Below are 141,495 nucleotides of genomic sequence, written 5' to 3'. Positions count from 1 at the left end.
TTTTATTTCGGCCAACATTTTTAAAAATCTGCAGACGCAAACCAATTTTTTTTTTTGCATCAGTGGACTGATTTTCTGATCTTGGCAAGTCTTTAGATTATGATGGAAAACAGGCAACAATAGGCTGAAGAGTTCAGTTCCATGAAAAGTAGTTCCTGACACTAAAATGTTCTGGGTACTTTCGGTGGAAACGCAGCTTGAGTCAATGTTTCTCATTTCAACAATAACTCTCTTCTCTGTTCTTGTTTGAACCCCAATCCTAAACCATATTTTTGTATCACACTGTAGTGTTCTGGTTAATTAGGCTGAGGTGAAGTTGGTCATGCTGGGCGTATACTGAGACAGGGACTCTGTAACTCACTGGGAAATTTTACGTAGTACATTTGCTGCTATTGGTTTAAGAAATAGGTCTTTTGTCTTTAATTCTTTACTCTACCTGACTTGGACCGCCCTTGATATGGGTGTGCACATCTGCTTGTGTGTGTGTGTGAGAGAGAGAGAGAGAGAGTGTGTGTGTATTATATTGCTGACAGAGGCCAAGAAGTACAGTTTTCAGCAACCAAACGCACTGTTAAAACTGATACATGGGTAAAAAATGCTTCTCTCCACGACTGAAAGCTCCCCTAACCTCCACTGCCCCTTTGTAGGAATTTTACAGGTGGTTCAAGAGACTTTTTTCTTTATGTAGCAATGGTATTAAGAAAAAAAACATTTCTCATCTCATTCTATAAATGAATTTTGAACAAAATGATTTGCCTTTATAATGTTTTATTGTGTTATTTAAAGAATTTACCATATGAAACTAAAGCAGCACCAGTGGTTCAGCCCATGTGTATGAATTCAACATTTCAGGGCACTTCTGTTCTGTTAAACTTGTGTGTCCCCCCCCCTAATAAAAGAACACTAGCATTTTCCTTAATCCTATTAAAAGTTATATGAAACTGCCCCTAGAACAATACATGGATGTAACACCTCCGTCATCTGCCGTGCTGGTTCTGCAGCCCGTGTTCCCCTGTGCAGCTTCCCTGCGAGTGGCCAGTGTACAATCAACACAACATTTTACCAATGTGTCCAAATGAGTCATGCTGGGAATGACAAGATCCTGTATATACTTAAATATTATAAATAAGGAGTATAAATATTTTTAGGCAAGTGAACCTGAATCTGTGCATTGTGTGCCTTATTCACAAAATGAACTACTACAGTATGTAATATTGGCAAAGTCAATTGGTCCTCTGTATGTTATTGTCATATACTATATAAACAATTTTTGTAGAAGCAATTTGGAAAGACAGCAGGATGCGTTGGAAAATCACTACCTAATCCAGACTGTGGTGATGTGGAAATCAAAGACCCTTTTGCTGTTGATTATGAAGGTTTAATTTGGGCGGAGCTTAGATGGAGGCAAAACTATTCCCCTAAACATGTTGGCTAACACTAGCTACCAAGTTTTGGTGGCTTTGTATTTTGTTTTTGTCTCTCCATGTTTTACAGAGGTAACAAGGCCAATTAAAGCTCGTCTTTGGTCGGTAAAAGAGACAGACCAGAACGTGACCGGTCGTAGTTTTCTGCTTAATTAGGAAAACCGCTGTGAGAGTATTTCCTTTCACATCTCAAAGTTTTCATCTTATTGTGTTAACTTGTACTTTTTTAGGCCATTACTACTCTAATTCTGGCACCCAACACAGAAAGATGATTTTCACTTGGTTATGTGGCCTATTACTCTGAGGCGCTTTGTTTTCATGTCCAGTTTTTCCTTTGTTTTGCCTCCAGCTAACACCACAAAGGAATCACGACGTCTGCGCAAGAAGGGTCTATATTAGTCTGACAAACATTCCACGTGTGAATGCTACTTGTACAAAAGGATAGTCCAAAAAACATCAATGTGGGGTATAAATCAAATTTTCTCCTTTACTGCCGGTGTTGAAAAGAACGGTGTTAATCCACCACAAAGAGGTGCCATGCAGTGAATGTATTTTCTTGACAGTGGGATGTAGGGTGGTTAGACCTTGTACTGTGGAGCGGTCGGCTCAACGCAGCACATCCTGCCCACAGCCAATGTATTAACACAGTGTTCAGCCGTCTGTCGGCACGGGCGGCGGCCTCGCAGAATCTGTAATTCTACCAGGATTGCAGTGGCAGGAATTGTTTCTATTGGCCAGTAGGTAGGGACGACTGAGGGATCATTTTCTCTTAGCATCATTTGGGTGACATCTGCAATCCTATCCGAGTGTCAGTTGCCTGTTTAGCCCAAAGCCGCATTTTGTTTACAAGTGATGATTGTATGTAAAGACTTTCTGCCTGTCATCTAACCAGTGTTTGGGCTCTCTTTTTCTACTCGACACATGCACACTGACGTCACAGACATACACTCAGCATACATACACTGCTCAACTGCCTTGTACATTGCAATATGAACTGGGTCTTTCTGTTGCAATCTAAATTGAAGCCTTTATATTTCAGTCTGAGCTCGGTGTATGTGTGTGCAGATGATGAACCGGATTTTGTCATGTAGTTTTGATTTAAATACTGTGCAACATGGCGATGCAAGGCCAGCTGTGTATATATGATCTCCAGAGTATTTGAGCGTGTAGATATGTTGTAAAGTTGTACTGTGAATGTGTAAATAATAATGATGGTCTTTGTTTCATGATATTTTTTGTTGATTGTTGATTTTTTTAACACGGCATGTATAGTTGAAATAAAACATTACTGCACAGAAAGAGTAGTCTTTGATGTTTTTCATGTTATGGCATTTAGTGGACTTGGGGTTCATTAGTGGTAAGGCTGAGCAATACGTCTGTTTTATATCAGTACTATGGAGTTTTAGGCTTGATGCTGATATTAGGGATTTTAAAAAAAATTTGATAGTGATATATCGATTGATTATCTTTATATAGAGTATAGAATATATACATAAACAATAACGATAAACGGTAATGATATCATGTCACTGAAACAGTAACTTTTACCTGTATTTTTAATAATAATAATACACAACTATACATAAAACAACATAAATAGCACAAAATATAGTTCTATATTATACATTATATCATACATGCATATGACAATACATACATACATACATACATACATACATACATACATACATATGACCACACATACATACATGCATATGACCATGTATATATACATCCATATGAACATACATACAGACATACATATGACCATACATGCATATGACAATACATACATACATACATACATACATACATACATATGACCATACATATGACCATATAAACATACACATGACCATACATACAGACCATATATGACTATACATGCATATGACAATACATACATACATACATACATACATACATATGGCCATACATACATACATACATACATACATACATACATATGTACATATGACCATACATACATACATATGACCATGCATACAGGACCATACATATGACCATACACACATATGAACATACATATGACCATGCATAAATACATATATACACACACACATACATACATGCATACATATGACCATTCATACATATGACCATACATACATACATACATATGACCATTCATACATATGACCATACATACCTACATATGACCATACACCATACACACATATGACCATACATACATAGTTGCATGACCATACATATGACCAACCATACATATGACCATACATACATACATACATACATACATATAACCATACATATGACCATGCATACATACATACATACACACATACATACATACATACATACATACATACATACATACATACATATGAACATACATATGACCATGCATACATACATACATATAAACATTCATACATATGACCATACATACATACATACATACATACGACCATTCACACACATGACCATACATACAGACCATATATACCATATATGACTATACATGCATATGACAATACATACATACATATGGCCATACATACATATGACCATGCATACATACATATATACATATGACCATACATACATACATATGACCATGCATACAGGACCATACATATGACCATACACACATATGACCATACGTATGACCATGCATACATACATACATATGTATGAACATACATATGACCATGCATAAATACATACATACATACATACATACATACATACATGCATACATACATACATATGACCATACATACATACATAAATATGGCCATACATACATACATATGACCATACATATGACCATATAAACGTACACATGACCATACATACAGACCATATATACCATATATGACTATACATGCATATGACAATACATACATACATACATACATACATACATACATACATACATACATATGGCCATACATACATATGACCATACATACATACATATATACATATGACCATGCATACATACATATGACCATGCATACAGGACCATACATATGACCATACACACATATGACCATACATATGACCATGCATACATACATACATATGTATGAACATACATATGACCATGCATAAATACATACATACATACATGCATACATATATACATACATACATACATACATATGACCATTCATACATATGACCATACATACCTACATATGACCATACATACATAGTTGCATGACCATACATATGACCAAGCATACATATGACCATACATACATACATACACGTGACCATTCATACATATGACCATACATACCTACATATGACCATACACCATACACACATATGACCATACATACATAGTTGCATGACCATACATATGACCAAGTATACATATGACCATACATACATATAACCATACATACATACATATGACCATACACACATATGACGATACATATGACCATGCATACATACATACATACATACATACATACATACGAACATACATATGACCATGCATACATACATACATATGAACATTCATACATATGACCATACATACATACATACATACATACATACATACATACATACGACCATACACACATATGACCATACATATGTTTTGGAGATACCGGCCTTACAGATGTCTTCTCTCCAGTATAATGGGACTAAGTAGCACTAGTCCAGCGGTGCTCAAAGCGCCAAAACTTCAACGTCTCATTCCAGAAATCATGACCTGGTTACTAAAGATAATCCACAGACATTGTTGTGAGCAGTTTCATGCGGGAACTACTTTGTCTCTACAGTAAAATCTACTGGAACTACTTCCTTTCTTCTAGAAAGAAAGAAGTTCCTACATGAAACTGCTCACAACAAGGTCTGTGGACTATCTTGAGTAACAGGGTCAAGTTTTTTTTTTTAATGTATTGCTTTGGCACTTAGAGATGTCAAGCAGTTGGCTTGTGTTGCTCAATGGCCAATATCTCCAAAGCTCTGCAACTCACACCAAAACTATCTAGATGGTTAAAGAGCACTGCAGGTAAGACGAAAAATATGTATTTTTGATACGAGGGTGAGCTGTCCCTTAAATCAGGTATGGTGCTTGATAAAGTCCTGTATTCTACAAGATCATAACATTTTTATGGTGGGACAGTCTAAAAATATCAAGATATTATGTATAAGCCATATCACCCGGGCCTGCTAGTCGGCTCATGCTATGTCATGTGTTTCTGGTGCTAGAGAGCGTGACGTGGGGCTGCGAACAGTTAAATCAGATACTTAGTGTCTTGTAAATCCTGCCTATGAGATGTATTTAGTACTTATAGCATGTAGACTTGGGTGGGGGTAATTTATGTGTCCAAGCTGAGCTCTGTGAGCCGACGTTGCAGAGACGTTGAGAGTCTGCAGAATGATTAAGAGCCCGGGACTATTTTTAGAGCCTGGTTGTTTTGAAGATTGGGGCCAGCGCAGAGTCAACCACACCAGATAGCATGTGGGAAAGTTTCCAAAGTAGTATGTTCCCGTAGACACCAAACATCTGGACTAACTACTGCTCACGGCACAAGATCTGAGCCACCAATGAGCTGTACAAGAATGCACCCACACACACACACAACAAGCACATGCGTACGTTTTAGATGCATGCAGCATAAACTTCCAGTGTATGATGTTCTGCACAGATACGCCTGTGATAAGATTAGCTGCCAACAACAAAGAATAAAGGAGTGATGGTTGGATGAAGACTGCTTTTATGTGTTTCCGATTCGGAGAATGGAAAATAATTAAATTATCCGTCCCTTTATTTCTCAATCACATGTCCTTCAAGAGTTGCAACACTAAACCTGTGAAAGGCATTAATGTTTAAGAAGTTAAAGGACCACTGTCTGGGAATTTAACGGCATCTCTCTGCTTTATAGAGGAGTGTGCTGCCAAACACAAAAACACACAAAGAAATACATAAATGACTCAATAAATACTTTAATATGCCATTAAATTCACCAAAAATAGTACAAAAAATAAATGTTAGGTTATGTTATGACCATACATACATACATAAATATGGCCATACATACATACATATGACCATACATATGACCATACATACATACATAAATATGTCCATACATACATACATATGACCATACATATGACCATACATACATACATACATACATGTGACCATTCATACAGACATACATATGACCATACATGCATATGACAATATATAGACACAAATGCATACATACATACATACATACGACCATAGATACATACATTTATACATATGACCATACATACATACATACATACATATGACCATACATACATACATACATACATACATACATACATATGACCATACATACATACATACATACATACATACATATGACCATACATGCATACATACATGCATATGACCATACATGCATACATACATACATATGACCATACATGCATACATACATACATACATACATACATACATATGACCATACATACAACCATACATACATACATACATACATACATACATACTTGCATGATCATACATATGACCATGCATAGATACAATAATATGACCATACATGCATAAAAATGACCATACATACATATATACATATGACCATACACACATGCATACATACATACATACAATGACCATGCATACATCACCATACATATGACCATACATATATACATATGACCATACATACATATATACATATGACCATACATACATACATACATACATACATATGACCATACATACATACATACATACATACATATGACCATACATGCATACATACATACATATGACCATACATATATATGACCATACATACATACATATATACATATGACCATACATACATACATACATACATATGACCATGCATACATGACCATACATATGACCATACACACATATGACCATACATATGACCATGCATACATACATACATATGACCATACATACATACATTTATACATATGACCATACATACATACATACATACATATGACCATACATACATACATACATACATACATACATATGACCATACATACATACATACATATGACCATACATGCATACATACATGCATATGACCATACATGCATACATACATACATATGACCATACATGCATACATACATACATACATACATACATAGGACAATACATGCATACATACATATATACATATGACCATGCATACAGGACCATACATATGACCATACACACATATGACCATACATATGGCCATTCATACATATATACATATGACCATACATACATACATACATACATACATACATATATACAAATGACCATACATACATACATACATACATACATACATACATTCATATGACCATACATATATACATATGACCATACATACATACATACATACATATGACAATACATGCATACATACATATATACATATGACCATGCATACAGGACCATACATATGACCATACACACATATGACCATACATATGGCCATGCATACATACATACATAGGAACATACATATTACCATACATACATACATACATACATATGACCATACATACATACAAATGACCATACATACATAGATACATATGACCATACATACATAGATACATATGACCATACACACATACATACATACATACATACATAGATATGACCATACATACATACATAGAAACATACATAGATATGACGATACATGCATACATATATACATATGACGATACATGCATACATATAAACATATGATCATACATACATACATACATACATACATACATGCATACATACATATGACCATGCATACATGACCATACATATGACCATACACACATATGACCATGCATACATACATACATATGACCATACATATGACCATGCATACACACATACATACATATGACCATACATACATACATATAACCATACATATGACCATACATATGACCATACATATGACCATACACACATATGACCATAAATATATATGTATATATATATATATATATATATATATATATATATATATATATATATATATACACACACATACATACATACATACATACATACATACATACATACATATGACCATACATACATACATATGACCATACATATGGCCATTCATACATACATACATACATACATACATATGACCATGCATACATGACCATACATATGACGATACATATATACATATGACCATACATACATACACATATACAAAAGACCATACATACATACATACATATGACCATACATACATACATACATACATACATACATTTATACATACATTTATACATATGACCATGCATACATGACCATACATATGACCATACATATATACATATGACCATACATACATACACATATACAAAAGACCATACATACATACATACATATGACCATACATACATACATACATACATTTATACATATGACCATACATGCATACATATATACATATGATCATACATGCATACATATATACATATGACCATACATGCATACATATATACATATGACCATACATGCATACATATATACATATGACCATACATGCATACATATATACATATGACCATACATACATACATATATACATATGACCATACATACATACATACATATGTACATACATACATACATACATAAATACATACATGCATACATACATATATACATATGAACATACATACATATGACCATGCATACATGACCATACATATGACCATACACACAAATGACCATACATACATACATATGACCATACATATATACATATGACCATACATACATATTCATATGACCATAAATACATACATACATACATACATACATATGACCATGCATACATGACCATACATATGACAATGCACACATATGACCATGCATACATACATACATACATACATATGACCATGCATACACACATACATACATACATACGACAATGCATACATGACCATACATATGACCATGCATACATACATACATATGACCATACATATATATGACCATACATACATACATATATACATATGACCATACATACATACATACATAAATACATATGACCATGCATACATGACCATACATATGACCATACACACATATGACCATACATATGACCATGCATACATACATACACATGACCATACATACATACATTTATACATATGACCATACATACATACATACATACATACATACATACATACGACCATACATACATACATACATACATATGACCATACATGCATACATACATACATATGACCATACCTACATATGACCATACATACATACATATATACATATGACCATACATACACACATACATACATACATATGACCATGCATACATGACCATACATATGACCATACACACATATGACCATACATATGACCATGCATACATACATACATACATATGACCATACATACATACATTTATACATATGACCATACATACATACATACATACATACATACATACATACATACATACATACATACATATGACCATACATACATACATACATACATACATATGACCATACATGCATACATACATGCATATGACCATACATGCATACATACATACATATGACCATACATGCATACATACATACATACATACATAGGACAATACATGCATACATACATATATACATATGACCATGCATGCAGGACCATACATATGACCATACACACATATGACCATACATATGGCCATACATACATATATACATATGACCATACATACATACATACATACATACATACATACATACATACATACATACATACAAATGACCATACATACATACATACATACATTCATATGACCAAACATATATACATATGACCATGCATACATACATACATACATATGACAATACATGCATACATACATATATACATATGACCATGCATACAGGACCATACATATGACCATAGACACATATGACCATACATATGGCCATGCATACATACATACATAGGAACATACATATTACCATACATACATACATACATACATACATACATACAACATATGACCATACATACATACAAATGACCATACATACATATATACTTGCATGATCATACATATGACCATGCATACATACATACATATGACCATACATACATACAAATGACCATACATACATAGATACATATGACCATACATACATAGATACATATGACCATACACACATACATACATACATACATACATAGATATGACCATACATACATACATAGAAACATACATAGATATGACGATACATGCATACATATATACATATGACCATACATGCATACATATAAACATATGATCATACATACATACATACATGTATACATACATATGACCATGCATACATGACCATACATATGACCATACACACATATGACCATGCATACATACATACATATGACCATACATATAACCATGCATACACACATACATATGACCATACATATGTATGACCATACATACATACATATACATATGACCATACATATATATGACCATACATACATACATATATACATATGACCATACATACATACATACATACATACATACATATGACCATACATACATACATATGACCATACATACATACATACATACATACATACATACATACATACATATGACAATACATGCATACATACATATATACATATGACCATGCATACAGGACCATACATATGACCATACACACATCTGACCATACATATGGCCATGCATACATACATACATATGACATACATATGACCATACATACATACATATGACCATACATACATACAAATGACAATACATACATATATACATACGACCATACATACATACATACATACATAGATACATACATATGACCATACATACATACTCGCATGATCATACATATGACCATACATACATACATACATATGACCATACATACATTCAAATGACCATACATACATATTTACATATGACCATACATATATACATACTGACATACATATGACCATACATACTTATAAATGACCATACATACTTATAAATGACCATACATACATATATACATACAACCATACATACATACATACTGACATAGATATGACCATACATACATACATACATACATACATACATACATACATACATAAATACATACATATGACCATGCAAACATACATACATACATATATACATATGACCATACATACATACATATATACATATGACCATACATACATACATATATACATATGACCATACATACATACATACATACATACATACATATATACAAATGACCATACATACATACATACATACATACATACAAACTAGGGGTGGGGGAAATTTCCGATTCTTAGATGCATCGCGATTCGGACGTGGACGAATCTGAATCGATTCACAAACGTCCAAATTTCGATTATTTAAATCTGTTAATTAAAGTGATACAGAAGCTTCTAAATAATGTGGAACTAAGAAGCGCGGTACGCGTCATCGCCGGGACACTTTGGGACGCGCACCTGGAGCGACACACACACAGCGGAAAACAAACATGGCCGACCGGCAGCCACCTTGCCATGAGGTCCGAACAGCTCCTTCTAATTTAAAAGCAGCCGCGTGGAAACACTTCGGCTTCTACAATGTCGACGGCGGAAGCGAACTGGACAAGAGCCACGTTATATGTAAGCTGTGTCGAGCTAAAATAAAATACTTTGGCAACACAACAAACATGAGAAGCCGTAACTCGATTCCACCCGACGGAGGAGTCGGGGAGACGGCAGGCTGCTGTTGCTGCGGCTACTAGTGGCTACTGTTGGTACTTTCCAGTTTGCACATATTTCCAATAGTTTAATAAAATATAATCGAAATGAATTCTTATAACAAATGCGCTGTTTTTAAAAATTGCAAGTGACGAATGCTTATTCAGTGAGACAAAAGGAAATGTGTTTGTGAAAAAGTGCATCAATATACATAAAGATGCATCAATAATCGTTTTATAATCGAATCGTAGCCCCTGAATCGTAATCGTAATCGAATCGGCAGGTGTCCAAAGATTCCCACCCCTAATACATACATACATACATATGACCATACATACATTCATATGACCATACATACATACAAATGACCATACATACATATATACATATGACCATACATATATACATACAACCATACATACATACATACTGACATACATATGACCATACACACATACATACATACATACGACCATGCATACATGACCATACATATATATGACCATACATACATATATACATATGACCATACACACATACATACATACATACATACATAGATATGACCATACATACATACATACATACAAAGATATGACCATACATGCATACATATATACATATGACCATACATACATACATACATACATACATACATATGACCATACATGCATACATACATACATACATATGACCATACATGCATACATACATACATATGACCATACATGCATACATACATACATATGACCATACATGCATACATACATACATACATACATACATACATACATACATACATACATGCATACATGCATACATACATATGACATAAATGCATACATACATACATATATATGACATAAATGCATACATACATATATACATATGACCATGCATACAGGACCATACATATGACCATACACACATATGACCATATATATGGCCATGCATACATACATACATATGACATACATATGACCATACATACATACATATGACCATACATACATACATATGACCATACATACATATGACCATACATACATACTTGCATGATCATACATATGACCATACATACATACATACATACATATGACCATACATACATTTAAATGACCATACATGCATATTTACATATGACCATACATATATACATACTGACATACATATGACCATACATACATATAAATGACCATACATACATATATACATACAACCATACATACATTTAAATGACCATACATGCATATTTACATATGACCATACATACATACATACTGACATACATATGACCATACACACATACATACATACATATGACCATGCATACATGACCATACATATGACCATACATATATATGACCATACATACATACATATATACATACATATATACATATGACCATACATACATACATGCATACATACATATATAAATATGACCATACATACATACATACATATATACATATGACCATACATACATACATATATACATTTGACCATACATACATACATACATATATACAAATGACCATACATACATACATACATACATACATACATACATATGACCATGCATACATACATACATACATATGACCAAACATACATACATATTCATATGACCATACATACATACATACATACATACATACATACATACATACATATGACCATACATATATACATACATACATACATACATATTCATATGACCATACATACAAATATGCATATGACCATGAATACATACATACATACATGCATGCATATATACATATGACCATAAATACATACATACATACATACATACATACATATAACCATACATACATTCATATGACCATATATACATACATACATACATACATATGACCATGCATACATGACCATACATATGACCATACACACATATGACCATGCATACATACATACATATGACCATACATATGACCATGCATACACACATACATACATACGACCATGCATACATGACCATACATTTGACCATACACACATGACCATACATATGACCATGCATACCTACATACATATGACCATACATATATATGACCATACATACATACATATATACATATGACCATACATACATACATACATACATACATATGACCATACATGCATACATACATACATATGACCATACATGCATACATACATATGACCATACATGCATACATACATACATACATACATATGATAATACATGTATACATACATATATACATATGACCATACATATGGCCATGCATACATACATACATATGACAATACATACATACATACATACATACATATGACCATACATACATACAAATGACAATACATACATATATACATACGACCATACATACATACATACATAGATACATACATATGACCATACATACATACATACATACATACATGCATATGACCATACATACATACATACATACATGCATATGACCATACATACATTCAAATGACCATACATACATATTTACATATGACCATATATATATACATACTGACATACATATGACCATACATACATATAAATGACCATACATACATACATACATACATACATACATACATACATACTGACATACATATGACCATACACACATACATACATACATACATACATACATACATACATATGACCATGCATATGTATGACCATACATACATACATATATACATATGACCATACATACATACATACATATATACAAATGACCATACATACATACATACATACATACATACATACATTTATACATACAACCATACATATGATCATACACACATACATACATACATACGACCATGCATACATGACCATACATATATATGACCATACATACATATATACATATGACCATACACACATACATACATACATACATACATAGATATGACCATACATACATACATACATACATAGATATGACCATACATGCATACATATATACATATGACCATACATACATACATACATACATACATACAAACATATGACCATACATACATACATACATACATACATATGACCATACATGCATACATACATACATACATATGACCATACATGCATACACACATACATATGACCATACATGCATACATACATACATATGACCATACATGCATACATACATACATACATGCATACATACATATGACATAAATGCATACATACATACATATATATGACATAAATGCATACATACATATATACATATGACCATGCATACAGGACCATACATATGACCATACACACATATGACCATATATATGGCCATGCATACATACATACATATGACATACATATGACCATACATACATACATATGACCATACATACATACATACATATGACCATACATACATATGACCATACATACATACTTGCATGATCATACATATGACCATACATACATACATACATACATATGACCATACATACATTTAAATGACCATACATGCATATTTACATATGACCATACATATATACATACTGACATACATATGACCATACATACATATAAATGACCATACATACATATATACATACAACCATACATACATTTAAATGACCATACATGCATATTTACATATGACCATACATACATACATACTGACATACATATGACCATACACACATACATACATACATACATATGACCATGCATACATGACCATACATATGACCATACATATATACGACCATACATACATACATATATACATACATATATACATATGACCATACATACATACATGCATACATACATATATAAATATGACCATACATACATACATACATATATACATATGACCATACATACATACATATATACATTTGACCATACATACATACATACATATATACAAATGACCATACATACATACATACATACATACATACATACGACCATACATATGACCATGCATACATACATACATACATATGACCAAACATACATACATATTCATATGACCATACATACATACATACATACTTACATACATACATACATACATATGACCATACATATATACATACATACATACATACATACATATTCATATGACCATACATACAAATATGCATATGACCATGAATACATACATACATACATGCATGCATATATACATATGACCATACATACATACATACATACATACATACATACATATAACCATACATACATTCATATGACCATATATACATACATACATACATACATATGACCATGCATACATGACCATACATATGACCATACACACATATGACCATGCATACATACATACACATGACCATACATATGACCATGCATACACACATACATACATACGACCATGCATACATGACCATACATTTGACCATACACACATGACCATACATATGACCATGCATACATACATACATATGACCATACATATATATGACCATACATACATACATACATATATACATATGACCATACATACATACATACATACATACATATGACCATACATGCATACATACATACATACATATGACCATACATGCATACATACATACATATGACCATACATGCATACATACATACATACATACATATGACAATACATGTATACATACATATATACATATGACCATACATATGGCCATGCATACATACATACATATGACAATACATACATACATACATACATACATACATACATACATACATATGACCATACATACATACAAATGACAATACATACATATATACATACGACCATACATACATACATACATAGATACATACATATGACCATACATACATACATACATACATGCATATGACCATACATACATACATACATACATGCATATGACCATACATACATTCAAATGACCATACATACATATTTACATATTACCATATATATATACATACTGACATACATATGACCATACATACATATAAATGACCATACATACATACATACATACATACATACATACATACATACATACTGACATACATATGACCATACACACACACATACATACATACATACATACATACATACATACATATGACCATGCATATGTATGACCATACATACATACATATATACATATGACCATACATACATACATACATACATATATACAAATGACCATACATACATACATACATACATACATACATAAATACATACAACCATACATATGACCATGCATACATACATACATACATACATATGACCAAACATACATACATATTCATATGACCATACATACAAATATGCATATGACCATGAATACATACATACATACATACACATACATATATAGATATGACCATACATACATACAAATGACCATACATACATACATACGTACATATGACCATACATACATACAAATGACCATACATACATATATACATATAACCATACATGCATACATACATATGACCATACACACATACATACATACATATGACCATACACACACACATACATACATACATATGACCATACATACATACATATGACCATACACACATACATACATAGATAGATATGACCATACATACATACATACATACATAGATATGACCATACATACATACATACATACATACATACGTATATACATACATACATACATACGACTATACATGCACACATATATACATATGCCCATACATGCATACATATATACATATGACCATACATACATACATACATGTATACATATTACCATACATACATACGTACATACATACATATGACCATGCATACATGACCATACATATGACCCTACACACATATGACCATGCATACATACATACATATGACCATACATATGACCATGCATACATACATACATATGACCATACATACATATGACTATTCATACATATGACCAAACATACATACATATTCGTATGACCATACATACATACATACATACATACATATGACCATACATATATATACATATGACCATACATACACACATACATACATACATACATACATACATATTCATATGACCATACATACATACATATGACCGTACATACAAATATACATATGACCATACACACATACATACATACATACATACATACATATGACCATACACACATACATACACACATACATACATACATACATACATACATATTCATATGACCATACATACATACATATGACCGTACATACAAATATACATATGACTATACACACATACATACATACAAATGACCATACATGCATACATACATATGACCATACACACAAACATACATACATACATACATACATATGACCATACACACATACATACACACATACATACATACAAATGACCATACATGCATACATACATATGACCATACACACATACATTCATACATAGATATGAACATACATACATACATATGAACATACATACATACATACATATGACCATGCATAATGACCATACATACATACATATGACCATACACACATACATTCATACATACATATGACCATACATACATACGACCATGCATACATACATACGACCATACATACATACGACCATACATATGACCATACATACATACATACATATATACATACATACATACACATACATACATACATACATACATACATACATGCCAATTTCTGTCACAGTTTCTAACTTAATTAATGCTTGGATTTCTAAATACTTAAGATTTTTTTGGTGCATTTAATAATTTATTGAGTCTTTTATTTCTTTTTCATTTTGGCAGTTTAAGCCCTCCATAGTACTCTTCCAACAGTGACTGTAAAACTTGCAAAACATACATAAAGCTCTCTCAAGAGCCAGTGTCTGGTGTAGAGAAATGGCAGTACAACGTGGCTACCTCCACGGAAAAAGACCTGTGCCTTCTGTAAAAGTTTGACGGCTCATTTTAAGTTAATGAAAAACCATTTTTCATGCGATTATACACTAATGAAAACATACTGCAAAAATAGTGTCACACTCTGCAACCAGATCCCCATAAATCTTACAAAATGGACCTTTAAAACAAATATATAGAAACACAGTGTGATAACAGGATTTAGTGTTTGAACATGACAACAGGAACGTAGATGTCCAAATTGTTCTAAATCACAGGATGTCACAGTGGCTTAGCGGTCTAAAAACACACACCACATTACAGCAACATTGCCAGTTTGAATCCGGCCAGAGACTTTTGTTGCATGCCATCCTTCCTTTCTCTCTCTCTCCCCCACATTTCCTGTATGCATCTTCACTGTTTACCATCAAATAAAGCAAAAATGTCCAAAACATCATCTCAGAAAACATCACAAACAACCTTTGACCATCAATTTTAATCAACATGTTGATTCCTGACTTCCCGCAGAAGTTTAAGCCGACGACTGCAGAAACACTTCAAGTCAAATATCGACACTGAGACGAAAAAAAGTGGGTTTGGTTTTTTTTTTCATCTCACTGATCTGCACATGAAGAAGAAGTGCGGGTCGGTTCTGAGAGCGCGACTCTGGCTTTTTCGCAGGGAGGTTCTGCAGCCCTTTGGCTGTTTGGCCGCGAGGCTTTGTGGCTCATCGTTGCCGTCAGAATGTTGACACAAGTGCTCCTTCATTTGCTTTCAGCAGGACCTCCTGAAAACTCACACCTCCTAGCAACCCAGCTCTGTCTGTCTCTCTCTCTCATGCACACACACACACACACACACGCACACACACACACACACACACACAAGGGAAACATTCTCCCCTCTGGGTGTTCTGACGGGGGTTGGGGTGTGATTTGCTTGGGAATGGGGAACAACAAAGAGGCGCCTCTTGCTATTCTGATGTACATCCCATCCTCTCAATTTATCAGATGGTCTCTTTGAATTAGTGGAGGCAAATCAAACACAGCCAGTGATTCTGTAGCTGTTTCATTCACTTGTCCCTCCGCCTGGCCACACTTAGTCTCATTACCAGCACCGACTGTTCCCGGACAAAAAGCATGCGTTTGTTGTCATGCAGACGTCTGTGTGTGTGTGTCTGTGCACATGCGTGTGTGTGTGTTTACTCCACTTCACAAGGGACAGAGAAAACAGATGATAAAAAAGCCCCACATCTTTTAGTTAAGTATAAGTGGAACACCGCAAGGTCACTCATCTAGCTGCAGGAAGATGAAAGTAAATTGCTTAAGTTGAAAGTCCAGATTAAAGTGTGCTTTGAAATGGCGAGCAGAAAATACAGAAACACACAAAACCACACACACAGACGCACGCACAACGGAAGCATACTGCTGCCAGAAACAGAAAATCAAATCAGTTTCACTTTACACTGTATCAAGTTTAGAACAAGATGTTTTTCTTGTTGAAACAAACATAAAAACTTCTCACATTATGACAAGAATGTTTATCTTGTTGTTTCATGTTATGAATGCAACGATTAATCAATTATTTATTGATTATTAAATTAATTGCTAACTATTTTGATAGTCGATTAATTGAGTTGAATAATTTTCTAAGCAAAAAAGTTAGAATTCTCTGATTTCAGCATCTTAAACTTGAATATATTTTGGTTTCTTTACTCCTCTGTGACAGTAAACTGAATTTCTTTGAGTTGTGAGTAAAATAAGACATTTTATGACATCATCTTAATTCTTAGGAAATACTAATCAACATTTTTCACAATTTTCTGACATTTTAAAACAAACAACTATTAATCGATTAACTGAGAAAATAATCAACCGATTAATTTCCTGTGCAAATAATAGTTGATTGCACCCCTAATAAATAGTACAGAAAAAATAATTTCTTGTTACAACAGTATAAGTCATGTAAGGGATAATATTGGATGATTCAGGATGTTGGATGATTATCCTCATCCTGTACAGGTTTATTTCACAATAATTACCTGCTCACTGTACATTATTCTACTTATTACATGGTTACTTACCAAAAAAGCATTTGGCAGACATTTGCCGATGTGATGTACAGGACTGTGACTCTGGGATCAGTGAAGACATGTCGGGTTCAGGCGGGGACAGGAGGTGTGAACCAGTTGAGGAGCGAGTTTGTAACATAGAAAGTTAACTTGTAAGTATACATCATCCACCGTCTTGACAAGTATTTGTTTTTGTGAAGTTGGAAGTTATTTATTCCTGTGTTTTGAACAGTAAGGTTAAACTCTGTGGAAATTAATAAAATGTTCAGTCTCCTTCCTGGTTGTTCCGACACGTTCAGGGTCATTACCCTTTTTGCCGTTAGCATTTAACAGACAGCTCACCTCATGCCTCAAAAATCTAAATTTAAATCATTAAATTAGTGTCATAAGCATGCGACAACTAGTCGACTAAGGGTCTGAAGTAAGCACTATTAGTTGACTGGGAAAATCCTTAGTCAACAAAATATTACATACCAAAACTTATCACATTAACAATATTGCAATATTATCACTATGTAACTGTGTAATAAGAGGGATAATGTAACATGTATTTTTTATTTTCACATTATAACAAGACATTTTCATATTTTAACAGTATTTTCATGTTATTACAACGTGAAAACTGATCTCATGAACAATAAACTATTTATCTTGTTATAATGTGAAGCATTTCATGTTATATGGTAATAACTTATTGTGAGAACGTAAACATTTTACGTTATAATGAGATAACTTACTGTTATACAATGCTCTATGTTATAACTTCCTAACTTGTACTGTTATAACAATAATAACTATACTATTTATATTACTATTGTTACACTGTGATCATTTTTATAATATAAGTTATGATGTATAACATGAAACAATACAGTGTCTGTGTGTCGTTATAACGTGAAAATATCTTGTTACAACATAAAAACATCCTGCTATAACGTGAAAATGTTGTGTTGTATCAATAAACTTTTTTACATAACGTGATACAGACCTGTTTTTCCTTTTCTGACGCGGCAGCAACACGTTGCCAAACCCACACACATACCACAGAGTACATACAAACACAGGGAGAGTGATTTGGTCCATTTCTCTGCTTTTCTGGCTTTCTCTGCAGCATCTCTTTAGAAATTTAAGGATGGTGATTAGACTGAAAATCATCCATCTGTACTCCTTCCTGTCCTCTTTTCTTAAAAGCCCGGAGGTGAAACCCGCAATTACATTTACAAGCCTCAGTCATGGAAAGGTGCTTAGAGGGCTTCTTTGTGGGCTTTAGCAAGTACATGTGCGCTCTCTCTGATGCATTAAAATCTGTCAGAGTGTCCGGGTAATGCTTCATTCGAAAGTGGAATTAAATGACAGGGTAGAAGCCGAAAATTTCTCCAAGTTGGATTGAAAAGAAGTTTTGACTTTTTTTTTTTTTTTTTTTTTTGCATTGCAGCCTCTACAGTCAGGAAAAGCCATCAAAGTCTAATCCATGTGCCAAGTACCCTTACATTGACAGTTGGTTAATGGCACATATTGCTTTGAAAAGTGACTTAAAAGGCAGCCGGCAAGCAAAAGCAAGGAAGAGAAAAGGATTGTTGAAATACGAGAAAAGGAAGTGCATAAGGCAAAGGACTTGTCTTTCCTGTGCCTCTAATAGTGGATACCGACATTTTGATTAGGAATAAATTATAAACAAAACATCTTAATGAGAGAGTTAAGCACATACAAGGACTTCAAGCAGTTCTCCCTTACTGAGTTACAGCCACCGTGACCACAGATAGAGACAGAGACAGAGACGGCAGGAGGGGACAGAACTCGGCCACAGAGATTTTAATTCACTGGTTATGTTATGTAAAGGCTGCTAAGATTCCCCTGCAGTGAATGGCTGCTGTGTTCCAAGATAACCTCCGGAAATGACATGACAGCCTCTTTTTATGCCTGCATCTGCACGGCCACCTGTGTTTTATCATGGGACATTATCATTAAGCAGGGATACATATGAAAATAATTATGCTGAGTCCACAAAGGCAATGCATTACGTTACACAATGAAGTCCAGAAATTGCTCCCAACAAAAGAAAATAGAACATCAACCTTATTACTCATCATTTTTCTCTCCTTAATTTCCTCGCAGTCCAAACACAGTAGCTCTGTTGCTTCAGGTTAACAAATTACGCACTATTAGAACAATTTATTTTCTGTCTTGTTGTTCTCACAGTTTTTCCTCCAGCATTTGAACACACCGCCGTGCCTGCCAGGGCATGTTTTTTTTTCCCCCCTTTCAAGTAAATCACACCTGGATAATATAATCAAGCTCACTGTGATGGATCTCCTAGCAGGTTTCTTGTCTTTCAAGTTTAAAGTTTTTAAAGTTTAATCAAACACAAGACCGAGGAGGCAGGAAAAGCTCTCTGAAACATGATAATCTGGTATGGTCTGTAAAATGGGTCAGCAGCAAAACATGAAATTATAATAAACTATGTGAGAAGTGTAACTTCATTAATGTAAATTGCCACTCTGCTCCAAACAAACTAGATATAAAAAAATCAGAATCAGGTTTATTGCCAAGTAGGTTTACATGTATGAGGAATTTGTGATTTTGGTGCCTAAGTAAGTAACTAGAAATATAAAGAAAAATAAAAAGCAAGCATTGCAAGTTAAGAAGCACAAATAAAAAACTGGCAATAAGATATTTAAAAAATATTATAAATATTTACAACATATTTACAGCATGTTATTGACATGAAAGGGCTGTAAATTAATTGCCAAGGTCAACACGTTGTAAACATTAGCGTACTGCTATTAAACCAGCTATCTGCTGTTTTAAAGAAAGGAAACAAAACTACATCCAAACTGGAACACAGACAAAAGCACAGAGCAAACTGCAGAGCCATCCGGCCCCTAAAAAGACAGTCCACTGTGACGAATTACCTGGCCACAGTGACTGACGGTAAACAAAGAACTACGTTGACAAAGCACAGACTCAGTGAGCACAGCCCGGCCATCGGGACACGCAGGTACAAAAAAATCACGGCTCCCCAAAGAGGAGCGTTTCTGCCAGCTGTGCAAAGAAGAGAAAGTGGAGACAGAGCAGACTGCACAAAAAAATCCAGCCCGTCCGAATCAAAATATTTCCCCATACAGACACATGGTTTATTGTTAGTTATTACTGATATTGTTTTATTGTTGCTGATATCCATCAGTTCAGTTTCCTGTTCCCATACTGCACTTTAGTGTTACCGTTTTATTGCTTGTTGTGTTTTATTTGTGTTTTGAATGTGCTTTGGCAATATGGTCATGCAAATAAAGCCTCTTAGAATTTGAAAACTGGATTTGATTTTATTATGGTTTATTTGATGGAATAGATACAATAGACAAAGAAAACAACTATCTAATCACCATGTTTATAGCAGCGTTAGATACCAAACTCTGTACTTTTAATGGTACCAACCAAATTACATTGGCACTACTGAGTAGCAGTTCACGGCAAATCGATCGGTGCCAAATTTCGATACCAGGGAGCACATCTGGGTCAGAAAATATCTCAGAGTACAGAGAACAAGAGAAGGAGAACTGTTAACTTTTCCAATCCCGACACAGACAACACTCGCTGCAATGTTTGTAGTCTGAAATGCAAAGCTGGGGAGGGCAGCATACAACCAAACACAGAATACCGTGCATCTCAAAGCTAAAGAGTGCACAGTTGTTATAGCATGAAAGCTAAATCCCCCCCCAGCAGCTGCAGCTAACGTTAGGACTGCAGACAGCATCTAAGCAGCGTAACACTTGACCCACCATGGACCACAAAACTTGGAGATAACTGTTAGCTTTGCATTTTTGCTAGCGTTAGCAACACTGAAACTTATCAACAAGATATTTAGCACGCTACAACAGTGTGTGAGATTTATTAGTACGTCTTAAACCTCGGTATGAAACTAATATTTGTGAGCTGCAGACTATCAACAGAGAAATATCACAGTATGAGAGCACAGTGTTGCCAATGACGACAACAACACAGCAGGAACGATATCACGTGTTTCCTCGGCAACAACAGCACTGCCCTGGTGACAAACTGACAGAGATGGGTTTGAGAGGGAAAAGGGATGGATTTTATTTCATGTGGTGTGTTAAAATCCTCTAAATAAATAAGAACATATTTTAAATAAATAACAGTGCTGAAATAGAGAAGTTTGGATTTATTCTTTACAATAGAAATGGCATTTTTGATATTAGAGGGAGAGTAAAGCACAGATAAAAGGTACTGTTGGGTACTGGTACCAAACTCCAGGTACCGGTATCGGGTCAAATGTGAGTGGTACCCAATCTTAGATCGTAGTCAATGCTAATTTGCAATGTCGGTCCCTAGCAGGGAACAGTGAGGTACAAAGAAGATAAACTGAGTAAAATAAGACATCATGACACTAATTAAAAGCTGAGTACAGCAAGACAAAATAAAGCAGAAAGGTGAAGATCTTACATTTAAAAATTAAATGAGTACAGGTTTGTCGCTGAACCAGGATTTAGTAATGGTAAATGGACTTGCATATCTATTTATTTAGCACTTTTCTGGTCCATTGACTACTCAAAGCGCTTTTACATCTACTAGTCACATTCACCCATTCGTTCACATAATCACACACACCGATGGAAAAGCAATTTGGGGAATCTTGCCCAGGGACACTTCAACATGTGGACCGGAGGAGCCAGGGATTGAAATGCCAATCTGCCGATTAGTGGACAACCTGCTCCACCTCCAGAGCCACAGCTGCCCCTCTTAAAAAAAGTGGTGAAGCATTTCAAGTGGTCAAGTAGCGAGTCCCAGGACTTAGCTCCTTTTACAGTAAAAGCTGTCCGGGCAAAAGATGTTTTATAGAATGGAACAATCGCCACTCAAGGCTGCTCCCGTGGCTCTACTGCAAAACCATGCTTTTAACTCATACCAATTAATGACCTCAGTCACATAGCACTGCCTATGCCAACCTTACGGGGTAAAAATCTTAAGTTTATTTCACCAATTTTTCATGACTTTCATTAGATGTACAGTACGCCTGCTGCCCTATTCTGGCAGGTTGGGACAGTGGACATAATGCACAGCAGAAGCAAACGGCTCAAGATTAAGTTTTGCATTGGCAAACATTTTAACTCTGCTAGAAGCCTGCATACATTGGTGTCATGCCATTGTTCCAGCAGTCCACTATTATTAAACCACAACAGTCCAAATTATGTCCCATTGGACCAAAAACCCAACTGTATGGCAGCCAATATCCCTAAAACAAAAACCCATTGCCCTGGGGGTCACAGAAATACAGAGCGATATAAAGTTAAATGAATAAGATGAACTAAACAATCAAGATTTTGCTGATGATGTCATGCTGACCTTTATTTCAGTAAATTTAAATTTTAATCTTTTTTTTTTTTTTTAATCAGTTGCTCCTCCAACTATTGTTAATGATTGCTAATACTTGGTGGATGTTGGGGATGTGAACCTTTTTCAGCTTCTGAAGGGGGTCATGCCAGAAAAAGTTTGGGAACCACTACTTTAACTCTAATATCTACAATCAAACGCTTGATTTTGTCGGAAAAAAAGCACTGACTGAGTTTTTAACCAACCTGCACCTACTGACTTGGGTGACGACCGCGCACACAAACTGAGCTTAAACTCCCATGATTTTATTCCGATATTGCGACAGTAAAATCGCTAAAAATATTGTTTGTTGTAAAGCCAAGAACATAGACTATTAAGAGCAAAAACCCAGCTGATTCAGCCCCATGGACAGAGCCAACAGCCACTGAATTATCTGCAGGTAGAGTGCTTATTTTCGGAGCAACAGGCCACTGGGGAAATAGGGTTTCGGGATAACAGTTTGTCTGACAAGTGAGTTTTCAGTCAATTGGAAAAGTAATTGCACATGCACTTCCTCATTTAAGCCAGATGAATCACTTCTGCCTCTCGTAATGTTAGAGTACAACAACTAGCTATGGCATTTTTCACTTTATGTCTTACCCAGACTTATAATCAATGATTTTGTATTATTCAAGCACTGTGGTGAAGAAGTTTGAAGAAGGTCTTCAAACTATACGTCTCAAGCTACATCCACACTTTTGAAAGTAAGATCAGGATGTGTAATGTTAGGCCTTAGCATGCTTGTGTGCTAGCCAATGCTAGGATTCAGCAAAAGAAGTGATAAGCAGTAGGGTTGAGTGATTTAGCTGGTGGAGATTTAGCTGTGTACATATAGTCTTCTAGGGTTTCAGAATAACGGGCCGTTGGAACAAAGGGAAGTCCCTCACACATCTGTGATACCTTCAAAGACACCACTCACAGCTGAAAAACACACCTTCTGAATAAAAACTACACTTTTGAGCTTTTCCCCTAAACTTGGCACAGGCAGCACTATGTGGTCAAATCACAGTGTAGTGAATGGAGTGCTGAGGTCACAAAGGGGCTGGAACTACCTTTCGCTTGTTACTAAGTCTGAGAATCAGAGTGACAAGATATTGAATCTGGTTTTATGTCATTCAGAAACACCATGCAGAGCGCTAACCCAGCGACACAAGCCAGTCTGAGAGAAAGAGCCAGGAGACACAGATAGAGAACAGTGTTAAGAGCCCGGGGAGAGAGTGAGACGAATATCTATCCAACGTGGTTCTTTAAGATGCACAGACCCTGCTCCGGCACCTGCAAGTAAAGGTACTTATCTGTCAGATTTCATCTGCTCACCAGGCCGTGTGTGTGTGTGTGTGTGTCTGTGTGTGTATGTGAGTGAAAAGTGTGTTTTGGAGAAGGTGGGCAAGTTGCAGCAAGCCCTTCAAGTGAGTATTCACTGACTGAGACTGTAAACACCTGATAGAGTTTAAATCTAGCAAGGGTATCATATGTCCAGGTTAGGGATTAAAACCACAAAGTGTCCATCTGATAGCTACATAACCCTCATCCTGCTTTGTCTCGGTGGAAATAAACAACTTTTATTTATTTATTTATTTTTTTTACTTTTTAGTTTCTTTCCACTCTCTTTATCCGCCCCCCTCTGAGTCTGACTCAGGCCCTTCACAGTGTGGGTGTTCTTGGAGCTTTGTTGGTAAACCGATGGATTATCTCAATTGCTTTATGACTAAAGCCTAGCCTGCTATTACGCTGCTTTGTCATTGGGAAATCACATCTTCCCAGACACTCACCCTGAGACACACCCTGTCACACACACACCCCATCCCCAGGGGGTTGGCGAGAACATACACATCACATCTGACGGGATCTTCATCACCTGCAGAACCCTGAGCCTGGGAAAACCCCCGATGCACATATGCATACAAACTGAGGTTGTCAAAAGCATTGATACCTTTCCAATACCAGGGGTTTAAAACGATACAGTTCCAACATTCAATAGTATCAAAAGCAAAAAAGCTATAAAAAACAAACAAACGGTCTTCATTGTCCTGCACGAACTGGTATTCAGCATAGCAAAACCAGACCAGTGTTCGTTGACTGGTATTGGTAGCATTAGCCTTTCAACAAACATTAAAATATTCCCTGTCATTTCTACATTCTTGGTATTATTCAACAACAATTCAGTTTAGCATCCGCTTTTCAACAAACCTTAAAATATTTACCATCTTTTATACATAGCAAGCGTTGTCATAGGCAACTGGACTTGAGAGAGTTCTTGAAGACGTGATATTATTGATATTATTCAACAACAATTCTGTTTAGCGTTCGCTATTTTTTCACAGCTCTTTTTTTTTAGCCTCAGCTTTTCAACAAAATCATAAATATTCAACATCTTTCATACATTGCTGGTATTATTCAACAGCAATTCTGTTTAGCTTCAGCTTTTCAATAAACATTAAAATATTCCACATCATTCCTACATTACTGCTGGTATTGTTCAACTTTAGCTCAAAGCCATTAGTGAAGCAATGCTTTTAAACTCTCATCTTATACTATATTCTGCATCCCTCATCCCTTCTCTACTTGCTGCTTCCTCACACACATTAATGCCAACAATTCAGTTTGGCATCAGCTTTTCAACAAACCTTAAAATAATTCAACATCTGTCATACAAGGCTGGGCACTGAACTTCGATACTTTTATGGCACCAACCAATTTGCTTTGATACGGTTATGTTTCAAAAAATGCCTTGTCATTTGATACCAAATTCTGATACCTTAAGAGTTAAGTTAGCTAAAGTTGTGTTTTATGTTTTAAGTTGTAAAACTGATTTGAGTGAAAAAATGCCAAGGTGCTGAAGTTGCCTCTTTCAACTTTTTAATGATATGTCGTTAAAAAGTTGAAATAGGCGACTTAAGTTTAACCACATTGTAGCGAGTAGATTTAGACTATATTTTTATGTTATGAAACTGCTTTGAGTTTGTGAAAAGATGCTGAAAATTTAAACTAAAGATTTGTACCATAATGTGTAATGCACTTTTCATTTTGTTTAAATGGCTTTAAGAGAATTGGTCTTGAAAAAAAGTTCAGGAACTGGAATCAAAATCAAGATACCGCTACTAGTACTGGCACTGAAAATTTCACCCAGCCTTATTCATGCAGTCTTGGTATTATTCAACTTTTGCAAGCAATGCAGTTTTGCCTCAGCTTTTCAACAGCCAGCATTCACACCCGCAACTTCCTCTCTTTTTGCCATAGTATCGAAAGAGGTATTAAGTATTGTTTTTTTATAGTGCTATTGTATCAGAGTTTAAAATTCTGGTATCGTGACAACACCAATACAAACACACATCAACAGCCTGTAGTGTAGACCAACCCTCAGGCAAATAATTCTGTAGCTGAATGAGCAGGATGCTGTAATAATTATAAAAATCTTACACCATGTGCAGCAATATTCCTTCACATAACCAGGAGCCATTTTAATTGGTGTTCAGACGAGAATGATAAAATCAAATCAATCATCATATTACAGATCGGAGCGCACACCTGCATGGAGGCGGGCCATATTAATCACAAAAACACTAAAGCATAACTATATCCCATGAATCAGATTATGTCGGGCAGTTGCAAGTTCATCACTGTGCCTTTGTTACCGGGTTTAATTGAACATAGCTCGGATCTGACGCTGGCTAACAACATGAAGTTAGTTCCCTCCTGCATTAGTGCCAGAGCAAATTAATTCTCCCTACAGATCAATGGGCTTATAGTCTATACACATCAGCACAGAGAGGTTTCACAAGCTGGCTGCTCTGTATCAGCTGCCCAATTTTCTGCCTTTACTCCACAGCCATCCCCCAACCAACCTTGTTTATTATTGAGAAATCAGATCAACACACCGATGCCAGTACAGAGCCACACAACTTTCTCCTGTTGTTTCCCTCCCTTTCATCTATATTGATACAAACATAAATGTGCCCTCGCTGCCCTGCACAGAGTCCAGATCGATACGTAATGGACGTCACGCTGAGCAGACGAGCCCTCTCCGACTCTTCCCATCCTGATTGAACACTGTCTCTTTGTGTTGTTAAGGCGCATCTCCAGTCTCAGCGAGAGCGAAGGACTGAAGGAGGGTAGCTGGAAGGAAAAAGAGGAGTGAGGACAGAGAGTGACGGAGGGGAGAAGATGGCACGGAAAGGAGGGAAGAGCCGAGTGCCAAGATGTTGCACAACAACCCCTAGTCTTTCCAACAGGCAGAATTATCATTCAGGGCAAAAACACATCAACAACGATCCAATACCCTGGACTCACAGGATACAGCTTAGCACCACCCCCATCCCCCACAGCACATACCCACACACAACCTAAAAGAAGCTTTCAGCCATTTCATTTCTCTAAATATAGCTCAGAAAAATTATATTCCATATCATACCCTATAGAAGTTAGTGTAACCTTTAAATGATAAGAAGTTATTCTGTGGTGAAGATGAAAAGTCCATAAACTTCCTTCCAGTCTGCAGCACTAGGCTCTGACACCAGTTGTTCCTACCACTGATGAAAAACTATGTAAGATGTAAAAGTGTAGTAATGTCACAAGGTTCAGTAATCTTATTATTTTTTTTTTTTTTTAAAAAGATGGGTGTTGGCATTTTTCAGCAAACATTACTCAAACTCACAGTTAAATGGTGCATTCGTTAGGTATTATTTTCATTACGGATTAATACACATTCTGTGTGCTAGTGAGTATTCACAGTGTAACTGACCCTTCCAAAGTCCCACCTCTTTTTGTTCTGTATCCAATAACATTTGAGCAAACCGATACCTCAAACGACTTTCTGCTTTTCCTGTAAAAGCAACTTAGAAATCAAGGTTGCCAGGTCTGTGTTTCTCCTGCAGACTTGTTGCCACAGGATGAATCTTTGTCTGCTGGTTGGGTAGATCTATTTTGCATGCAGATTACATTAATAATATCAATAAATACACATCCATATTTAAAATGAAGTAATTTATTTCTACCTAAATCCTACCAAACTGACTCAAGACACACAAATAAGATGTGCCTATATGCTCACCGCCTGCCAGCGCCGGTTTTTATTGACAGCTCGTCTGGTTTTGTCACACAGACCTGGCAACCCTGATATATATTAACATCTTAAGTTGGCTAATTGTGGCAAAACCTAGTTAAACACTAGCTACCTAGCTAGCTAATACTAAAGTAGATTAACTAGTTAGCTAGTGTGTGCTAACATTAGCTAACTTGAGATGTGACTATTTGCAGCTTTTACAACATCTTTTATTGATCTCCAAAATTTGGTTTCTTTTCAACATGGACAAGCCGACCGTTAGCAAGTATAGGAAGCAATATTTTTGTCCCCAGGAGAGCGAAGTCATGATCTGCCCTACTCTGACTCAGACTGGCTAAGACTTGTTGCCTTCGTAGATTTGGGTCATTTTGGTTAGATAGATTTAGATATGAAGAGTGCGACTGGGCAGAGTTTAAGAATATCAGAGTAAACCAATCAGAGGTAGAGCATGACAGGTCATGCTTTCACCATCCTGGGAAAAAAAAAATGTGGACAGGACACAGGAAAGGAAAAGGCTGATCAAGGTATCAAAGCTCAACTGGACCACAGAGCGCAAAACAGGTGCGACTTATTAATATTCAACTGAACCAAAAATGTATTCATTTGATTTATTCTATTGGTTTATTTTAACAGGGACAGTGCACATTAATAAATATTACTGTAAATGTGCCAGAGTTAGCCAAGAGGCTATTTTTCATCTGTGTAGTCCCTAGACAGAAAGTCACCCTAAAAAAAATAGAATACAAGATTAAAATGACCAAGTTATTCACAATTTATGATTTATAAGTGTGCAGAACAATAATAAAAAAGAAGAGAGAATATTAATGTTAATAAAAACATCATTCAGGACACCCGTAAACTGAATTGTCAAGCATTATTTAAAACATGCAACACCGAGGCTCATAAGCAAATAAATGATAGAAACATGAACTACAGAAAACATTATGCTGCACTGTTGGACACTAGATCATGCAAAGCAGAAGAACAAACATAAAATACAGTATAAATACATAAGTGCCTGTGTTCACAGTGATGACGAAACATTGTGGTTTATTGTTTTTAATACCTTTTGAACAATATCAAAATAAACTAATCAAACTTTGGCTACATGAGCAATACTTAGTAGCAGAATTGAATTCATTGCTGATTTTGTTCTTTTTATTGACAGTAAAAAAACAAAGCATTGCCACATTTTCTTCCAAATAACAAATCCAGAACTTTTCTCTATGATTTGCCTGTTAACAGCTGTGAACTTGATTTTTGAAAAACGTTTTTGGGGTAAAAGCAAAGCTACAACAACATACTAAGCTGCCCAAACTACACCAGGAGAAATCTGAATTGATGACATCAGATGGGGGTAATTGTTCTTCATTGTAAAATCAAGCTTCAATTTTACTTTCAGTAATACTTTCAGTAATTTAAGACCTGAACCTTATTTTAGCACTAGGAAACAGCATATAGGTGGAAGTACCTGCTTTTAATATACTTTTTTTGTGCTAAATCTTGGTGCATTAAGTGCTTTTAAACTCTACATCATGTGGAGAAAATGGCCAAAACCTTTAGTCCTCTGCAGTCGGCCCTTGAGTGCTGCTCTCACAATAGTGGCTAGTCAGAGTAGTAGCCTTAGCTTAGCGGTTGCGCCTCTGCATGATGTGGAAAGTAAAAAGGCTGTCGTCTGGCCTAAGGAGCACTTCAAAAAGCCCAAAGCAGTGTGAGCTGCAGCACAAGTGACACACACACACAGGGGGCCAATGGCTTGTGTGTGTGTGTGTGTGTGTTGTGTAGGTGCACGTGTGTTTGCGTGCGCTTATGCATGTGTGTTTATATGTGTGCGCTGGGTGAGGGGAGGCCTATTAAAAAGCTGCCTGAGGAGAGGGCTTTCAGTTGGGAATCTATGGGGGGCAGAGAGGATGGCAGGGCCATTGTGTGTCAGAGTTCCATCCTGAGAGCTGGAATTAGAGCCTTTCTCCTCTGCTCGGCTGGAAGACTCTGTACCACCACCGACCCCGTGTTTAATTAGAGCAGCTCGAGAGAGACGGCGCAGACAGGGAGGAACACGAGTGATGAAGATAAGAAAGAAAAATACATAATCATTTGGGGGAGAAAAGAAAAGAAAAATTGGATTCACACCGTTTGGCAATGCTGTGCCAGTTTGATTGCAAGTGTAATGAGGTGAATGATACCAACATGATGTGAAGTATGATAAAGGTTAGCCCCGGCGGTGTCACGAGAGCCTCCGTAGCACGCCACTGATTGGAAATCGCAACTAATGTGACAAAACTTTCACAGGGCGCATTTGACTTTCAATTCAATTAGCTTCCATCCTTTTAGGATTCCTCGCACAAACAACATCGAGGAGTGCATCATATGCCTTTGTGGAGGTTACAGTCCAATCAAATTAGGTAAACAAACATTAATGGATGATAATGAATGTGAGCATTATCCCCAAATAGAGTGCCCATTAATATTGATGATTGTTTTTATTCTGACGCATTACAAACCAAAGCAACATCAATATTTGTCAGAGCAAATGAGTGCGAGGATGTACATTTATCAGTGATTGGATAACTAAATGGATAGATGGAGGAGATAAACACAGGCTGTTGTCTCCTCTGCTGATGATCTATCCATTTAGGCTTGTAAGGTTCATTTATGTTAAATGGGTTGATTGTTTTAGGAGGTAAACAATGTGTCACGCTTTATCCCAGAACGACTCATTCTGCTTAACAGTTAATGCCATTAGGGCCTGCTGGTAAAAGGGTTTGTCTTCAAAAGAGCAGATGAGCGAACTATAATGTGAGATTAGTGGTTTAGCGAGATGCGTTGAGTCTAAAGCCAGAAGTTTCAATGTCGAAAAAGTGGCGCTGTTTTAACCTGGGTGGATCACCACGGTAATCTTGTCTTGTCCGGAGCTGTTTAACTTCAGAGTTTTGAATTAAATCTGCTGTAAAAAGTTTTATCCTTCCAGTATTTCTTTTCCTGACAATATTCTTTATGAGTGTAGGACACACACATCATTAATAGCAATAAGAAAATAGTTCAATAAAATACTTGATAGTTTCGCTTAAATGCATTAAATGCAAACTGTCATGAAAGCACATAATGAATACGCCCTGGGCCATAAACAGCCTGTCGTATCCCTTGATACCAGAGCGTGCGACGAGTAATATGCAAGTGACAAAATGAGCAGACGGAGAAGATATTGTGAATAAAAATGGCCGGCTTACCAGTATGGAAGCTGTTTTTTTTTTTGTTTTTTTTTTTCAAAGTCAGACAACTATCAGAGGGTGAGGGGGTTTGACCTACATGATCAATAATTATCTGTACCAACCAATATGAATCTTCAGTACGAAGAGTCAAATGATGTACCAAATGCCCCTTTTTATAGGAACGCGGGAGTCTGAAGAACAACATCTGGTTTAACAAAAAAAAGTCGATAACCACTATTATAATACCTGTTATCTCTGACTGGGGTTTTAGGTTTTGTTGAGCCGGCTCATGCAAAGAAAGCCTGGTTATTGATGAGTTTGCTTCATCGTGCAGCCCACTGCTTGTGTTTTGTTTTTTTTTTAAATGTTACTGCATGTCAGTCTGAAGGCTATTGAAGGTGTGTGTGTGCCTTTAAACTCCTACCTGCCAGGACTCCTCACAAAGACAAAAAAAAGGTTTTCGGATGTTGTTGATGGATTTTCTTAGACTCTCATGTCATAACACAGTAAAGCAATTAAATGAAAAAAAAGGGCTTATCATGGGACATCACAAGACTGACTCTACAGTACACACACACACACACACACACACACACACACACACACACACACACACACACACACACACACACACACACACACTCCCCTAGCGTGAGACGTGGGTTGACCCTGGCTATATTTGGGCTTTCTCTCTCCAGTGTGTCTTAATCCTGCTGTCTGCTGTGTTCCACCTGATTAGTCTGATCATTCACTTCTGACAGGCCCATTTCTTAACCCTCCACACACACACGCACACACATGCACACGCCCACAAACACACACACACACACACACACACACGACACTCATGATACATCACACACACAGACAATCTGACTCGAAGGGCAAGAAAATAAAAGCCTGAAGAGAATGACGTGTTGGTCCGGTCACTCACAGGGAAAATATCCCATCATCACCTGCGGTCACACTCTTACAAATAAAGGGTTCTTCCCAAAGGGTTGACCATTTCCTTTTTAAGAACCCTACTTTCAAGAAAGAGTTTGCCAAGGGTTCTTTGTACTAGGGCTGCACAATTAATCAAAATTTGATCAAAATTGCAATTTGACTTTCTGCAATTTTTAAATCACAAGAGGTGCAATATTTGTAAAAGGCAAAATGTGTGTCAGAATACTTGAAAAATGAATGAATGTCCAGAGTTGTCCTGTCCTAAACATCAGATTCTACAGACTTCAAAAAACATCTTCATTTGGATTCCTGCAAAAAAAAAAACAAAAAAAAAAACAGATGTTTTTCAATCAAAATAAGAATAATTAGCTCTAATATCACAAATCATATCGCAATTGTAATATCAGCCAAAATAATCGCAATTAGATATTATTTCTAAATCATTCAGCCCTACTTTGTACAATAATATAAAAGGGTGGGTTCTATAGAAAAAAACCTTTGAGACAGAAAAATGTTCTTTGTAGAACCTCAAGCGTGTTCTCGATAAATCCCTTAGGATATAAAAAGGTTCTTGGTAGTGTAATTTAAATTTTAAATAAAACTTTTAGAATATGGAAAGGTTCACTGTAGAACCCACCAAGTTTGTTCTTGATAAAATTCTTGGGATATAAAAAGGTTCTCCATTGAATCCCCTTGGTGGGTTTTAGATAAAAGCCTTGGAACATAACAAGGTTCTCTGCAGAAGTGCCTTATTGTGTTCTAAATAAAACCCTTGGAATATAAAAATGTTTTTCTGCAGAACCCCATCAGTGGATTGTAGATAAAATCCTTGGGAGTTTAAAAAGGTTCTCTGTAGAACTCTGATTGGGCTCTAGATAAAATCTTTGAAATATAAATAGGGTTCTCTGTGTAAGCCCCACGTGTTCACCCTTGGAACATAACAAGGTTCTCCATAGAACTCTTAGTGTGTTCTAGATTAAACTCTGTAGAGTGCCTTTGGTGGGCTCTAGGTAAAACCCTTGAAATATAAAAACGTTATTAGTAGAAGTCCCTCAGTGGGTTCTTGCTGGCACCCTTAGAAGTTGAAAAGATTCTGGATCAAATCTCCAGAGAGGGTTCTGGGTGGAACCATTACATCATCTAAAGGTTCTTTGTATAACCTTTCACACAGGGCACTGGGTGGAACCATTCACAGACGGTTCTACATATAACAGAGTATGTTGGCTTCGAGGTACAACCCTCTGAAAGGTTCATATGTGGAACCTTCATAAAAGGTTCAAACACGAACCAAAATAAATTCCCCTATTGGGACAATCCAAAGAACCCTTCACGGTTCTAGTTAGAACCCTTATTTTTTAGAGTGCACCAGTGTCACACGTCACTTCACACGGCTGGTTACAAACATTGGCTCATTTAGTGTGAGGTGCGCACACACACACACACACACACACACACACACACACACACAGATAATTAAAGCCAATCAACGTATATAAATCCCTCAGGAAAAGGTTTCCTCACCAAAATATTCATAATAAACCCTGGTATCTTCTCCACAGGGACTTCAGTGCTGAGAGATAGAGAGGTATGAACTCAGGAGGCAAGAAACAAATGCAAATGTGGGGTACGACTGCGGGGTAGAGGCTCGGTTTCCCATACAATGCCTGAACAATATTGTCCTTCACCTGCTGAGATCTGAAGCAGTAATCAAGAGGCGTGGAGAGCTGTGGCGACTATTTCTGAGCGGGGGACCTCTCTGACTCGTACTGACTCCCTCAGGCTGTAGATAAGAGTCAGCAAAGTGTGTGTGTGTGTGTGTGTGTGTGTGTGTGTGTGTGTGTGTGTGTGTGTGTGTGTGTGTATTCATGCATGTAGGTGAAGGAAGTGAATCCCTCCCCCCTCCTGTTCAGCCATCTCTCTTTCTCCCTCCTGTGTGTCGCTCCCCCTCTCATTGATCCTGTATTCTGAGCAGTTCCTCGATGACCAGCCCGCTGTTAGAGCTGTTGTTGTAGTCGGAGTTGATTTAGTTGAGCTCGCCGTGACTGAACTCGGAGGGACCGTTCGGCTCAGTGGCTGTAAATTACATTTATTTACAAGGAGGATCACAAGAGGGGGGGCGTTTTATCTCTGCTCGTCTTGTGAGTGTCCAAACCAGCTCTGTACCACTTTCTAACAAGGCACCCTTCATAACCATAACAGAGATAGAAGCTGAAACTAATGGAATTGTTAATGGCTAATAATGCTTAACTAATGCTTTATAGATCACTTATAAGACAGTTATGGAACAATTTTGGGGTTGCCAGGTTGTGAAAACCTTTGCCTTGTCTGTAGATGAGAAGATTGATAATATGCATTATGTGTTTTTATTTGTTTGTTTGTTTGTTCTCTGATACTGTTTTGCGTAGTCTGTCTGATTGGCTACTGGTACTGTGCTGTGATTGGCTACTTCTCATTGCCTCAACAACAGAAAGTGCCAGAAAGCCTATCTACAATTATGCATATTATTTTTTGCCTTTGCTTTTTTCCTTTATTTGATAGGGTTGGCTGAAGATATGACAGAAGAGGGCAGAGAGGGTAGAGAGATACGGGATGACATGCAGCAAACGGGGCGCTGATGGGAGTCGAACCCGCGGCCGCTGCAGAGGACTGACAGTCTCAATATATGGGGTGCACGCTCTACCAACTGAGCCACAGAGGTGTCCCCAGAAACCCTTTCTAACTTTGTGAAAGAATCTATTTTAACCCAAACAAATGACCTTTTAGGTCTAAAAGTCTAAAAGAAAGTTGACAGTGACATTTAGCGTCACACAGGACATAAACTCCAGACTCCTGAGTGTGTTTGATCCATTCATCCATCACAACCTCCCTCCTAAACTTCTCCAAACTGCCAATATCTACACTTGTTCTTACAGCCAATCACAGCGCAGTAAGGCGGGACTAGGCAGAACAGTCTTAGGGAAAAAAATTACGAATAGCAGGAGCCAGTTGTCAGTTAGCATAACAGTTAGCCAGGCTCTATACTACTATACTACAAACAACTGTACCGTACTTAACATGTTACACTATTTCTCAGCTAGTTGCCTTTTAAATGCTCAGATTTTGTAACCACTGGACAAAGCCAGGCTAGCTGTATCCCAGTTTCCAGTCTTTGTGCTAAGCTAAGCTAACATGCTCCAGACATAGCCTTATATTTAAAGGTTCAGTGTGATTTAAGAGGGATTTATTGGCAGACTGTGGCAGAAATGGAACATATTACCTTAGAAAAGAACCACTTATCTACCCATTGAGGAGGCCACGTTCCACCACAGTACTACAACCACTGTTTCTACAGTAGTCCAAAATAGACAAACCAAACACTGCCTCTATCTAGTTTTTGCATGTTCTTACACAATGCTCTTTTAAGGAATAGAGAAGGTTGATACAGCTCTCATCTATAATATATATATATGTAGCTGGAGCCAGGTTAGCTTAGCTTAGCATGAAGACCAGAAACTGGGACAAACAGCCTGACCCTGTTAATGTAACGAAATCCACCTACCAGCACCTCTAAAGCACCGTGACACATTATATTTGGTTTGTTTAATTTGCACGTAGGATTACATTTTAAAGGACAAATGTGAGGGTGGTATTGATCTTCTGCAAACTCACTCCATGCCGACAAAAAGTTTAACAATGACAACATTTCGATCCCGCTTGGCTCTTCATCAGGTCAGAAAATGCTCCGACAGTCAAGATCCAACTGGGATCAAAACATTCTCATTATTAAACAGTTGTTGGCATGGAGTACGTGTGCAGGTGTTACCTCGTCTTTGAGTTTTACAACAGCCAGTCGTAAAGTAAGTTTGTTGTAAAAGTCATGGAGCTGTTGTGTGCAGCACACAATAAAGATAGCATGTGAACTGAAGTCAAAGTCTGCAAGCAATTAAACAGTCTTCTCATCTAATTCTCCACCAAAAAGAAAATCAGCATTTTTCCTAACTAGTCTTTTAATTCTTCGGATCAACTGTTGGACTATTTACCTTCTGGAAAAGGGCTGCAGAGCATCTGGAACAAAATCCATTTACTAAGAACCCGCTGACATTTACAGCCAAAGACACGATGAACTGTTTTCTGGTTCCTCATTTTCTAAACAGCCATCATGTCTGTAGTTATATATGTTAATAAGCCATTAATAAAGGGATTTGGCTACAATTCATCAAGTCTACAGCTGTTTATGTTAATTTGTTGTTATAAATGGATTGTGTTCCAGATGCTCTGCAGCATGTTCCAGAAAATAATAAGCAGCCAGCCTTGCTGATAAATTATCAGACCATTAATCATCAACCACTAATGGAAGCAATACAACCTATAAACCATTTACAAAGAGTTCCTTATTAAAAAATGGTGCCACTACTTCTGACACTAAACAAAAATATCACGATATTCCCCAGGTGGCATCCTAACCTCACCTAAACCACAAATCCCAGCTCAGTCTAGACCACACAGGAAACTCTCACAAAGCGCCGTGGCTGCGGTTTGGAGAAGGCGAACACGAATAAACTTTGTCGAGTGACTCCCTCTCTCACTCCCAACAATCATCTTCCAGCCCGAGGCCAAGGCTTTGTTTACGCAGCGTCACGTGGTGTTCTAGATGACCCTACCTGAAGCCAGGGACTCGTATCTGGTTCCCAACTCTATAGCTCCACATCCCTCCCTCCCCCACTCAGGCCTCAGCTCAGCCACAGAGCTGCTATCCCATTGCCTGGACAAAGGAAGCTTCACTGGGATGTAACTCATGCCTGCACATATAGAAAGTCAGGACAAAGCCTCCTATTCTCCTCCAGCAACAACAACACCTTTTGTCTTCGCCTTTACAAAAGAAATACACTGTGAGCATTTGCCAGTAAGAACTAAAAGAGTTACAAACAGCCTGAACGTTTAGTTGTATTTCTAACAAAGACAATACAGAGTAAATATAAGACATGGAGAAACAACCCGTTAGTTGCTTGTATGTTTAATTTGTGAAGGTTTATATATATATGCAGCGCTACAACAGCCAATTCCCCCTCCCACTGCTCCTGGTACAGTGATATTAGTATATAAAAAGTACAAGTGACCTTTTAGAACATATCCTGAAAACTCAAACTGTATTATGTAGGTGTGCAGGTACTTATTTTTATTTTATTTTATCTTTATTAGTATAGGGACAAGTATGTAGCATAAACCAATGTACCCGACAGCATTTATAGCATAAGCTAATTTGCAATGCCCATCCCTTGGGCCTTTAAAAGACATAAAACTCAACAACAAATGCAAATGCATAAGAGACCGTACAAAAACACACACTCAACGATAAAGACCTTCATTAAAAACTCAGAACTCAATCAGAAAATATAGACAGAACAATAAAAAGCACAAACCATAACACACAAAAGCATAAAACAAAGAGCACCAGATTATTCATGACAACACGTCTGATCCTCTTCAAAAACAGTTTCAGTTTAAACTGTCCACATGAGGAGTGACTCAGTCATTGTAGTGTTTAAATGCACATACATTATATTTACTTTCATTTGCAAAACTCATAAACTACAATTTGTAATTCTAAAAAAACTTTTTTAAAAACAATTTGCCATTTCATTTGTCGGTTGATTCACTGTTTAAAGCGTCTTACCACACACGTTTTACCTTAGAAAAGGAAAAGTCACTCCTAGAATTATGCAATCAAGATCTTATCACAGACTCAAGTTTCCTGCCTGCTGCTTATCTGATTTCTATGTAACTGCACTACATAGATATCAAGGTCACAAAACAATATGGTGAAAAGATTGTTTCCACAAACAAGACATGCAGGTGAGGAGAAAAAGAAAGATATTATAAAGAGGTAGGTCTGCAACTAACAATTACTTTCATTAGTGATTAATCTGCTGGTTATTTTCACAATTGACTGTTAATTGTTGCATCAATAAAAACTTGAGAAAAAAATCTCATCACAATTTCCCAGAGCCCCAAAAGATGTCTTCAATTTGCTTCTTGTGTCCAATCAACAGTCCAAAACCCAAAGACTTTTCATTTACCGTTATAAATGACAAAGAAAAGCAGCAAATCCTTAAATTTAAGAAGCTAAAAGCAACAAATGTTTGACATTTCTGCTTGAAAAATGACTAAATTGATTGATCATGGAGATAGATGTCAGTTACTTTTCAATAAATCAACTAGACGTTGCAGTCGTTTAGAAATGATCAAATGCACTGATTCAATTAAATGAACAGTTTCCAGCAAGGATGTGTGTACGGCTGTTTAATTAAAATAAAACAGGGATTTTTGTTATGTTTTGCTGTTTTCTTCTGAGGAGGTAGCTGGTCAAAAGTCTTACTGTTCATTTAGATTTTAATGCACATCCTCTTGTTTATAACAAACATACAGGAAGTGAAACAAAAATAATGCCATAATCAATAGAATGAAAAACACCATGTGGTAACAATTAGTAAAATAAAAAAATGCAGGTTTAATTTCAACAACTCTAACCGCACATTAGTCATGTGATACATCAATTTAAGAAGCACAAACAATTTAAACAAACAGAATAATAAAACAATAAGGATCTTGCTTGAAGCAGCTGCTGTTGTCTGCCTGTCCTTATCCGAATAAAAAAAAATGTTGCCGCAAAACACTGTCAAATAGGTCCTCAATTACTGCCATTTCTAGACTAACAAGGCAGACCAAACCAAACTGTGAGAAAATATGTGAGCTCAGGAAAAACGGCACACAAAACATACACAGTTGGTTAATAAATTAGTTTGTGAGTGAGGTTATTTATAGTACGATCCCGTGCACGTGGTCGACCCGAACATCCTCGACAATGGTGACCGTCCTTTCCAGAAAATATGTGGTTTGTGTTTGGTGCATCCGTCCTTCTGTGTCTGTCTGCCCTCTAGATTGAACCAGTGCTGCAGTCTCCTTTCATTCCTCCCCAATTACCGTATCAACCTCCCCCTTCTCTTTCCCTTTCCCATATTATTTCACAATGTGAAAGCGCGCTGCTGTAGATACCAACTTAAGCCAGCAGACATACCCCACCCTGGCCTGGTGACTTGCCGTGAATATAAATGCAGAGAAACCTGGTGGAACCACATGGCAGACACAGGGTACACAGATAGGAGGTGAACGGGTGAACTACAAAACAGACTGGGGAGGCGTCTCACACCAGTGCCTTGTTTAGTTGTTCAGTGGACTGCTTATAGAGTCAGACACGATGCAGGATGTCACAGTGACACACACTGTAGTATATCATTCATCAGACAAGCTGCAGGTACAGTGAGGGCTAAAGATGGCAAAGAAAATAAGAATAGCCAGAGTTTATAGCTCACGATTTTGCACTGAAATCCTGCCAAGGAGTTCTTTACAGACAGATTAAAAGGTGGGATAAGAGATTCTCGAGAAAGATAGCTGACTGTTGGTTCTCATTCCCAGCAGAAGCTGAACAAAACGAGTCTCAAAAATCAAATGACTCCAAAGCGTTGGTATTTGACAACCTGGAAATGAGACTCAGCAATCAACTATCTTCATCCAGGATTTCCTGCCTCATCTTTAATAATTTAAATAATGAAAACTCTGACTAATTCCTTGAGCTTCAGACTCTGACGGGGGGGAGTTCAAGAATCTGCTCATCACTGCCCTTATATCTCTACGTAACTTAACCTGCAGGACGTGATGAAATCGGAGCCTAGACTCCAAACTCAAATTATGTTCTGCTGCTGAATAATCAATCTAAAATATGAGTTGTCTGACAGAAATGCAGGTTAAGACTCAGCCATGCAAAGAGAAAGACATAAATCAACAAGATCCAGAAACGCTGCAGACGTCTCTGGGGCCCGAGTTCATCTGAGATGGACTAATGAAAAGCAAAAACACTTCAGATTGTTTTCAGAAATCATGGATGTCGTGACCTATAGGCTGGAGAAGAAAAAGACTATTCAGATTGTTACCAGCGCTAACTTCAACAGCCAGCATCTGGCACAGGTAACTGCCCCATTAATGCTGAAAGGTACATACAGGTTTTGGAGCGACATATGCCGCCATCCAGGTGACGTCCCTGCTTATTTCAGCAAGACAATGCCCAAACACATTCTGTAGGTGTGACAACAGCTTGGCTTCGTAGTAAAAGAGTTCAGGTACTGGACTGACCTGCCTGCAGTCCAGACCCGTCTCCGATTGAAAATGAGTGGTGCATTAAGAAGCACAAAATACGGCAACAGAGAGCCCAGACCACCTGAAGTTGAATCTCAAGCAAGACTGAGAAAGAATTTCACCTGCAAAAGTTCAATAATTATTGTCTTCAGTTCCCAAACACCGACTGAGTGCTGTTCAAAGAAAAGGTGATGTAACACAGAGGTAAATATGCTCCTGTCCAGACTTTTTTTGAGCGTGTTGCAGGCATCAAATTCAGAATGAGTGTATCTTTACAAAGACAATTAAAGTTTATTAGTTTAAACATGAAATATCTTTTGCTTGTACTGTTATCAATTGAATATAGGTTGTGACATTTTTGCAAATCACTGCATTCTGTTTTTAATTTACAATTTACACAGCGTCACAGGTTTTTTTGGAATAGGGGTTGTATATAACATAGGTCTAGTCGAATTTATACATTTTAATGTGGAAATGTTACATATCCAGCCATCCACTCATCCATTGTCCATAACCACTTATCCTTGACGGGTTGCAGCGGGGGGCTGGAGCCTATCCCAGCTGACACTGGATGAGAAGCGGGGTACACCCTGGACAAGTCTCCAGTTCATCTCAGGGTCAGCCCTGTTACACATCACACGTCTAATAAATACTCTGTTTCTTCTTTCTATAACAATATAACAATATCAATACATTAAATACAAAGAGGGAAAAATACTGACAGATCTGCAACACTTCATCTGCACCAGATCTACTCTAATATCAGTGACTATATTTCTTTAAAAATGCAGCCGGAGTTGAGCCATGTCCTAGCACTGACCCTCGGTGTGTAAAAATTAGGACAAACCTTCCAGTGACTTTTATTGGTAAACCAAATGGCAGCCACAGCTTGTGGACAAACTGTGTAGGGAAGCCCAGGCAGGCCTGCGACAGATGGTCAGAGTGAACGGGTGACTGTTGACAATGTGTGCTGCGTTCAGGAACGCACATTCAGCACAATGACACAGAACGAGACGGGGACGAACCTGAAGCTTCTGTTGTGTCACTTTAGATGCACATAAACCCACACTCACAATGGGGGGAGACACACACACACACACACACACACACACGCACACACAAACACACACACACACACACACACAAACACACAGACACAGACACACACACACAAACACACCCACATGCACACACAAACACACAGACACAGACACACACACACACACACACACACACACACACACACACACACACACACACACACACAAACACACCCACATGCACACACAAACACACAGACACAGACACACACACACACACACACACACACACACACACACACACACACACACACACACACCAAGACAGAAAAATACCACGCCGGCAGGAAAAGACAAGCAGAAACATGGCAGCAATGAACACCCTGCACAATAAATCTTTCAACCTACACTTTTAGAAATAAGGTGAGAGCTAGAACCATGCAGAGTTCTTCAGCTTATCCCCTTTTAGGTTCCAGGCAGAACCCTTTATAAAGGTTTCCACCTTGGATCCTTTCGGGGGGTTCTACCTAGAAGCCAACATAAAAGGTTATGGCTTCATCTAGAGCCCATGTAGGCTATATTTTAAAGGTTTTATCTATAACTCACCGAGGGGATTCTATCAAGAACACCTTTATGTTCCAATAGTTTCATTGAGAACAAACCTAAGGGGTTCGACTGATAACCTTTTTATATTCCATGGGTTTCATCTAGAACCCATGCAAGTTATGTCTCAAGAGTTTTATCTATAACCCAACAAGGGTGTTCAACCAAGAACCTGGTTATATTCCAAAGGTTTTATCTATAACTCATCAAGGAAGTTCAAGAGAGAACCCTTTTAGATTCCAAGGGTTCTGTCACAAACCCACCCAGGAATGCTCTACCAAGAACCCTTTCATATTCGAATGGTTTCATCTCGAACCCACCCAGGAGGTTCTACTGATAACCCTTTTATATTCCAGTGTTTTCATCTATAACCCACCGAGGGGTTTCTACCGAGAAGCCTTTATATGCCAGAGGTTTTATCTAGAATGGTTCTGGGCAGAACCTCAGCCTGTCAGTTTAGAACCCTGATTTCTCAGAGTGCGGTTTCCCCGACTGTATCTCACCCGCACATCAGAATCATAACACAAACATCAACCCCTCGGCTCCCCAGGTGACGCCTCCCTTGCTTTTCCTCCTTTGTCCTGCTAGCTCTCTGCAATTAAGCAAATGGGTCATTAATTAATCGCCGCAGGCAACAGGACACACAAGGAGTTAATCAGACTGGATGGATGGACTGCTGGGAAGGAGTGTGACACACAAACACACACACACACACAGGCCCAGTTTCACAAAGTATTGACATTTCTGAAAAGTGAGCCTCCAGTAAGACGTCGTGCATGAATAGAATTAGAGAAAATGGCAGGAGTTGATGAAAAGCAGCTTGATCATTGATTCGTGTTGTCAAACTGTGCTGAGTGGCGGTTTCTTCTCGGAGGAAACTTTGGTTGAAACCTTGCCTCGGGCCATCAACATTCAGAGCGAAACAAGAGGATATTTTTTCGGGCGTGTGTGATGGTACACAGCTCAATCACCGAGGCTGAGGAGTGCTGACGAATCATTTTCATGAAGTATATACAAATAGGGCTATTGATGGGAAAACCACACAGGATTCATATAGGCTGGATTTATACCGAGCAAATTGGTTTGATAAGTACAGGGCCGGTCCCAGACAGGTGCAGGCTCACTGCTGAGACATCACTTTGGCTGTTGAGACAGAGGCTGATTGTGAATGCAGACATGTTTCTCAGACCTTTTCTGCTTTAAAGGTGGGTTTCTCTTGAGGCACACAGAGTTTCTTTTTATCTTTCTCTTTCTCTGGCTCTCTGCCTCTCCCTCTGATGTGTGCGAGTGTGTGCATTTGTGCAATAGATGATGGATAGATTGGGGTAGGACCGCGGTAATTACATGCACAAATGTTGGGAATGTTTGGAATCTGCACCAGACGAAGAGAATACCAAATGTGGCCCGCACCACACAGCGGGACGGGCAAAAACAGAGGCAACAACTGTTATTACTTTGACTTCAACTTTGATGAAATAGAAGAAGGGGAGCCACAAACTATAATTTTCATTACTGACTATTCTGCTGATTATTTTTTAGATTAACTCTTTGGGAAACTGTGACATTTTTCACTGTAACCAAAGTCGAACACATAAAGCACATTAGGCCTGAACGATTTTGGAAAAAATATAGAATTGTGATTTTGCTAGTTTTGACCTACATTTTAAATCATGCATCCTTAAAAAATGTATAATAATAATGATAACAATAAATCAGCCCTATTTTCAAACCTAACACCAACCCCACCCAAATGTTAACATGAAAATCCTGAGATAAAATCATGCAGACTGACTAGAATGCAGAACTTTCCAACACAGGATGCAAAAACTCAAACCACACACACTATAATTGCTGCAGTTGCTGATGTATGCAGATCTGAAAGTGGCAGAGCAGCGTCTGCTACCACATGATACGAAACGTGTCAATCACACTGTCAGAATCCAGATTCATCAGGATTTCTTTCTCCATCACCAATAAATCTGTTACTTTGGCACATTTTTTCACCTGCTCAATTTAAAGTTTCCGCCCTCACTTGACCTTCCCACTCTCTACGTGGAGGGGATTCTGGGAGAAGGTACAATTAGGCCGATCTCAAATGTTTTGGGCTGCATGCATGAAATAACTTTTTGGATCAAAATCACCAAACACAAACGGATTACTTTTTTGTAATAAGTGGCTTATAGTCAGGCGGCCACTGTGGCATTTGTCCAGTTTCCAGATGTCAAGTCCGTCACTGCGTATAACCTGTAGTTTATGCACAGCTGAGGGTAAGAAAGACTGAGATGTAGTGAAAAAAAATGGATGATTTAATATTCCACAGCTCTGACTGAACCAAATCTAACAGACATCACTATTACAACAAAAAAAACAAACTGTTCTGACTCTTCAAATGTTCTTATATGCCTAATTAAATACTTTGATGTAATCAATTAAGAAATATATTATTAGAGCCAATATTTTATTATCAGAATAATAAATAACATAAGTTTCTAGGTTCGATTCGACTTCTAATTTTAAGGGCACGATATGATTCATTTTTCGATTTCAACTGTCACTTATTTTTTTAAATTTAAAAAGACAGACAAAGCTTCACTGTGCCATCTTTCAAGAGCTGTTTTTTTTTTTTTTCCCCCAGATACACACCAGACACCGCAAGTAGGTGGTAGAGAGAGAAAAAGAAATCTGGGGGAGTCGCCAAATCTGCCTTTTCGATTCAATTATTCAAAATGAAAGCTCATTTTCATCAATTTTCTATTTAATATTTAAATTATACAACCCCTATAATATTTTAGCTATTATCAGCCAATGATTTATCCTCCCTTATGTTTATTATGCATCCCTTTATTGTGCATTAATGAATTAGCAAAATAAACAACAAAGTGATTAACCGACAAATAGTTTCTGCTCAAAATGAAGGACAAATTATAAGTCACTAAAGGCTCCACCTCCTCCTGCATAAAGACACACAAACTGAGAAATCAGCCATCAAAGTTCTCCAGAAAATCATGAATGAAGAGGTTTTCCTTGTTTTCTCAGGTGGTCAACATCATGCTGTATTAACATTTCTCCAGTAGATGGCAGACTTTAAAGCAGTGGTGCCCATTTAGCAGCTACACCAGGTCAGACTCAACTGTAAGGAGTGATACAAAGGAAAAGATGAAGGGCCTAATTTTTTTCAGCTACAGTCTCTTGAAGCATTGTGTGGGACACAGATAGCCTTGTGACATCACTTCCTTCCCCTGACACTGAGTCAGAGAGAGGGGGGAAAAAGGTGTTTCTTCTTCGGACATCCTCTCTCGTCCTTTAACCTCGCACACCGGGGCGCCTGCTCTTTTGCCGTCTGTCAGCAGGAAAAAAAAAAAAAAAGAGACCAAAGGAGGGCGAGCGGGGCCGGCGTGTCAAAGGACAGGACGGGCCGGGGCGGTGACGACAATGACAACAGGATGAGAGTTGTTTTGTCCAGCGTGCTCAGCACTATCTGATCTGCCAGAGGGACAACAAGAGGAAGGAAGGAGTCGACAACAGAGGACTCTCACCTGGACAGACCTGAGACACTGCTGCTGCTGCTGTGGTGATATTAAAGTTAATATATGCAGCTTTTTCCCGATTAGATAACGCCGCCTGCAAACTTTCCAGAGTTTAAAACGACTGCACCAGATACAAACCATCGGTAAAACATCAACTAATATTTTCAGAGAGGAGCCTCTTCAATAATGTGAACATAAACCGATTGGCCAAAAGACATAAACCCTGCTGGGAGGAGAAGGAGTTGTGACTGGTATACTCAATATTTGCACTTCATCACTGAGTCAGTGAAACGCTGAGGATGTGGAGTGGAAGGCTTATATATTTTATCTCGCAGAGTGTTTGATCTATTCGTCTATGTAAGCACTAAGAGAAGAAAGAAATGTTTTATGTTGTACTTACTGACTAAATGGATTCATTTGTTTCTTGCTGCACTTTTGTAATCAAATTTCCCTCCTTCATTAAGATAATTACTCAGACAGTCTGGGACAACAGAGCCTGAGACGAGACCAACCGCTGTAATTTAATTAAGGAGACTTCCCTGCACTCCGCTGAGGCTGCACAGCACAGACAGACCGCACCGAGAGACAGACAGGGAGACACAGAGACACAGAGAGACAGAGCTTCAGCTGGGCCATTAAAGTATACAGCCAGCAAAGTACTAAATTTCATTATGGTGGGATTTATTACTCTGTACTTTCCACTCAGGCAAGAAATTGGCCCAGTACCTGAAGAGCAGAGGTGGCAAAGGTACACACAGTTTTACTCAAGTAGAAGTACAGATACTTGTGTTTCAAAACAAAACAAAAAAAAGACTCTAATAAGCATAGACGTACGATTAGGACCCGACCAATATTGGAATCAATATTGGATACTAATATAAGAGAGTAAAAAAAAATCAAATGTCAATATATCAGCCAAAATTCTTTATACAGAATTAACTGATAATTGAATTTATCACCAGCTATCTAAATAATCAATTAACTGGTTTGAATAATTCGTGAAAAAAATGTAAAAGTTATTTTTTAAATGTAAATATTTTATGGTTTCTTTACTCCTCTAGGACAGTAAACTGACTAAGACAAGAAATTTCTTCCCTCAGGCCTGCGACACTGCTCAATTCATATTTGGCACTACACCTTTTTAATTAATTAGTTATTTATTTTTATTTATCTTCTACCAATCAATCAAACAATCAATCAATCAGCTAAATCTCATTTTAAAACCATGCTGTCGAATGATAAATACATAACCTTCACTCCTTGAATCTCTTTTCCTGTATACTGCACTAATTGTGTTTTCATTTATAGTTATTTATAATTAAAATACGTTAAGCTAGGCTAAGATAAGGTAAGGCAAGATAAGTTAAGCTAAGCTCAGGTAAGCTAAGTTATATTACATCAGATAATGTACGTAAAATTATTTTAAAAATTCCAGTGAGAGCTGACCTTGATTTAATTTTGTACTAAGTTATAAGCAGTGGTTCAAATGTGTTTCCTAACCATACCTGGTGTCACTTTTTTGCTTCCTAAAATTATAATTTAAATCAGCACCACTATAAAAAAAAAACAACATAAAATGGTAGTTAGTTTGTTAGTTCGAAAATATTCAAAACTGCCAAATTGGCACTAATCAACATTTATGTGGGTAATGATGAGCATAAACTTAAACTTAGCTTTGAAGTAAAACTTGTTTTCATTTCAAAGGTATTGCAAGAAAAACGAACCCACTTATGCATCTCAGGGCTAAGAATTTCTGTTTGGACTGTACTGGACTGAACTGCATCCAACTCCACGTCTCAAGTAAAATACAGTTTGTGGTTGATTGTGGACACGACTGCAGCCTCTGTGTGGACATCAGACAGGAAGACGTGCTGCATCAATCACTTTTTAACAGCAATGGGAAACCGTTGCATCGCAAGTTTCAGTGTGTTGCAATACTTTCCCCAACTTGGATTTCTTAAGACCTTTGATATGATATAAATTACATTTTTATGAAACTTAAAACAGCTGAAATAGTTTCTGCTGCAGTTTCTGTTGGGTCATGTCATAAAGTGTCTTATTTGAAAATGTAAGGAGTATAAAGAACAGATATTTGTGTTAAAATATAGGGAGTTAAAGTAAACAGTTGTCAGAAAAACAAACACTTAAGTAAAGTACAGGTACATGAAAACTATACTTAAGTAAAGTACAGGTACATGAAAACTATACTTAAGTAAAGTAACACAAAGTATGCATTTTGACCAGTTTTATTTTGATGGGACTGAATTTAAATTAACTGCAGATGGAGGTTTTGTCCACCAGGTGGTGCTGCAGGGCTGTCATAAACATTCACAGGAACAATCTGAGGCAGTTTGGGCCTAAAGCCCGGACATAAAACGCCGTCCTCTTCTTGTATATTTACACATAACCCTGGTTCTTTTCCTTATCGTTCAGTCCCTAACCTCCAGGTTTATTTGTCACCATAGAAAACATGAGATATTTCCTGTGATTATACCGTGCAGGAGCAGATAAGCTCTGAGGCCACTACAGTAGTTAATTCCACTGTTTGATTCCTATCTGGAGCTGAAGGTCAAGTGCAGTATTAGAGTACAGCCACAGACTAGTATGCCATTAAATGAAAACCTTCTGACTCAATTTTCTCTTTAACAACTGCAATAAATCAGAGGAGCACCACCGCTGAGCCGAGCGTGCCTCTAACCCCACAGCCTGCCAGTTGTTCCCAGCCCGGCCAGTTAGTTCAGTATTGATTCTCTGTCTCGCTGTGATACCACTATAACCATCTGACCTATGAAGCTCACAGCGCCGGCCTGGAATCCAGCGCACACCGCTGCCCTCAGAGCCGAGAGGCAACGCCGTGAGAAGGAAAAGACTCGGCTCAGCCTCTTTCGCTAAAAACTTGTGCCCTCAGCTCCCGTCCTGTTAGTCTATCAGCTTCTACACCTCTCACCCAGTCTCTCCCCTCACCGTGACACTTCACCCACCTCCACCGCACTCGCACATTAAAACCTGCTCTCACGGCGCTGTAATAAATCATTCAGTCCTTGGGCAGTTTTTGAGACTTGCGGTCATTAAATTACAATATCAGGATGTTAAAATGAATTTCTTTATTAACAAAAACCCAGTGCCCCGGAGCCTCTGACCGTAGGGGCCTCAGAGCTGGATAAAATTGAAGGCAAGGCCTCTAGGCAAATAAGTTAATATTAAAAATTTAAAATATAGCAATAGATTCTGAGTAAATAAATCATAGCACATGTGAAATAAGTTCTAGAGCAGTGGTTTTTTACCCTGAGGTTTGGAACGTCTCAAGGGGTGCCATGAAAATTAACTTCTGTATTTTTCAGACTGGACCCTGTTTCCTCATGTTTTGCGTCCAAGTGACTAATGACGGCATTTTTTTTAATAAAAATAAAAAATAGGTCCAGTACTGAGGGAGAGCTTTGTAGCTGTCAGAAGCTAAACTAAGCTACAACATAATCCCTCCAAGCAACTGTAGACTGTCAAAGTACTTCCACCAAGTTTTTATTTTTGCCAATCACAAGCTCTAAGTATCTGACAACATTTTGTAAAGGATCCCTACAAACAGAGGCCGTTTATTTAGAGAGTAATTGTTTTGTTTCACCTGAAACATTTATTGCTCTTGCTAAACTAACCAGACTTCCTTTGCAAAATGGTAATTTTAACATCGTCATTGTTGTTCCACTGCACCAACAATCACCAACTCTGGTTTGGTCAAATTAAAGTCTTTATTCACTGAGACAGATGTGAAAATATTCTGGTTGTACGCGCCGTTTCTCCCCGCTCTGATGCCCAACCTCCCTCTCACTCCTCTTCCGATATTTTCACATCTAATGCGGTGAATAAAAAGGTTATTTCGACTGGGGCAGAGTTTGTGATTGTTGGAGCAATGGAATTTCAAGCCAAGATGTTTTTAGCGAGACTTATTTTGTTTTCGTCGACTTTGAATGAAGACGACGGCGACGACGTTAAAATGACAATTCTGCAAAGAACCTTTGGTTCGTTTGACGAGAGCATTAAACAGCTGTTCTCTATCTGTCTATATCTGCAATGATCCTTTCCATAATGTTGTCAGACACTTAAAATAACAAACTGAGCCTGTCTGTGGCAAAAATAAGCACTTTTAGACTAACTTTTACGATGTACAGTGACCCAGAGGGATTATATTGAAGCTTAATTTCCCTTCTGCCAGCTGCAGCACTCTCCCCCAAAGTTGGACCAGTTTCAAAAGTTGTTGTCCCCATTAGTTACTTAAAGTCAAAAAGATGGGAAAATAGGGTCCAGGTTAAAAAATTACAAGAGTTACCCTCTACTCAAATACTTCTATTACACATACTCGTCCTCTGCTAGACGAAAGGCTATTGGTTCAATCTATAATTGTGTCTGTGCTTGATTATGGTGACACTGTTTATATGCATGCTTCTCCCTCCACCTTTAAGTCTCTTGACTTTGTGTATCACGGCGAGTTACTGTTCATCACAGGTGACACGTCTCATACACAGCACTGTGTCTTTATAAGAAAAGGTGGGCCGATCCTTCTTAACAAGCAGAAGGAAGCAGCGCTGCTTGTTGTTTATTTATGAAGCTCTACTGAAAAACTGCCAAGTTACCTCGGCTCTCTGATTAAATTTAAACACGGTTTTTACAATGTCAGTTCAGAGGATATTTTAACTTTAGCTGGAACTCTTGTTCGCACTGACTTTGGAAAAAGTGGGTTCAGATACTGCTGCACAGAAACAGGATGAGCTCCAGAAAAATATGAAGTTGCATTCTCTTATTTCATTTAAACATTTTAAAAGGTTGTACTTATGTACTTGGACTCACACTGTCTACTTTACCTGGTTAAATAAAGGGTTAAAACAATGAATGTACATCCTTTTCTGATTTTACTAATTTCTTATTTTTTCTTTGCTTCTTCTTTTATTAAGGCCCAAATCTACAGCTGTCCTATCAACAAGGGCCAAAAAATAATCTTAAATTAAAAAATTAAACAATCCAAGAGTGAAAATCACTCTTTAGTTGAGCTGCTCACTCAACTCATGTCCTCAATAAAACCATAATCTGTGCTGAAGTCACACATGGGCATTTCCTTACAAGGTCACAAGCCAAAAAAGTTGGAAACCACTCCTCTAAAGAACAATCTCTTTCCTTCTTCTTTTTTTTTTTAGCTCTTTACAGTCACACAAACCCAAAGTCCTCACTGACTCAGAAAATATTTTTAATAGCCTCACAAAAACTCAAGAGAAGTCATCACAGACTTCACTCTGGATGCACTTTTATGACACAATAGAAGGATAATAAAAAATAATATTTCCATTTCGCCGCCACGCAGCTGCATATCTCTGCTTGCTCGGTCAGGCCCTTCTACTTATGCGATATGATGATTATCCAGCTCAGGCTAAAGGTGTGTGCAGATCGGCTCCCGCCTGTTCAGAGGCAGTTACAGTTTCACTCCTCTCCAAAAGTCATCAGGAACAAGACTGTAATTCTGAAAGTGAGACACTAGTTTAACCACAAACATCATTCTCACAAGAAAACACTGTCTGCTCATAAAGTTGGCCTCATTTTGGGGGATTTATTGCATTCTAATGAGCATCAATGTTGTTTAATACAGCAAGTGATATTTATTTTACAGACTCCTGGAACCTGTACAATAGTCCTGAAAATGATTTAATATAGAAAAATATATTTAAGAACCAGAATCAGCATATCTCCACCAGCAAACGAAGACATAAAACAGTTCTTTAGAAGAACACACTTAATCTCTGAATCATGAGAATCTTAAAGAAATGTTCGAGAATAACAGTTTGTGTTTGTACGTGGTACGTTGTCATTTTCTAATAACAATAAAAACTAATAAAATCAAGATGATGTGACATTTGTACCAAAAAAACATGTTTTCTTAAATCTGGAGGACAAGATTTGTAGGTCAAAGCATCTTCTCTTTTTTTAGGAAACATGGCAATTTTGATAATATTTCAATTAACTGTGCAACCCTGGCCAGAAAATAATGAAAAATGTCCATCAAAGTCCAGATGACATCTTGATTTGTCTAAACAGAAGTCCAAAACCACAAAATATCTAGTTTGCCATCACATAACACAAAACCCTGGAGCAAATCCTCACAATTTAGAAGCTGGAAATAGAGAATGTTTGGCATTTTTGCTCAAAAAGTCATTTAATCATTTAATTTTCTGTCAGTTTAGCTCTACATCACAGTCACTGAGTTAAAAGTTTGGCTTTAACTGGATGCCTGCAGTTTTACCATGTATCAAAAATACATTTCTCTAAACGAACGCAGCAGTTTTGATAATCAATTAATTTTTTCTGTTATTTCTCAAGCAAAGATACCCAGCATTCACTAGTTACAGCTTCTCTCATGTGACAATTTATGGCTCTTTTTTGTCATATCTGATAGCAACCTGAAGATTTAAAAATATAAATACAATTATAAAAATTGCAGCTACTACAATTTGGATATTGAACTTGGCAAGATCAGTTTCACAGCTCTGATGAAAATCAACTGTTTGAAGAAGCAAAATGGCTTTACATATTACCTTTATATTAAATATGATAACATACATACGATAGATCTACCTCAATATAATTAAAAAAAAACAGTGCACATAAAGATGATATTCCCCTATCCAGCTGACAGTCAACATATCAATAACAGTTCCTCTGACGTTCATTGCAGGGTCATGTGACTCTGGGATTTTCCATTCATTAAGACCACCTATCGGCCGCCCAGCAAATTCTATAAAAGGGACTGAAAGTTTCTACTTCCTGAGTGATAAACATGTTTCTACAGATAATTTTCGAATGCGAGTCCAGGCCCCTCAGGTGATATTATTCACTCGTCGTAGTGTTGTGTGTATCATGCTGCATTTCCAGCCTCATTCTGAAAAGTGAGACACTAATTTAACCACACAGAGACGTGCATATTCACACACACACTCATACACACACACAGAAACATCATTCTCACAAGCACACACTGTCTGCTCATAAAATTGGCCTCATTTTGAGGGATTTATTGCATTCTAATAAGCATCAATGTGATTTAATACAGAAGGTAATATTCATTTTTACAGAACAATTTAAGACTCCTGGAATCTGTAAAATAGTCATGAAAATGATTTAATATAGAAAAATATATTTAAGTACCATAATCAGCATATCCCCACGAGCAAACGAAGACATAAAACAGTTCTTTAGCGGGACACACTTAATCTCTGAATCGCAAGAATCTTAAACATGTTCAAAAGTTTACCCACGTGAGAGTTCAGAGGTAGACCACAAGAAATCCAAATAATCGAGAAGGAAAAAACCTGGAAGACATTTTTGAGAATAACAATTTGTGTTTGTACATGGAAATTACAGCTGCACGATGTGGTAAAAAAAAAAATCATATTGAGATTATTTTGACAGATATTTCTATTGAGCTATGATTGATGATGAGTGCAAATTATCATTTTTGCATCACAATTTTCATTTTCAATGCAAAAACCCCACTGAAATAATGATGATGTGACATTTGTACCAAACAAACATGTTTTCTTAAATCTGGAGAACAAGGTTTGTATCTCTGCAGCACTACAGTACTTCATCATAATGCCGTTTTGTCATTCATTTATCCTATATCACCATCCTATATTATCCTATATCAAAAACTGCAACTTTTGCAAATGTAATTTTGAAAATATTTAGATTAACTGTGCTAACCTAGCCAGGAAATAGTGAAAGATGTCCATCAAAGTTCAGGTGAGTTTACTAGTTTACTATCACATAACACAAAGAACCAGAGCAAATCTTCACAATTTAGAAGCTGGAGCTAGAAAACAAAATGTCATCTTTACTCAAAAATCATTTGAATACTTTGAATTTTCTGTTAGTTGACGCACTGAGTCAATTCACCGTTATAATCAAAAGTCTGGTTTTAACTGGACGCCTACAAAGTTTTATCATGCATCAAAAATACATTTCTTTGTTCTCTTTTGTTTAATCAATTAGTTAATCCACAAGAAAATAAATCCGTTTCTGTTTAATCACCTGCTTCAGCCACTTTTCAAGCAAAAATTCCCAACATTTGCTAGTTACGGCTTCTCTCGTGATGATTTACTGCTCTTTTTGGTCATATATGATAGCAACCCAAATATAAAAAAAAAAAAAAAACATAATTACAAACACAATTGCAGCTTCTGCAATTTTATATTGCACTTTTCCATATTATAATTTTGATAATATTTCGATTAACTGCAGCTCTAATGAAAATCAGCTGTTTACAGAAGGAAACTGACTTTACATATATCATGTATTACCTTTATATTAACAGATAGAACTGATAAATCTGCCTCTGTATATATAATTTAAAAAACTGTGCACATAAAGATGATATTCCCCTATCCAACTGACAGTTAACATATTTCATTTACGATTCCTCTGATGTTTATTGCACGGCCATGTCACTCTGGGACTTCCCATTTATCCAAAGTAGCTATCGGCCGGCCAACAAATTATATAAAAGGGGCTGAAAATTCCTATTTCATGAGTGGTAAACATGTTTCTACAGATGGTTTTTCAAACACGACTCTAAGGCCCCTCAGGTGATATTATTCACTCATTGTGGTCCAATGTGTGTCATGCTGCATTACCAGTCACGGGTGTGTTCATAAGGGTGTGTTTGTGAATGCTGCCCGACGACCTGACGTTCACAAAGGAAAAACTTGCTCACTGTTTAAAAAGGAACCGAAAGAAAGTCAAACTGTTTGAATTATTTGAATTAAAGAGGAACAAATTCAGCTGAGAATTTTATAAGACTGGGGGGGTCAGTCATGTGGGACTGTGAGCAATGAGAGGTGACGAATTTTCTGTGGAAGGAAATTTGGCCCTGATTTCACCCGGATAGTCTGACGCTCTGCTGCACTTCCTCTCCAGCCAAAGTCGAGCGGGTATGTTGTGTTGACCATGCAAAACAGCAATCTGACACTGTGGCAACGCTCCATGCCAACACTGTAAAACATCATGCAGCAATTTAATGAAACCAACTCATCTTTTCTCATCAACTTCACATAAATATAATGTAGGACTCACTGCTTGTCAAATTAAATTATAATGTTGCACTTGTCTTGCGCTCCTGCAGTATTCCTGCAGCCTGTCTAAGCTTCCTCAAGTCTGGAGAGAAAGGGATTAAATAGGATTTTAATCCATTTAATATACGGCCTATATGTCCACCTCAGTATTTGGACTGCTGTGCTCATTTCAGCATGTGCAATTGTTACATATCGCCCCTTTAAGTTGAGCCTGCTTCTAATTATTTACAGTGTACAGAATCTATTAAAGGTAACTTTATGAACACACCCAGTAATTACACACTTGCACCAAGACAAACAAAAGGAAAATGCATCCAAGGCATCCGAGCTAATTACACAAGGTCCTTTAAGATGTTAAATCCTTGGTTATTATTATGAAAATCATTTTTTTTTTGCATGCCCTGCATTATAAGATCAAGATTGTTTTTGTCCTGTTGGAAAATTACATTTTGATTCCATCGTGCTGGTTCAAACATGTCCCAGAAAAATATCATATTTCAAACTGGGAATCTGACTGCGTCCTGGTTTGTTGCTGTGTTGCTTCCGTTGCTGTTGTTCATCCCCTCGCTGCCTCCGAGTCGGCCTCGAAGGCCCTGTTGTCATAGCGATGCTGATGTCTCTCCGGGTCAGGGCTCGCTGGGTCAGTCAGTGGGACCTCGTACATTGGCTCCCCTCCCGTCACTGTGATCACAGTGGCATCTGGTGGTGACTCGGCAGAAAGGTCCTCCTTGGTCTCCTCCTCAACCCCCAGAGCCTTCAGGATGTCGCACTTGCACATGGGGCAGGTCCTCCTCTCCAGCAGCCACGGCTCGATGCAGTTTTTGTGGAAGATGTGGTCACATGTCAGCACCGTCACCACCTCGCCAGCCTTGTAGGATTCAATACAGACGGCGCACATATGGAAGTCAGAGGTTGTTTCCTCATCTCCTCTCTTGAGTGTGCGCACCTGTAGGCGTCCGATCGCCTTTTTGGCCTCAGATTTCAGCCTCTTCTCCGTGCGCCTGTGCATGCTTAGATTGTAGAGACGGTTTGCAGAGATAAACACAAAGTAAGTAATGGAGGCTGCTGTCACAATAAAGAAGGCGATGGACAGGAAGTAGAGCCAGTAGGTGTCCATCCAGGGTCCGTGAGGGCTGCCGACATCGATAAACATTTTTACATCTGTCCCGTTTTTCACCAGCTTGACCACCTCCATGCCCTGAGCGTTGCCAATCATGATCGCCACAATATCATCGGCCTCTGGGTGCGACATGTGAGTGGTGGTGTTGCCACTGCCGTCATAGTTATACACCACCACGGCAGATGCCCCTTGACGTTTGGCAGCGCTGATCTTCTCGCTGAAGGTGCAGTTGCCCCTCTTAATCAGGGCTATCCATGGAGGGGAGCTGAAGTTACGGCTGTAGACAGGATCCGGGCCGCAGCCCCTGGGGTCTCCCTTGGGAAGCGTAACAATGCCGCCCGCTTCCTCCAAGGGAGAGTTACGACCAAACACCCCACACTCACAAAATTTGTCCACAGTGACATTGTTGCTGTTCACGTAGGCTATTTTCACCACGGCTGTCCAAAACACCACGGCAGCAGAGCAGTGAACAAGCCCGGACAAACACAGCAGAAGCAGCAGACGGTGTTGTGTCTTCTTACCCATGGTAACGCTCCTCTTTAAAACAACAACAGAACAGGAAGCCCTCTGTTAGCTCCTTTAGCTTCTTTAAAAATTCCTTTTTAAGTCCCAGTTCCTGGTTTTGTTCGAGGCACAACAGCTATCTGAATACAGCTGCAGTTTCACCCAACCTGCTGTCTAACGTAATCTGATATGAGCCTTTGGTAACACAACACGAGGTATGCGTCAGCCACTCACCTCTCGTTATCTTCCTGAACCTTGAACACTCCTTGCAGTGGGCAGGGTGCTGGTATTCAACAAGTTGAAGTACACACAAAACACAGACCTGTGCCGTTTCCAGAGCCAAGGAACAGCTTACGGCGAGGCAAAGACACGATAAGCAAATGATAAGGATAATTTTGTGGACATAGGTCAGGAACACGGAACAATCTTGTGAAACTAATAAAAGCTGCTGACTTTTTCCCTGTGTAACAATGAGTAGAGCAACCTGTTTTTCTAGCTTGGCTCGTTTCCTTCTCCTTCCTCTGTGACTGACATCACTGCAATGAAAAGCAGACCAGCAAGTATTACTGCTTTAACTTGTGGTTATTCAGCTCTTAAAGACAAATACAGTCTGCTGATACCACACTCTTTAACAAACATTAAACAGACACATTATCAATGTGCCTCCAAAACCGATTCCAAAGTTAAATTCAAGCACTTTTCAAACATTTTCAAGCTCTTCCAGAAACTTACGCTGCGGTAAATGATATCCATAAATGTTCTCAAAATGATTATTTCACTTCCTCATTACATTAGATCAGATGTTATTGTGCTATAAACAACCAAAACTGTGTTTTGTGGCAGAATTCTACAGAAGAGTGAAAGATTAAAGGAAAACACAACAAGGTTTCAAGTTTCAAAATGTGGCACTACAATATAATATATAATACTGGATCGTTGGGGACAAATACAGATGCCATTATTTTATTATATACAAAATATAAACACATTTTTTTGCAGTGATCCTTCAAATGTGGTTATTAAACACCTGCAGCAAAGATGTGTAATGTTTTACAGTATAACAATTAACTTTTTTGTCCAAATTGATATCATGGCACTGAAATTGTAAACTTTCACAGGTATTTTTTATGTCGATACAATACAGGCCAATATGGCTGTGATAATCTACTTGCCTGGAGTCAATTTTTACTTGCCCCTGTACAAAGTGGCTTGTTAATTAGCCGTTATTAAATGACAAAATATACTAAAGTTGACTGCCATGTTTAATCTGTCTAACCCAGTTTTTCAAAGTCTGAGGTCATTCCTTTAAATGTCCCACTTTGTCAGCGTATTAATCAATTTCAAAAAGTTTAATTGTTTAATTCTTTTTTTTACCACTCACCCGGTCGGGTAAGTGAGTTGTCAGGTTTACTAGCCTGGCATGGTATTTTACTTGCAATCCTTCCTGTTGAGCCCTGAACTATAAATTTAAAAAAAAGAAAGAAAAATAGAGCAAAATATATTGATAGAAAAAACACACAAAAAAAACTGGTCAAGGTTAAAAATGACAAAGAACGCTGATCAGAGAATGGAAAGAGGGCGTCACCCAGACTGAAGTGTTATGATTCCTCAGACAATTAGTGATCAGGTGACTACATCACTCCAGCTAATCACATGTTGTGATGAGTAAAAGAGTAACCCTATACACTACTTAAAAAAAAAAAAGTAGTAGGCAACACCTGAAACTGTTTTACATTCTGCTGGTCAGTGAGTGAATGTGCTGACTTTTCATGTAATACATGTAATGACAGATTATGACGGGACGACAAAAGGGTGAGATGAGGCAGAGTCTGCAGTTTATGTTTCAAAACCATGTGTAAAGTGTAGCCGACTCAGTTAGCTGCTAGCTGGCTAGCTATGTGTTGGTCTGACCAGGTGGTTCTCAGCCTCGGGGCTGGGACCCCCCAAGGGGGATGCAAAATAATTTCTGGGGGTCGCCAGATGGTAAAACAAAACACTGTGGCAAACCGCATGAAATGAGAGCAGCTCTTTACAGTGTCAGTCTCTTAAGCCCCTCATGTTAGACTCAGAAAGAAGAAGAAGACACTTATCATCTAATACACGTGTCAAACTCAAGGCCCGTGGGCCAAATGTGGCCCGCAAATTCATTTTATGTGGCCCGCGAGAGCTTTAAAGGTCCGATTGTCTTATAATAAATAAAGGGTGCATTGACCATAAACTACATTTCCCATGCTGATTATGTTACCCGCGAAGTGACGGCATCCCGCTGATAGACTGCAGTGTTTCCACATCAATGCCATTTTCTGAACAAGTGGAATTGAAAAATACAAACAATGATCCCAAAATGTCCAGGAAGAGAAAAATTGATGCAGATGGAAAGCTGTTTCAAGAAAGATGGGAAGGTGAATAACATGTCATAACTTGTTATTTTTCCTTATTCACTTGGATAGTTTGATCGTTGATTGATGAAGTAATGTGAGTTTCAAAACCTGACAAATTAAAAGGATTTATGTTATAACAGAGCAACAAGCAAACATATTTTTTTTTTACATCTATGCAAATATATATACATATACACACATATATATATATATATATATATATATATATATATATATATATATATATATATATATATATATATATGTAATATTTGTAAGTTGAATAAGTAAAAATTCAGTTATTTAACATTAAGGAGTAGTTGCATTTATTTTACATTACATTGACTTACATTTAGCTACATTTATACTGTCTTACAGTTACATCTGGCCCTTTGAGGGCAACTGTTATGCTGATGTGGCCGTCAGTGAAAATGAGTTTGACACCCCTGATCTAATGGTTAAACCAGCAACCTTAACTCTCAGGGGAGCCAAAACTTATTCTATCAAAATGTAGGTAATGTAAATTGTGACTAATATTAACAGTAACATTAGTTACAACAAAAATAGTTAGACATATGTAAATTATAGAAAAATATAAAATCTAAATATATAAATTTAAAATTAATTAATTAAATGCAACATTACCATATATCATTAGCAATAAATATGATATAAAATTATTAATGGAATATAAAACTTCTTAGTAAGTTCCATTATTTAAGTTTGGTGCAATGACTCATGGGTAATCTTGCTTCTGATCCATTGTTAACTTCTTCCCCACACAGTTCACAGTTCCCTTTAATCTGTGAATGTTTTGCTTTTTATGGTTTGAAATCTTCCTTCAAACAGCAGCTGAACCCTGTTCAGTCCACTTCACAGGGAACTGGACTGCAGCTTCTGTCTCATGTGAAACAGTTTTCTGGTTGATTGTGGAAATCACTGAACCCTTTGACAAGAAGACATGCACAGATCAACTTTTTAACACGGGCAGGACTAGAACAGTTGAAAGAGTTTCTCTTGCAATTTGTGCAGCGTCATATGGTATAATGCCGCACTGTAATGTCATTACATAACTACATGATGACTCACAAGTGTTTTTCATAACACTCAAAAGAACAATCTGAATACACCACACAGGGGCGCTACTTACCCACTGTTGTCTATAATGTCACAGTAAAAACTTTAAAAAAGTTTAAAGTTAGCCTAAAAGGTAGCCTTTTACTTGGTTTGTACGCACAGAGTCTCAGATGGTGCAAAGCTGCACGTCCTTTCTGCAGACTTTACAGAAGGCTGCTCGAGGATTTGGTCCGGTTTCGACCGCGATTTGTATTTTTCATTTTCAGGCCAATGCTCACTGAAACGGCAGCCTCTCAGCAGTTGTTGTACATTATCCCTGAAACATAAAATAAGTTCTCATTAAATATCAAAAACTTAAATTTCATAATATTTGTGGGAAGGATGAGGAGGTATGAAGAGGATTATGTTTAAGTGCCTTTGATTAGTTTTGATTAGTATTATTGTTTTTATTTGTCTGTAGTTTCCTGACCTCTCCTGACACATTTAGTGTTTTTTTTCTTTAATTATTGTATTTTATTGTGGCTTTATATGTGTGTAAATAAAAAAAATAAAAAGCTTACTGTATTTATGGGGTGGGCAATATATCAACATTATATCATATCACAATTTGACACTAGATATCGTGATGGATTTTGGACATCGTTATATCGTGATATAGCAGTAAAGTGTTGTCGAGAGGTAAAACTTTGATGCGATATCATGATATGGCATTAAAGTGATATGGCCATCAGGGGATACGCACTTACAACATACAGTGAGAGGAGCTGCAGCTCTGACCAGTGGCTTAGAGGCAACAGTTAACTGGCATGGTACATGAATAAAATATTGCTATATAGTTTAACCGAAAAGTATTTCTGGTGCCGACCAGCAAGGATGGCGATGTTTAAAGCAGAGTGGTAAAAGCAACTAGGCTCTCTAACTTAATTTATTTCCAAGTTCCAAGCACTTTGTCCAAAATCCAAGCATTTTTAGAACCTTAAAAACACCACATTAAAATTCAAGCGTTTTCAAAGTGACGCAGGATGTGCACACAATCATATAATAAAGTTTTCCCCCCGTGTCTCCAGGCCCTTGAAAGAGCTCAATTCCTCACAGGTAGCAGCATACCAGTGACAACTGAGATGGAACAGGGCATTGTCAAGTTTCCATTGTATCTTCTTACACACAAGTGAAAGCACACACACACACACACACACACACACACACACACACACACGGAGAGAGACGGAGAGGCTTCCAGTGACAAATGAGATGGAGGGCTTTCTTGCCAAGCTGCTATTTTACCTTAGCTCTCCAAACAGCAGCACACAGGCCTCTGTAAATGTACTATTAAATGATTTATCTCAGCGGCACAAAAATCTGTAAATAAAAGAGGGCCTGGTGTTTATTCTCAACACAGCTGCAGCTCTCGGTCCTTGATAACAGGAACAATGGAGCTGCTATGACCCTTAAATTCCTGAAACTCAAATAATTACACAGCAGAAAGTAAAAACCACAATGTGAAACCCATGAATTAACTATATATTAACTACAGAGAAAAGGAGGTTTTGTTTTTATTCATAACAAAACTCCTCTTCTACCATATTGGTGTGAATTTGTTTTCAAGATATCCTCAAAGACTTGTCGCTCCAATACTGACATCTGCTGGCTGGTCAGAGACAACAACTGACTGCTGCACAAAGTTAGACACTCACACATTCACTGTCAACAATAACAGCTGACATAAGTGTGTGTCATGAATACAGATGATTATTTTATAGTGTGTTTCAGTCTGATGATGAAATAACACCATTAAATAAAAATAGCATGAATAAAACTGAAGCTGCACTCTATGCAGACCCAAACAGTTCAATATCAAACCTACTACTAGTTCATGCAACAAAAGAAATCCATTAGAATAATACAATCTGATTATTATGAGCAACAAATCAATTATTCATTAAAGGGATAGTTCACCCAAAACATGCAATATTCAAATTGTAGAACCAGAACCAAATCGCAATTTTTTGCTAAAGGAAAAACACAGCAAATGTCACATCATCACAATTTTAACTTTTTTTTCCCCCATAAATACAAACTTTTAGTACAAAAATACTCATTCCCACTAATCTTAACACATATCACATTTGCTGTTAAAATATATATAATAATAATCACAATATGACTTAGTTTACCAAATTGTGCAGCCCTAATAGGTATGTTTACGAAAACAAAGGCAGGATAAACAAAAAAAAAAAAACAGATGTATATCTGTGAAAGGGGTGAGCCTATAGAATAGCTTTAGACCATAAATTGAGAATGTGTAGCTGCCCTTGAAAATTAAAAAAATGAGGTGTAAACACCATCATTTAGGAGAAGACTGAAGTTTGTTTTTATGTTTCTGTTTTGTTGTTTGTGTTGTTTTCGTTTTGTTTTGTAAACAGCACCTAACAGAAATTTGTAGGTATAATAGGTAATAGGTAAAGAGGACAGGTGCAATAAGCAATAGTTTCAGAACTACACCTTTTCAGTTGATATTTTCATTTTACCCCTAATTTAAAGCCCTATTGTTTATTTAATCTTGGAAAACTGCAAATAAGGACCAAAAAAATAATTCATTCATTCATCCATACTACAAGGAGTTTGCAACTGGTTATGAAACATTCTCAATTTATCACTAATGCCCACATGAGCAAATAAGGCCATCAGTGAGAAGATTGGCTATTTTAATATAATTAGTTTTAATGCCTGACACCCACTCAGATTCTCTTTGAAATCAGATCAAACAAGTCTGTGTTTAGCAGGAGAGACTTTTACTTAGATAATTTCATTTTTGATGCGATATTTTGTAGTTATGGTTGAGCCACAAAACTGCAAAATAATTTGGTACATTTCTAAAACTCTGCTCAAAAGTTTTGTCCCCCACTTAATAATAGAGCTCAGCTGATACTGGAGTTTTGATACGGATAATATTAAATAGTAAAGAAATTCCTATATTGATATTCCGCCCAGTCTTGCAGTGATCCCTCGACACTTGTGCAAAAAATATATAATGGAGTCAGGAGTCAGGGCAATGAGACTGTAAATGTTCACTGCTATTCATAATAATTATAAATAACACATTTGAATTAAGGATAGGGATCTAATAAACAAAAATTCTGTATAGAAAACTAAGAAAAAAAAAAAAAAAATCAACTTTTTGTAGGCAAACAATCACCAATATTATCAGCTGACTGATACATCTGTCCAGCTCTACTTAATGAAAAGAGGCAAAGGGCGCTTTGAATAAAAACAGACTTTTTGTTACTGTGAAAAGAAGCAGGATAAAATAGTATTTCACAAGTTTGAGCTAAAGTTTTTAAATATAGGGAATAATTTCACATTTTACAGTGAATATTTTTGTCTGAATTGTCTTTAATCTCATTTAGACATAGTCACCCCAAACATCTAAAATTCAAATTTCCTCTGGCCTGTAGTGCTGTTTAACATCATGGCTGTTTTTATACGGTAGAAAGTCAGTAGTTCTTACATGAAGCTGCTCACAACAAGGTCTGTGAATTATCTTGAGTAACTGGGAGAGACATGACCGCTGAGTTTTCCAAATGTATTTTTTTTTTTTTTTTTTTTTTTTTTGCACGTTGACCACCACAAGCCAAGTGCCAACTACTTCCATATTTGAAAAAATGCTGATATCTCCAAAACTCAGAAACTCGCACCAAAACAAAGTGCGTGAACTGTCCCTTTAATATCCATTCAGAATGGTCCCACACAGCTACACGTTTCCTTGATGTCAAAGATAGTCAAATCACAAGATGACTCACACGTGTTTTAAAAAAAACACACACACACGAAACATTAATCTAATTACACCACACAGGGGCGCCATTCACTCACTGTTGTCTCATATTTCAGAATAAAAGCCCAGTTTTGACACCATGTCATCCATCACAACAACAGAAGCTGCGCGGCCTCATTTAACTGATGTGTTGGACCCTCTCATGCAATCAAAACGCCAAGCAGACTTTTTAAAAATTAATCAGCAATCTTGAAATCGTGCTCAGTGTTTTTGCATTCATTCAACCAGGCCCAGTCTGTATGTAGAAAGAAACAGCTCTGCACACAACGTGGTTCAGCAGCACCTGCAAACTTCCACAGCTCGATGATAAAATAAGCAAAAGAAACTTACCTCTTGTTTTGGTGGTTTGTCTCTGCAGCGAGGACTGAGGACCGTCCATCAGTTTGATGTCTCCTGCGGGCGTGTAGCTGCTGTCGTTTCCTGGTTTGTGGTTTGGGGGGGAACTTTGAGGCATGTCCAAGCAAGTCCCACTCACGCACCGGGTCACTCAGCGCGCGCACATTCGCCGTTTTTATGGAGTCAATTTGTCTAATAAGAGTTATAAAATGCGTGGATTGTATAAACCGTTTTTAAAATACTTTCATGCTTGTCTCTCAAGGTCCACCTGCTTCTCTCTCAGTTCCCCTACAAATTTAAATTTGGTTTACCTTTAAGGATAAGAATGCATAATTTCAAATTGATTTATTTGAAATTTTAACATACGTTTTCTGGTAGAATTTGATTTTTATGTAATAAAAGTGGAGCCTTGATTTTTTTTTTTAAATAATATTATAAAAATATTTATAATACCATTGTTTAACGTTGCAAACATAAAAGCTAAAGAATCTTATTACAGCCATTAAGAAAAGTTTATAGAAATGATACAATGAAAAAATAAAAGTGGGACAGCTTATGCAGCTAACTTAATTTAATATTTTTTATTTGAACAACAGGTATACTTAAAATAATATATATATATTTAAAAAGATAAACCTTTGATAATGTTTTCAAAATACTTTCATGAATGCCTCTAAAAGTCCACCTGCTTCTTTCTAAATTTTCCCTGAAAAGTTAAATTGGGATTCATCTTGAAGAATAGGAATGCATTATTTCGAGTTGATTTATTTGAAATTTTACCATACTTTTTCTTGAGAATCTGCTTTTTATGGACTTTTGTTTGCTTGATTTTTATACGATTATAAAATTATAAAAAATATTGATAATACCATTGTTCCACCAACATGGGAAAGTCAGCACAAAGGTACTGGTGTATGAAAAATGAAAGCCTTTCAACAAAGGTGGCAGCCAGTATTACAAAGATGGCTCATGTTTGAGTTAGAAAGGAAGGAAGAAAACTGTGATATTACTGCGATTGTCTCTGTAGAAGATCTAAAATGATTTGACCAGAGATGATCCTGCTGCTTCAGTCACTTCAGTCACTTGGGGGCAGCGATGGTCAACAGGTGTTTGAACGCCACACCGTGCTGAGAAGGCAAACTGCTGTAAATGTCAAACTGCTGCAGGGAACCTGTAGTGTATCAATTAAATGACTTTTACAACATCGGGTGTTTTCATTACAACATTTGCAGATCTCACATTTACTCATTTAAGGTGTGAACTGTGTTTTACATGAGAACCGCGTGTGCAGAACCAAGGCCTAACTCTGGTGTCGACTCTGCTGAGGAGGAAGGAAAGGAGCAGTCCCAATAAAGAACCATATTAATCCTGTATATGTATGTCTAAATATAAAATAAACTTAAGAATAGATTAAAAAAAAAACTATACAATGGCTATTCAGCCTCTTTTGCCTCATCATACCCCAACATCATCCTAGTAATACTCCCAAATACTCTGTGTCCCAGTCAGCTGCAGTGTCACACGTCCCACAGCCTACTGGACGTCTATCGAACCCAAGCTTTTCTTTACCTGTGGCTGACAGGGGACATTTCTACTGACAATATTTTTGTCAGGTTTTCTTGTTTTTGTCTCATTATGTCTTGTTTTGTTGTTTTTGTCATCTTTTTGTTTTTTCATCATTTAATACTTATGCTGTTTTGGTTGTCTTTGTCTCATGAAGTCTTTTTTGTCTGCCATCTTTTACTTTTTTGTCTTGTTTTGACTTTTGAGTTGTTTTCGTCTTGTTACAGCATTTTCATCTTGTTAACTTTTTTTACACTGTTTTTGTCTTGTTGCATAATTTTACATTCTTGTTTTGTGTTTCACATAATTTTTATCTTTTTATGTCGTTTTCATCTTGTTAAGTCTTAATACATTGTTTTTGTTTTGCTACATCTTTACTTAATTTTGGTCTAGTTACATCTTTTACTCTGTTTTCATCTTGTTACATCTTTTAAGTTGTTTTCATCTTGCTACATCTGTCGTGCGCGATTATGCATCTTCTTTATGTGTTATTGTCCCATCCATTTAAGTTGAAATCAGTAAAAAGTTTTAAAAAAAATACTCAAATAAAGCACAGATACCTTAAAACTCTACATCAGTACAGTAATGGAGTATTTGTATTTCTTTACTCTCCACCTTTAAAGTTTAATATTCCAAACAGTCGCAGAGTAACCGAGAGAAATGCAAAAAGCGTTGCAACCGTCCCCAGTCTCCCCTATAAATATTTACAGGCACGTAAATTTCTGTTACCAGAAAAGAAACTACTGACTTTCCACATTTAAAGATGTGATATAAGAGTGTTAAAGTGGCTTTATGTTGAATTACACCCCTGATGCCCCTCAGGCTGCTGGAGTGTGTTCAAGTCGACTGGAATGACTCACAACTCGTGATCCCCCACTCTTGGTAGCGCCAGACCTTAAAAGATGATTTCTCCCCCCAATAATCTCTCTCTTTGCAGCTTGTAGTGTAGTGTAGTGTTAGATGCAGCGCTTACAGGCAGCTTCAGCTCACATTCAATTCATATTTGCAAGCTTGTTAGACTAAAAAAAAAAAAAAAAAAGACATATATGACTCCTTGGAATAATTGCTAATTTGACTTTTCTGACTCAGATGAACATGACTAAGGTTGCAGCTCTGCAGAAAAAGAAGAGAAAAGATTTTATACCGTATTTTATAGGATTTGTAATATTTTTGTATTGCACGATCCATCTTGTGTCATTTACAGCAAAAACAGCTCAGGAAAGCCACCCGGCCAGGGTGCGACGGGCTCTTGGTAAGAAAATCATGTGTTAAAATCATGTTTTACTAACTTTATATGTTTTTTAAATCTCCCACAAGATTCCTAGACAGGTTTGTTGTGTTAGTTTAATCTGATTAACGTGTCATTATCAATGTCACGGATCATTTTGGTGTTTTGTACAGTGTGGGGGAATCAATTGTGGCTCAGCAGCTGTGACAGTTGTTTGCTCTGTTAATCCTCATGTCTGATTGGCGTTAAAAAACACCGTGAAACTGCCGTGAAGAGTTCAGATCTGCAGCAACAGGCTCCTTGTTGTTGGTGCTGATATTTTGTCAGTGATGTTTGTGTTTGTGTTTGTGTGTGTGTGTGTGTGTGTGTGTGTGTGTGTGTGTGTGTGTGTTTCAGAGAATGAGACAGAGTGCATCTCACCACAGTCCTCCGAGTTCCCTGAAGGCTTCTTCACGGTGCAGGAGAGGAAGGATGGAGGACTCGTCATTTATTTTATGCTTATTTTCTACATGCTTCTGGCTGTCGCGATAGTCTGCGATGATTACTTCCTGCCTTCATTAGAGGTGATCAGTGAACGTAAGTGACATCAAATACCTTGTATGTGTACAGTTGTTCAATCTGCAGTGCTGCTCAGATCTTTGACATATCATTAACATTATTACATGTTATTGATCATATTAGCATTAAAATACAAAAAGTAAAAATACTGGTTATGCAGAATGGCCCATTGATGAAGTAGCATAAGAGGGAAATGTTCAATTAATGCATAAGTACCTCAAAATTGTCCTTAAGTGCAGTACTTAGTTACTTTTCACCACTGCCTGCTTGTATGTTTTAATGGAGGTGGTGGGGGTCATTGCAACTTTATATTAACTGTAATACTGCAGGCTATGTATAATTAGTGATGTTAGATTAAGGGTAAAAGTTAAGCTGCTGTTTTGAAGCTGCAGTGATTTTATTATAACATCCAGCAGCCACAGATATTTTATATGTGGATAAATTTCAAAGGATTAGGCAGTAGTGATGTTGTAGGACTCTTTATGAATGTCTAAATAAGTGGACAGTTTGTGTAAATGTTTTAAGTCCATATGATATGATATATAGTTTTTTTTACTTGGATTTTAATGACTGGAAGTAACTTTTACCAGGGTGTGGCTGTGGTGGTTCCACTCTGCTGTGTTTCTACTTTTTCTTCTGTGGATGAGGTTGTGTGTGCCTTTATCTTCAGTTATATCAGTGGTTCTCACTGGTGGGGCGTAGAGTCACAGTCGGGGTGGGTGTGGATTACCAGGGGAAAAATATGGAGTGACACAGAGTTGAATGAATATGATTTATATAAGGGAAATCAACTTACAAGAGTTTGCTCATGTGCTTGTGCAGAATTTTATTTCACTAAGATTCAACTTTGATCCTTTTTTATTAGCGTCTCCCCCTATCATTGTTAATGATTGATAGATAAAAACGGTGAAGCATTAATCTGTTTGGTTTCTGAAGAGGGTTGTGTCAGAAAAATGTGGAGAACCACTGAATTACATTTACATTAAACTTAAGCAATGATTATTTTCATCATCGATCTGTTTATTATTATTTCAAAAACTCAGTTATTCGTTTAGTCCATGGAAGTCTACAAAATGTTGAAAAATGCTGAAGTTCCTAAGAGCCCAAGCTGAAGTCTTGTTTTGACTGACCTACAGTCCAAAACCCAAATACATTCAATTTTGAATTATATAAAATCATATTTTAGAAGCTGGAACCAGCCGACATTCAGCACTTTTGCTTGATTAAATTAATTAGCAAAGTAAGCTCACCACAAGATGCCACTAAATCCTTCTCACAGGTCCTTTAATAATAATAATAATAATATAATGCAATTCCATGAATTAGACATGACCCGTGTTCTTGGTCTCTCTCAGGTCTGGGACTGTCTCAGGATGTTGCAGGAGCCACGTTTATGGCAGCTGGGAGTTCTGCACCCGAACTGGTCACAGCCTTTCTGGGTAAATCACGCCTCATTAGTATAAGAATAATTACAACCGGCAGTGTTGACGATGATGATGATGACACCAGCATCATCATCACTGTCTCTGTGTCCCCTCCCAACCTGATGAACTGTGACTTCGCTGCCAGATGGGAACAGAAAGGACGTGTGACCTTTGTTTAGGACATTTGGTCGCACTTCTTTTTACAGTTCACTAATAAGATGTAAGAAGCCGTTGTTTGTGTCAAATTAGATGGAAAATAAAGAATATGTTCTTTATTAGGCAATATTAAATCATTTATTAGACCTTTATTAGACATTACTAGAGGGTAATTAAGGACACAGCACAACAGAACTGCACTGTGAACTAAAGTGTATTATTTTCCCAGTATTAGATCCTTATAAGACATTCTTAGAGGGTAATTAGGGACACATTATGACAGAACTGTACAGTAAACTAAAGTGCATTAATCCCCACTGTTAGATCCTTCTAAGACATTACTGGGGGTAAATTAAAGGCACATTACAACAGAACTGCACCGTAAACTAAAGTGTATTATTTCACACACAGATTGGTGATTTCACTTTAGTTTACTGTACAGTTCTGTTCTGTTATACTGTGTCTTTAATTACCCTCTTGAACAGGTTAATAAGGGTCTAATACTGCCTGGTAAAGAAATCTTATTTCAGTTTTTCATCTAATTTCATAAAAGGTACAGTTTGTTATGTCATATAAGCGTGCTGTAATATACTTGTTTTATTTTTTCCTGTCGTTGCTTTATTGTTTTACTTGATTATTTTTTGTTTGTTTCCTTGTCTTTAGAGCTAACATGTGCTCTGTTTGTGTGTTAGGTGTGTTTGTGACAAAGGGAGACATTGGGGTCAGCACCATCGTGGGATCAGCAGTGTACAACCTGTTAGGAATCTGTGCTGCATGTGGACTCTTGGCCTCTATGGTACATTCTGACACAATATTCACAGGAACATTACCCAACCTCTGACTACTTGTACATAAGAGCGGCTCCTTTGCTGGGTCAAAGCGGAAGAATACTGGTATATGTTGTGCTGTACAAGCTGTAAAGCATTTATTTTTGTTTCCTTTATCAGGCGGGGCGGCTCACCTGTTGGCCACTGTTCAGGGACTGCCTGGCATACGGCATCAGCGTCGCTGCTGTTATTGCCATAATTTCTGATAACAAAGTGTTCTGGTGAGTGTACAATATTTGTGTGCGCTAACTCAAGACCTTGCACCACCTTAATTTAAAGTGGCTGTAAAAGACAGTGTTAGATACAGGTGTTTATTGCGTCTCGTGAGGCTGAGAACAACGAATGAAAATAGATCACAAAACAACTGTTCAGTACAGTACAGTGATTCATGTTTATTACACGGACAGTAAAGAGCAATAAATGTACATGCTGTTAAAATCAACAGTATCGCATCATAAAAACAGCAATTGCAGTAGCATTCAGTTTTTCTAAAAGTTTTCCATGAGTAATGGAATTAATGTTGACTTTAAGACACAATATCAGCTGACAAAGAGCACAGCTTCATGATGATCCAGATATGAAGTTTCATAAAAGGTGTTGTCCTTTTTTTCTTGTAAAAACAAAATTAAAACCAAACTGTAATAAAAAAAAATTTAAAAAAAAGTAACCGAAACATGACTTAAAAACAACATGCTGGTGTGAAAAAGAGACTTAATGGTGCTGTTTGCATCATCCACTGCCACAATAAATGAAAAAAGATCTGTGTAGTACAGGTCAGTCACTGCTACATTTATTATAGGGACAGTAAAGATAAAAGTCAGTGTTGTTAAATCCTACAACACTGCATCGTAAACACTGAACAGCAGAACTACGTTTTTTGTTGTAAAAAGAAAGAAACCAAAACAAAACTGTCTCACTTAAATTGTCTTCAGTGTTAATGGCTGCAACATGCTGAATGTTTTCTTACATCTCATTCATCTAAAATGCATGTTTTAAGCTTTGTCTAACAAAAGGTTGGAGACCTGACTTATCACTTATATCTGACCCCATGGTCAAACTGTATGTTTTGTCTCCAGGTATGATGCTATGAGTCTGCTGCTGGTCTACGCCGTCTACATCGTGGTTCTGTGCTTCGACCTTCGCATCAGCGAGTTTGTCCTGAGGAAGCTGAGCCCCTGCTGCACCTGTCTGGGTAAAGGGTCCGGCGAGAAGACGGAGACGCAGCCCCTGATGGGCTGGAACGACGACACCAGTCTGCGAGTCCACAGTCGCTCCAGAACAGACAGCGGGATCTTCCAGGACGACTCGGGATACTCTCACCTGTCCCTCAGCCTGCACGGCCTCAACGAGATCCCTGAAGGTAAAAAGACACAGCGCACCCACAGTTTAAAGAAGCAGAGAGAAGTACCGGCGTGGAAGCTAAGCAATGTACTGCTGTGGACAGAGTCAGTAACAAAAAGTATTATATTTCCCAAACTTTATCTTGCCGTCAGCCAGCCTTTTCCGATGGGAAAATATAAGCCAAATGTCACTCTCTCTAAGCCAACCAAAGTCCATGAGCAAAATCAATAATTTTACTTTACAGAGCTGCTGGTCTTCCACTGCTTTGATCTGTTAGTTTCTTTGTGTTATTGTTTGACCTTGGTTTTTTAAAAGGATAGTTTGGATTCACCAAAGTTAAAACAATAACACAAACAAACTATCAAACTGAGGCAACAGTAGACCAGCGACTGCCGTGTTCTGTGAGGTAGAATTGCTGATTTCGAGTATGGAGTTTGGTTGGTTTGAAGAGAGCGATATTTGTTTTGTGTAACAGCGGTTTCCCATCGGACAAGGCTGTCTGACAGCAAAGTAAAGCAGCGAATAAAGTGCTTAAAATACCTGCTGTTGTTGACGCCGTACACAGCAGTTCATTGCTTAACTTCCATGCTGGCACTCCTCTCTGCTTCTCCAAACTGGGGTCCACCAGCCGGTATCTACTGCAGGTAATACAGTGACTATATTATTATACTAAGTACCTGATACAACCGCACATGAAATAATCCAAACCATCCCTTTAACATTAATAACAGTCGTGTCCTTGGGTACAGAACAACATTATTGATGTAAAAGCTGAGCAGTAGAGGAGTAGAGGGAGGGTGGGCAATCGCACTCAGGCACAGTATAATGCAATCATACCTAATATGAAAACGCCCCTAGTGACACAAGTGTACAGGTTTCCAGTATTTTCGACATGACGTATCCACCTACATGACCCCAGATGATGTGATGCAAAGTAAAAGGAAAAGAAAAATGTGACTGTAGTGCAGCAGGTATTTCCCAGCGAAGAAAACATGTTTGTTTGGTACAGACCCCGACAAATGTCACACTGTGTACAATAATGCAAATCTACTCTTAAACTTGTTTGTCTGCTTGCGTCCCAGCAGAGCATAAAAGCGTGTTTGCCGTGCCGGAGAGCGACCTGAGGCGGATCCTCTGGGTTCTGTCTCTGCCCATCATCACTCTGCTCTTCCTGACCATCCCCGACTGCAGGAGAAGGTTCTGGAAGAAGTGGTTCATGATCACCTTCCTCATGTCAGCGGTGTGGATCTCGGGGTTCACGTACATCCTGGTGTGGATGGTCACCGTTGTGGGTAAGATCTTTGCTTTGAACTTTTTAGAGCTTGTGTACAACATCGGCTGCGGGTGGGAATCAGCCGTCACTCACAGGGTTAGAGAGCCTTTGTGGATCGCAAAAGCGTTTGAAACTTGTGAGAAAAAAATGTCTCATTTGCAGAGTAGAATCACATGTTTGGTCTGCTGGCTAATTCCTGGGATGCCATTGTCCTGGAAAGTGAAGAGGGGGGTTATTGTAGCTCCAGTGAGCCATGTGCCTCCCCAGGATTACAGCCGGCTTCACCCTGAAGGAAACACAGTCATGTGAGGCCTGCGTGTACATACAGAACGACCCACAGGCACGGGTCCAAGAACGGCTTTACCACCATCTACTACGGAGATGGAAAGTAGAAAACCGAAGTAGGATCAGGCTAAAAGGACAGCTCCATCATGTGACGGTGGTAGGTCTACTGAAGCATAATGAGATTATTATCCTGTAGTCGTCAGATAGACTCACATGCAGGGAGGGTTTTAGTCTTATGAAAGAGCAGCCATGGGACCCGAGCAGGTACAAACATACAGTATGTTCCTCTGCTCTGTTAGCGGCACAGTGCACGAGTCAGAGAGCTCATTAAAGGTTGCACAGCTCAGGCAGGATGGTAATAATGCATCGGACGTGTTGGTTCAAAATGTGTGCTTAATATTTGGGTATCAGTGGAGCTTAAGATTAACTGAAAATATTTTTTCTCACAATGGCCTCCAGTCAGATTAATAGCTCCGCTGAGGACGCTAGGTCATGCACTGGTGGAGGAAGCATTCAGATCTTTTACTTAGACTTACTACAAGGAGTTTTTAACTGGTAATGAATCTCACTTCAATACTGACGCCTCTATATGACCTGCATGAGCAAATGAGACCATCAGCGAGAAGATCGGCTAGTTCTAGATAGTTATTCTTAATTCCTGCCATGAAGCAAAGTTACAGTCAGTAGTACGTTTATTTTTGATGTTAGATGTTACTGGTTATAACAGTGTCCTCCATCAACACAATATGAAAGTCTTTTGTAGTAGTTTTAAATAAATTGGACCTTCATGAATGTAGTTAAAGCAGGGGTCTGCAAGAGCCAAATTTGGCCAAAAAAAAAGAAAAAAAAAAATCTGTCTGGAGCTACAGCTGTTAAATTCTCTCTTTTCCCTGATGACTTCTATTTAGCTTTGATTTGGCATCCATCGCTAGCTTATGGAGGCACCGTGCCATAGACAAAATATTTTTTGCCTACATATTTTTATAGTTAAAAGGATGTAAGAATCAATTCGCACTCTAAATAAATAGTTGAGACAACTCACCATTTCATTTTGAGTTTTGAGCCGAACTTAAACTCTTGAGCTCTGAAATAAATTTTCAGAACTATAACTTTAGTTGAGATTATTTAATCTCTAGTGAGCAGTGAACCTAATTTGTGATTATTTTGGTGCCTGAAAATTGAAAGTTTTAATCGAAAATATTAAAATGACTAGAAAAAATGGTTTTGCTGGCAGCCAATCACCGCATGCGTTCTTCATAAATAAGAGCCTTCATAAAAGGCATCGAATGAAGGACTCCACTGGTATCAGTATCACTTTAAAGGGTATTAGTATTGGTACTGTTATTGGTACATTTTTAAACGATACCCAGCCCTACTAACTACACACAGCTTTTTGTAAAACGTCAGAAGCTGAGAAAGATGAAAACTACTGGTTTAATCTTTAACGATGTGCTGTGTTTTAAAAGCTTGTTGTATTTTCTGTTGTGTAAAATCTTCATTATAAAAGCAGATAGTAACTAAAGCTGTCAAATGAATTTAGCGGAGTACAAAGTAGAATATTTTCTTTTGACATGTAGTTGAGTGGTACCATTAAAAGTACTCATATAAGTATAAGTACTCATATAAGTATTAGAAGTACCTCTAAACTGTACTTGAATAAATCTTCTTTCTACCACTGCTTATATAATATTTCTGGGAATCTGGAGGTGTATAGTGACCTTTACACACATTATACTTGCTGGGTTTTGTAAGGCTCATGCTAATATTTTTAAACTGAATGAAATACTTGTTCTGCAACAGGTGAGACCCTCGGCATCCCAGATACAGTTATGGGACTGACTCTGCTTGCTGCTGGGACCAGTATACCTGACACTGTGGCCAGCGTGATGGTGGCCAGAGAAGGTAAACATCAGTGTCATGTTTTGTCAGCTGTAATTCAATCACACACTTTACTAACTTATTTTCCCTTCAGCCATTTAACTATTTAATTCAACTAACAAGCTATTTTAACTTAACTACTGTAATTCTGTGTGAATAGAGACATTGAAGCAATATAAAAACATGTTTTCTGTCCATCAGGGAAAGCCGACATGGCCATGTCAAACATCGTGGGCTCTAATGTTTTTGACATGCTGTGTCTCGGCCTGCCTTGGTTCATTAAGACCGCCTTTGTGGACACCAACAACCCCGTAGAGGTCAACAGCACTGGACTGGTCTTCATCTCCTCCACACTCCTCCTTTCCATCGTCTTCCTGTTCGTAGCCGTTCACATTAACGGATGGAAGTTGGACTGGAAGTTGGGACTCGTGTCTCTCGTCTGCTACATCCTCTTTGCCACTCTGTCCATCCTGTATGAGCTGGGGATTATTGGGAATAATCCTATAAGACTGTGCAGTGACTGAGACCTGACCTCCCCAGGACTGAAGCTATATCCTCTAAGACCCAAACAAAGGTCCAAAAATACAACAAAAACACAACAAAAGCCAACAAATTGTCAAATGTCAAGACAAAGAAATATGGACCCACTAATACTTTTAAAGATGCTGAACCATGGAGGACATGTGCAGGTCACATCTCACGAAGAGGAGGATCTGTTTTACAGTTCACTGAAGGTGGAAATGTGCCAAAGATCATTCTCAGGCCAGACTTCTACAAAGAAGACCCTCTTATCAAGTTTCTGAGATGTCTTCTGTGTTACTCAACAAGACCCATAAACGGAAAATGTGCCATCACAAGAGTGACCACAGAGTTCAAATAAAACTAGAACTGACAAGTCAGAGTTAAGTAATAAAAAGGTGTCAACCATAATGATGTGGCCTTGTCCTTCTTTTTTAGGTCGGTGGGTTATTTCAGACCAAGAAGAGGCACCAGCGACGTAAAACTGATAAGCTTTTATGAGCAAGTCTTTACTGCCCACAAAAGGAAAAGGTGGGAAGAATGACAACCTGCAAAAAAAAAAAAAAACAAACAAAAAAACTTTCCACTTGTCTTCCATTACCTAGATAGTAAAACTAAAATAACTTTTTAATGGTTAATGGATACAACATGACCCCAATCTGCAACAGAAACTCTTTCAACTCTTCTAGCCTCATAAATACGTCACTTATATCACATCAAAAGTCTTGGATTCAAGTCGAGGAAAGTATTTAAAATTTACCGATGCCACAATTTCCCATTGCTCCCTCTGTTAAAAAACTGTTACATGCATGTTTTCTTGTTGGGTGTCCACACAAAGGGTTCAATGCTGTCCACAGTCAATCAGAAAAAGTCTTTTACGTGAGACATGGAGTAGGATGCTGTGCCTGTGCAAAAGGAAATTCTTAACCCTTAGATGCATAATTGGGTCAACATGACTTAGTGGATTAGTTTTCTTGCAATATTTTTGCAGCGAATACATGTTTCATAAGGTTATGTTCATGTTTGCCAGCATTTATGTTGATTAGTTCCAATATGGGAGGCACAAAAAAATGTTAAAGTCATACAAAAGTTCTGTTTTAAAGTCTCTGTGCAACCACACAGGTGTTTTCAGTTGTTCTGGCTGATTAGACCTGTGCTCAGGTTGAAGGTGGGTTGGAGATTTGATGGGAATTTATTTGGTCTACCAATTAGAAGGGCAAAGGTGTAATTTATCCCGTCCTCACAGGTTTAACAAAGCTAACAGGAGGCTCAGGAGGATGTCAATCAGATGCAGTCTAAACTCCCACAGTCCTGAGCACAGGTCTAATCAGCCAGAACAACTGAGGCTTTGAAGCATATTTAAATCACTTTGTTTTAAATTTTTTGTTAATCAGTGCCAACATTTATATGGATTAGTCATAACTTATGTGTCCTTGTATACAAGTATACTAATACAGCGATGTAGATTTAAATTATTATTTTAGGAAGCAGAAAAATGGAACCAGGTTGAGAAACACCTTTGAACCACCACTCAGAATTTAAAACTTTATATAATATATTTAACTTATGTTATAGAGCAGACTTATGACTTAAAAATATTTGTCTGAATTTCTGTTGTAATTTGTTTCAAAACCTTCAGGGTTTAGTATTAGTAATAAAGATATAATGGATCAGTATGGATTTTAGGCCTTAAAAACTAATATTAATCAAGTACTTGTAATTAGTAAAACATTTTATTTCAATACTCTTTTATATTGCCTGGAATAGTCTTAACCCACTCATATTTTGGATTATGCTGCCACTTAATTGCACTTTTCTGCTCTTTTTCATGACTAGATATTTTCTTTTTAAAATTATATTATTTTAAGTGTTTCTAAACCAGCAACAGCAGCAAAGCAACTATATAAGCTCAATATCTCACTGGCAATAAATCTACAGCTATTTATGTAATGGCATTTATATAATTCTACAAAAGAAATAACTTTAACAAAATTCACTTTAAAGGCATTATTTTTAGATATTTAATTTAAGACCATGCAGGTACCCTGAATATTGTATCACAGTTTGAAAGATATTAGACAACTCTAATATCAATATAATCAAAACTGACCGTCCTCTCAGACTAAAACAAAAACTATCACCAGTCACGTAGATCTGGGACTGTAAATGTTCTCCTGTGGTTACTGTTGAACACCACATCTGATTAAAAACTGTACCAGAGTTCTCCAAGTTAAATTTAAGCCAGAGTGAAGACCATTTTGAATGAAATGTAATGGCAACTTCACAGCCAAACCTACAAAAGCATTAAATATATAACTGGAAATCAGTAAGAATTTTAAACCCTATAAAAGTAGTTGAATTAAGCAAAACATTTTATAATACTAATAATAATAATAATAATAACTCATTATACTTATATAGTGCTTTTCAGGATACTCAGTAACAACATACAACAATAAATACTCACGTTGCCTGGAACAAACTTAATTCACTCATATTTTGGATTCTGCTACCACTAAACAGCACTTAATGGTTCTTTATTACTAAATGATTAAAAAATAACTTACAAAATCAGAAATGGATTATAATGAAATATTATATATATAACTAAATAATTCTAAACCACACAGCAGGACAATATAAAGTCAATAATAGCTAACTGGAAACAAATATAAAATGTCTGAATGAAGTTGTGTTTTTTTTCTCTCAGGTTATTGCAGCCAAGTTTAAAGTTTTGGTATTCTGACTCCACGCCTGATGAAATCCATGTCCCTTCTGTTCTCTCTGCCTTGGTGATGAATGTGGAACTTCCTTACTATAAAGAGGCCACTGCATGGCAGTGTTGAGTAATGAAGCTTAAACACTTCAGGCTCAGTTTACACAACGTGAAGAACAACTTCCAGACTTTGATCCCAGAAGATTTTACAACCACCAGGTTTAAAAATTAAAAAGTTTATTTGTTCAAATAAACTGCCCGACAAATTAAAAAGGGTTTACAAAACAAAGATAAAAGAGCTATGTAGTATATATAAACAAAAAAAAAAACTGAAACAGTGGACACATGGAGATATGAAGTATATTGTGTTTTTAAAACAAAACAAAAAAGATCATTGGCAAGAGGGCTGAATGTGGAAGTGTGTTAGCGCGACTTCTACAAAAGCTCTAGGCGTTGCGATCGATACGGACGTCCACCTCTCGGCCATTTATCTTGGTTCCATTCATCATCCTGCAGGCCTTCTCGGCGCTCTCTGGAGAGTCGAATCTTACTGTGCCGCAGCCCTTTGACTTCCCGTTCTCCATCTTGATCTCTGCGAACATCACCTGGCCTGCAGGAGACAAGAGGGAGCAATGAATTCAAATCCGAAACCACAATGTTTCACGAGGGGCTGATGAATGTTAAACCTGTCCATTCAGAATTCATTTTCAATGACAATGATGATGAAAGGTCCGTAAATCAAGCAATGAAGATATAACTCGTACTAAGAAAAAAAAGAAACATACCGCAGTGACTGAACTTCTCCTTCAGCTTTTGCCATGTCAGATCATAAGACAGCTGCAACACAGAAATGTAACCTTCAATCTACACATATACATTTGTCAACATAAACATATTTATAGCTGGAAGAAACCAGTACAAAAGATGCCTGCATCAATAAAGTAATATCAGGGTTTCTGCAGGTTTCAACAAGTTAAATTTTTTACTTTTCAAGACTATTATGGACGCAATTTAAGACCTACTTCACATCCATACTGGCAAAAAAAAGTACATGCACAGTTTGCATTAGTGATTACAGGGCTCAATAGTAAGGACCGCCTGCTTGCCCAGGGCAGGTAAAATGCCATGTTGGGCAAGTAAATCTGACAGCTCGATCGTCTGACTGGGTAGTGGCAAAAAGGATTAAACCATTTCTATAATCAATTTATTGTTATAGCAGTTTTTCATGCAAGATGGCAGAAAATGCCATTTTCAGTGTCTCAAACATGGAGTTATTGTCATATGAAACTGACTATCTTTGGGTTCTGGTCTGAAAAATACAAGACATCAGCCTGGACAATTTATAGATAACACAGCCCCAGTTTAAAAATTACAATGGACATGAGTAGCTGTTATTTGATAACCACTAATAAATAAAACAATATGTACAGGTGCAAGAAAAAATGACTTTGTGCAGTTTCTGACTCGCTTGCTTGACTTGGCAAGTGGAAAAAAACCTTGACACTGAATCCTGGGTTACTGGTTCAATGTTAGTTTCTGTTTTGTAGCTGTGACAGGATGACCAATGCAAATTATTCCCAAAAACACGTTTCAACGCAAGACTGTGTTTACCACAACTTTATAAAAGTAACATTGACTTCATAATTAAATACAATTTTGATACCTGTCACTCATATTTAAGACATTTTAAGGCCTAAAATTCAAATTATGTGATCCTACACTTTGTACAGAACTGAAAACTGGCATATAGTACAAATTAGTGTTCTCACCATACCAGAATTTTTATTTAGAAAAATACTAGTATATAAAAAAAAATAAAACAATACTTGATACCTCATTTGATTAAAAAAAGTCCTAGGCACATAAAGTATGTATTTTTTTTTCCTTCTTTCCTTTTTTTTAAATTAACAACATGCTGTGATGATACAGAAAAAGCCACTGAACACTGTCTGGTTTTGCTGCAAGCCAAATTTCAGGCAGGACAATAAAGACTAATTAAGATCTCATATCAGGATTTAGTTCATTTTTATAATTGCTTTGGTACTTTGATCATATAAAGAGTCAGACTCACAGGGAAAACACTCCAACACTCAAAACCCTACTGTGAAGTACAGTACCAGTTAATTCATCTAAACAAGCCAGTCATGAATTACTCATTTACAGCACCATTACCATCTATATTAATGCACAACAAGCACGGGCTGCGTCCCATTAAAACCTCAATCAATACGAGGGCATCAACGCACAGAGGAAATGTATTTATCAATGAAACCGTCATTAAATCAGTGGGGAGGTCTTAGAAATTGATCTGCAACTCCAATCTTATTTGATGGATTTATAATTCTCTATAGTAGCAACGTTCTCAGATGTCGGTCCCACACTCACATTTCGCACGAAGATCTGACAGCCTCCTTTGGACCCAGAGCCTCTGTCTGACATGCCTCCACCCATGTGCCCGCCGCCTCCATAGCCACCGAAGCCACGGTTCATGTCCATTCCTGACATGCCCATCCGGTCAAAACCGGAGCCCATCCGGTCCATCGACATGTTGCCCATTCCACCACCTGCAAACACACACAGAAAATGACAGGGCAACTTTAACTAATGTACTATATAAATTAACAGAACAGTCTATAGAGGTTATTCTAGCAGTGTTTTAGCCCTGCAAAGTGATTTATATTAATGAGATTTTAAGACAATATCTGCATAATGAAACTGCCATACACTAAACACTACAATACCTTTCACCATCTTGCAAATAGCTTTTCATCAGTTTGGCCAATGGCATGTCACTGAATTGCGTATAAACATTGTAAAACTATATTGCTATTCAATCACTTCAAAACACTGGCTGCCAGAGTCCAATGTCACAGCGACATTGTTTATACAGGAAGACTTCCAGCTCGACAAGGAAGAGAATCAGTTCCTTTAACACTTTTTCCTTTTTGTATTTTGTGTGCCGCTCCATGGACCCTCTCTACATTGTGCAACGTCAGGTGCTAAGCAGTAGGTACTGAGCGCACCTGCTATTAAAGACCACGTATGTGCAGCTGTGCACAAGTGCTGGCTGAAGATGAACAGAAATCAGAGGGTGTTACTGAAGAGAAGTCTCAGGCAGTGACATCACTGCCGTGAAACACTGAGGTATGACAATAATTAACTCGATAAATGTCAGGACGCTTCTTCTGGAAATCCTATTGTTGTCTGTATGGTGCAGAGCGGCATGACGTTAACACGAAGCACCACAAATCTGCAGCCGAAGGCAGATGGTAATTTTTTAAATCTGTACAATGATGGCAGAAATAAATAAACAAAATTTAAAAAATAAAGATGACGCTGTTTATACGCTTGCATTGATCTAGCACCGTTTCATGTTTTAATTATGCTGTACCTAATGTCATGAATCGACATATCATAACATGGCATTTGCACCGTTACGCATTTCAAGCACAAATCATGATGTCACTTTTGCTAAATAAACGAAGTTGCAAAGGAGGTAATGACACAGAGGACTGATGGAGCTGCTATAACATTTCGTTATAAAGGGCGTCTTCATCTATCAGCAAGTTAAACATAAGACTTCAATGTTGCAGTTAAATTAAATTAAGGCCAACTTTACAAAACAAACATCAATGTGAAAAGTAAATGCATCTAACTATATTTTAGCAATGGCCAGAAATCCTATGTACATTGCATTGGTTGCATTTTTTTACTTAAATGTAAAAATGTCTACATGTCCCTGTCAAAAAAATTAATAGATAGTCTCAGTTCAAAATTTAGAAGCAAGGCTGAATGTCAATAACTGGTTGAGCTAAAGAACATTTGTACAAATACATTTATGAGTGTGATTTTAAAAATATAGATTTATCCTAAATGACATTAATCAATACAATCGTCCTATAGTCAGAGTCTGAATGACGGCATATCAAGGTAGAATTACCAATTTCTATGCTGAAAGTCATTTAAACCCGACATTATTATTGTGGTTCTCTGTTTCACAGTTTACACGAGGCTTTTCAGTAAGTAAGTAAATGATATCCTGTCAAATAGAACACAAAACACCTAAAAGACTGTAAGAGCATAACAGAGGCATTTAAATTCAACTCTTGCTGTAAATACACAGGCATTTTACTCTCTCTTAGAGTGAATTTTAGACATACTTAAAACATTTTAGCCACCTTGTTATAACCAGCCAGTGTTTTGTGTGTGTGTGTGTGTGTGTGTGTGTGTGTAGCATTGTATGAGGTTATTCTGTAGCAGCCTGATGTCATTTGCATGTAATTTACAGTAAATCAAGGTAATCACGTTGGATGACTGTGCATAATGAAAATCAAATCGGAGGCTGCAGATCTGTCAACACAGCTGTCGTGCTGCCTTCAGATGGTTTTCATACAGTATAAAGCAGCTGTGGACAGCAGACTCTGTGAGATTCATGTTAATTTATAGATCAATGCAGACCGCGTTACCAGCGCTCCTGCTTCAAACACATTAAAAGTACATTTTTCATCTTCATAGCTCTACAGTAGTTTATTTCATAATAAACACTGCATGTCAAATAGTCTTTCAGTTGCAACTATGGCAACATCATCATACACACTCAGTATGTCCCAGTGTTGTAAATGTAAATAACTATCGATCCTACGTCAGTGTGCATCATACACCAGTGCGACACACGAGCAGAGTTGATGTTTGTACTGAGGCTGTCTGATCGAAGGACAGCTTCACAAACTGCTGGGCCTTGTTACCGACTGCCTACTCAGCAAGGTATGACACCTCTGCATCACTGATTCTCTGTTTATGTTCCCCCACAAGCTCTTAGATCCTTTACTGCCAGCCTCCGAGATATCAAAAAAAACAAAACAAAAAAAAAACCCACAAACAAAGAGAAAACTGGAGACGCAGCTTTTTTTCCAGTTATGCTCCCAAATAATGGACCAGCCTACCCAAACATATCAGGGAGGGAAGCTGTGTTGAGATTTTTAAACAGCACTTAAAAACATTTTTTAACCCATCTCTATTCACTATGTTTTCTACATTTTTTAAAAATTTGACCGTTAATACCCTGTGATCAAGCTCGCACGTTTTTAAATCTGATGCCTTGATATCAAATCGCCTGATTTTTAATTACTGTATTTCCTTCATTCCTCTTTTTATATGATTGGCTGAATTAACTGTCAAATGACTATAAAATGGTGAGGTCTAATAACTAATAAAATTAATGGGGCTAAACTAATAACTTTAAATGTCAACAGTAATAAAGAAGCTTATGGCACTGCTAGAGAGCCAACTGTACCCCAACAGGTTTTCTACTGGGGAAAAACTGATAAACGTAATATTTCATACCTAATCCAGTCCCCATATGTCCCATGCCTCCGCTGCCCATGCCTCCTCCAAAACCTCCACCTAAAGGACAGAATTCACAGTTAGATCAGACCAAAACATAAAAAATTAATAACGGCAAACACAGAAATAAACATGACACAAAAAGCAATCCTTAAACCACGTCACAACTCAAAGCCAAACTAGGAGGGACTTGAATAACCTCCAATATGTCAGGTGTTAAAGTATGACAGATTATCACGTACCCATTCCACCAAAGGAATCCCCAAATCCTCGGTTCATTGGCATGTCACTGTGGCCAAAGTCCCGATCCATTCCACCCATTCCTGACCGGTACATATCTGAACACAAGGAGAAAAATATAAACAATAATGTGCACCTCAGTGTTTACAGTATAACATTTTAAAACTGAACCTTATCTCTTCCCAGTAGGAGTTAACATGCTCACTTACCTCCCATCCTGCCAACTGGTGCCATGTCTCTCCCTCCAAAGCCGCCCATGTTGCTATCCATGCCCCCAAAGCCGCCGCCACCGCCGCCGCTGCCTCCGCCTCCACTCATGCCTGACAAAAGCAGCCAGAGTTTGAACACAGCTCTCTCCTTCCCTCCACAAACAGTTGACAAAACTCATAGGTAGCAAAATCCTCACCTCCTCCAAGTCTGTTCATTCCTCCACCTGGAACATCCATACCTGTGGCAGAAGACGATGTCAGTCAGAACATGCAAAGCACACGCTCCATCTACTTCTATATCCGATGGGGATACATCCACGGAAAGTTACTGTATGTAGTCTGATATAAAAAAAAAACTGTACAAAAGTGTTTTTAAGCACAAGGCAAGTCACATCCTGACACCGAGTGCAGCCATGTGAACTGGTCAGGGATGAAAAAGGTGAGAGGGACATGTGCACAGAGAAAAAAAAAACAGATTTTTCTTTCTTAAATATGCAACGAAATGCACATTTTCTTGTGACTTTTTGGCACACTCTGGTCCTGGTCACAAGGTAACAGAATTACAATAGTGAACAAAATAAAGTTCAAAATATTTTTAAATGATAAATGTTTACATCCTGCAGTGCACGCAAGAGCTGGCTTTTTCCCAGAAGGAGAAGAAAATGGGACAAAACAGGATGATAAAAATACATAGATCAGATACTTAATACTTTATTAGATAAAAATTAATATTTTTCTGGTTGTGATTGTTTGAAAATGTATAAAGTGTTCCATCTTACCCTGCTCTCCCAGTTCATAAGAATGTATCAGAGCAAATTCTAGGCAAATCCACTCAAAATACTTTATGCGGTCTATTGTTAGCCATCGTATCCAACACGCTGAATGGAGTGAGTGTAATGAATAGCAGCAAGAAATCCTTAAACTCAGCTTTGTCCTGTTTTCTTCTGCTTTTGATGAGAACTTGCTCATTAATGCATTAAATGTGGTACAAGTATATTACCTGTCTGCTGCAGGAAGAGAGTAATTGCAACTTGCCACGTTAGATCCAGGTTATCACCTGTTCTCACTTAATGAGCCAGGAGTAAAAAATGTTAGCTAGCTTGCCAACGATTCTCGTTTCCTCAAATTTGATATCTTTCCTCGGGCTACCTGTGGCAATTTCATTAAGAATTTTTCCACACAGCGGGTCACAGGCTGACAGTCTGAGATCATGTTAATGCTGTGACTAGTGAACTGATAGACTCTAAGTGCTTCTGGCTTTTGGTGACAGTCAATTAAATTACAGAGCAGGACACCAGAATTTTAAACTATGATACAATACTAGTATTTAAAAAATTATACTAAATACCTCAACAAAAAGTATAAAGTCCTTGGCACACAAAACTCACCTTTTCTGTTTTTTTTAAATTAACCACCAGCACATAATGCTGTTACAATACAATAAAGACTGAAGTGAAGTGAGGTCTTGAATGAGCACTTGGATCTTTTCTCTTTTGAAGCTTTGGTACTTTCAATACTATCAAATGTTAGCATTGTATTGTTTTTAAACACATGGTATTGGAAAAGTATTGAAGTACTTTTGACAAACTTCTTACAGAAAATAGTCACATGGTTGATCTATTTTAGTTTCAAAACGGTGAATTACGTCAAAAGGTCACAAGTTTGCATGCCTGTTGCATTTCAGCTGGTTGGAGCTCTGCTCGTCTTATCTCTTTAACCCACATTGGGAGGTCAAAAGATGAGCTGTGAAAATGTCAGCCAAGACTTGACGGTTGAATGGTTTACCCATTAACTGTGTATGCAGGGTTTACCGGCATATTAACCATTACAGAATGATCTTCAAAGCTGTTGTCTGATGCTTCCTTGTGCTGCTAATTTGCTGACCAAGTAGTGGAGAAGCATATGATCCTCTTGCTGTTAGAAACAAACTGGTTTGCTGCATACAGTTCAAGAGTGAGAATGTTCTGCCCAAACAGTGCTAAAAATATAGATAAAAATATTTCAGAAGTGACTGACCTCCAGGCCCCATGGAGCCCATGCCGCCTCCACCACCTCCTCCTCCTCCTCCACTCAGACGATTGGCATTTATAGGCTGCCCTCCTGGCCCCAGTCCCATGCCAACACCACCTAAACCCCCTACACAGAAAACACAAAAAGAAGAAAACAATGCTGACAACATATCATACAAGAATTTACACAAAGCTAAATCAATACTGCTACTGACGTTTATCATAACAGTCATTCACTGAAGACTTTGTGAAGTTAATACTGTGTCATTAAGTAAGAAGGACATGTGCAGAGACATTCCTTTACATGATCCTTTACTACATCTGCAATGCACCAACTCAAGAATAGAAGATGTACAGCTCAGAGCATGCTTAACATCAAAGGTACACAGACACTGCTGCTGGGTAGAACAGATGTTATTTCTTCACCCATGAGTCTTAATTTCAGTGCAGACATCAGACCTCTGTCCAGTCCATTAATAAACAAGCACGCCACAGCATGAGCATCCGCTACAACTCAAACTGACTGACGGATCTGTCTCCATAAAAAAAAACTGTTTTAAACAACCATTTCAATAGATTAAAAACTGGTCCTTTAATCAAATGCTGAAGGACTGCTTCTCATGTACGTTTTTAAATATTTAACTGCAGTGGCGACCGGGGCTGTGATGATGACCACATTACCGTGGCCATGTGATGCCTACTGTGGGTTTGAGCTCATTACAGACATAACGTAAGATCATGTTGAGATCAGTGCATCATGGAGCTATTAATACATCTATTGACGAGTGCTACAGCTGGCAAGGTGGCAATGTCCACAGTGAAACACCATACAAGGAATTTTTCCGTCAGTAAATCAGGTGCAAGGAGCTATAGCCTGCTATAGCTTTTATTGCACTTTTGGTGACAAAATTTTACTCTGCAACTGGAAAACCCACCCACATCTGGCTCTTGTCACGTCTTAATTTTGGACCCTGCCCCTCCTCACCCTGTGTGGCTTTTAAATCACAATCAGTGTTTCTCACACATAGACTTTACTTAAATTAACAGTTGTCCAAGCTGGCAACTCACTTACAGTTTTTATTTTTTCATCCATTGAGAGAACGACACCATTCGCAATCAATTAACTATGCCTGCTAGACGATCTCCACTCGCTCTACCCCTCCCTCACCCGTTTGCTCTGCTGCTGCGGTCTGTGTGACAGTCACACTCTGCTCTGCACAGAAACACAGTGTCTCCTGTTATGTATGCCATCTTAAGCAGCTGTATGCTTACTACAGTTCTGTAAAAACTTGTAGTGAGTAAACCAGGTTGGTGCCGATGTTGTTCAGTACCATGGTGATTTGGCTCATTTTAAAATGGCGACGTCATTAAAAACAAGCCGCCTCCTCGCAGCTCAGCTGCTGCTGTGAAAATGGAATCGCGAGTGGAAAAAAAAAAGTCCAAAATGCCAGTTGTGTTTTTGGCCGACTTTATAAAACAAACTGCTGATGAAGAAAGTCAACGGATCAGACACAGACAGGGAGGGAAACAGAGAGAGGCAGGCGGCGTGTGTGTGAAGCAGGAGACAGAGGGGAAAAGCAAGGTGAGCAGATTAAATTAGTGAATAAACACTGAAGTACGGTGATGTAAAATAAAAATGGTGAAATTATACCCATATAGAAACAGGGTAATTATAAAATAATGATGATTATAATTAATGCATCGATTAAAATTAATATTAATATAATAATTACATTGAATCAATTTATTATATTATTCATAAAATCCCAACAGAGCACAGACCGATTGTCCAGTGACTCAACACTAATCAGCCCTGTCACACACAAGTCAGAAACACAGCATCTGATTGGTTGACAGCCTCCCCCCAAGGCATCTTGGGATTACCAGTGGGTGGCTACCGACAACAACAATTTTTTTTTAAAATGATAAAATGGACAAATAACTACAGAAGAAATTGAGTGAGGGATTAATCTTTATACAATTATTCTCTGCTGCAGTTCAAGGCTGAACTACAAAACTCCTGAAAGGGAACCATCACACCAGACTAAAGGTACACCATGAGCTTAATGTTAACCTTTTGTGCTCATCTTACTTCAGGCCTACGTCCGTCAGTTTTCCAGCAGTTGAGAAACAGACAAGACTTTATTTGGTCTTGAGAAGAAGCAGTATTTATTAACTGCAACATGAACTGTACATTTACTGCCAGACTTACTGCTCTGCTGTGCTAGTAGCACCGTCATTTTCAGGCTGCTGCTTTCTTTCTCCTTCACTTGCACGCCTCACACTCTCACACACGGCCCTATTCCTTGAAGGGGCTACGCCTGCGACACAGCTTCAATAAAGTCCAATAAATTACAATTATTGAAGCAGTGGCATTGCCCAGGAATATGCAGCTTTGTCACCAACCCAGAACGTCAAACTTTGTGGCAACTACAACTTCTTTTATTGTGCCTTTACATAAAAAGTGGCATTCAGATAATACAACATCAACAGGCCAAAAGCTATCCAACATTTAGAAAAAAAAACCCTCACCACCCACATACAATTTCATTTGATTAGCATATTGCTTCAGCAATATATCTGGGCCTTTCTCACATTACTGTAAAATATCTATGCAGTTTTATTAGTGCCATTTGTTCCCAGTGGGTATCACACCTCAAACACTGACAATGTTAGTGCTACACACAACTCACTGAGCTTATTACTATGGACATGACTTTAATATTAACAACTGTCGGGGGGCTAACGGCGTACTCACGTGGTAACTGAGGCGTTTTTTCTGCTTGACGGAATTCATCAGGGGGAAGAGATTTCTCATCCTATAAACCACACAACAAATGTAAAATATTCATTTTCACATCCTCTGTACAGGTGACGTTATATATTTCTAAACTAAAAAAAAAATTAAAAATAACATACCATTTTAACGTGCATCTGTCTGTCAAAGAGCATCTGTCCATTGAACATGGCTGAGTCCAGAGTGAAGGAGAAGCTCACTGTAAAACTGTAAAATCTTACTTTATGTACTTTTTCTAGGGCTGCACAATATAGTAAATAAAACCCTGTAGATTGCTTCATTTGTCCACCAAAACTCCTAAAGCCCAAACACTCTTCATTTACTGTCATAACTGACAAATAAAAGCAGAAATTCCTCACATTTTGGAAGCTAGAACCAGAAAATGTCTGACATTTTTGCTAAATAATCAATTATCAAAATAGTTGGTAACTACTTTTCTTTTCATGGAATAATTTCTTGCAGCTCTACTTCATTTTATGACATGACTTGACTGACTGATCATAGACTCTGGAGGAGCAATAAAATAATTTTTAAAATCAATAATATCATTTTTGACATGATATGGTATATCAAATTATTGATTTTTTTGTTAAGTAACCATGTAATATGTGGGATACTGTGCAGTGACAGTCTTGAATCATCCTGAACACTGTACTTAATCCCTATAATGCTGTTGCCATCACACATTTTTCCTTTTTCAAAAATTACAACACCTGCGATTTGGATATTACACTTGGCCATGTTGTGATTTCGATAATATTTAGATTAATTGTGCAGCCCTAGCATTTTCTCTAACTTTTCTATCTTACTGTTCAGTTCTGAAGGATACATATGGCCTGCACAGCCTCCAGCGGCTGCTCAAACGTCACTGTTCCCATCCCGCGGCTCTTTCCGTCTTTATCCTCTTTAACATCTGCTCGTTTCACCACACCTGCCATGCCAAACACCTCCTTTAACTTCTTCCAGCCCACCTTGTATTCCAGCTGTCAAACAAATAAAGACACACCACAATTGAACCAACAGGAAGAATCATCAGTAGCTAGATTAAGAAATTATTAATTACTACATCCTCACATTGGCCACAAACACCGTGGTGCCCAGTCGTCCGGCCTGCAGTGCGTGGATGACGTCAGGTGGGATGTTGGGGTTGTTGGCAATGGAGGGTGGGATGTTCATCACACCGGGCCCCATGTCCTGCCCACGAACTCCGTGTTGACCTGCTCCCATGCGCTGCAGCACACGCCGAGCATGTTCCCCATCAGGGTCCTTAAATGAGAAACGCATTACAATTTACCTCTGAAATGACAAATCAAGACGACCAAGATGATCGTGATTTATCAATCAAGTAATGGTTGTAAAATTAACAACTGCATAAAACAACTCTGCACCTGATTGTCCTATATAGTGATATTTCAGTGTCCATTTGTTCCACTAAAAATTATACTTGGATATAATTAATGCTATAATTATTTGTGACCACTTACAAATCTGTCAAAACTTTAAAGGGATAAAATCTACAAAACCATCACAAGCCAGCATTTGAGGACGTCACCCGGGGCTTTGAGAGACACTATACAACATTTTTTTTTTACCACTTTGACATTTTATTGACCAAACAACTAATTAACTTATTGATAAATTGCTAAACAGATTAATCTATAATAAAAATGATCCGCAGTTGCAGCTATAATTAGCTCAATGTGAAAAAGAAGACCTAAATGTACAATAATCTGTCATTGATAAGTATTTCAGTTTACAGTGAAAGTTTTGCTGTAATCCTTTAATCATAACATTTGGTCGGATGGTGCTCTCTTGGTGGACCCAGGCTGCAACACTGGTATACATTAAAGTACAAAGCCATTTTAGGGAAATTATCCATGTAAATATGCTCCAAGTTTGTACTTGTACAATACAAATACCTGCAGGCAAGACTCACATCTACCCTCCTTCATCTCTTTCTCCAGTTTCAAACAAAAACTAACTGCAATTTTTATTACAAAATGCTCCTGCTATAACAGGTCATTAATTTCTCTGTGTCTGATTTCTTCTGTGATGCGCTGACTTTAGTCTCAACTGGTTTTACCTGGTTAAATAAAAATAATTTGTTCTCACCTCCTTGATGTTGAGTGGCCTTCCACTCAGGTCATGCTTATTCATAGTTTCTATCGCCTTCTTCACAAACTCCTCATCTTTGAACTCCACCACACTGTTGAATCAGGGACACGGAGGCATCAGATGAATCCATGCAAGGGCAAGGTTTTAAAAAAAAAAAGTTCTATTTTTGAGAAAATAAAGTAGTTTCTTACCCACAACCCTAACAGGGATATCGTAGGAGTCCAGGAGCACACATATCCAAAGTCGAAGGAGTGAACAAAATACAGTTAGAATCAAGACACAGCACAAGAACATTAAAAATCTCAATCTCAATCATCAACATGCTTCTAGTACTTTCTATAGTGCATGTTAGCTATATTTTGCCCACTGGCTTAAGCCAGCAGGTTGCTGATTGTGTTAAAGTCTATTGCAAACAAGACATAAACGCTATTAGGAGCATATTCTTTATCATTATCTGTAGCTGTATGTTGACAATACTTAAAATAATAAAGGATACTAATGCATATTTTGTGAAGGCATTGGTAAAAACATTTAACACTAATGGATACCTATGCATTGTAATTTAACTGAAACATTGTATTGTTTTGAACTGGACAGAAATACCAAGGTGGAAAATAAAAAAAAAAGTGCATTAACAAATTTAGTACATTAAAAATGATTACATTGCAAGTTTAAGTTTACCACTGCAATAAGGAAAAATCGTTTGCATTTTTGCAAATTTAGTATAAAACATAACAATAAAAACCATTACAGGGTGTTTCAAGACTGTGTTGTCCTTTGAAGAGAGAGCTGTGTCATATAACAGAATTGTAAAATGAGATTTTGAGACATGAGGGTCAATCAATGAGACAAATCACACAACCCACAGTTCCCTTTGGAAAATGGCCAAACAAACAAACTTTTACACCAATTGAAATGACAACAACAAAAGCAAAAGTGTACTCTTAGATGAGTTCATTAGGCTACTTTTCCAAAAAAATCAACAGGACATCTCCCTTTCAAATGAATATCAATCGTTAGCCATCTATCAGGCTCTAAACACAACCTACAGTATCTCCAGTTCAGTAACTTAGTAAGACCCAAAGGATCAGAGCCTAAAAGAGCACTTGATTAATGAGAGCCTGCTGAGGGCATTTAAAACCTCGTGCAGCAAGTTGGCCACATCACTTACCCTTGACTTTCCTTCTGCATCCTTAAAGAGCTCCACGTATGTAACCTCACCAACTACATGAGACATACAAAGGAAAAAATACCAAAAGAACAAAAGGATTTTAAGTCACCAAGTCTTCAAGTCGCCGTTGGCCTTGGCAATGCCGCTACAAATGGAAATGTCCCATTAATGATCAACAGTCAGCCCAGACCAACATCCCACCAGACAACACCATGCCTTTCTGGGCAGTGACTGAGACACCCAAAGGCCAAGGCCAGAGAGAAACACAGCTACGTTAAAACCTGGGAAATTCAAAAGACTTCAACATGATCAGTTTGTCAACAGGTTCCATTCATAGCAGTTGAAAGTTTTAAGCTGTCCTTTGACCTTTCAAAATGCTTCTTAATAAGACCCCCATAATTCAGTAAGTAAAACATTACAACATTTCATTCCTTGCAACAGATGCAACAAAATCATTCAACAATCAATTCTACTGATGGTTTGAGGTTACATTTTGGAGCTGACAATGCCATAAAAACAAGTAACTAAGTTCATCTTCCTTTTCTCACAGACATATCAGCCCAAACTAAATTGGTGTCCATCCAAAAAGAATTTATTAAAACTCCAATAACCTAATATCACACTATGTTGGTTCCCTACTATTTGCACTAAGTACATCCAGAGAAAAGCTACAAACTAGTTGACTACTGCTAGAAACAGGATGCTCCATCTGGTAACAAAGGAAGAAGGGTCAAGCTACAGAGAAGGGGAGACACCATCCCCATCAATGGGGACATTACCTTTCTCACGCATTAGATCTTTAATTGCCTGCCACTTCATATCATAGGGGATATTGCTGATGAACACCCGGTTCCTATGAGCACCCTTCTTTTCTCCACCGTGTTTGTCTTTGTAGGGATGGTAACGGTTTCCTCTTCTGCCTCCGGAGGACTTCTCTTTAGTGTCATGCTTTTCTTTGGGGGGCTTAGTTTCCTCAGCTTCCCTACAAAATGCACAAAGCTGCAAGTCAGAGAAGAACAGCCCATCCTAAAACCACAGTGTAAAGACCTGACGATAAATTAATGAGCAATAGCAGGTTCCAGTGGTGCATTTCAGGGGTAATATGCTTTTCTTAACCTTTGTTGTTCATTTGTGTGCGCACACTGTCACACCACACAAACCCAGTTCAGATGGTGTGCACACACACGAGAATGTGGCTTCAAACTAAAACTAAGGATCTAAAAACATGGTGTAAATGACATTTTTCCAAATCAACTTGACATGTCACAGGTTTAAGAGACTTGGATTACACCAGATGAGCAGTATGGAGATATTTTATGATTTTTATCAATTGTTTTTTTTTTTCTACTTGTAGACTAGTCACCATTCACTTACATTGTTTGGAAACTCCAGCAGTGTTTTGGACTAACAAACTAAACCTGACTATCAATCGACATGAGGATGATTAGATAATGACTGAAATTTCAGTTCCAGTTTAACAACATTAAACATGGTGAAAATAGGCTTTTAAAGTCTGTACTTTACATAGATTATAATGATTTTTACATGATTTTCAAATATTACCATGTTAAGACAATTTATCAAAGGAACTGCCCTGCTGTAAAAACTGCCACATGGAGAAGCGTGAGGTGCAAAGAAAATATTACGTTAGCTGGCGTAATTTCTGAATTGATACTAGTTTGTAGTGCAGCATCACGGAGCACTCTGCAGCTAGCTCCTCGTAGCTATCTGTTAGCTTGGCACAATGCAACATGAACAGGGATGCTAACATGCTAACGCTAGCTGGCAATGCGACCTGATGTCAATTAAGTATAACCTGGTTGGATCATCCAACTAGCTAGATAAGGAGTTAAGATAGGTTTAAGCTGATGGTTTAACAAGAGTTTACCGTTTGCGCAACCAAGATTAGCACCGAGGTGGCACATATTATACAATGATTAGCTTGGCTAGCTAACGCGATGGTAGCAGGAGCGCACAATTTTGAGACTCAAGTTAGATATTAGAGCTTTATGGCAAACTTTTGCACCATGTTAGCTAAAAAAAACTTGACGTCTATCACGCAAGTACTTAATGGTTACAATATTTGGCAACAGATGTTAGAGGATTCTTGCTAACAATAGCTAGCATCACGGGGACTCCATTTTAGCTAAGCTAGCTAACGCGGCTGCACACACGGGACGGACAGAACAATACATCACTTTAACTCACGTTTTCACGCCATTGGGTGTTTCTTCAGGTGTCTCCTCGGTTTCAGACTTAACGGATGCAGTAGACTCCTCTTGCTTTGGCTCTTCATCCAGGACTATAACATCTGCCATGTTGAGGTTTTAGTGCCCCACACAATGCAAGAGATGACCCTGCTGCTGTCGCTACGCAGTTCAAAATGCGTGCAGAGGAGATTTGAGCCTCTAACGCGAGATTTCAGAGGTGTTGCTAGGCAGCCTGGGTGAATAGAGTGGAGTAGAATCTAATAGAGTAGGTATTAGAGTCGGGGGAGTTGGAGAATAAGCAGAGATAAGATGGGAATAACTGAAAAAGATTGTGCACATAATGCGTTGAGGTCAGTATACACTTTCAGGGGTCAGCAAGCGAGTGAATAGGTGTGAGCAGAAAGTGGCACCTGTAATGGATGCACGCATGTGTTTCAGACCCCAGAAGCCCACATCAAGACCTGTGCAGCCCACTAAAGCAGCCTGATCGATGCACAAAACAAAGCCCGAACATTTGTATCCACTACAAGAACCAGTAAGTCCCTGAACACTCTGCAAATGTTGTTATGCTAATGAAACAGTGCAGGATGAGCCAAGCCAATTCATCATTCCTGAAACTATTGATTGATGCACTTTTACTCTACTGGAAGAATAATTTCATCTTGTTTATACAATGTGCCCTAACATTTGTACAGAATCTACTCAGCTATCCAGTCCAGATTCAAAACAAAATGACTTTTTAATATCACATAATGTTGATTGTATTCCCATAAAAAAAGAACTTTGCACAGCTCCCAACTGTGAAAAGTTTTTTGAGATATGAGATCACCACTTTTTTAATCTTAAAGGCATACTGTGCAGGATTCTCCTAAAAAAATGTTAGACTCCATGTACAGGTCCAGGTGTCAGGCTTTGGGCAGGGGTGTGCAGGCCTCAGTAGGGCTGGGTGAAAAAACGAGATCAATACCAGTACCAATACAGTACTTTGGCTCCGATACCAGTTCCTGAACACTACTTTTTTCTACAGCAAATCCATTTTAACAAAAAGAAAATTACATTACACATTACAGAAGCTGTTTAAAGGCCTCCTGACACAGTGTTCCTCTACAACTTGTAATGTTTGACATAGGGTTTGGCAATATCTGCCAAACTGGCATCTGTCCAAAGTAAAACATTGTGATGGACGATGATATCATTGTTATATTTCTCTTTGGTGCTTCAGCAATAAAGCCAAATATAATTGAAATGAAAAAAAAAAGTTTCAAAATTAAATCATGCTTTCACTGGGCAGTAAATGGTGTGATTAAACAATTTGTTTTTCCTTTAGTAAATCAGGTGCAAGGAGTTATTTTCTAAAGAAGAACAATCAAAATTCTCTGATTTCAGCTTCTTAAATGTGAACATTTTCTGGTTTCTTTACTCCTCTCTGACAGTAAACTGAATATCTTTGGACTTTGGGGAAAGCAAGACATTTGAAGACATCACGTTGGGCTTTGGGAAACACTGGTCAACATTTTTCACCATTTTCTGACATTTTATTGGCAAACAGCTATTAGTCAGGAAAAGAAATCAGCCGATTATCCAACTATAAAAATAATCGTTTGTTGCAGCCCAACAGAAAATAACATCTTATTGCTTTGATACACTGCTTTGTTCTTGCTAACACTGATCCCTCACTTCATTCACTCTCTACCTCTCTCGTTCGTTGAGAGGGTGAAGTTTCCAGCTTTGAATGATGCATTTACAAACACACCTCCATGAAATAATCCTAAAATAACATTTTATTTTTCAGATTCCCTGCTTTGTTCTTGCTAACACAGTTCCCTCACTTCATTTACTCTCTGCCTCTCTTGTTCATTGAACCAGAAAGGAGGGACCAACTTTGAATGGAGCCTTTACAAACAATCCTGCCTATTCTTTCTTTGATAATGATGCTCAGACCTTAGTTTTATGCTGCACAAAAAGTATCATGTATACACCTACACATTTACACCTGAGCCGTAATTCAAAGTAAGTCTTGTTAGGAGACAAGCAAATGGGCAGTTGATTTAAGTGTCAGACTTAAGGGTACATCGATGGTAATAGAGGGTAAAAAATGACTTTGACTTTGACTGTCTTTGACTCCACCTCTAGAATCAAACAGTCGGTTTCAAATTTGAATCTTTTCATCTAAATCATTGACAGCCAAACCATTATAAAGACAAGTCTGGGGATACTGTTCCATTTAAAGCAACACATGTATAGTCAAAATAGTGACTCCAACCCAGATGTTTGCTATGTTATAACAATATAAAATAATACATAAGTGTCTGATTCACTCACTGATATTGCCTGATATTTCAGCTTATACATTTTCACTTAATTCAGGAACAGATACCACTGATAGTCAGGTGAGATGAAGGACAAATGGTAACAACTTTCAATTACAACCTTGGATAAAGGTTATAACATAGCAGGGTTAACTTTTAACTATATATACAGTACAGTTATTACTCTGTAAATGAAAAATCTGGTTGATAAGCTGATAATACATTTCCTTGATTGCCACAGATGAATCCTGCACAGTTAATATCAAGACAGCTTAAACTCAGTTCAGTTTTATTTGTATAGTGCCGAAACATAACAGAAGTTACCCCGAGGCACTTTTCATTTAGAGCAGGTTTAGACTGAACTCTTTATAATATTATTATAACCAACGGTTCCCACCAAGAGCAAACACTAAGGCGACAATTGCATGAAAGGATTTGCTTTTAACAGACAAAAAACCTGTATAACTGAAGCGTAACTTCATAATTTGGATTCACTAACAAAGAACAAACAGCCAACCCGTTAGTATAAATCATATAGTAAAAGTTGAAGCTTCCCAAATAAATTTAAACTGGACTCTGACTTTGTGAGTATCACTGACAAAAGTTTAAGATATCACTCCTTTTTTAGATTTTCTTTTTAGAAACCAGATTAGGCCACTGGATTTAATTTCTTCCTTTGTATTGGCTTCCATGGAAACACTCCAGGCTAAAATATTATTTGATTAAAAGAACATCAAACTATCTTTACAACAAACCAACAAAAATACAATCATATCTATCTATGTGTGTGTGTGGGTGGGTGGGTGGGTGTATGTGTGTGTGCAACCATCTCTGTTGATTAAACTCTATATAGTTTCCATTTACATCAATAAACTCTGAATTATTAAACAGAGAATACTGTTTAATTGTGCGACAGATAAATTTTAAATCTTACTCGTGTTAGACCTAGTTTTGATAAAAGTCTGATTAGAACAAATTTTAGATTAAATTAAGCTTTTTTGGTGCAGTCTATTCCAAGAGTTGCAAATATGTTAGTTACAGCCGCATTTCTCCTTTCTTGTGTATTATGGTAATATGTCTTAAATAACATTATTGTAATTATTTATTATTTATTTTATTATTTATTCTAAAAAGTCAGACCATCCTTATTAAATATCTAACTCACAATGGATCATGTAAATTTAATTAAGTCGTGGGCCCCAGGAGAATTAGTAATTGCTGCAGTCAGGCTAATGGGGGGGCTAATAAAGTATTTAAAATCTTTGTAATGTCACTGCATCTGTCTTTGTACTTTAATGCACAGACTGTATAATCACAAAAAGGTGTGGAGTGGAGTTCATTAACATTAAAGGGAATACCGTGAGAGCAGTTCATAGATTCATCATTTTATAGTTCTCAATATCAGTTTTGGTCCTGACCTGTAGTCTGGCAGAGATAAAAGTCTGACAGTCTTTATCGACATGTGCAATATTCTAATATGCTTTATGCAACAGGTTTAGATTGTCTCAGCGAGTTCCTCTTCCAGAGCCAAAAACAGTCCAAAGCACATCAGCACACCTTGGCACACAAGTGAAAGCACATTTCCTTGTTGACAGATAATGATAAAGGCAATTCAGAAGTAAATGTCCTTATGTTAGTCATTGAACTCTTATTTTCAGATGAATGCTCTCATGAAATCATCTCTCAGAACAAATTCACTATAATGGATGAATAATAATGACAATTCAAACTGTCTGTAAGTTGACCTCATCAGTGGTGACCGCACACTGTGTACTACGAAACTACATGAAGGCAATGAGGCAGCGTCTAATGACTGCATCGTCTGTACACCGAGACATCTCCTCATCTACTCTGAAAGAACTGTCCTTGAAATAAAAACGTGCCGATGTGTAGCTGTCGGCAAACCGCAGTCGTGCCGCTCTACTTACCCTCTTAGAAATAAGGGTTATTCCTGAAGGGCTGAGGTTCTACCAAGAACCTTTTTTTGACAAAACTGCTTGTCAAGGGTTCTTTGTAGGTCCAACCTGACTGCATGCAAATTTTAAAAATTCTACTTTATTTTAGTTTTGGTAAGTAAGCACGTCTTTATTGATTTAAGTCAGTTTAATTTTGGTTTACATAATTAAATATTGATAATATCTTGATGGTACCTAAAACGATTTTTGCAGAACGCCTGGATGTGTTTTAGATAAAACACCTGGAATAAAAAAGGGTTTTCAGTAGAACCCCCTGGGTGGTTTCTTAATAAAACCCGTGGAATATGAAAGGGTTCTAATTAGAACCTCCTTGGTAGGTTCTAGGTTAAACTCGTGGAATATAGAAAGGTTCTTGGTAGAACCCCCTGTGTGGGTTCTTGTTAGTGCCCTTGAAAGATGGAAATATTCTGGAGAGAATCTCCAAACAAGGTCTTGGTTGGAACCATTGCGCCATATGAAAGTTCTCTATAGAACCATTCACAGGCCGTCCTTGGTGAAACCTTTCCCAGATAGTTCTATGTGTAACCCTTTATTTTGGGTTCCACGTAGAACTCTCCAATAGGCCTTTTCCACCAACATGAAACCGGTCCGTTTTCAATTCAAGCACCTGATTTTGAACCGTTCTGAGCTTTTCCCAACAAAAACTGGTTCAGAAACTGAAAAGTTGGTTCCCAACTGGAACACACAGGCGTGTCATATTCTACAGGTCGCTGTGCGTTGTGCAGCGCCCTCTGTTCATGACAGTGGTTCCACTCACAAATCGTGGAAATGTGGATCCAGGATCTTGAATGTAACCTGAGATTTTCCGGTTGAAAAGGGCCCTCAAAGGATTCCAAGTGAAACCCTGATGAAAGGCTCCACCAGGAAACGAAAAGGGTTCTCCCATGTAGACGAGGCAAATAACGCTTTATGGTTCTATGATTTATTTCTACAAGTGGATGTCTACCCAAAAGTCTTAACAGCACAGCAGGACTAGAAATGGCTACCAACCCAAGAAAAAAGGACAGTTCAGAAGACACTGCAGAGGCATAAAACTCTTCAGTAAAAGTAGATGTGAGGGAGGTAATTCTCCTCTGTGTTAGATTCTCTCAGGGAATTTCTCTGCTGTTTACAGCCGAAGAAGAAAAACAGAGCTCTCTTTACCACTTTTAAGTCGTGAATTATTGTGATGACCATCTCCCTCGTGGCATGCCTTATCCTCAGACGCGAGTCACTGCACCACTGTGACAGAAACTACATTGCTGATATGAATTTGCGCTGCATAACAACGAAACAGATGGCCGGAAGCTTCACTGCTGCATTCTGTTACAGTGGGCAATCTGATGGCCTGCTGTTTGTTTTTCCTTTACAATAACACTGCTATTCATTCACATTACAGAAAAATCTATTTATCTCTCCTCCTTCGCAGCGTCCGGGGAGAATTGCATTCGTTGTGAGCCTTTAAGCAGAGAGGACTAATTCAATTTGACCACAGCAAACTGCACCAATTAAAAACACATCATCAAACCGGGCTTGGAGGGATAATGCTGTGCTGTACCAAAAATACCTTTGCAGCAGCATTTACTGGCCAGGAGCGGTGAGAGGCAGCATTTCTCCTCCTGGCTAAGCCCTGGTATTCCTGTCACATTTTTTGGTGGAGTCATTTTTAGAAAAGCCAAATAAGCCAGGGAGGGGAGAGGGAAGAAAAAGAAGAGGCGGATTGCTTGTTTATGCTGCTGCATCCGTCCTGGTGTTGCTGAGGAGGAGGTGGAGGGGGGGTGAATGTTGTGAATGACTGAGGCAGCAGAGCAGCTGAGTGAGACTAACAAGTGGTTGCCATGCAGCAGGAGCAAGCGTGCGTGCTTCTAGAGGGAGAGATAGAGAAACAGAATGATAATGAGTAGGAGGCAGCAAGTAAAGGGAGCATGAGGAGAGGAGCCGTATCTCTGAGAGGAGACACATATCATAGCTTGATTCCAGCCTCCTCCCCTTTCGCTCCTCTCTGTCTGTTTCTCTCTTTATCTCTTGCTTTTTTTTTTTTGTTTAGATGAGAGGTTAGCGTAGCGCATCTGCTATGCCTGCGACGGATGGATTAACGGATATGTGTCCGAGGGCTCCGAGGAAGAGGAGTTGTTGGCGAGAAACAGCAGCAGCAACAGGTCTGTAAGGATGGAACGATAATGACGGTGAGACGCCTGCTTTTTTTTTTTTTCTTCCTCTAGACATCCTCACTAGAGAATCTGTCAATGCAGTCTCCCTCTTTCACCCTACCTCACCCCCCTCCTCCCTCTGTCTCTCACACCGTGCATACTTGTGCAGCCTCACCATTCCACTTCCTTCTCCCCTCGTCTGTCTTTCCCAATCCTCTCCGTTTCATTCCTGTCTGCCTGTATGTACCCTCCCTCTCTCATCTAACCCCCTCCTTCCTTTTCTGTGACTCGAGCCACCTGCTGCTGCTTGTGTTCATGTGAGAGATTTGGGGAGGAAAAAGAATGACAGACTTGCACTTGTGCGGCCACCCCAGTTCTGTGATCATGTCTGGTCAATCACCGTCGCTTTCTTGTCTAATGGAATTACACTGTCTGGCAGGCATCTGCTCGCACGCAACAGGTAGAGAGCCCTTTCTTCTACGCCAAACATACATAACGTCACATCTTAATGGGACCTTAATACCGCTTTGCCTATGTTTAACAGCTGGCTATGCACTGCGACACACTGGAATTCCAACCTAAAGGAATGTAGCCATGGCATTGGCTCGTATCCCTGCAGTCTGCCTCACTCTTCTGTTCGTGTTTGTAATTTTCTGCAAAATTCCCACAGGGGCAGAGTAGAGGAGAGAAAGATCGAAGTCGCCCGGACATCTGTTTGATAGCACATTCAAAAGAGGCTATTTATAGATACCTGTTACCCCTCATGTTTCATGGTCAGCTCATTTCAAAACATCTATATTGTTTCTCTCCCACATCTGCACCCTCATTCCTCTCACAGCCTACGCAGTGTGTGCATTAACTGTGATGATATTTGAGCACTAACCTGACGCCACCATGTAATCCCTGTCCAGGTAACATGCAGGCTTCTAAACGCCTGACCCTATCAGAGGAGAGATGAGGCACCTAGACGTTGGTTTACCATGTGTAGCGTCCACTACAACCACTCCCTTGCTGCCATGAGCGGAAACGACATGATGGCGCACTCTCTGACTCTGGAGCAGAAGACGGCGTTCGCCTTCGTGGGGATGCTACTGGTGTTCCTGGGGCTGCTCATAGTAAGGTGTTTCAGGATCCTGCTGGACCCCTACAGCAGCATGCCCTCCTCCAACTGGGCTGACGGTATCGAGGGACTGGAGAAGGGGACGTTTGAGTACGCCCTCACTTAACACAGGGACACACACATCCTTAGATGTCCTCCTCACAAACAGAACTGCCTATACAGATACACACATGCAAACACACACAAGCCCTGCACAACCATCGCACCTGACACCATTAAGACATCTCTCTGTGACGGACTGAACCAAGAGACTGAAGCTGTGTATGTTGTTAAATGTGTGTGTGCTGTTAGTTTCAGAGCTGGTGTAGAGCCTCTCTACTGTACATGTCTGTTGCTGTGTGCGTCTGAGCGCGTGCGAGGCAGATGCTGTGTCATATTCTTTGCCCTTCTGCCAGGAGGTGTGCATCTCAGCTCATCGATTTACACGGAAAAACGGCTGAAGCTCCCTTTAACCCACACCTACGTTGAATGTGTGAGAGGTGGTAAGAGGTGGATGCTCATGGGACAGGGTGGGGGATTAGGGTGCAGTGGGATTTTACAGATGCAGTTTGAAGACTCAGGGACATGATTGCTTATGTGAAGACGGAGTGGTTGCACCTCTGCACAGCAGAGCTGTTCTGCACAAGAGTGTATGTGGTTGGAAACAGGGTATTATGTCAAACCAGTGCTTTGTGGACTAATCAAATCCAGTCTGTTGGTGATCCAAAGGAATGCTGCTGCTGCTGCTGCTGCTGCTGTTATTGTGTGTACGGATTGGTCCTTTCCATGGTGTGAAAGGCAACTGAACAAACTGTGATTCACATGATGGTGTTACTGTTTCTAAATGATGCAAAAACAACTCTCGGAGTTTGTGCTGCTGCTGTCTGTGAGTGATGGTATACTGTATGTTGCCCAGTCCCTCCAGGAAGTTACGCAAATTCAAACAGTCCCTGTGAGTTCTGCATGACCTTGTAATTTTGTCCCATCACAGCAACTTTTCTGCAAATCTGAACAACCATCGTAGCTTCCTGTGAGTTCCACCAATCATAGCAGTCCCCTGCGCAAATGTCATGCATGTTTGTCTCAATGAACCGACTCACCGGGCCTCATGCAAGAAACCACTTCTGATCAAATTTTATCTTATTTTCATTCGTATCCAGTTTGTTCTTATTTTATCTTATTTTGTTTTTACTTACTGATTTTTGACATTCTCCAATGTTTTGCTTCTCTCTTAGGTAAGAAAAACTTTTATGAGTGACCAAGAGCACTCTTACCAAGATAAGAAGGCAAACCTTGTTTTCTCACAAAATGTCCTTGCGTTGTTTGTCCAACACAAGGAAACAGAAGTTTAAAGAATATTTGTATACTTAGAAATATTATTTACAAAAATAATTAATATCTATATATAATTATTTGTTATAATTACAATTATAAAATATATAGTTATATACAAATCTTTTCTTTTTGGGGGATGCCTTTAACTGTTAACAATTAATAACCATATTTTACAAGTCCTCCCTCGTTCATAAATTTTCTGCTTTTATTGATTTTAAATGAGAAGATGTCTATGGAGCCCATAGCTCTAGTCAAAAGAATGTAATAAAAAAATATCAAATGTCAAAAATATAACAAAATTTATAATTTAGTAAATAATACTGTTTGTTAAATATTTTAAATAAAAGTGTAAAAAGACAGAAAGCTTTTCTTAGAAGCTCTGATCAGTTTGTAAAAATAATACAAAACCTTTAATTTCTTTTCCATTATCACCAGCCGTTGGTGATCAAAAATAAATAACAATAACCAAATTTATTTGATTCTACATCTTAATTTTACCTCCATCAAACTCTCATTTCAATTACTTTGCACCTCTCTGCTGACAAAACATCTCAATATGTTGATTTCAGTACTGCTGAAGTTAAACTGAGAAAATTAAGAGAAAACATGAGAAACAGTTTAAGAGAATGTTGCTGCATGAGGCCCAATGTTTTATTTACTTCTTGTTACATTCTGGATACTGAAGAAAGGGTTTGTCATTGTTCCAGACATTCATCAACGCTCTATGCATCTTTTATATTTTATAATTTGGTGCTCGCTGTTTTTACTGAGTTTGAATTCCAAACGATGTTGCTTTATTTATTGCACCTCTTCATGTACATATAAAGCATATTTTGTTACAATTGTTGTATTCCTGAACTTTTGGCCAGATTACTTGGAACACTTAGAACAGAGTTTGACTTTATTCTACCTGGAACAAAAAAAGGTAGAATAAAGTCTAAAGGCAACTTGCCTTTGATTTTTTTTTTTTTTTGCAATTTTCACTTGCTCTCACAATTTTATTGCTAAAAACACTGCAACATGCATCACACTTTTTTTTTTTAGAAGCTGCTGTGAAATCAGGCATTTTGGGCCGCAACAATCCTAAAAACGGCTCACGAAATCCTGGAGGGACTGACTTACACGTCTGAGTGAAAGAGAAAAACACACAACTGTTTACTTTTGACTGTATGTCTGCAGAGACATATGATGACGTCGATTTATGGACTGCCAATTGTTCCGTCTGTCCAGCGTTCTGTCTAAAAAAGGTTGGCTGATGCAATCGAGCCAAAGAACTTTTAAGGGAAATGAGGATTACAAAACTGGGAAGGACTCTTTCTCTCTCAGCGCTGCTAGTTTTCTAATGACAAGGATAAACTCTCACTACCTGCCTGCAGAGGAAAAGGTCACATGGAAAACAGGGGTGGGATGTCTGTCAGCACTGCACCTGAACATCTTTTTTCCTCCTGTTCTCAGCCATCCTCACCCTTTCTCACCTGCTCTCTTCCTCCCAGACGGAGGGAGACAGGACAGTCCTAAACAGAGATTCTCTAATACGGCAGACTGGTCCAAGTATTGAGTGTTCCTTTGCTAATTTTTACGGTCTACGGTTTCTCCTTAGTGCTGTGAATCTGCCTTACTGTGACCTTCAATGGGTTTATGTGCCTTCATCTAGAAACATTAGAGCACCTGTTTGTGTGTGCGTGTGTGCGCGAGCGTGTGTGTGTGTGTGTGTGTGTGTGTGTGTGGCATATCATGATGACAGATAGTGCATCTCCTGACCTGTTGCTTGCTCAGCTGGTGGTAGAGATTTCTCATTGATATAGATTTGATTCGATGATGTGAAATAAATAGAATTTCCTCACTTTAAAATATTGTCGGTCAGGTCTTTGTTTTTATTGGGTGTCGTATTGCAATCTGTGGAGCATGTAGAGGACAAATCAATGTTTGTGAGATCAGTTTTACAAATTGGCATGATACCTTGGTTATAGGACATGGGAGAGGCTTTTTTTTCCCCGTCTCTGCTTCTAAACTCTGGCGCTTGTTGTCCAACATCACTGCAGCAACAGAGGGGGGAGCGAGAGGGTGCGTTAGAGCAATACTGGAAGAAAAAGAGAGGATAAAAAAATGTTAACAATAACACTGGTAGGAGTAGATTCTCATGCTCGGCCGTATGGTGTGCATATATAAGAGGATGGTTCAGAGCAGCGATACTCAACTTGTGGACTGCAGGCCAAGTCCGGTGCCGGGTGGCCATTTTGACCATTTTCTAATTCAAAATGAAAATGAATTAACACTGTTTTTCCCAGGAAGGAGGATGAATTACGATGAATGAGGGTGTGAGAGGGCTGATCTTTGTGTGTTGGCCTTTCAGGCTGTGCAAAGTGCAGTAGGATCAGAGGCTGAGCTCTGCAGTGGAAGACAACTTTTAATAGAAGAGGACCAAAAATTACAAAGAAATTAGGATAATTCTGATCATATAAATGTATATTTCATTCTAAAAGAGCTTAAATATGTTATTCTTTGGTTGGAGCAGTTCATGCGTATGATTTATGTGTATGAATCATTCCGACATTTATGTTTAATGTTGTCTGAAATGTTACCAAAGCATTAACAACTAAAAGGTAATTGCAGTTATTAATTCCAGTAAAATATCTAATTTATCTGTCAGTCCTTGCACTAAGTTAATTTTTATAACTATAACATGTAACATTTTCACTTTAAAGTGTCTAAAAGGGCCACACATATTACAGACATATATAAATAATTTATTTAAGGTAATGTTGCTTTTCTTCTATGTCAGATACGTCAGAGAGTGAGGAAGGAAGTCGGCACACGTGACTAAATGTACAATGAATAATACTTTATTCCATGGCTTTGTTATATACCAGATTCTGATTGGTCAATTACAGCTTTCTAAGATCTGTTATTTCTTTATAGCGGCCGTTGCTACGAAGAACTGGTTGTTGCTATGGACACAGATCTGATCATAGACGAAGAAGGAGCAATACAATCATTTTTAAATCAACAAAATCCCTTTTAATCAATCAATATTTGTTTTTGTATTTGTTTTGGTAAGTAACCATGTAGTAAGTGGGATAATGTACAGTGAGCAGGTCATTATTGTGAAATAAACAGGGTGATTCAAAACCTGCATCACCCCATTTATTTCACAATAATGGCTTGCTCATTGTATATTTTCCCTTACATATCAGAACGTTACTATGAAGAACAGACTGTTGCTATGTACAGCAAACCGTTACTATGGACATAGTTCTGCAAAATAAACCCTGCCGTGGTTTATTTTGCACTAATGACCTGCTCACCATACATTATCCCTTACATATCAGACTGTTGCTATGAAGAACAGACCGTTACTATGAAGAACAGACTGTTACTATGAAGAACAGACTGTTACTATGGACAGTAATGACCTGGTCACTGCACATTATCCTTTACATATTTCCTCGTCCTTAAACTTGATTTCTGTCTGAGCCATTTCAGATAGATTTTCATTTTTTGTTGTTGTTGTTTTTTTTTGTGAGGACAGCAACTCCCATGATCCCATGCCGCTTAACGACGTCCTCAAACTATGTCTTTTGTTATTGCTTTAATGTGAGAGACCGTTTAAGTTAATGAGTCAGTTAATTTGAAAATAATGAATTTCAAGGAACAATGAGTTGTGTAGCTTTTAATGTTTATTGATTTTATCTGATAAATAACATTAACATTTGTTTATTAACTGGCCGCAGGCCTCCTTTAATTTTGCAAGAGTCCCCCCCGGGTAAAGCAAGATGTGTATCCTCCGTCTAGAGAGAGAAAGGAGCTACTGTAGCAGTAGAAAGTAATACATGCAGGCTTCCATTGACAGTCTCATGGTGATAAGGCAGGTTGCAGTCAGAGTCTACTGGCCTTTTCCTCCTGTGGCCAGTTCACACTCGGAGGCCCGGCCACCGTGCACGCCCCCCTCGACACACATCATTCGTCAGGAATGCAATCATTATTGCACCATTATCTCTGTCACCTATGTGACATCCTTATCTGAAATCTATTTTTAGTGGAAAAAAACAGCCTACATACCCACTAACCTTGGGAGAAAAACTAACCCAAACTAGTCAAAAGGACTACAAATCTATCAAATTTTAACCGGTGTGTCTACTCTCCATTGTATTTTCATATCTCAGTGTGCACTGAGGTCAAATGTTGTCTGAAGTTTAGTTAAAATACCATAAATCACTTTCTCTTCTTTGATCAGAACAAAAGCAGAGACAGCAAACCTCATCTTCGCATGCACGGGGAAGAATTATGAGGAAACATTTCAGACAGGGCCTGCAGTAACAGTTAAACTGTGCATATTTTAAATGATCCACATACTTTCTTCTGCATGCAACAGCAACTAGATAACAAGGAATAATTTTAATGATTTGAAATATAATCGTTTGTGAATTTCCTTCCTTTAGGGACACAGGCACTAATGTAATTACACTTCCACTTCCACTGGCTTTCTGGATTTACAGAAAATGGGACATGAGTGCTAACAGAACCCTTGTTACATATAGGACCAATGAGTCAGCTGAATAGTGAACCTTAGCTTTTGCTGATTATCAATCATCAGTTTTATTGCTATTGGTCTTCGGACCTCAGAAGCTACGTCCTTGATTTATTGTGATAAGATCAGAAGATACAATAGCCTTTCTATTACCGAGGCTATCCAGACAGCTTTAGAAGAGCCGTAATATACGTTTAATCCAACTTTTAGTACAGTCATTTCCAAAATTAGCTTGAGGCAATCAAGTCAGTGAAGTGGTGCATATTGTAGCCAATATGTACTTTTCCTTTGTCGGAAAAAAACGCTTCATTATATACTTTAGCCTTTATGTAACTTTTTCTCACCGCATATGGTGAAGAATTCTGCTGCTGCTGCAGGTGACAGGAACTTATTTCTGCACTGGTGAGCCGGTGTTCTGGAAATTTGGAAATCTTAAGTCAGAGCCCTCATGTCAGAGCTAAAGCCTGTGCGAAGGCTGTATTGGCTTTTAAATTTAAACATGCCGCACATCGAGAAGCCTGAATGGATGTATAGGTCAATGATTACCTTTCGTAACATATATTAATGTTTTATAACAGTTATTAATGATTATAAAGTGATTAGGATTAATGATTTACTTTTAATTGATCCAAAACTCCACAGTACTGTGATATAATGTGCTCAGTTCTCAGATATCTGTCTGCTATTTGCGGGTTAAGTTTTTTTTTAAATAAAAATGCAACAAGAAATCATATTTTTCTATTAGATAATTGATCTTAAAGGTGCAGTGTCTGAGATTTAAAGGGATTTAAGATACAAAGGATTTATTCATCATTATAAAACAATGTTGTGTAGAGAGATTTTGATGTAGAGCCCTCTTTACTGCTCATTAAAAAAACAACTGGTGGCAGCAATGGAGTATAATATTCATAACTATGTTTTCATTAGTGTATAATCGCCTATAAATAAGAACCGTAGTGTTTTCTTTACATTACAATGAGCCGTTCATATTGACAGAGGTTGTGGATCCTCTTCCATGTCGCACCGCCATGTTTCTACAGTAGCACAGAACGCACAAGTCAACCCGTGGCTCTGGAGACGGCCTTTTGCATTTTGTATGAGCTTTGCGGTCGCCGTTGGCTCTCCTACAGCAGGGGTTCTCAAAGTTTGAGACTGTAGACTTCCCCTCAGACAAAGCTTAGTTAAAATTTGTTCAGTTTCTGGATGTCTACTGGGTCATGATTATCCTGTTTGATCCCATAGACGCTTAATTGAGTCAAGATAGCCTCATGTTGCAGAACTTCAAATCACACCAAATATATAAAAAAAAGGCAAAGGCATTTATTACAAACTTTCACAAACACTGTATCTCTGAACTGCTCTTTAACCAAATCACACACATTTAAGCTCCTCTTTATAACTAATCTAATAACAAATGTAATATTTTTTCACTTCCATTCACTGAGTCTTCCCTGAAACAGTTTGGAGCCCCCCTGGAAAGACATCCCACTAGTTTTGAAAACCTCTATCATACACACTTTGAAGGGGAGTGAGACGAAGTGTTTGCGATCTGCAAGCTCACTGCTAGATGCCATTAAATTCAGAACAAACTGGTATCAACTTTATCCAAATAGTTGTTTCATTATTAATAAAATAATTCACTCAATTATACTTCAGTTAAACATTATAGGAAAATAAACTGATATTACAGGAGCTGTTTAAAACCCTGGAATTGACTCCGACAAAGCAGGCCACAGTCCAGCAGCTCTGACAGTATCACTATGTTACTGAGTGCAGACTGTGGGACAGTTAAAGCCTGAGGCTCTATGTAATATATCTATACCTTTTACTGTATGCGGTAGTTAATTAACTTATTCTCTTTCTATTTGTGGGTATCTGCAGGATTATTGCACAGATCCCTCTTGTCAGATCTCTCTTTTTCAGCCATAATTTGAAACCTAGTAGTGGATAGATTTAAATCCATATCTGACGTGTTCGGTAAGTTTAAAAAGCAGACATAATAGATCAAGTTTAATTGGAGATATTTCATTTTATTCCTGATTGGCAGATATAATGAGCAGGCCCGTGTTGACTGTATTGCTGAGATGAACTGCAGGGTTTACCAAGCCCTTTATTTATTGCAGCCCATTAAGTTGTGGTATCAGGAATCCTGTCTGCTGGTATCTGCACTTAATCACTTTTTTTTCACATGGCCGTGAGCGGGGGCCAGGCTTGATAAATGCTGCAGATGGAGTTTTTTTTTTCAGCCACTTTTGAGCCCTTTGGACAGTAACTACAGTGCAGATTCACTTGTTCTGCACAAACTGGAGCATATGCACCTGCTGCCACGGACTCGCCATGCAGGCCCAACAGTTTTCGGAGGAGCACTGCATTCTCCGAATTTACTCGAGCAGAGCAGACAAAAGTCTAGCAGCCCTGATAATAAAGAGGAATCACCTTAATCTCGAATCCAGACTGTGAGAGAGACAGCAGGGCCTGAGGAGCTCTAACTGCGCTAAGACAACTGCAGTGTAGCATGAGACGAGACCTCGCTCTGTTCAAAATAAACTCTAAAACAGGGGCCTTTGACGTTTTTTTTCAGGTCAGGGACGCTTTAGCTGAGAGATGAAGGAGGGACCCTCTGCATATATTGCATTGAATATTTTCTGGTCTTCTCTTGTTTGTGCTTCCCCTGTAGCTGCTGAGTCAGCGGCGTGGCTAATGTTAGGTGTTAACCTCAGCCTCTGCACTTTGGCTGGTGGTATCGCTTTCTTGTGAAGTTACAAAAAGATCCATGGTGGCTCACAGGGCGTCTGTACACCTGGGATAATAATACATCTAATTGGCCTATATGTTAGCTATCTAGTTTGCCGTTATGGATGGTGCCGCACAGTCATTTAGTAGTTTAGCTAGCTCACATGATTGCACACAAGGCCTTTGTTAATGCTGTGTAAATCAAAAATGTTTGGTTTTGTTTGTTTGTTTTATGAATAAGCTGATTTCACATTGCTAATATTATGTTGGATTCATGTTAATGTATATTTTCAGACCTATTTTAACTTCTAAAAGAAAAGAACAAAATACACCCAACCCCTGTTGAAGATCCATGCAAAGATTCATTAAATCTAAGATTAGTTCTTGTCAGAGTTTAGCAAAACTTGGTTTAAAATGAGTGAATCCAGATCTAAAATTCAATTCAGCTCTGTAATCTGTCTAACTCAAAACGAAACTCTGGTAAATAAAGGCAAGTTTATTGATTTAAGCCAAAATTAAATAAAGTTGAATCAATATGGAGATTGCTACCAAATTTAATTAAGTAAATAAATAAAAAATACACTTGACTTCTGTCTAATTAAGGGTGGGGAAACCATTTACATTCCACAGTTCTGTATTCCTTAAATCTATAGTTTTTATCAAGCTAAAAACTTAACAAAACTTAACATTATTTACTAACTGGCTAGAAAGTCAGGTAGCCTAGTTATGGTGGGTCAGCAGAGGAGCTCTAATTGTTCCTCCTTAGAGAAAAACTTATTTGACGAAATTATGGAGCACTTTGGCCAAATAATAGAAGATTTATAATTGGACAACAGGACAGTAATGAAAAGACAGACTGAAGACGGAGAGACTGAAAGAAGAGATGCATCATAAAACTCAAATGGATTGAGTCTGTGCCTTCGAGGAGTTTGATTATTTTGCTCAATCCATCTCAAAAAGGCAGCCATTTAAAAATTAAACCTCCTCAAGTGTAAGTTAAAAGTTAATATTAGATCACATCTTAAGTTCGAGTTTAAGTTTTGGAACAACAGAATTAAATTTAATCTAAGTTAAAAACTAAACTGAGTTTTAAAGAGGGGCTTAAGTTTAATCTTTCTTAATTTTAAAGTCATTGAAAAGTTGGGTGCAACATCATTTAAAGTTTGCAACTTGCACCACAAAGGTTAGGATTAATGTCATTACCAGTTAAAATGACCCGTGCAGTCTGAGAGAAGTGAAACAGAGGCAGAAGGATGGAGGAAATTTTTTTTTATTGCAGGTGTTGTTTACATTCCATGTGGAAAATTTTCGTTCTCCAGCATGACTCAGTGAGTATGATTCTTATAGAAAATTATACCAACTTGTGACCCTCTGTGTTCCCAGCCTGATAACCATTGTGCAATTGATTGCTTCCTTTTCAATCTGCAGATAAAAACACGTGCTGGAGTATTTTCCTCAGCCTGCAGCACAGCCAAGGTCAGATTTGGAGTTATTAGCCTGCCTTTCACTGCGCGCATAAATCACTTCGGTGTATCAGTAATAAGGAAGTTTACCTGTTAAGAGGTCTTTTAAAGGCACGTTAGAAGTCATGTGGCTATTGAGAAGTGCCTCGGGCATGTTCCTGTAATTCATGGTCTCATATTAACTCTCATTTTGCCCATGAATTCTTATGTGCTGCCACCAAGTTTGTGTCAAAGAGTCATTAGAGATAACATTTATTAAATCACTCATGGAAGATTGATTTCTGTCTTGTTATCACAGATGTTCTATTGATTATATGCTATCGCTTATATATCTGTTATGAAATTAATATTATCTTTAATTTTCCTGCCTTAGTCATACATATCATAAAGGGTTTGTAACCTTGAAACTTTTCCTACTTCGGTATATTTGCTCTCATGTGGATGTTTCCCGGTGATTCATCCAAAGGGCCCACAGGTCTGAGGAAATACTATCCATAGTCCCATAAACCGCAGCCACAGAACAACATGTGCTGTTGCTCTGCACTTCAGACAATAATATTAGTAATCAATTCTCCTAAACTCAGGCAATGAGCGCCTTTATCTCTCGTTTGTCGGTTTATGACTTGGTTAATCGTTAAGCAATGCCTTTGTGTCCCCTTAGGATGGAGCAAGGACATATTTGACGCCCCTTGGTCAGTTTTCTGAGGGTTGATCCAGAGAGTTAGCCAATAGCTGGCCCTCAGATGCCGGGTATAAAGGTAGGCCATCTGAAACGAGATGAGCTTACATGCAAGGAGCTCAGAGCAACAGAGAGAGAGATCTCTATAAATCTAATCCTAGCCTAGTCTATACATCAATAAACAAGGATAACTCCACTGGTCTATGCTCTGATCTTTTTAAAACACTGTTGGATAACTGAAGACTTAAGACCGACACTTCTTTGCTGTTTTATCCTAAAAATCTGAGAATCTCCTCCAGCATTCCTGATGGAGAGGTTCAAGTCGAACGGAGGGGGCGAGCATGTTAACAACGCTTATGATGCCACCCTGGACGAGCCCCCGCACTATGAGGAGACCAACCTCTCCAACGGGGACCACCGGACCGTCAGGCCTTCGGTGGTCAGCGCCTTTGGCCACGACACCTTGGACAGAGTGCCCAACATTGACTTCTATCGCAACGCAGGCAGCGTGAGTGGTCACCGGGCTGTTCGACCGTCCCTGCAGGAGCTCCACGATGTGTTTCAGAAGGTCAGTGCATGATTCAGCTCCTCCACACTTATGTTCTCCTCCTGTCTGTCTGTTTTTTTTTTTTTCCGTAGTCTGCACACCTTTTCGTTTGCCCTTCACCTCACCTTCTGGAGAAAGTATTTTACGCCTGTTTATCTCCGTGTCCCAAATTCAAGTCTGTAACTGCAGTCTTTGTTCTGCTCCGCAGCAACACACTCCATTCACTCTCGGGTCAAAGACTCCGGAGTGAGAGTGAAATTAGATATTTTACAGTTGTTTAATCATTTCAACATCATGATCTTCAGTGTCCACAGTTCAGTCATTAAAACCTCAACTGCCTCAAGACCAAAAAGGACACTGAAAGTTATTTCAGGAACACAACAGCAATCAACAAACTTGACACAGTTAAGGGTTTTTTAGTGCTTTTTATTGGGCCGTTATACTGCCTTGTCTTGCAAAAGAGATGGGGTTATAGGTCATCTGGGTTTTTATAGGCTGAACTAGTTTAGCATTTCTGACCTGACAAAAACAGGTCAGATCTTGAAGAAGTCTTCCCCTGGCAGAAAATGAAAGAAAATAAGTGTTCATTCCGGTTTAAGACAGATTGCAAGACGTGATGTGAATGTGTAAGGTCATCTATCACCCAGTCACCAGTGTCTGGACAGAAAGATCTTAAAATGTTTGTCATGTAAGAATCTCCAAATTCATCAGGGAAGACTTAAGCTGACTGTCTATGGTACACTGAATGTTGCTGCTGTCTACGCTTTGAATTAACAAATGACTTGAATGCAAAGTTATATGCTTCAAATTGTCCAGCAGCACTCAGTAGGATTGCTTTCTGTAATTACAAACTGACAACTTGTGGCAAAAATCTCTTTGTTTCTGTAAACAGAAATGAAACACACCTGAGAGGTCTCCCTAAATCACATGTCAGGGCAGGAGAGTCATTTAACTGTCTATATTCATCATCATGGCAAATGGTTAAAATTAGGTTTTGTCTCGTTCTCTCCATTTCTCTCTTCAGTTTACAGGGACAGACACGCCGCAGTGTAATGTCTCTGCAGCGCAAACGTTTCATCCAGATCAAACCACCATGGTTTCCTCTCCTTCTTGCAGGAGAAAGCCAAACACACATGAATAAATTTAAATGAGTAACTACATAAATAAATGTATAAACTAATAGTGCTTTCAGTTATTATCTCTTAAAAAGCAACGTTTCAACTGGCTATCCATAAAATGTCAGAAAATGGTGAGAAATGTTGATCATTCAAAAGCCCAAGTTGACGTCCTTAAGTGTCTTGTTTTGTCCACATCCCGAAGATATTCAGTTTACTGTCAAAGAGGAGAAGAGAAACCAGGAAATGTTCACTTTTCAGGAGCTGAAATCAGACTGTGGACAATTTTTGTCAAAAAATGACTCAAAATTTTTGTCCATTAATTTAATAGTCGCTTAAAAAACGATAAATCGCTGCAGATTTACTTCTTATCTTATTTCCTATTTATTTTAGTGACTTCTTATCTTCCTATATGCTTTTATATATGTAGTATCTTCTTATCTCAGGTTTTCTAATCTATATGAGCTTTGTCATGTTTGATCTTTGCCTTTTCTGTGATCAAATATTTATTGAAGTTCACGTTTTGCATTGTCAAATAGTAACATACATTACACCATTTAATAAAAAAGACTAAACAAAAAAATTACACTACAATAGTAAACTTTAATTCACTTTACATGATAAGGCTGGTTGTATCTTCACAGAGAGCAGAACACACTTTGCAGTAGATGCCATAACTTCTTAATAACGATGCTCTCTTGCACAAAAAATGCTAAAAAGCACATATTTATCATGAATATATCCCAGTCCATGCACATGTTTCCTTTCCTTGATATTCGCTTCTGTGTTTTCCCACCAGAATGGCGCGATCTCTGTGCCAGACACTGTGGAGGACGATGGCGAGGGGAGTGACGGGACCCCCTCTGATGATGTGGAGTCTGCCACTCCCATTGAGAAGTCGGGAGCAGTAAAATTTGGCTGGATAAGAGGCGTCCTGGTGAGTTATGTTGGGCCATGACGGTTCCCTCTGTTTTGTAGAAGGAGGGTCGTGCTACATAACTGTGACCTGGCAAGAGGAGGTCGATAACACAGAGTGGGGCTTTTAAGCCTGGGAGTGATTTATATTTGCTCAACTGCTGCTGGCATTAAAAAAATGACCCAAAATGTTGTTTAGTTTTATTTAGTACCTTTTTAATTGAGTTGCATATGTTTCAGTTTGTCATTGAGATGGTAACTATGGTTGTAACATCCATATGTTCAAATATGTACCATGTTTTTATCCCCTAATTGGCATAATAATAAATCATGATCCACACTGAAGACTGATAAATTAAATTGTTCTTCTCCTCCACAGGTGAGATGCATGCTGAACATCTGGGGTGTCATGTTGTTCATCCGTCTGTCCTGGATCTTTGGTCAGGCAGGCTGGGGTGAGTGAGACAAGGACACATCTTGGTCACGTGGGACACAAAGTCCCGAAGCGCACAGTTTTCTTTTGCACGTTCCTTTCTGTTCTTTTCATGTAATTGCTATTTCTTACCAACTACTACCTCGACTTCACTGTATTTCAGAGTGAAATATACTTTTCACTTCACTGTGATTATTTGATAACTTAACTTGATACAAATTAAGATTCTTGATACACACAGAACATATGATGAGTCTATAAAATATGAAGTTTTGCTATGAATTAAACTACCCAACAGTACAAGTACAACTGAGAAAAATTATTTGCAACTATTCTTATTTGTCATTTATTTATCATGTAAATATCTCTTGGTGTCAGGTTTGCAAATGTGAAGATTTGCTTCTTTTCCTTTGAATTATTTTAATGATTTTGATGCATTTGTAATAAAATGAGTTTTGCTGTGCAGCAGTGCCTGCATGTTCCAGAATGCATTGCAGGTGAGCTTGTGACTCCTAAGCCCATGTGGTGTTATCACCACCTTAGCCATGGTTCTTACTTTGTTGGTCAAAACATAGTGTTAGGTGACAAAATACTCATCTAGCACGCTGCTTAGCTACTCAGAGTCTATAAATCCAAGCTGGAATAGCCTGTACTTCTTCCTGCATCCGGTGACATCACTGTGACATCATTGGATGCAGGACGAACAACAGATTTTGCGGCAGGAGGAATTTATTGCTTCTACTGACATCTGAACACGGAAATCCACTTGAAAAGAGCAAAATTTACCCTTTAAGTAACATTTTCAATGCAGAAAAAAGTATTTTTGCAGTTTGGTATGAGTATTTTTACTTAAGTTATGAATCTGAATACTTCCTCCACTCACCCTTCTATTTATATATATGAACTCTAGTTTTTTGGGGGAGTTTTTCATTTTCTTCTCACAAAGCTCAGAGTAGGTTTGGCTGTTGCCCTCTATATTTTATATTTGATATAAATCACCTATACAGATATAAACTTGTCAGTCCAGCCCTTCTCCGTCAGTGAACCCAGACCTTGTTCTCCCAGTTGAACTGGGGTTATTTTCAGGCACCAGCAGACACATCCTACATCCTGTGTTTTGAGAAATGAGGGTGCTGTTTCCAACGATTCTAGGACAATTAAAGGATTATATAGTCCTCCTCTCATTAGCAGAGAGTGATTGAATTGGGGCAGATTCAACCTAACTAGCCTTTCTGAGGTCCCATAATGATCTGAAGTTGCTGAGGGTCTATTCTGAGAGCCAAATCTCTATGAGTAATGTGAATATGTGCGTGCGTGTGCGTGTGTGTGTGTGTGTGTGTGTGTGTGTGTGTGTGTGTGTGTGTGTGTGTGTGTGTGTGTCAGAGAGAAAAGGGAAACTGTGTGAATGGCTTCATGAGTGTGTTCATTGCTTAAGAACCTATCGATCGGCAGCAGCTTTTGTTCAGGCAGCGTAACTAAATGGTTTTGAGAAGCAGAAAAAGCTGCAGGGAGAGCAGGTAAAGCAGACGGCTGTAACTTACAGCCTCCAGGCTCCTCCGGGACTCCGACTCTCTCTGTGTGTTTAAAGGCGACTGTGAGGAGGAGGAGGGTTTCATTTCATAATCAGAATGCTTTATGACTGACCACTTTAATATCATGCTTGGGTAATTTGTCATTAAGAAACAATTAATATGAGCTGTTATACGTGTGTGTTGCAGGTCTGGGAATCGTGGTCATTGCTCTCAGCTGTGTGGTCACCACCATCACTGGCCTGTCCATGTCTGCCATCTGTACTAACGGTGTCGTCAGAGGAGGTGAGACGAGACATTTCATAAGCAGAAACATTTTTAATTTAACCAGACATTTCACAGACGACAGAAAATCATACAATGGGGCCACTGCAGACCAGGGTTATTATAGTTAACTAAAACTAAAAACTAACACCAGGTAAGAAAAAACATTTTAGGTAACTGAAATAAAAATATAAACTACAGTTTAGAAGAAAGTGAAAAGTAACCGAAACGACAGTGTGTATGCAGACATGTATTTGTAGGCCAACCTGGAAGTTAGCATCACTCTGGTTCCCTCCGCAACGGCATTTTTCCATCTGATTTTTAATTAATGCTGAAAATAACAAAAGTTTATGATACTTATTCAGAAAGATGATCACCTTCACAAGTTAACAACATTTTTATGTTTTTGAAGCTTAAATGCAATCAGCAGAAGTTAAAAGCTAACGTTACACTATAAACAAACTAAGAGACTAACTAAGTCCCGCCCCTTTTTCCTCTTTGCTCCAATACAAGTTGAGCAAACCTGGTGCCTCACTCAATTTTCTCCTTTACCTATAAAAGTGACATATGTCACATCTTAAGTTAGCTAATGTTAGCAAAACTATAGCAAACTAGCTAGATAATCTACATCAATTATTAGCCAGCTAGTTAGCTATCTTAGGTAACTTAAAGCTACTACAGGGAACTTTCTTATTATGTTGATTTTGGCCCCTGTGGACAAAAGCAGGATGGTTTCCACCATAATAACCACAAAATATGACCTCAAAACAAAATGACCTAAATGCAAATCTCCTCCTTCTTCCTTTCAACTGGCGAACGCACGACTCGCTGTAACTTTAGCTGGGAAAATATGAAGACAAGCTCGTTTCATCTGATTTAAAAGAGACATTAAGAATAACTATATAGCCAATCTTCTCTAGAGGCATCAGACTGTTTCATACTAGTTAAAAAATTGTTGTAGTAAGTTTAGTAAGTTAAAAAGTAACAGTAAGTCATATTTATAAAATAAAATATCGATTTATCATATTTGTTCATTGAATGCATTTAATTCTGTTAAAACATTAATAATGAACATATCACCAAATAACCAACTGAAAATAGGCTACAGCTTTGTGATAATATATAAAATACCTAACTAAAGTTATGTAGCTAATTATTAGTTCAATTAATTACATGAATCCTAGCCAAATAACCATTTGGTCAATTTACAAAAATACCGATCAAACATTATGGATGTTAAGTAAAGTTACATGTAGAGCATATTTCATATTTCTGTACCTGTATTCTGCCCCTTTGACCCCAAATAATTTAGTGTGTTCAGGTTTTGGATTAAAAACTCTGCATTGGTTTAGAATTCACACGTGCTGTTTTTCCCAGCAGACAGAGCTTGTCGAGAGCTTTCATTTGATATAAATATAACTCATTTTCACCCAGAAATGTCATTTACACCTGTCTGTTTCTCACCCCTCGATTTCATAAACCGAAACGTTTTGAATGTAACCTTCCATGCATTTCACTCATAAACAAATACTCGCACAAGCCGGCACCAACAGTTTAAACATTATTTATAAACGTATACAGCCTGAGATAAAACACAAGCACACTGATATAAAATATTTTATGAGGTGATAGTAGGATGACCGCAAGGACACTTTGTGTAGATACAGACGTGAGGCTGAATGTCACCTCTTGAAGCCTTTTCTCTGTTTTACAGCCTTCTTAACTTCTCCTGACATTAAATCAATGAATCAGTGATGCGGCGATTAATCATCCACCACTGTATTAACGTGTGCGCTTCATGTTGTCATTTCAGGAGGAGCGTACTACTTGATATCTCGCAGTTTGGGGCCCGAGTTTGGCGGGTCGATCGGCCTCATCTTCGCCTTTGCCAACGCGGTGGCTGTAGCCATGTACGTGGTGGGGTTCGCCGAGACCGTGGTGGAGCTGCTCAAGGTTTGTGATGTCACGATGGTCGGGTGACTGCAGGAGGAATTATCGCTTTGGCTGTGCGCTCATGATGCACTCTTCTGTCGCACTCAGGATAACGCTGCCCTCATGGTGGATGAAATAAACGACATCAGGATCGTCGGGTGTATCACGGTGGTGCTGCTGTTGGCCATATCAGTGGCTGGGATGGAGTGGGAGGCCAAGGTGAGAAATGGACATGATGCTCTCCAGTCTGTTGGCTTGTTGCAGTAAAACGTCCAGCCAGAACTTTAATCAGTTTAATCCTTCTGTCCCCACAGGCTCAGATTATTCTGCTCATCATCCTGCTGGTGGCCATAGTGAACGTTTTTGTGGGAACGTTCATTCCTGTAACCACCGATAAGAAAGCCAAAGGCATCTTCAATTATGACTGTAAGACACCCTCTCCGAACTAATGCACGTCTTCATTACACAAACATTTGACTGGAAGATTTGACTCATTCGCCTGATTTTCTTTCTTCCTCTCTGTTTCTCTTCTCTTTTGTTCCACAGCGAAAATCTTCTTAGAGAATTTCCCGCCAGATTTTCGAGAAAACGAGTCATTTTTCTCAGTGTTCGCCATCTTCTTCCCTGCTGCGACTGGAATCCTGGCTGGAGCCAACATCTCTGGAGACTTGAAGGTAACTTTTTCATACAGAGGTCATTGTGTGCACAGGAGTAATTTTCTGCAGAACAAATACTTCCACTTTTAATACTTTAAGTACAATTTGCTGAGTCTTACTTGAGCAGGAATTTGAATGCAAAGTTTTAGAGGATTTTTACATTGTTGTATTGGTACTTTTTTCACCTTTTTATTCCCAAAGAGTGCACGATAACCAGCACCCGTGGATAAACACGCAAACATAACACACAGCATACCGAGACATCCCTTTCCTCCACCCGCATACATCCTAGTAAACAAAACAGACAAACAAGCAAAAAAGTATGCTTAAATATATTTTCTAAGACTGCACTAAAAACAAAACAAAAACAGTGACAGAACTGTAAGTGACAGTAGCTTTATATGTCTACAATTTATGGTGTTGCTATATCCGTGAAGGCTCAAGGGCAGAAAATGTCCAAGTCCATCATTGATCACCTCTTGAAATGTTTTCCAAGTCAGAAAATAACCATGGTCCTTGAGAAATATATCTTTTTTCCTTGGTTAATGATGTTTGGTAAAGAGACAGCTTCAAAGTCGGAGATATATAGAAATAATAACCTGCATTCATTTTGATCCAACTGAAAATCTGATTTAGTGACTCAATGAACCGAGCTCCAGACACTTTTCAACAGATCACTTCGCTAAAACAGATGCATAAATATTCATTCTTTAGTTTTACATCTAAGACAGTTTGGTGAATTATCTTTGGAAATTTTATGCATCTAGATAAAATTTATGGATAAATTTAAAACGTCCTTCCCAATAATGTTTAGTCAGGTGTTTTCATCTAAAACCATCCCTAGATCTATTTCCAAAATCTTTAATAGAGTTGGAAAAAAGGAATGACCCCCTTTAAAAGAATATAATATAATCTGCTTGTTTCAGCTTTAATTGTAATCAAGGATATTAAAGTCCACCTCCAGACATTGAATCTAAAATGCTGCTAAAGAAGTAATAAATAGTGTGATATGTTTTTTTTGCTAAATAAATTCAAATACCTTGTTAAAATGGCTTGCATATAGCTCTGCACTTTGCCTTCATTTAATATTCAAGGTTTTGTTAATATGCAAATAGTTCCTGCCCTCTTCACACACACACCAGCCCCCACCGCCACCCCTCATTAGCTGCACCTGGCTTCCTCTCTATTTTGCTAGCTAATCACAGTAACTAGCTACGTCCGGTTTCTCCTCTGGGCTGGGCATCGTCGCTAATGATTTGTATGACTCCACCCCCTCGATTATTGTGATTGGTTCCTGAGCTTTATGACATCATATACCCAGTCTGACCGAATCCGTTTTATTGAGGCTGCCCTTACTCACTGCGGTTTCAAAACAAGACATGATGTTTACTGCTTATTTTGCTCTTGATGTATCTTGTAACACATGAAAAACACCACCTGGACATGTTAACAAGGTTAACTTTTTCACTGGAATTATGAAACATTTTTACTTTAATAATTAACATTTTTAAAATTATTATTTTTTATTAAATAAACAGTTTTCATCAGTAATATGACATGTTTAAGAGCACAGATGTTGTTTTACAGGATCCCCAGGGAGCCATACCTAAAGGTACCTTGCTGGCCATCCTGATAACTGGTATCACCTACCTGGGTGTGGCCCTCTGTGTCTGTAAGTACACTCATCCAAGAAATGCAGTGAGAAACTTTAATAATTTTACAGTTGCCTCTTTCATATAAAACATATGATATGATATGATATGATACGATACGATACGATACGATACGATACGATACGATACGATACGATACAATACGATGCTCAGTCCTTTATTGTTGTGGATATATTTGTCTTGGACTCAGATGCTGCACATATATATCTGCCTTTTTATTGATAGCATGAAAAAACAAACAACGTAAAAAGACATACTGTAGCAAATTATTTGCATCTTTATTATTTCTGTGGTGTTGGTCGTTGTACTGAAAAGAACCTAATCAGTGCATCTGTTTTTCTCTCTAATCGATCAGCTGCCACTGTTGTCCGTGATGCCACCGGAAACTTAACTGACTTCATTAACAGCACCACTGCAGTCGACTGTACTGGCAGCTTTGCACCAGCCGCTTGTGAGCTCGGCTATAATTTCTCCTCCTGTGCAAGTCAAAAATGCGATTTTGGCTTGTTGAACAACAATCAGGTACGCAATCTTTTAAACTCAAATCTGCACAGAAGAAGAGCTTTTTCTTCATCTCTAACGCTCTCCTGCCCTCGCCTCTGGTTCAGGTGATGACCATGGTGTCTGGCTTTGGTCCCCTCATCATCGCTGGAACGTTCTCAGCCACCCTGTCGTCAGCTCTGGCTTCCCTCGTCAGTGCACCCAAAGTCTTCCAGGTCAGTGACTCACCATGTTTTTCTACAGCCACATTATTTCTCCTAACGCCTGAAAACAAAAATCTTTTCTAACCGAAGCTCTGTGTGTCCTCAGGCCCTGTGTAAAGACAACATCTATAAGGTCTTGCATTTCTTCGCCAAGGGACACGGCAAGAACAACGAGCCAATCCGCGGCTACGTCCTCACATTCCTTATTTCTGTGGGCTTCATTCTTATTGGTCAGTCCAATTGTCCATCACGGCCTGCTAATGTGAAGCCAAGGTCTGTTTAACATTGTCCAGTTTGCAGAAAATAACTTCAACTTTAAAGGGGTTTCTTTTTGTCTTCGTAGGTAATCTCAACACCATCGCTCCCATCATCTCAAACTTCTTCCTGGCATCTTATGCTCTCATCAATTTCTCCTGCTTCCATGCATCCTACGCCAAGTCGCCAGGTGGGTCCCTGCAGACAAAGTAGCTTATAAATAGATGCACAATATGGATTTTTCTTTTCAGCTGACATGATAACAGATAATTACCTGGTTCTCACGACCAATACCGATAAGATAACCTATAATTTCATATTTTATATTTAAGAAAGGCTAAGACGTAGTGAGCAAAGCTGGACTGATGATTTAATATCCAACAGCTCTGACCAATCAAATGAAAATGACATCACTATGACGATAAAAACAGAGAATAGTTCTGACTCTTCAAATGTGCATTTGTTTTTCTCTAGTACATCAAAAAAATTCACAAATATGTTTTGGCTTTGGCTGAGCATGTTGCTTTAGAATTAAAATTAAATGCTTTTGCAGCGCACTGAAACAGTTATTTTATATTTCTTGCTGATTTTACAATATTGGTGTGTCCAGTTAAACATTTTTTAGATAAATCTTTCAGCAAATTCCTCTTTTTATTTTTTAAAAAGGTTTTTTAAATGCTGCATGAAGGCTGAGGCAAAGTGTGCTCGTTGAGCTGTTGGGATTTTGTTATTTAAAGTTGCAAAAATGAAGATGGACATGTTTTTTTATGGTTCATTTTGTGGGTGCAACTCTTCGACATAATCTGGCATTTCAGATATTACTATAGCTGATATTTATCGGCTATGATTTCACTATTAGAATAATAAACAACAATATAAAACAACAATATAAATTCCCAATTTTTGTTGGTAATTTATCAGCCCTGATATTTAGTGTGCATCCCTAATTCTAAAAGAAAAATAAGTATTTGTACAGTAAGTGACTGCGACTATATTAAAATGAGGCTTCACCACATAAACCACCTAATTAAAGACATTTCCTGAGACAAATTGGGTTGCATTTGATAATTAGATTTTAAATTTAAAGTGAGTTTTACAGTTTCAATACAACATGTCACTGTTAATGGGTACTTTTGTATAGAGTGTGTTTCCCATCACTTGTCCAGCAGTCTGCAGTTACTAAACGTGATCTTTCTTCTGTCATGATCTTCCCAGGTTGGAGACCTGCGTATAAATACTACAACATGTGGCTGTCCCTGCTGGGCGCTTTGCTTTGCTGTGTCGTCATGTTTGTGATCAACTGGTGGGCGGCTCTGCTCACGTACGGCATTGAAATCCTCCTCTACATTTATGTCACGGTCAAGAAGCCAGGTGAGCTGTGTGTGGTATGCAGTAATGTTTGGAAGTACAGTCACGATGCCTGTGTGGTAGAGCTAAACCGGTCGGACTCTTCTTTTCTCTCCAGATGTGAACTGGGGTTCGTCCACGCAGGCGGTGACATTTGTGAGTGCGGTCGGTAACGCTCTGTCTCTTTCTGGAGTCGAGGATCACGTCAAGAACTTCAGGTAAAATGCATCACCGAGGACGGAGAGGAGGAGATATATAATTCAAGACAATACGCCTTGTTCATAACAGCATGACACATAAACAAAACTGAAGCATTAAAGGGACAGTTCACCCCATTTTTTCTCTGGCCTGTTATGCTTTTTATCCGTCTAGAGTTTTTTGGTGCGAGTTGCAGCGTTTTGGAGGTATCAGCAGTAGGGATGTCTGCCTTCTCTCAAACATAATGGAACTAGTTGGCACTTGGCTTGTGGTGCTCAAAGCTCAACAGCAACGTCTTTGTAGCAATGATGACCGAGTCACTCAAGATAATGCAGTCAGCACCAAATGGGTTTTCAGCACTGCTTTCTGGTTGGAAACTGGTTGATATAGACAGTGTGCTGCCAACAAGAAGCTTCCAGGGCAGCGTGATGAGAGAAGTTCTTAATATAAAATAAGAAATTGCACTCACTGCTACTTAGGCGTCTTGGTTACAGCTTCGACATATTATAAAGAGCAACAAAGACATTGAAATGATGAGGAAGATGAGGTGGATGAGTGGGTTTAAACACAGCTCCTTAATGCAGGTTACAAGGGTTCAAATCCTGTGTGTGGCAATATTTTTTCTGGCATTCTACTGAGACATTTGGATATAGTTTCCTAGTCAGGGTCCAAAATGATGATAGGCTATTATCTGCACTTTGTAGAGGATGAAAACTTTCACTGCTGCACATCCTAGTGAAATATGGTCTAAATGTGAACGTTCAGTCAACGTCTTCAGATAGTCAGAGGGAAAAAAATTAACTTTTGAACCAATTCTGAATGTTTTAAACATCATTTACACAGAAAAGTGCTCACTGGGAATGATGAGGAACTACTTTCTTTCTGTTGTAGACAGAAAGTAGTTGCTGTAGAAAGACAATAGTTCCCACATGGATTCTTCATCTTGGAGCTTGAGTAGCCGGGCAACTCACACAAAAACAATGCAGACGGATAAATAGCAACAGACAAAAGGAAAAATAAATATTTTTGATTTTGCATTGAAGTGTCCCCTTATAATCAACAGGCATTTTCAGAATCCTAAAGCGCAGAGTGACATTGAAACACGTTCTTGTTTCTTTCTCAGGCCTCAGATCTTATCGCTGACAGGTTCATCGCGGAGCAGACCGGCTCTCCTTGACCTGGCTCATGGCTTCACTAAGAACTACGGACTCTGTATCACCTGTGAAGTCTTTGTGGTAAGGTTATACCGTGTAATGTCATTATTAGCAAATGCAAAACAGTGGATATAACCAAAGCAGCACACACCCCAAATTCCCCCAGATCTTCATTTAAATACCAACCTTCTATTCAAATCACGATTTGCATATCAGGCAAATTTAAATTGTGCAGAGTGCAGACTTCACATGCAGGGGATGTTCAGGAGAATATCAAGCAGGGATGAGGGAAATGCCAAATGTCTGGATACCTGAGACTGAAGTTTAGGGTCAGTTGTGTCCTCTGAATATGAAACACACTCTTGCAAACACTTGCATGCAGCTTTATGTTTATGTGATTTCTTTCAGGGGCCGAGGTCAGAGGCCCGGGAAGAAATGAACGCTGGCATGGAGAAGAACCAAATGTGGCTCAGGAAGACCAAACGCAAGGCATTTTACGCCGCCGTGGCCTGTGATGACTTCAGGCAAGGAGCCGAAAGCCTGCTGCAGGTCAGTGTGGTCGTGGTTTACGAAACATGTCTTCAGCTGAAAAGAAAAAAAAAACACATTGACCCAGAAAAACACACTCGATTAATGATTTAGCTGATTTAAACGGTGCAGAAACAGCTTTTATTGTCCGGTTTCTTCCTCACAACCGCGAGTATCTATTGCCGTGTTATGACTCTTGCCTGAACTTGTCTTGAGGATCTGACCAAGACATTAGTGCAGGAGGAGGAAGAGGAGAGAGTCAATGAGGAGCAGAAAAACAGTCTTATGGCTCTGGCTATCGCACTTTGGAGATAAGGCCCCGGTTCATTGTCAGGATTGCTTACTTCAAACGGCACGGCAGATTAAAAGCTATAATTGATTAACACTGCATTGGATGAGTCCCCGCAGACAAAGAGAGATCTGCTGAGTGATCTGGTCATAATTTCTGGTAGTAAAACAGCTTCACAGCCGTCTCGTCTAGGACGTTTTGAAACTTTTTTTGGAGATTTTCTTTCCTTTTTCAGTTAATGAGGACACCAGGTTTTACAACTGCAGGGTAACACAGTGCCTGTGTTGCTTTAATTAACTGATTTGCGGTTTTTATCTTTGCGCTATGAGTGTTGTGCTTCTGCTTACAGGCGTCTGGTCTCGGCCGTATGAAGCCGAATACACTAATGATGGGATTCAAGAGGAACTGGAGGACTGCAGGCAGAGAGGCAGTGCAGAGTTATGTGGGAATCCTGCAGTAAGTCACACAAGCACACATGACAATAATGTACCCAAATATTAAACATAGGTAGGAGATATTTATGTTGAAATGGCGTTCTCATTCCCTTTCTCTTTCTGACAGCGATGCGTTTGACTTTGAGTACGGGACAGTGGTGATGAGGATGAACGAGGGGCTCGATGTGTCGCACATTGTCGAGGCAGAAGGTCAGTATGAACAATTCTTCAGGATGTGAGCTTTAATCTACAGGAACTCCTGCATCAGTATGCAGGGCTTCTGCAAGTTTCGACAAATTAAATACAATACCCTTTGAGGCTCATTATATTACGAAGGATTTAGGGACGTCAGGACATGCAACCTGGTTTGAAACAGCTCACCTGTGACCTCAGTGCAGAGGAGCTGCGGGAGTTAACGTTGTTAATGTGGAGTGGGTCTGTGTTGGGTTTTTTTGTAGTTGTTACAATAATTGGATTTTAGTCTTGCTAAGTACCTGTAGAAACCCAGAGTATGACAACAACTGTATTTTATTTATTGTACTTTTAAAACAAGGTGCTAAGGAAAGTTAGATAGAAGGAAGAAAGGAGGAAAAAAGTAAAAAAGAAATTCCATTTACTGATGAGTTTTTAGCTACAGGGAAAACCTCTTACAGTGATTACGCCTGTACAAGCTCAAATTGATTAACCAAATATAATCAAATTGTTTTGTTGTTCTTTATTTCTCATGCAGATGACCATATAATTGACATTTGTACATTTATCACATAATATAAAGTAATGAAACGGACAGCATCGCTATTTACTTACATTAGCTTTTTCCTTTTCAGGCATAAAGTAAAAAAAAAAAGAGCAAACATCTATGAAAAGGGAATACTGTGGTTTTAAATGTTTATATATATATATATATATATATATAAAGACTGTAAGCACTACTTGATGCCTATAAGCTAATTATTAAAACAGCATTTGTAGGAATGATTCTGTCCTAAACTTTTGATCGATCGCCGTGATCACGATAAGCAGTTTCCTCTGTAATAAAATACAGAAAGAGGTTTGAATCTTTTATTTTTTGTAGAGATTTGTTTATTGAAAGATGTTCACTTACAGTGCAACTGCCAATACATAAAGTGCATAAACATTGCTAATCGTGTATGAAAATTTTGATTTAAAAGAAAGGAAAAGGGAAACAAATATACTTGTAATAAAAAATAATTATAAACATAGTTATGATACATAAACTTAAATACACAAGTAAAATATTAACAACATAATGACACGTACGTATGACATATTACTAAAGGTTTAACAAAAGTTATACTCAACAGTTACTCTGCTGCTGCAGAGATTGAACTTTTACTCTCACAACAACTCACAGTAACTGATAATAAAATACAATATCTAATATATAATAAAAAACACAGATAAGCCAAGGCACTTTGTTCTGTAGATTACAAAGTATTTATAAAGGTCAGATAGTTAACAGATAATACTGCATTCACGTGCTCCTCGGATTTTCTTCCGACTTCGATGTGTTCGTATGCGGAAACAACCTTACCCTCCTACAGAGGTTTAGGGTTGTTGTTGTTGTTGTTGTTGTTGTTGTTGTCGGATTGTCTGGGTGAAGGGTTGGTTGAGACGAGCATCCAATTTTGCTAACACCATATTACACATTACAAATTTCTCTGCCATGTTTCTGTGTATATGATGTCATCAGACGCACCTGAATCCAAACATGTTATTCAAGAAAAAGCAAATATTAGAATGGAAACGGATATTTCTTCTACCTGAAGTTGCTTGTTATTATTCTGGAGAAAATGTAATGCAGTAAGGTTTAGAGTTCTTTTTTTCTTTTATCTAAGCACCTATTTACACAAGTACTTAATTTTAATATTAAAAGATCATTATGGCATATTATAATATTAATATATGGATAATATTTTACTATTATTAACTGTAGCTTGAGCATCCCCCCCTATTTAAAGTTTTAAAGGAAAGGGGCACGCAATTTATTAAATCTGCCACATCAGTTCTCTTTTAGGGGCAGGGCAAAAACTAAATGAATGAAAGAAAACTGAGGAATATTAGTTTATGTCAGAGATTTATGCAAGTTCATGCTAGAGGCATGAATCATTCTGTATTCTTTCCTGAGAATTTAAAGTATAATTAAAAGTATTCAGCATAAAATGCTATAGCAGTGTACTTATTTTTTTGTTATTTTCATTCTTTAAAAGTCACCAGAGTGCAGGAAATATTTTTTTGGCACTGAAAACCTCCTTTATTAAGGTCTCAAGGTTGGCAGGTTTGAGTGGTGGTTGCATCCAACTCATAAAACTTGGTTTAGTTAAAAGATAAAAATACAAAAGAGAGCAAGAGAGATGAAAAGTTTAGTATGAGGATGCGGAAATATGTTTCATAATTAATTATATACTAATATTAAATCACCCTGATGCTTTGAAAGCACAACAGTTGCCTCACCAATGAATATGAGGTTAGAAAATACAACATTTGCCTAATTTACTTTAACTTCCAGTATAAACCACACACACACTTCTGGTCTTCTGTCCAAATACAGAGACAGGTGATGTTGGTTGAACAGAAACAGATGACGTCTCTGTGCATTTCTAGCTACAACAATTGCCAGTTTCTTTAGAATAACGCAGACAATCCTAACTAATGTCACACATATTCACAGTGATTCCATGTTTATCATAAACCATAAATCTGACTCTGTCTTTTCAGAGGAGGCGATAAAAGCAGCGAGGGAGCAACAGGCACTGGAGAACGAGTCGATGCCGAATGGAGGCAAAGGAAGAGGACTGTTCAGGAAGTCCAGGAAATCCTCTCAGCAAGTGCTCACGACCAGAGGTATCTCAGTCTGGAGGTTATTTCTCTCTGTTACAATCTTCCCTGACATTTGAGAAAGGTTTCAATCTAAGCTTTTTAAAGCAAAGGTTGCATCGAAAGATGAGCGTGATCTTTAAATATGTGGAGAGAGGACGTATCTATCTCACTCTCCGCCACACACACTCACATCTCCGCTGAGATAACGCACATTTAACAAATGAAACCAAAGACACACATCTCTTTTTTTGGAAACTTCTCCACACTCCCATTGAGATATAATTGAATCAAGCGCTCCCACTAAAGATGTCTCTGAGGGTGTAATCCAATAATATGGTCCCTTTCGTTCCAGTTTGAAGAGCATCTCTTAAGAGCAGCCCTTTAACCCAGACAGCAGAGGGTGCTTGCAGCCGCTCACTCGATCTGTCTCTGTCTGTACATCTCACACACACACACACACACACACACACACCAGTGAGCTGCGTCTTGGCAGGACTGCGCTGGTCGTTAGTATGCAATCTGGATCGCACTCATTGGAACATTAAACCTGAGAGATGGCTGTTCCTGCTGATGTAGAGTCAGCTCTTAATGTTGATTTGCACTAGTTTTCCCATCCAGCTCAACTCTGCGCACTCGCTCGGTGAATTACTTCCCCTCCTACTGTTCCCCTCCGTCATCCGCTTCTCATTTCTCCTCTGTTTTTTTTTTTTCTCTCTCTCTTTCCCAGTGTCGGTGTGCGGCCCGCCGCCCCCGCAGGTTGCCAAGATGAATGAGAAGCTGGTGGAGGCCAGCGCTCAGTTCAAGAAGAAACAGCCTAAAGGCACCATTGATGTGTGGTGGCTGTTTGACGATGGAGGTAGGTGTTGATTCCCCCCAGGCTGCCTCCTCTTGTGCACCTCCTCCGCCTGTAACAGATACGTGCGCAGAGACACATCACAGTCTCCCTGATGCTAATGCAGATAAATGCAGATAGAAGTGTTTGATGCGCTATCTATTATCTTCTGTCTTCTTCTACATATACCATTTCAGCCATGCCCACTGTTAACCGTACACACAGCCTGAAATGAAGATGTAATTGCCTCTGCAACACTACAAGAAGAAGGTTACTATTATCCTGCAAAGTCACCCCATTTTTCAATCTGGTTGAATGATGTGATGTTTTTCTAAGTTTTGAAAAATTAAAATTATCTATTGGACGAGCCACAGATGGTTTCTTCAAGTTACGGGGAATATTTCAATAGCCTGTCCAAAATTCCTCCTGACTAGGAGTCAAATTTCTGGCCTGTTACCTGCTATTTACTGTATGTACAATTTATCTTGCTGAACTTGATCTGTAGAGGAGTATAGAGCGCAATGTGTCATACTCTGACAACCACACCCCCTGGAGGGGAAAATATCAGCGCCACAGTATGAAACCAAGTGCTTAAACATTAGATTTCAGCACATCAACAGATTATTTCAGTGCCCCATGTCTACCAGAGGGGGAAAAGTTAAACTTACAAACTGAATATTTCCAGTAAATCTCAGTGTCCCTTCTTCTTATCTTACTTTCCTGTGAGAAATGAGATGAAATACTTAAATATGAAACACTATTTGATCACATCACCACGTAAAATCATTTAACCTTACAAAGATCAAGTTAGTTATCTTAAAGTTCTACTGTTTGTCTGGTCCAGTTAGCAGCTGTAGTCCAGGCATGATGTTACTGAGCGTCAGGATCAGAAAAGTGCAAAACTAGAAGTGAAAAAATAGATTATCTGTGTAAACTGAAGGCATTTGGACTCGACAGTGATCAATACAACTTATCAAAGACACAGTAGTCCGTGGACATTGACATTTAGCCAGGAATCGGGTTCTCTCTTCCAGTTGTTTCTGTGAATTTCAGCAATCCGTTTGCTCCTCTTTCTTTAGCGTATGGCAGTTTGTATAAAGATTGTTCTGTTTTCTGGCCTTCAAGCTGCCACTCAGTTGTCTTTTTGCCACTCAGTGGATCCAACTGCAGTGACTCCATCTACTGTGACATCGCGCACATAACAATGTTCAACTCCTCTTCAGCCTCCCTTTTTTATTTATATGTTTTCTTTCTGTGCTTGTTTGTTTTACCTTGTTCTTTTTATCATTTATTTTTTACAACTTCCTGAGTTGTGACGTGGCGCTTAAAATATGGTGATGTGGAAAAGGGTAATAAACAATAAAACAATAAAATAAAATGGAACAAAAAGACGGAAGAGATTGTAATCTAGAAGTCATAAATGTAAACAACACTCAATAGTCCTCTACATGATGCTACACACAAATTATCCTTAAAGGGATAGTTTGGATTATTTAAAGCAGGGTAGTATGAGGTACTCATCTATAGTCAGTGGATGTATGCAGTATGGGTGTGGGAAGCTAAGCAGTGTTCTGCTGTGGACAAGGTCTGCAGCAAAATGTATTTTAGCCAACTAAAAAATTTAAGTGTACGCTATATTTAGAGTATTTTCACCACTTTACCTTGCCATCAGACAGGCTTTTCTGATGGAAAACCGTTACATAAGAAAAACAAAAATCTCTCTCTCTCTAAAGCAACCAAACTTCTTTGGCAAAGTCAGTAACTTTCCCTCTGTGTTTTAAAGTTCAGATTCACTCAAGCCACACAATAACACAAAGACCAGCAACTCCTGTGTTCTGTGAAGTAAACAAGCTTTAAAACATCAATTTTACATTGGAAAACACTGTCTGACAGCAAAGTATAGTAGTGAGAATACTCTAAATATAGCCTCCACTTAAGCTGATATTGATTTTTTTTTTTTTTTTTAGGTGGGCCTTTTTTGTAGGTGGCTAAAATGTTTTGCTGCTGACTCTGTTCACAGCAGGACGTTTTTTCCTCACACAATCCCACTTCAGTTAAATCAGAACTATCCCTTTGATGAGTTTTTGAGATGTCCTGGTGACAGACAGATAAATTGAGAGCTGCAAAGACATATGTAAAATATAAATAAACATATAGCCTGTAATAGAACCAACTGGATTCTTTGGTGTTACAGTAAAAAGTGTATCTCTTGTCTCTCAGGCCTCACGCTGCTGCTCCCCTACATCCTCACCACCAGGAAGAAGTGGAAGGACAGTAAATTAAGGATCTTCATCGCAGGGCAGCCTGGACGCAGTGAGCTGGATAAAGAGGAGTGAGTAAAAAAAAAACTAATTAATGTTTCAATATCAATTATAGCTTAATGGGGGGAAAGTTAGATTGAGCAAATTAATGAAAATTCATGAGCCAACATCACTTCACAGGAGATGTTATTTAGCATTAACTGAAAATAATAACCAACATTTACATGAAAGTTAATCAGTGTGTGATCATCTGTCCTGCAGGATGAGGTCTCTGCTGAAGAAATTCAGAATTAACTGCAATGACATCAATGTCATTGATGACATCCACGTCGCGCCGCGCTCTGACAGGTAACTGCATTTTATTTTTAGCTATAACAGTGACAGCAGACCAGATGGTGCGACAGTAATAGCAGGATTTAATCACCTTATACTGTCTGCATATTATATGATTAAAAAAAGGTGAATATTTTCCACATTCAGCTCATGCTGTTATCTGTTTTCCTCCAGCTTGAAGAAGTTAGAGGACATGATTGAGCCGTTCCGTCTGCACGAGGACTCGAAAGACTCGGCTCAGGTTGAAGCCATGCGGAAAGAGCAGCCCTGGAGGATCACTGATGAAGAGCTGAGCAGCTTTGAAGAGAAGGTAAAACCACTAAGTTAAGACTTTATATGCAGAGCAGACATAGTTGACCTTTCTTAAGCCCCGACCCTTTTTGCTTTGTGCTCCAGCTTGGTAACCAGCAAAACCTCGGTCATCTAGTTCCTTTCCTGTTTCCTGTGCTTAGATATAGAATGTGCTCGGCGTGTCTGTGTTGAAAATATGGATTTTCACTGTGGTCATTGTGGTCAAAATAATTCACAATAATATTATCATTATATCTACAGAAAATGCTATCAGTCAAAGTCACAGTGTCATGTCAGTGTCATCATCATGTGTATTGTATATTATTAACATAATAATCATGTTTTTAAATATCATGGTTATTGTGGATAAATCACGGAAAAGAAAAGAAATTTTTTTTAAATAGTTGAAAGATGTTGCTGGACCTGTAAAAGCTGCACAGTCACATCTAAAGTTATGTAATGTTAGCAAACCGCTAGCTAACTAGCTATCTAAGAATTGATGTGGCTTAGTTAGCTAGTTAGCATGTGTTTTCTGAACATAAACTATCAGATGTACTTAAATGATTAAATGTAGGTTAGCTAGCTAGTTATTTAGAATTTTCCTAACATTAGCTAACTAGCTAGCTAATGATTAATGGTTAATGCAGGTTAGCTAGCGTTTTGCAAATATTAGCCAAAGGCTGGTGCAGATTATGTACCTGGTTCAACTGCGCACAGAGTGAAAAGAGGCGGGACTTAGGAAGCGTCAATAGAGTACTGCGGGAACCTAGAAGTTAGCATCGCTCTGGTTCCCTCCACAAAAAGACAATGGGATTTTCCATTGGATTTTGGATTACTGCAGAAAATAAACTATGTAACGAACAAAAGTTTATGATATTGGCATGTTTTGTTCAACAAGATAATCTTCACAAACACCACTTTTGTGAATTTTGAAGCCTAAATGCAATGCAGAGAGGTAAAAAGTCAACGGTGGGCAATAAACAAACATGACTCAGAGTCACTACCACTGAGTGACTAGTGTTCGACATGAAGACTTTTAATGTCCGCAACAACCGCTTTAGTCTCATGTAGCCACTTGTTAGCAACCACATTTTTAAGACACGTAAAAGCTTCAAATTTAATGACTGGGGGATTAAATGTCTGTATAACAAAATGTGAAAATCTTTTAAGCTTGTGTTAACCACAGATCATATTTCAGGCAAAAACCCACCGACTTTGCTAAATAATCTCCTGGTTTTAGGACTATTTCTACAGCACTCTATTATCTGTTCATTTGATTTGGAGGTGGCGTCTTAAACAGCTAAATTTAATTTCAGTTCAGTTACAAAAATGACTGCTTCTGTTTTACAGACCAACCTCCAGGTACGACTGAACGAGCTGCTTCAGCAAAACTCCAAATCAGCCAACCTGATCATTGTGTAAGTACCTCAATAACACTGAGCTGCAAACTTACTCCAGTGTGTGAAGGAACAGCGTCTAACATACTCTGTGTCCCCCTCCCCGCCCTGCAGGAGCATGCCCATTGCCCGTAAGGAGTCCATCTCTGATTTCCTCTACATGGCCTGGCTGGACGTTCTGACAAAGGACCTCCCACCCACCGTGCTCATCAGAGGCAACCACAAGAGCGTTCTGACGTTCTACTCCTGAGCACCTCGCAGGCTAAACATTAGAATACAGGTAGCTATAAAGGAAATAGTGATGGACGACGTTCATGAAGAGAACCAGAACCTTTGGATGATGTTGTTCAGTTCGCCAGACCAACACCACAACGTAACACAAGCATTTTAGTTAAATCCTAATGTGAACATTCACACTCCAGGTGCTAAGACAAGAAGAAAATCAGAAATACTTAACAAAAGGAGTGGTCAGCTGGTGAATTTGACAAAGGTATAATAAAAAATTAATTTTCAGTTGCAGCTAAACCTTGTTAATATTTTACCGTTCACTTGTTTTATCAGTTTTTCTGGTATGCGCTGCTTCATGATAGCTTGTGGCATGTCACTCAGAGTTCACAAAAAATGCATTTATGACATTTAACTTGTAAATGTCAGACAGTCTGAATGTGATTTTAGGGACAAAGTTTAAGTTCTTTGCAGCAATGAACAAGTGTGGGGAAAAAATGGTGTTTATACTCAGATATGAACTAAACCAAAGCCTAATAATTTGTGGTCAAATCACACGTCTTCCTAACTCAATCAGATCAGTCCAACGCACAAAGACTCAGGCAGAGATACTTTCAATAGTTACATTGAATGACTGCGGTGCCTGCTGCTGTAAAATAAATGTATATAGTAGATGTCTGAATTCATTAGAGGATATTTTCTGAGCCACTAAAAAACTTTCATAAATGATCAACAGCATCCGTTCTTTCAATGTTTTGATTCTTTTTTAAACATTCTTTGATATTCACAGAGTGTAAAATACATATTATTAAGCTGTTTACCTGTTCCACATTACACTGTTCAAATGTTTTTTAATGTTACTATCACAGAACACTTTTTGGTTAAGGCAAATCAAGTGAAAATAAAAGATTGTAAAGCCAATTCTTCTGTATATTTTAGACTACTGTCTGTATTCCTATTTAAATACATGATTGTGATTACCTGAAATAAAGAATTAATAAAATTTTGAGCAGTTCTTGTTCTTGTCTCTGTCATTTATTAGGTGATAAGATGAACTTGCACATTAGTTGAGTATTTTAATTTGTAAAACTACACTTTCATCATACTACGGTTTGTGTGCAAAACACAAGTATGAAGTAAATGTACATAAGATATTTACAGCGGCTACTACAACTACAAAATACATGATTTCTCTCTGTTTTAAAGGCACAAGGTCTGGGGATATCTGGTGTGGCCAAACAGAGTCACTTCAGTCACTTCATTGGAAACAAATTTGTTTTTAATGCAAATTGATTTATAAATAGTTTTTAGAGTTAGAGGTAGGGCTGGGTGATATAGATGAAAAATTTATCACAATAACATGTATCATTTCAGTTGATATTGATAATTAAAATGACCTATTGAATAATAAAAGATACTTGGAAAAAGTAGCCAGTTTATTTTGAATTAAACCGTTACTTTGCATTGAACCATTTTATTTATGTGTGTCACTCATATCACGCTCCATCAAGGCTGTTTATGAGCCGGGGTGTATTTGTTATTCGCTTTCATGTCTGTTTGCAGTCAATGCATTTAAGTGAAACTACTGAACATTAAATTAAACAATTTTCTTATTGCTATCGATGAAGTGTCTGTTGCAGTTATATATTGTTATTGTTGTATCGCCCTGGTCTTGTTAGAGGTGATGTATGCACATCTCGACTATGAGCAGTGAATGAGAATCCTGAAGATCAATATCTTGAAGGGCAATGCTGACTTATTCCCAATGGGGGGCAGCAATGGACTTGAGATCTTAGACTTGGTATCTGACTGTACTGAGGTAAAGTTATTATTAAGAGTTTGTTGCACATTCGAACGTATTTGGTGTGCCTTCAGTTTACATTAGGATTAGATTAGATAATATAATTACATAAGGAGCAACATGAATTGTTTTTCAGTGACTTTTAGTTATTGATTCTGTTCTATTTTCAGGAAGTGGCTATTAAGTACTAATTTACGAGGAAACAATGCCAGTATGATCTCAGCCAAAAGGTACTTTGTGTTCTAGCTATACACACATCCATATACCTGGTGAAAATTAATCATTAACATGGTTCCCACTCTTTTGTAGAGATCATTTTCCAGAATTTTTTCAAGGACATTTTCACTGATGATCTAGCTGGTGTGAAAGACAGGGATCACACCCTCCGCAAATATGTCTCTCTCCGTCTCATTTAAACATCACTCACTCCTGTAACCAGAAGACAAACATTATTGAAACATTTCATTATACAGGTATAAACTTTAGATGTTTTAATGTGTAGAAAGGGATGAAGCATGTAGTGCATGTGTGGGTGGATAGGGGTGTAGGGGTGTATGTATGAGTGCTGAAATAAGAATTCAAACCCAAACTAAAATGGTGAGATGGCCATGAGGAATGGTGGCAGCAGCCCAGCCAGAGAGCAGATCTTTTTATGCCCTCTGGCTCCTCCCAGCTCTCAGGTGCAACCAGTCCCACTGACGACCCACCCAGTCTGTGGGTAAACAAAAACAAGACACATGGGTTCTGCAAAGAATGGAGGAATGTAAGAGGGTTGTGATCAGTGTAAACTACCAGTGGCTCCACTCCCCCCCTACATAGACTTCAAAATGCTGCAAGGCCCATATTAGTGCTGATGCCTCCTTCTCCACAATGGAGTAGTTCAACTGATAAGAACTGAACTTTCGGGAAAAGAAGCTGACCAGGTGGTCCATCTCATCCTCACCTGCCTGCAACAGTACTGCACCAGCCCCTGACTTGCTGGCATCAACCTGCAGCTTAAAAGGCTCTCCCATTCTCCCAGGGGCACAGGAAATCAAGAGCTTAACCTCTTCAAAAGCTCGCTGACACAGGGGTGACCACTCAAACTTTGCCTTTTCACTGAGGAGACTAGTAAGAGGGGCAACCACAGTAGAAAAGTCCTTACAAAATACCCAATAATGACCTACCATGCCTTTTTTAGTTGTTGGTGGGGAAAACTGATCAATGGCCAGCACCTTAGCTCTAACTAAGCGAACGTGCCCCTGACCCACCACCTTTCCTGAGTAAGTTACAGTAGCCCTGGCAAACTCACACTTGGCTAGATTTATGGTCAGATTTGCCCACACAAGATGGTCAAACAGGGCTTGGATGTGCTGTAGATGGTTTTCCCATGTGTCATTATAGGCGACAACATCATCCAAGTACACCGCACAGCCATCCAAACTGGCCACTACTGTATTCATTCATCTCTGAAAAGTAGCTGGTGCATTTCGTAGCCCAAACAGCACAACTTTACAGAAGCAAAGGCCTGAAGATGTTGTGAACGAAGCAACTTCCTGAGCACGTTTTGACAAGGGCACTTGCCAATAACCCTTCAAAAGGTCAAATTTACTGACAAATTTGGCCGAACCAACCTGATCTACACAATCCTCCATCTGTGGTAATGGAAAAGAGTCAGGTTTAGTGATCTTGTTCACTTTGCGAAAATCACATGATCAGCTCGTCATCAAGCCTCTGCAGAAGCCTGACAACAACTTGATCATTTGAATCAGGTGTGTTGGAGCAGGGAAACATCTAAAACATGCAGGGCAGTGGGCCTGGAGGACCAGGGTTGGGGAACACTGTCTTAAAGGATTTTCAAAATCCCAGACGAGCTCCCATTTGTTACAGCTTGGCTCAAAGTTGCAACAAAGGAGGGAGTCCACACACAAAAAGATCAATAGTTTGGATATTTTATTGAAAAACCCAAA

At 38.1% G+C, this 141,495-nt stretch overlaps 5 protein-coding genes across 7 annotated transcripts; 3 read left to right on the top strand and 2 right to left on the bottom strand.

Moving 5' to 3' along the window:
- Positions 1–58,547: 58,547 nt before the first annotated feature.
- Positions 58,548–60,352, bottom strand: LOC146332684 (E3 ubiquitin-protein ligase RNF128-like). Its single transcript, XM_084710729.1, has 2 exons — positions 60,085–60,352; positions 58,548–59,883 (listed from the first exon to the last, which is right to left on the bottom strand). The coding sequence occupies exon 2, from the start codon at positions 59,869–59,871 to the stop codon at positions 58,783–58,785; it is 1,089 nt and encodes a 362-aa protein (XP_084566855.1). The 5' UTR covers positions 59,872–59,883; positions 60,085–60,352; the 3' UTR covers positions 58,548–58,782.
- Positions 60,353–69,890: 9,538 nt separating this feature from the next.
- On the top strand, positions 69,891–78,942 carry slc24a5 (solute carrier family 24 member 5). 2 transcript variants are annotated; one of them, XM_084710523.1, is made up of 9 exons: positions 69,891–70,294; positions 70,667–70,846; positions 72,184–72,267; positions 73,101–73,204; positions 73,356–73,456; positions 74,312–74,595; positions 75,659–75,868; positions 77,935–78,036; positions 78,214–78,942. In XM_084710523.1, exons 1-9 carry the CDS (start codon positions 70,132–70,134, stop codon positions 78,534–78,536), a joined length of 1,551 nt encoding a protein of 516 aa, XP_084566649.1. In that variant the 5' UTR covers positions 69,891–70,131; the 3' UTR covers positions 78,537–78,942. The 2 variants fall into 2 exon arrangements, with proteins under 2 accessions (XP_084566649.1, XP_084566731.1); XM_084710605.1 differs by having other exon boundaries at positions 69,913–70,294; positions 75,662–75,868.
- A 2,525-nt stretch (positions 78,943–81,467) lies between these two features.
- On the bottom strand, positions 81,468–97,530 carry myef2 (myelin expression factor 2). The gene is made up of 17 exons (XM_084710444.1): positions 97,340–97,530; positions 95,911–96,113; positions 95,132–95,184; positions 94,152–94,159; positions 93,958–94,051; positions 92,920–93,111; positions 92,675–92,828; positions 91,968–92,017; positions 91,807–91,867; positions 89,056–89,175; positions 87,237–87,278; positions 87,040–87,150; positions 86,833–86,928; positions 86,591–86,650; positions 83,633–83,811; positions 82,033–82,084; positions 81,468–81,857 (listed from the first exon to the last, which is right to left on the bottom strand). The coding sequence occupies exons 1-17, from the start codon at positions 97,447–97,449 to the stop codon at positions 81,694–81,696; spliced, it is 1,749 nt and encodes a 582-aa protein (XP_084566570.1). The 5' UTR covers positions 97,450–97,530; the 3' UTR covers positions 81,468–81,693.
- A 205-nt stretch (positions 97,531–97,735) lies between these two features.
- On the top strand, positions 97,736–106,008 carry ctxn2 (cortexin 2). 2 transcript variants are annotated; one of them, XM_084710347.1, is made up of 3 exons: positions 97,736–97,876; positions 103,653–103,791; positions 104,667–106,008. In XM_084710347.1, the coding sequence occupies exon 3, from the start codon at positions 104,736–104,738 to the stop codon at positions 104,979–104,981; it is 246 nt and encodes an 81-aa protein (XP_084566473.1). In that variant the 5' UTR covers positions 97,736–97,876; positions 103,653–103,791; positions 104,667–104,735; the 3' UTR covers positions 104,982–106,008. The 2 variants fall into 2 exon arrangements, with proteins under 2 accessions (XP_084566473.1, XP_084603890.1); XM_084747764.1 differs by lacking the exon at positions 97,736–97,876 and having other exon boundaries at positions 103,308–103,791.
- Positions 106,009–115,684: 9,676 nt separating this feature from the next.
- On the top strand, positions 115,685–138,760 carry slc12a1 (solute carrier family 12 member 1). The gene is made up of 26 exons (XM_084747641.1): positions 115,685–116,160; positions 118,054–118,191; positions 118,549–118,624; positions 120,321–120,416; positions 122,209–122,348; positions 122,436–122,546; positions 122,642–122,753; positions 122,874–123,001; positions 124,571–124,655; positions 125,012–125,178; positions 125,265–125,372; positions 125,467–125,590; positions 125,704–125,805; positions 126,831–126,986; positions 127,081–127,180; positions 128,284–128,395; positions 128,723–128,863; positions 129,481–129,587; positions 129,693–129,775; positions 132,305–132,430; positions 133,134–133,262; positions 135,459–135,570; positions 135,761–135,847; positions 136,007–136,142; positions 137,474–137,541; positions 137,635–138,760. The coding sequence occupies exons 1-26, from the start codon at positions 115,900–115,902 to the stop codon at positions 137,768–137,770; spliced, it is 3,141 nt and encodes a 1,046-aa protein (XP_084603767.1). The 5' UTR covers positions 115,685–115,899; the 3' UTR covers positions 137,771–138,760.
- The last annotated feature ends 2,735 nt before the right edge of the window (positions 138,761–141,495 follow it).

The sequence above is a fragment of the Lutjanus erythropterus genome, chromosome 1, assembly GCF_056507025.1.
Source record: "Lutjanus erythropterus isolate fLutEry1 chromosome 1, fLutEry1.hap2, whole genome shotgun sequence".
Classification (NCBI taxonomy): Eukaryota; Metazoa; Chordata; class Actinopteri; order Lutjaniformes; family Lutjanidae; genus Lutjanus; species Lutjanus erythropterus.
This window is presented reverse-complemented; position numbering and strand designations above follow the sequence as displayed.

Excerpts from the sequence above, each read along its gene's own strand:
- LOC146332684 (XM_084710729.1), bottom strand. The coding sequence starts at position 59,871 with ATGGGTAAGAAGACACAACACCGTCTGCTGCTTCTGCTGTGTTTGTCC.
- slc24a5 (XM_084710523.1), top strand. The coding sequence starts at position 70,132 with ATGAACATGACTAAGGTTGCAGCTCTGCAGAAAAAGAAGAGAAAAGAT. Across the intron at positions 70,295-70,666 it reads CAGGGTGCGACGGGCTCTTG|AGAATGAGACAGAGTGCATC; the intron begins GTAAGAAAATCA and ends TGTGTGTTTCAG. Across the intron at positions 75,869-77,934 it reads GTGGATGGTCACCGTTGTGG|GTGAGACCCTCGGCATCCCA; the intron begins GTAAGATCTTTG and ends GTTCTGCAACAG.
- myef2 (XM_084710444.1), bottom strand. The coding sequence starts at position 97,449 with ATGGCAGATGTTATAGTCCTGGATGAAGAGCCAAAGCAAGAGGAGTCT. Across the intron at positions 86,929-87,039 it reads ACCAGTTGGCAGGATGGGAG|ATATGTACCGGTCAGGAATG; the intron begins GTAAGTGAGCAT and ends CCTTGTGTTCAG. Across the intron at positions 82,085-83,632 it reads GTCAGATCTTCGTGCGAAAT|CTGTCTTATGATCTGACATG; the intron begins GTGAGTGTGGGA and ends TCTGTGTTGCAG.
- ctxn2 (XM_084710347.1), top strand. The coding sequence starts at position 104,736 with ATGTGTAGCGTCCACTACAACCACTCCCTTGCTGCCATGAGCGGAAAC.
- slc12a1 (XM_084747641.1), top strand. The coding sequence starts at position 115,900 with ATGGAGAGGTTCAAGTCGAACGGAGGGGGCGAGCATGTTAACAACGCT. Across the intron at positions 128,864-129,480 it reads GAGCCGAAAGCCTGCTGCAG|GCGTCTGGTCTCGGCCGTAT; the intron begins GTCAGTGTGGTC and ends TTCTGCTTACAG. Across the intron at positions 129,776-132,304 it reads GCACATTGTCGAGGCAGAAG|AGGAGGCGATAAAAGCAGCG; the intron begins GTCAGTATGAAC and ends CTGTCTTTTCAG.